Raw genomic sequence first — 144,179 nt, 5'->3', positions numbered from 1 at the left:
AATGATGAGCAAGATGCTCTCAGAAAAATGTGGAAAGACTTGCATGGGCTGATGCAAAGTGAAATGTACTGTGTACAAAGTAACAGCAATATTGTAAGATGATCAGTTGAGAATGACTTAGCTATCCTCAGCAAGACAACGATCTATGACAACTCTGAAGGACTTAGGATGAAAAATGCTATCCATCCCCAGAGAAAAACTGATGGTGTCTGAATACAGATTGAAGTGTACTTTATTTTTTCTTGAGGTTTCTTAATCTATGTTTTCTTTCACAACATGACAATTACGGATATGTTTTGCATGACTAAACATGTATAACCTATATGGAATTGCTTACTTTCTCAATGGCAGGGGGGAGTAGGAAGGAAGAGTGAGAATGTGGAACTCAAAGTTTTTAAAATGAATGTTAAAAATTGGGTTTTTTTACATGTAACTGGGGGAAAATAAAATACTAAATTAAAAAATAAATGAAAAAAGGTAGCTGACACAAGGGCATGGTAGGGAAAGTCTAGAGTGCAGCCTGAGAGGAATGAAGATGTGGCTGGCCTGGGTACCGTGGGTACCCTCCTTAAATGGAGGTTCTTGGAGAAGCTATCCAATTAGAGGAAGAGCCCACTATGGTGGAGAACATTTCCAATGTGTGAATTCCAGGGCCGGAGAGAGCTTCTAGGAAGAAGGAGCTTCTGAGGAGGGCTAAAGACAGTCCAGAGTGCACAGCCTAGAGCAGAATGTGAAAGGGCAGCACCCTCTTCCCAGTCCTTCAGACTTGAAACCTTGCACTCTCACTCACTCCCCATATCCAATCTATTGTCAAGTCCTATTGCTCCTTAAAGGTTGGCTTATCATTATATAGCTCTAAGATTTGCAAAGCACTTTATAAATACCATCTAATTTTATCCTCATAGGTAGTTGCTATTGCTATCTCTATTTTATATATGTAGAAACTGAAACAAGCAGAGGCTAAGTGCCTTGAGCATAGCTAGTAAGCATCTGAGGCTGTACTTGAACTCAGGTCTTCCTGACTTCATGTCCAGTGCTCTATCCTGTTCTCTCTTCTGACACTACCACCATACTGGTGAAGGCCTTGTCGCATGCCTGGACTATTGAAATAGCCTTTGGGCTGGTCTCCCTGCCTCAAGTCTCTCCTCACTTCAGTCCATGAAACCCAACATATTTTCATACTAGTCATCTTGCACAGATGAATTAGAATGAATGGGAGGAACCATGAGAAAGAAGAAACAAAACAAAATAAAACAAAACAAAAAAGAGAGCAAATAGCATGCTTTAATCTGCATTCAGACTCCATGTTTCTTTCTCTGAATGTGGATGGCATGTTCCATCATGAGTCTTTTGGAGTTGTCTTAGATCCTTGCATTGCTGAGAAGAGCTAAGTCTATCAAAGTCATTCATTGCACGATGTGGCTGTTAACTGTGTACAATGTTCTCCTGGTTCTGCTCAATTCACTCAGCGTCAGTTCATATAAATCTTCCCAGGTTCCTGCTCATCATTTCTTATAGCACAATAGTATTCTGTTACATTCATATACCACAACTTGTTTGGCCATTCCCCAATTGATTGGCATCCCTTCAATTTCTAGTTCTTGGCCACCACAAAAAGAGCTGCTATAAATATTTTTGTACAAATGAGTCCTTTTCCCATTTGTGTGATCTCTTTGGGATACAGACCTAGGAGTGGTATTGCTGTGTCAAAGGTTATGCACATTTTTATAGCCCTTTGGGCATAGTTCCAAATTGCTCTCTAGAATGGTTAGATCAGTTCACAACTCCACCAGCAATGAATTAGTGTTCCAATTTTCCCACATCTTCTTCAGCACTTATCGTTTTCCTATTTTGTCATGTTAGCCAATCTGATAGGTATGATGTGGTACCTAAGAGTTGGTTTGATTTGCATTTTTCTAATCAATAGCTATTTAGAACATATTTTTCATATGACTATAGATATCTTTAATTTCTTCCTCTGAAAACTGCCTGTTCATTTCCTTTGACCATTTATCAGTTGAGGAATGACCTGTATTATAAATTTGACTCAGTTCTCTATATATTTTAGAAATGAGGCCTTTATCAGAGATACTAGTTGTAAAAATTCTTTCCCGATTTTCTGCTTCCCCACTAATCTTGGTTGCATTGGCTTTGTGCAAAAACTTTTCAACTTAATGTAATCAAAATTATCCATTTTGCATTTCACAATGTTCCCTCTCTCTTGTTTGGTCATAAATTCCTCCATTCTCCATAAATCTGACAGGTTAACTATTCCTTGCTCTCCTAATTTGCTTATAGTATTATTAGCCTTTATATCTAAATTGTGTACTCATTTGGACTTTGTTTTGGTATATGGTGTCAGATGTTGGTCCATGTCCAATTTCTGCCATACTGTTTTCCAGTTTTCCCAGTAGTTTTTGTCAAATAATGAGTTCTTATCCCAGAAGCTGGAGTCTTTGGGTTTATCAAACAGTAGATTATTATGGTCATTCTTTGACCACTGTCTTGTGTACCTAACCTATTTCATTGATCAATCCTTCAATTTCTTAGCTAGTACCAAGTAGTTTTGATGCTTGCTGCTTTATAATACAATTTAAGATCTGGTATGGCTAGGCCACCTTCCCTAGCATTTCTTTTCATTAATTCCCTTGATATTCTGGACCTTTTGTTCTTCCAGATGAATTTTGTTACTATTTTTTCTAGCTCTATAAAATAATTTTTGGTAGCTTGATTGGTATGGCACTGAATAAGTAAATTAATGTAGGTAGCATTGTCATTTTTATTATATTAGCTTGGCCTACCCGTGAGCAACTGAGGTTTTTCCAATTATTTAGATCTGACTTTATTTGTGTGAAAAGTGTTTTATAATTGTGTTCATATAGTTCCTGGGTTTGTTTTGGTAGGTAGATTCCCAAATATTTTATAATATTTACAGTAACTTTAAATGGAATTTCTCTTTCTATCTCCAAACTAGTCTTCTTAAAGTCTAGGTCTGATCTTAGTTACCACTCCACTCCCTGCCCGCCCCGCCCCCCCCCCAGCTCAATAAAGTTCAGTGGCTCCCTATTACTTCTGAGATATGTCAAGAGCTCCTACAGAACACCCAAATTCAATCTATTCACCAATTTCAGCCTTCCTAATAGCAAGGATTACAACATGTGCCACTACACCCAGCTTACCACTACTTATGGTATAATAATATACTCACAATTCCATAAACCATGAGTAGTTACTGATATGGAGTTTGACTGAAGGAGAGCACTAGCTACTCCTCTCTGACTCCTCTTCTTTACGTGGGTAAAGCCATTCTCTCTCAGCTTCTTCCTACTGCCAATCCCATGACTTTTTCCTTAGTAAATCCCCTCTACTCTGCCTCTCAGGGAGGGAAAATAGGCCCTTTTAACCTACTTCTGAAGAGAAAAATGGGGTGGAAAGTTGTTTGAGATCACTGCTTCTAAGGAAAGTGACTCAGTTCCCTATTTACCCAGCCTTCTCCTCCCAGAATACTGCTGATTCATTTGTGTCTAGGACTGTCCAAATTCATCTAATCTTTTCCCTGATCTGGGGAAGCTCTAAAAACAGGTTATCATTGAAAATTTTTGGTTTGTCCTAAGCTCCTAGCTGACAAAAATTTTTAGCAAATTACAAAACAAAATCTCTTTTTTTAATATTTCCTCTCCTTCTTTCCTCTTCTTTTCCTCCTTTTCTTTCCCCACCCCTTGGAATCAGAAAGTCCTGGGTTAAAATCCAGCCTGAGGTATTTACTAGTTGTGAACCCTCAGTAAATCATACTCTATGTCTCAGTTTCTCCATCTGTAAAATGAGGGGGTTGGACTTGATTATCAATAAGATCCCTTCTAGCTCTGAATCTATGATTCTGTGAAATAAAATACATACAGATCAGTAATTTACCAGATTAACCAGTTTTATCTTACACACTTTTAGAGACTAGGTGGACAGAAATGCAACATAAACTTTAAAGAAGTAGAAATAAGCTTTGGAAGATATAAAGGCTCTCCTAGAGGTAGAGGGAAGAGAGGAAAAAAGGAGTATCACTTTTGTCACCCTCACCAAATCAGGGCAGAAGCAACAGCAGTAACTGTAGCCCTGTCCCTCTCTCTTCTCTTCCTTATGTGCCACAGAGGGATCGTCCATCCTTCACAGATTGAAGCCACTTAACGTGGAGGCTACTTCAGCATGCTTGAAGCCTTTTGGTCAAGGAAGCAGTTGCAGAGGCCAGTGGTAGCTCCCTTGCCTTCACATACCATCTGATCTCTCTCTTTCAATCTCTGAGCCCTTGACCGTTCCTTTGTGTCTGTACACTTCTCACCTTTTATGAGATTTCAACTTTTCCCTTCCTTCAGTTCAAAGGGAGAGGGGAACTGTCTTTTTCTGGAGCAATCACTGCCCCTAGTGGTCTTTGCAGCAGAATACACCAATAATTTCTTTTTCATCCTGTGGATGTCCACCTCAGCTCCATTTTCACTACCTGGATAAAGGGAGCCAGACCACAATTTGTTAATCTATTCCCCTATCAGTGAGTATGCAGATTGTTCCCAGGACTTTTTTGGTTATGATTAAGTTTGTTTTAAAAATTATTTGTGTATGCCAAAGTCCTTTTACTCAGTTCAGAAACGTAAACTCCCACTGGGGAAGACACAAACAGAGCAATTCATTGGCTAGAGATAACCATGGATTTGGGTTAGCTTTACTATGGAGATGGACCTTTGCTTTTCCTTTGATGTCTAATCAAGCCTTTGATTTAATGAGACATTTTCTATACATCTATAGTGGAATCATCATTAATAACCCACATAGAGCTATTATTAATAATTAAACAAGAATCCTTTGATCTCTGAATATCAGAGAGATAAAAGAAGGCTGTACTAAAGCATAGTGCTCTGACCACATTTTGCTATTTTAAAAACAACTCTCCTTATTTTAAGAAAAGGTTAAAAGCTAAAAGGAAATAAAAAACAGGGAAAGTATTGCTAAATGAGCCCTGTGATAGCTCAAAAGTAGTTGCTTACACAAATATAGATATGTTGATATGCCTAGGTACAGGTAAATTCAGAATTGAGCTATAGTAGCAGAAAAGGAGAATCCACAAAGACATTCCAACAGACTACAAAAACAAAGAGTGAAGTCAAAACCCCGTCTACTACTTTTAAGCCTAGATGAGATCATTTGCAAGTTTCCTGATAATCTCCCACATCCTTGGAACCAAAAGAATCATCTCTTCTCAAAAGCTCTCACCAACTCCGTCCCTCACACAGGCATGGAAGTACCTAGTGAAGAGAGTCTTTCCACTGGTGAAGAGAGTCTTATGCAAATGGACCAAACCTGAATTTTAGGAACATAAAGGAATATGTAAATATATTTACACACATATTTCTCTACTGAGTAGGGAACTTTACAAAATTTGACCATATGATGGGGCATAAAAAACCCATAAACAAATGCAGAAAAGCAAAAATATTAAACACATCCTTTAATGACCAAAGAACAATAAAATTTATAATCAATAATGGGCCTTTGAGAAAAGCGTTCAAATTCAAATAGAGATTTAATAATTTAATCCTAGAGAATGTGTGGGTGAGAGAACAAATCATAGGAACAACAAGAAATTTCAGCACAGAAAATGACAATGATGACACAATGTGTCAAAACTTTTGGGAGTCAGCTAGAACATTTATCCAGGTAAAATTTATATCTATAAACACTTTGATCAACAAAAGAAGAATTTAAAAACAGATCAATGAACTGGACATGCAACTAAAAAATCTAGAAAAGCAACAGGTAAAAGAATTCCAATGAAACACAAAAAAATGCAAATACTAAAAATCAAAGAAGAGATAACCAAAACTGACAGCAAAGGAACTCATTGAATTATTAAATAAAATTAGGAGTCACTTTTAAAAAAGGCAAATGGAATAGGTAAACTATTAGTTAATCTGATAAAAAGAGAAAAACCAAATAGCCAACATTGGAAATATACAAGGAAAGTTTAAAATAAAGAGGAAATAAAAAATTATAAGAAATTACTCTGTCTAATCATGTCAGCAAAACTGATATTTACAAAAAAATAAAATATTCAGGCTAGCAGAATAAGAAATAGAAAATGTTTGTAAATCTCCAAAAGGAAATTGAATGATCGATAAAGGAACTCTCAAAGAAAAAAAAAATCCCAAGACCAGATGGATTTACAAGTAGGTTCTATTAAATATTCAAAGAGCAATTAATTATAATATTACATAATTTGTGTGAAAAAATAGGCAAAGAAATGAGACTAGAAATTTTTTTCTATGAGACAAATATCCTCCTAATAACTAACCAGGAAGAAATAAAATAGAGACAGAAAACTATAGACTAACATTGTTAATGAATACTTATATAAAAATGTTTAATAGGATATTAGCAAAGAAGTTACAGTATATTAAAAAGATAATATATTGCTACCAAATTGAATTTAAATCATCAATGAAGGTTTGAGTCAATATTGGGAAAATTATAAACATAATAGGCTAGATTAATAGAAAAACATCAATGATTATATCAATAGATACAGAAAAAGCTTTTTAATAAAAACGGCACTACTTTATGTTAAAAAAACATTAAAAATTATAGGAACAAAGGTACCTCTCCTCAATATGATAAAGAAACATCATTTATCTAAAACCCCAAACCAGCATTTCTACTGGAAAAATGATAGAGGCCTTTCAAAAAGGATCAAGGGTCAAGCAAAGATGTCCATTTGTCACCTTTGCTAATTAATATAGTTTTAGAATCAATTTTGTTATTGCTTAGTTGTTTTTCAGTCCTGTCCAACTCTTTGTAACCCCTTGTTTGGGGAGTGTCTTAGCAAAGATACTGGACTGATTTGCCATTTCCTTCTCCAGCTCATTTTACAGATGAGGAACAGAGGCAAACAAGGTTAAGTGACTTATCAAGGGTCACACAACCAGTAAGCATCTGAGGCAGGATTTGAAATCAATTCTTCCTGACTCAGGGCAGCTAGGGTATGAAGTAGATAGAGTACTGGGCCTGGAGTCAGGAAGACTTATCATCCTGAGTTCAGATCTGACCTCCAACACTTACTAGTTGCATGATCTTGGGCAAATCACTTAACCCTGCTTGCTTCACTTTCCTCATCTATAAGATGAGCTGGAGAAGGAAATGGCAAAACACTCTAGTATCTTTGCCAGAAAGACCTCAGATGGGGTCATGAAGAGTCAGGGACAACTGAACAACAATAACCAAAAAATTCCTGAGTCCAGACCTTATTTTCTATCCACTGTGCCAACTAGCTGCCCTAGTAATAACTAAAAAAGTGAATTTGAGGAAATAAGCATTGGTAGAGGAAACAAAATGATCACTTTTTATAGATGATAGATCTTTCTTGAACTCTAGTTAACTGAATTTCACTTAATTAATAGTTTTAGTAATTTTGCAGGACTTAAGATTAACTCACAAACAACCATCAGCCTTTCTATACTTTACAAACAAAACCCAGCAGGAAGACAAAGAAAAAAATAATTCCTTTCAAAATATCTATATATAAAATATCTGGGAGTCCATATAGGAAGACACTAACAGGAATTATAGGAATGAAAGTACATAACAACCTTTACAGAAATACAGACTTTAAAAATTGGAGAGATATTAATTGCTTATGATTTGGTTCTGGAAATATAATAAAAATGACAATATTACTTAAATTCTCTTTAGATTTAGTGTTATACTAATCATACTACGAAAAGACTGTTTTATGGAAGGAAAAAAATTATAATGAAATTTAACTAAAGGAACGAAAGGTCAAGAATCTCAAGGGAAATAATGTTAAAAAGTAGAAAGGAAAGAGACCTAGAATTACCAGATCTTAAATTATACTATAAAGCAGCAATCTTTAAAACTATTTGATACTGGGTTAAAAGTCAAACCACTAATAGTAACAGATTATGTACCAAGACACAGAAGCAATTCAGTATAGTAGCAGTGTTGGAATAAACTAGAGGTCTCCATCTACCAGGGTAAGAATTTATTATTCAACAAAAACTTCTGGGTAAATTGAAAAGCAATCTGGCAGCAATTAGGTTTGATCTTCATACTATATACTACAATTAACTCCAAATGGATATATGACCTAGAAAGAGTAGCTCATAACATAAGCAAATTAAAGAAACAGGAAAGAATTTAAAAAAAAAACCAACTACAGATGGGGAGAGAGTTTTTGACCAAACAAGGAATAGAGAAGGTCACAGGAGATAAAGCACATAATTTTGATTGCATAGAATTTAAAAGTTTTTTTTTTTACAAGCAAAAGCAATGCAGTTAGAATTACAGAAGAAAAAAATCTTTGCAGCAAATTTCTCTCATAAAGTCCTGATATCCAAGATGTATTGGGAATTGAGACAAATATGTAAGAACAAGAGCCATTTTCCAATAGATAAGTGGTTAAATGCTATGAACAACTAGTTTTAAAAAGAAGAAAAGACAAGTTCTCAACAACCAAATTTAAAAATTCTCCAAATCATAAATAATAAACAAAATGCCAATTAAACAAATCTGAGGTTCTCCCTCATACAAAGCAGATGATCAAAGATGAAAAAAAAATGACAGAATGTTGGAGGCAGTACGGGAGGATAGGCATAATATTCTGCTTCTGGAGCCACAAATTGATCTCAGTGTTAAGGGTAACTCTCTAAGAGTTATCATTCTTTCATGGAATTTAGTTTTAAAAATTAAAGAACTTTTTTGTTATTATATACCTAAGAAATAACAATTAACACAAGAATTTCCTTATACAAAAACAAAAACACGGGTCTGTTTCCCAAGGTGATCGGGGAAAAAGGAAAAGAACCTATATGTTCTAAAATATTTACACCAGTTCTCTTTGTAGTGGCAAAGAACTGGAAATTGAGGGGATCAATTGGGGAAGGGCTGAACAAGTTGCGGTATATGATTCTGATGGAATACTACTGTGCTGTAAGAAATGAAGAGCAGGTTGATTTTAGGAAAACATGGAAAGACTTGCATGAAATAATAAAGACTGAAATGAGCAGAACCAAGAGAATGTTATATACACTAACAGTAATGTTGATCAAAGAATAACTGTGAACAAGTAAGCTATTCTAAGTATTATAAATATTCAAGTCAACTACAAAGGTCCTATAAAGGAAGATGCTATCCACATCCAGAGAAAGAACAGATAACTAGAAGTATGCATAATCTGATTTTACACACATACACACACACACATGTGTGTGTGCATGTGTGCGGAATGGTGGTTTCTGTAGTATGGGGTGGAGAGGGAGGAAGTGGGGGAAAGTTCAGAACTTAAAATATAACAAAAATAAATTTAATTAAAATTTTAAAATAAGAGAAGTTGATTGTATAGAATTTTCAAATCCATTCTATATATTATAGCATGTAATAAAGGAAATATGTTAGTTTCAAAGCTGTCTTGTTTGTTTGTGTCCCTGTTTGAATATGTCTTCTGTGGTTTTTTTTGTAATGTTTCACCACTATTATTTGCTCCTTTCTATTGACTCTTAAAAAACTATCCCGTTAAACTTTAAAAAAAATCCAACCCCCCCCAAGCAAAACTTAAAACCCTCCATTGTGTCAAATAAGCCTTATAATACATGCAAAAAAGCCCACTTGCCAGCCAAAAGTGTCTATCTTATTCTTCATTTCATATCCATCACCTCTGTCAGAAATCAAATAGCATATTTCATTGCTGGCCCTCTGTAATCAGTGGTTGATCATTAAATTGATCAGATTTCTATAGCCTTTCAAATTTGTCTTCTTTACAATGTTGCAGTCACTAAATAAATTGTTCTCCTAGCTCTGCTCATTTCACTCTGCATCAGTTCACACAAATATTCCCAAGTTTTTCTGAATTCTTTCTTATGAAACAGTCATATTCATATGCCATAATTTGTTCATCCATTACCCAGTTGAGAGGCACTACCTCTTTCATTTCCTATTATTTTCTACCACAAAAAGTAACACTATACATATATTTGGACAATTGAGTTTATCTTTTGTCTTTGATCTCCTTAGACCATAAACCTACTAGTGGTATCACTGGGTCAAAAGACATACGTGGTAGAGAGACTATTGGGGCATAATTCCAAAGCACTTTCCAGAGTGGCTGGACCATTTCATAGCTCTACCAACAGAGTATTAATGCATCGGTCCTCCCATACTACTTCGCATATTGTCATTTTCCTTTTTTTCTTCTTCATAGCTGGTGGGTATGATGTAGAAACCCATTGCATTTCTGATATTATTAGTGATTTAGAGCAATGTTTCATATGGTTATTGATAGTTTGGGGTTCTTCCTTTGAGAACCTCCTATTAATTTTCTTTGATCATTATTTATTGGGGTATGATTCTTATTCTTAAATATTGGAATCAGTTTCCTCTATATCTTGGATATAAGACTTCTATAAAGTAATTTGGAACTATGTTTTAAAAAAGTCACTAAATTTTGCTTACCCTTTGACCAAAATATAACACTAGTAGGCATATATAGCAAGGTAATATGGGGAAAGACCCACATAAAAATATTTATAGCATCATTTTTTGTTACAGCAAAAAACACTGTGAACAAAATGAGTGGCCATTACTAATGGATGGCAGAACAATTAGGGAATGGTATATGAATGAATGGAATGGAATATTATTGTACTGTTAAAAAATGACAGAAGGGACAGATTCAAAGAAACTTGAAAGGATTTATTTTAATTAATGCAGAATGAAGTCAATAGAAAAAGGAGAAAATTTATACAATGACTACGCCATTGTAAATGAAAACAGTTGCATAGTCATAGGGACTGGACTACAATTTCATTGGTATAAGGACCCCTTGGGTGAGGATAAACTCCCTCTACCAATACAAAGCAGCACTTTCCTTACAATTTATAGTCTTGGAGAGTTATCAATAATGGTGAGAGCTTAAGTGTGACCTGAGGTCACATAGCCAATACGTTTAAAGCCAATACTGTGCTGGTGCTGGTGCACCTTGTGATTGTCAATGGTCTTTTTCTGTTGGCTGAGTAGCCAATCTACATCTTTAAAACTGCCTGACTGAGCACTATAGTAGTTTTTCATGCATTCTCATATGAAGGGGAAGGAGTCCTTCACTCAGACCATGAGGCAAAAAGGTGATAGCCTCGAGACCACCTCCTTCCCCTCCTCCCCCACACCACTGGACCATGTAGTTCCAAGAGATGGGCCTGGCATTTTGGCCTTTTCCTTCATTCCTTTCCATTTTACATGTAGGAAGTGGAAGCTCTCTGACCTGGGAACTCAATTCACAGGCATCCAGGAGCCTAAGAATGCAGGTCAATGTCATAGCCAGCCCAGGATCAAACCTCAAAGAAAGGAGTGTTGAGGGATGCTGGGTTGCCATGGCTTTGGATTTTAACTTGGTGGGACCAATGCTATACAGGATTTGAGCTAAACTACAAACTTAAGCCCCCTCCCCTCCCCTGAGATTTATGTGGTATGGGGGGATTATAACTCTGAAGTGTTGAGGGAAAATGTTTGCACATTCATTCTTTCTATATCTTTGAAGTAGATTACCTTTCTAAAAGCTAATTTGATGATAAGTGGTTAAACAGAATTGGAGTGCTAGTCACTAGGCCCTTAAAATGGGAGAAAATCCCTCACAATTGGTGGGGATTCTAACTGATGGAGTACAGGAGTACCCTGAGGGGTGGGCAAAATGTAACAGGCTTGACCCTGAAAGAGTGGTGTTAGAGAAACCACGTTTATATAAGTAGATGTTTCAAATTCATAACAATAAAAAAAAGAAAAATATACAGTGCAACCCTATGTGTTTGCCTATCCCATTGCTTGTGAATAGGGCATATCCATGCAGAGTTACATTTTAGTCCTAGGTTTTATTTTACCACTTTTTAGTGATTGATATCTATGAGATCAAATATAGCATTGCTAAAAAAAATTGAAAGAGTAAGCACAGTCAATGAAGAAGCAACATTATCTCTGCAGATAATGTGTTGTCTCACTCAGAGAACCTCAGTGATACTATGAAAAAATTAATCAAAGCAATGGTCAGTCAAGCAGCAGGACAGAAAATGAAGCCCACAAAATCATTAGCCTTCCTATAGGTCACTAACAAAACATAAGGGGAAGATAATTCCATTCAAAATGCATAAGATACTTGGGAGTTATGCTGTTACATTCAGGATTTATATAAATGCAACTGCAATTTGGTTGGGTAGTTGTGCCTTGTGTCTTGTGACTGTTTTATATACCTATATCTATACATATTGTCTCCCTGATAGAAGTAATCTCCTTTGAGGATAGCACGCCTTTACTCTTGTCTTTGTATGTCCAGTCTATTATAGTGCCTGGCACATAGTAGGTACTTAGTAAATGCTGATTTATTAATATATTCAAATCACTCAAAAAATTTTTCAAACAAGCATTTATTTTCTCTCCCTCCTACCTCCCTACAGTCTCAGGAAAAAAAAAGAAAAACAAAACCTTTGTAACAAAGATGCACTAATTCTCAAGCAAAACAAATTCCCATATTGGTCATGTCCAAAAATATGTGTTCACTTTTTATAATTTAATTCATTACCTCTCTGTCAGGAGGTGGGCAACATTCTTTCTCATTGGTTCTCTGGGTTCGTCTTTGATCATTGAGTATATCGTAGTTCTTAGGTATTTCAAAATTATGCATTTTATATTGTTGTTATCATATGAAGTGTTCTGGTTCTACTCTTTTCACTCTAAATCAGTTCATCCAAGTGTTCATATGTTTCCCTGAATCAGTCTTTTGTTATCTCTTGCAGTGTAACAGTATTTCCTATAGCTTTCAAGCACTATGCTTGATTCAACCATTCGCCAAATAATGGGTATCTTTGTTAGTTTCTTTTTTTTTTAACTATTCCAAATATTTTAATAAGAGTTCTCTGGAAGGCATTTAAAACACCAGTTTGTGCGGATAAACTCCACTGGAGAGAGAGAATACAGAATGCAGGCAGCCACGGAGCTGAGGAATTTTCTTGATTTGGGGCAGGATCTGAGGGTCCACTGTTTTCTGATCAGCCTTGCGCTGCTCTGTAATCTCGTATTTCTCTTTTTTCTGTGTCAAAAATCTCTCCTTCTTGGTGTCTAGGTTTACGGAGCCTCTTCTTGAAGTAAGCATCAGTAAGATGATTTGAAATTTTTACACCTGAAAGGTTAACCCTGGTAGAGGTGGCAATGACAAATTTCTGATGGGTCCTTCTCAGAGGAACACGCTTGATGGTCAGAGGTCCAGTCACCAGTAGCAAGCCACTAGCCGGCTGCTTCAGGAAAACCACTCGCTTGCCCCTGTGGCGGCCAGTGAGCATGATCAGAACAGTGCCTGGCTTGATGCTAGCTTGAAGTCTCCTCACATGCTGGCTGAAGGGCTTTTTGCCGTGACTTAGCAGCTTTCTAGGCACATCCTCAGTAGGGTAATACCGAGGCATTTTGCGAATCTTTACCACACGGGTTCCTCCATTCTTATCACCACCAACTGGCTTTGAGATAGTAGCAGGCACCTTCTCTTTTTCCTTTCAATCCGGGTTTTTGGTGCAGCACATTTCCGCTTGTACATGGCTCCCCGGGAATACGTTGCAGACCTGGAGTATCTACCAATCCCTCGGGCCAGGACTGGGTTCCGACTGCAATGCTTTCGAGGCTTTTTCACCACCTTTTCAGCCACATCTTCCTTTTTGTTCTCTTTTTTTTTTTTCCTTTTTGACCTTCTTTTCCTTTGGTTCCTTTGGGGGTTTGTCGTCCGCCATCCTGAGAGAAGAGAAAGAGCTATCTTGTTAGTTTCAAATTCTTTATCATTGCAAAAAGAGCTAGTATAAATGTTTTTGTACATATTCGTCCTTTTCCTCTCTCTTTGATCCCTTTGGGATATAGGTCTAGCAATGTTATTTCTGGTTCAAAGGTTTTATTGGCTTTTATTTGCACAGTTTATTCGCTTTTGAAGGATAATTCCAAAATGCGGTTTAGAATGGCTGGACCAATAAAACATTTTCACAGAAATGAAGGAAGACAAATAATTGGAGAGCTATTCGTTGTTCACAGCTAGGCCATATGAATGTAATAAAATGACAATACTGCTTAAATTAATTTAAATAGTTGATATAATTCCAATCAAATTGACAAAACCCTACTTTATAGAACTAGACAAAATAATGACAAAACTTATTTGGAGAAATAAGAAATCAAAGAATTCAAGGGAATTGATGAGAAAAATGCAAAAATAAAAGAGGCCTAGTATGATCTGATATCAGATTATACCTTAAAGCAGCAGTCAACATGAATTGGTATAGGCTAAAAAAAAACCCAAATAAGTCCCAAAAGGTAGACCAGAGCAACAGAATAAATAAATGAGATCTGGAAGCAAATCAACACAGTAACCTAGTGGTCAATAAACTCAAGAATAGAAATTACTCAAGGAAGGACTCCCTATTTGACAAGAAGTACTAAGAAACCTAGAAAGCAATTTAGTAGAAAAGAGGTTCAGATCTGCAGGTTATGCTATATGCCAAAGCAAGCTCCAAATGGCTATATGACCTAAACAGATAAAATCATGGTATGACAACATTGGAGTAGAATGAAAAAAGGTATCTTTCACAACTATGGCTAGGGAGAGAATTTTTAACCAAATAATGGATTGTGGAAATCATAAAAGATTAACTAATTTTGATTATATAAAATTAAAAGTTTTTGCATTATTTAAATCAATACAGTTAAAGCAAGAATTAAAAATAGTCAAGGGGGGAATCTTTCATTAATCATTGCTTGCTGGATGAATTAATTAATTGATTGATTCTTCATTTGCCAAGTATTTCTTAAAGACCTGCTCCCAGCCCCAAATTAAGCTCTATTTGGAATATAGGGGTGGTGGTGGCAGTGGGGGGAATAGTCCTTTTCATCATTAAATTTCTAGTATATAGGACAGTATATAGGACATTCCAGTATATAGGACAACACAATTTGAAACTGTCATTATGTGCCAAATTAGTAGTATAGGCTAATGGGCATGGAAGAACAGAGGAAAGTATCACTGTGCTGTGGGGTGGTCTGAGAAAGCGATGAGTTGGGATTTGGGGTGGGCCTTGAAGGATTGGTAAGGTATGGATGGACAGAGGGCAGGCAAGATGGCAGTCTAAGTAGGAGGAATAGTGAGAACAAAGGCACTGAAAGCATGAATGACTGGTATGTTTGGGGTATTTGTGAATAGTTTAGTCTGGGAACATTGAAGAATATGGTATATTGGGGACTAATGATATTGTTGTCTGTCCTTCCTTTGCTAAGAGGACCAATGACATCAAGGGGTGATGTCTTGACTTGTGCATGAATTGTATTTAAGTGAGGCAGAGTTGAACAAAGTTGTCAGCCTCACTCTCTCTTCCAGAGTCATCAAACTCCAGTGGCAAGACAAAAGTCAGGGTGACAGGCAATGGCCCAGGAATTGGGAAGTCTGGAAGTTGGGGAAGCATTTTTTGGAAAAGATAATGCATTCAGTTTTGGACATGTTGAGTTTAAGATGTCTATAGGATGTCCAGGTTGAGACATCCAGGCGATATAGGAATGTGAAATTGGAGGTCAGCAGCAAGATAAGGACCAGATAGACTTGAGATTAATGCAAATAAATAATTATTGAATCTATGGGATCTGAAAAGATCACCAAGTAAAAAAATGTAGAGGAAAAAGAGTAAAGCATCCAAGACAGAGCCTTGTGACACACATAATTAATAGGCATAACCTGGATGAAGATTCAGCAAAGTGCCTGAGGAGTGGTCAGATAGGTAGGAAGAAGACCTAGAGAGAAGGGAGTATCAAGGGGAAGAGAGTATTCAATAGTGTCAAAGTCTTCAGGGAAGTCAAAAAGGATGAGGACTGAAAAAAGTTATTAGATTTGGTGATTAGGAGATCATTAGTTACTTTGGAGAGAGTAGTTCTGGTTAAATGATGAACTTAGAAACAGACTATGGAAAGTTAAGAAGAGAGTAAAAGAAAAGGAAGTTGAGGCACCTATTGTAGATAACCTTCTCAAGGAGGTGAGCCACAAAGGACAGGAGAAAATGGGGATAATATTCAGGGAGGGGATGAATGGATCAACTGAGAGTTTTTTGAGGATGGGGGAGAAACATAAGTATATTTGTAGATGGTCGGAAGCAGCCAGTAGAAAGGGAGATATTAAAATAAATAAGAGAGTGGGAATGATAGAAGGGGCAATCTGCTGGAGAAGGTGGGATGGAATGAGAAAAAAATAATAAATAAAAGGAAACTGAGAATGGAGTAGGGGGAAGAGGCAAAGGTACCCCAGACATAGCACCTACCTCCCACAATTGTTGTGAAGATAAAACAAGATAATTGTAAAGCACTTAGGACAGTGCCTGGCACATAGTAAGCTCTATATAAATTTTTACTACTACTGCTGCTACTACTACTACTACTACTGCTGCTGCTACTACTACTACTACAACTACTACTACTACTACTACTACTACTATTACTACTACTACCACCACCACCACCACCACTACTATAACAAAATAAGCTTTTTGAAGTCATGGACAAACTTTTATTTGCTTTCGTATCCATTCTCTTGAGCACCATGTCTTGCACATAGCAAACATTTAGTAAATATTTGTTGAATGTTGAATGAATAGCTTAGGCTTTTTGCAGATTGTGGAAGCCTTTGAGTGTGAAGCTTAGACTAGAATTTATGTTCTATGTGATGGAGGGGTGTGGTGGGGGGTATCAACTAAGACTTTTAAGCCAAGGAATGACAAGACAAAAGCTATGTTTTAGGACTGAGTGGTGGGCAACAGAGTATATAGTATACTAGTCAGATGGAAAGTTTCCATGATCTTCAGGATGCAGCAGCAAAGCAGATGTTTATGCCTCTTCTTTAATGTCATTTCCAGTGGTAAAAATCATAACAGTTTCTGATATGGAACCATATGAAAGTGTCAAGGAGTTTGGTAGTAAGAATTTTCCTTTGTCTGTCTTCAGTGGCTGTGGCCATAGCCTCTGCAGGAGCAATTGCCTGGCTGCATCTCCACAAATGTTGCTTCTCAGGGTGATGGCTAAGGACATTGGGTTGGAAGCACTACTATTTCCAAAGCTCTTAGGTTCAAGGTCCTGGGCCATCTCCAGCAGGGTCTGAGGGGAGATGTGGTCAAAATGGTGGCAGTGGTTTGACTAGCCTGGCACATGTTGATATGCCTTAGATGATCTCTAAGATCCTTCCAAATCCTGATTCTATTTTGCCTTAACTAAGGTGAAGTAGGTGCTATAGGAAAAATGTGAGATTCTATCCCAGCCCAAGTGATGATAATAACACTGCAATTTACTAATGATATAAACACAGCCTAGCGACATACATGAGAATCTGGGTTTGAATCACAACTCTATCATTGACTTTGTTGCTTGAACTTGGATGATTCATCAACTGTGGCATAGCCCAGGCTTGTATATCTTCCCCATGCTGTTCCTTCATGGAACAGCATAGAATCAACTCATTAAAGAATGATGACACAGTGCTTGGCATCTAATGCAATGAATGATTTAAACATAGTAGATGACCAGTAAATATTTATTGACTCAACGCAAGACACTTAAAATTCCACCATAATGAGTATCATTATAAAGAAACAAAGTAATCTTCAAGTTCCTGTGTATAGCCCATAGTGTGCATTTGTAACAAGAAAGTATCTATAGCAAATAAGCCTTTATTTAGCTAATCATGTATGGTCTTAGCTTAAGGACCAGTCGGGCTTTATAACAAAAATGCAGTATTTGAGTCTGTACTGTTTCCATTGTAGGAAGGGAAAAATAAAAAAGAGAATGGGGTTAACATAATACAGCACTTCACAGCTCTTCTGTCATCATGAAGCAATTAATCTTTAACTTCTCACCTAAAAAAACTCACCTATCTAAAAAATGTTGTATTTGATGCTCCTTTTTAGGGCATTGTCACTTCCCAATGATGCTCTTCCCTTCCAACAGAAACTCTTTTTTAGTAAGAAAAAAATAGTCAAGCAAAATAACCTACATATTGGTTACCTCTGACAAGCATGTCATTCTATACCTACAGTTCATTGCCTCACTGCCTCTGAAAGAGGAGAGAGTCACGTTGTATGCCATCAGCCTTTTGAAGTCAAGGTTGGACGTTGCATTAATCAAAGTTCTAATATCTTTCAGGGCTGTTTTTCTTTACATTATTGTGGTCATTTCTTCAATTGTTCTCTTAGCTCTGCTCACTTTGCTCTGCATCAGTTCAAACAAGTCTCAAGCTTCACTGAGTTGTTTATATCTTATACCACAATTTATTCAGCTATTCCCCAAATAAGGAGTACCTAAAGTTTCCATTTTTTGTTACCAAAAAATAATGTTGTTAGAAAAGTTTCTGTGACTTTTTTTAAGTATAGTTCCAAATTATCTTCCAAAATGGTTGATTACCTCACAGTCCTAAAAAGTGTATTAGTATATCTGTCTTCCCATAGACCCTCAAATATTTTACCATATTTGTCTTTTGACATTTTTGCCAATCTGACTGGTGTGAGGTGATGCCTTGGGGTTGTTTTAGTTTGCGCTTACTAATAATTTTGAGAATTTGTTCATATACTTGCTGATAGTTTGCCTTTCTTCTTTTTATAGTTGCCTCATAACATCCTTTTGGCCATTTATGTATTGCAGGGAATGGCTCTTGTTCTTATGTATGTTTATCAATTCCCCACAGAAATATTTGCTGTGAAGATTATCCCCCAATCAACAACCTCTCTTCTAATTCCTGCTGCAGTAACTTTAAAAATTTTATGTAATCAAAACTGTCTATTTCATTTATTAAAATAACTTCCATCTCTTGTTTGTCTAGAAATTCTGCCCCAGGTGTATTTTTGAAAGGTACTTCCTTTTATTCTTTTTATATGACCTTTTATATTTAAGTTGAGTATCCATTGGGAAGATATTGTGGTAAATGTTATAAAATTTTGGTCTAAAATGAATTCCCGCCAAGCTGCTTTTCAGATTTCCCTGTAGTTCTTGTCAAATAAGGAGGCCTTGCTTCAGCAGTTAGTATTACAGGATTTATGGAACACTTGGTTGCTATGTTCAGTTGCTTCTGGGTTTTCCTTAGTGTTTCACAACATCTATTAATCAACATCTATTTTTCTCACCAGTGCCAAACAGTTTTAACCATTATTTCTTTTTAACATATATTTTATGATTTGATAATATTAGGACTCTTGGATTTCCACATTTTTCACTGTTGCCCTTGAGATTCTTCCCTTTTTATTCTACCAGATGAATTTTATTATTATTTTGCCTAGTTATAGAAAATAAATTATTGGTGGTTTACTTGGGATAGCACTTCCTTTCATCTTACGCCTCTTTTTCACTCCTCACACTGAGATAGTTCTCTTTTCCAACTACATTAATTTCCTCACCACCCTTTCCAGTACTGGCTACACATTCTCTCATAGGCCTGACTCAATGTTCTTGGTGGGAGAGTTAGAAGACATTTTTGCTCCTCATCGACACTTCCAGACTCTCCCTTAACCACTTTCACTAAACAACCTCTTTTCCTTTGAGATTCATGATAGCCAAATTTATCACCCAATTCAAATCCAGGTTATTGTTATCTATTGCTCCCCTTCCCGGGACATTTTCCTTCTTTCTTCGATGGGTTCAATGCTTGGTTCATAGTCTTTCTCTATTGTCTCCCCATTTCATATGAGGCAACTTCAATATACATATTACTATCCTTTCAAATATCCTAATTTCCCAGTTCCCCAATCTGCTAACTTCTCATGACTTACTCTTCTACTCTATCTGGGCTACATGCAGAGATGATCGAACCCTTGATCTTGTCATCATCCACTAGGCTTCCACTTTCATGTGCACGAATTCCAAAATTCCTTTATCTAATCAAAATCTTTTACCACTCCATTTCCCCCTATGTGCTGTTAACCTTAACACTGTCCTTTGTCCTCATCATGGCCTCTCTCCCTCTTATTCTTCAATTCTTTCCCAGGCATTATCCCTGAATTGGCTACATTTCCTCCCTTCCCTATTTCAATCTCTTGGTAAACCAACTCAACTTCCCATTATCATTCCCCTTTGATTCCAATTGCTGATCATGCTTTGCCAAGCCCCCAAATTGGAATACATCCACTACCTGCATGCTTCACTTCTGTTCATGAGCCGCTAAATACAGCTGGAAGAAAACCTAAAACTATGCTGAGTGGACACACTACAAATGTATATTATCTAATCTCAATTGGGCTCCTCATTAAGTTAGACAATTGACTAATTATCTCACTACCCATAGTGGTTGTTCTAAACCTTCTCATCTCCTCTCAAACCTCCCATGGTACCCCATTCTTCCAACATCTCTGATAAGGACCTCATTTCATACCACCAAAAAAAAAATTGATGTCATTCAGTGAAAGCTCCCTTTTCTGTCCTCTTCCTCACCTTAACAATACTGAGAAAAAGTGGCTCTTATTCTTGTTACAGTAAACCCCTCTATATGCACCCTTCATCCCACTACTTCCTAATTTCTCCAGCAGATTGTCCCTTCTATTTTTCTGACTCTAACTTTCAGTCTCATTCTATCCATTGACTCCTTTCTTTTACGTACAAACAAGCCCTTATAACCTCCAACCTTAAAAAGCCTTCACTTGGTCCAACTATCTATGGTAGATACTGTCCTGTATCTCTCCCCCATTCCAGGACCAAACCTCCTGAGAAAGTCTCTCCTCTTCTTAAATCCTATGTAAACTGGTTTCCAGCCTCATCATTAAACTGAAACTGCCCTCTTCAAAATTGCCAGTGATCTCTTTAATTTTAAAATTGAGTTGCCTTTTCTCAGTTCCGATCCTCCTTGACCTCTCTGTAGCTTTCAGCAGCATCCATCACCTTCTGCATCCTCACTCCTCTGCTTTGTGCTGCTGCTCTCTCCTGGGTCTCCCTTCTATCTGACCACTCCTCAGTCTCCTTTGCTATTTCTTCATGTGGGACATGCCATCTGTGAGTGTGCTTTGTCCAAGACTCTCTTCTCTTTAGACTATCTCACTTAGTGATCCCATCAGTTCAGTTATTACCTCTATGCAGATGACTTCCAGATCTAGATGTCTAGTTCTAACCTCTGCTGTGCTATAGTTGTACATCTCTGAATACCTCTCGGACATCTTGAGCTGGATGGATGTCCTGCAGACATCTCAAGCTTGGCATATGTAAAACCAAACTCATCCCCCCAGCCCATATCTTCCCATTTCTGAACCTCCCTGTCACTTGTTGAGGGCACCACTATCCTCCCACTTACACAGGTCCACAATCTCAGTGCCGTTCTCAACTCACTCATTCATCCCACATATCCAATCTATTGCAAAATTTTGTAATTTCTACCTTTATAACATTTCTCATAAACATCCTCTTCCTTGCACCCATACAGCCATAACCCTAGTTCAGGCCTTCATCACCTTTCACCTTCTAATAGGTCTTCATGCCACAAGTTTCTCCTCATTCCAACCCATTCTCTACACATTGCCAAGATGATTTTTTCTGAAGTGTAGGTCTGATCATCTTGTTCCATCCCTCAATAAACTCTTAACGGCTCTGTGTCATCTCCAAGACCAAAGACAAAATATTGTTTGACATTCAAAGACTTTCAGAACTTACCCCCACCCCCACCTTTCTATCTTCTTACACCTTATTTTCTGCCATTTACTCTTTCATTCAAGGTCACTGGCCTTCCTTGCTTTCCTCCTTGCCGTTTCATGAACAAGATATTCCATCTCTCAGCTCCAGGAATTTTCTCTGGCTCCCATGCCAGGAAAATTCTTTCTCATCTTCACTTCCTGGCTTCCCTCCAGGAAGCCTTTTCCAATCCATTTTAATTCTAGTGACTTCCCTCTGTTAATTATTTCCTATTTGTTCTACATTTAGCTTGTTTATATATATATATTTATTTGCTTGTTTTCTCTCCCTATTAAGTTATAAACTTTTTGAGGACAGGGAACATTCCTTGCCTTTGTATCCCTAGTATGTAGCACAGTGCCTGGCACATACCAGACAATGTTTCTGACTGCATGAGATTGAGATCAGAAAAGGGAATTTCAGAGTTCATGAACATGGAGGTGGTGCATTTGTTTACTTCCTGTTCTCTAGGCATTTAGATGATGCAGTAGATAGACAGCTGAACCTGGAGTCAGGGAGTCCTGAGATCAAATTATTCAGCTTTAGACACTTATTAGCTGTGTTTCCTCAGGCAAATCACTTAACCTGTTTGCCTCAATTTCATCGACCGTAAAAAGGGCAGCACCTACCATGAAGGGTTGTTGTGAGGATCTGAAACATTTGTTAAGCGCTTGGCACAGTGCCTGGTACATAGTTGGTGTTATATAAGTACCTATTTATTTCCCTCCCCCACCCCTTCCCTTTTCTTCTGGTATACCAGTGGTATCAAATTCAAAGAGGCCATTAATCTGTACTTAAGGATTCCTTCCAGCCTTGCTGTTTTGTGTTTATTTTGTTAAACATTTCCCAATTCCATCTTAATCTGATACAGGATATACTGGGGGGTGTTGTGGGCAGCCAAACTTGTTGAATACCTCTGCTGGGCCACAACATTCTATTTCCCACACCTTGAATGCACTCCCTCCTAGAGGCAAAAGAAGGTACCTTTTTGGAGTGTGTTAGTACTTTCCCTCTCTGAAATTATTTTGTATTAACTTATCTGAACATGCTGCATCTCTCTGATAGAATTTAAGCCCCTGGAGGTCTTAATTGGTGGGTGGAAGGGTTTTCATTTTTTGTCTTTGTTTTCCCCACAAAGTACTTATGAAATTCTAGAACTGAATTATAAAAAGGTGTTGCATTGTTGTTGGTTTTTCTTTTTTGAGAGACTATAGCATAGTATGGTGTAGTCAGAGCTGGATTTGAATCCTACCTTTGGAATTTACTAGCTATTTGACTTTGGGCATAGCTTCTTCTAGCCTCAGGGTTTTTTTGGCCTTACAATGTAAATATGCCTTATAGGGTTTCTGTGAGGATCAATTAAACCAAAAAAGTGCTCTGTACATTGTAAATGTTTCATAATGTTAGAAGACCCCCTTTTCTATTCCTTTTCTCTTGCCCTCATCAAAATTAAATGTCTGGAAATGGTCTCTTTTTTTTTGATGTTTATGTTCAGAATTAAAAAAAACAATAAAATATCATTTCAAATTTTGTAGTAACTCTGACACTATTGAGTTTATGGCTCTTCATCTGTAAAATTGGAATCTTTCTTTCCCAGGGTGGTTGTGAAAATTAAATGAGATAATCACTCCCATACATCTTTGTAGAAGTATTAGTTATTATTGTATAAGTGTCATGAAAATTGGCAATCCAAAACATCAGCTGGTATCTTTATCTGTGTCTGAATGTTTCAGTGCTTCTGTAGCCTGTGGGCACTCTATAAATACATATATTCTGGTCTTTACTCCCATCAGAGTCTATTTTGTCTTTAGAGAAAGAAGGAACAAATGAAACTTCTACTTGCCTCATTTTAAGTATCTCATCCTGTCGATTTCTGAGACCCACGTAGTTTATAACCCCAAGTTTTGACACACATTTGTATGGATTCAGAAATTCTTCTTTCCAGACTTTTAAAAGATGACCACTGTCTAAGTGATATTGGAACATAGTTCCTTGAAAGAGCATTTATAAATATTTCCCAAAGAGCATCACTCTTTTCATTGAGTGGTAGAAATGTAATCAGTTTTAACCAGATTAGAAATAGAACAAACAGTTCAGCACTAGAAGAGTCACATGAGACTTCAAACTAAATCCAGATATCAATCCAGCTGGGCCTTTAGGCAGCTCAGTGTTTTCACAGGTTTCTGCATTTCCTGGTTTCTCAAGTCTCGACTCATAAGAAAGGTTCCTTCCTGCCGGACAGGAAGTACTGGAAATCTCCCAGGATCAATGTGAAAACAAAATAAAAAAACAAAAAACTTTTCCTATCTGCCATGATGGAATCACTGTGAGACATCATGTCAATAATTATGTATAGAAGGCTTCTTTTGTTTCCTAAAACTCTACACATCTTTACCATACAGTAGGTGTCTTTTAAAAATATTTGTCAAATTGAATAAGGCCTATTTATTACAGGCTAAATTGAACCAGTTAGGTTAATGCTTAGTGATTAGTAAGTTTCTAACCATCACCATATGTAGCAATTAGAGCATTCAGATAACTACATGTGCTTCACATAACACATCAAAGAATCAGTGTAGCAAAGTATCAGATATCTTCCTCAAGGCTGAGTTGCTCAGGTTTAGAATGGGATGCTGATAAAATAATGAGAAGTGGCAGAGATTTGACACTGAATTGATATGATTCCTCTGGTTGGGGTTCAAGTCATCAACATTTTCATTGCTTCAAGGATCATATCAAATAGAGTAAAATTAGTCAAAAATTTCCAAACTGCCTACTATGTATCTCACAATATGAGGTATAACCAAGAAATGGGCAATTCTGGCCACGGCAATGTCAACAAGTTCAAATGAATATATTACTGATTGTACATATTGAGCCCAAAGTGTACACAGGGGCCCAGAGTGATTTTAGGTAGGAAAAATCAAAAGAAGGCTTCCTGGAATCAGGGTTTCAAGCTAAGTCTCAAAGGTGGTGAACAAGGTACCCAAGAGACTTTGAGAATCATAGATTTTAGAAATGTATTGAGGAATCATGTAATCTGGTTCAACTTCCTGACCTTCAGTGATGTGATCAAACCACCATCACCTCAGGTGGCATTCAGGCATAACAGATAGAGTTGCTAGACTTGGAGAACCCGAGTTCAAACCCTGCTTCTGCTACTTGCTCGCAGCTTGATTCTGGGTAAGTCCCTTAACTGCTCCTGAACCATAGCTGTGTCTCACCTGTAAGATGGAGAGGATACCTATGGCACTTAACTCATTGGGATATGGTGAAGCTCAACAGAAGCAGTAGATATAAAGCATTCTATAAACTTTAAAATGCTCATTAATGTCAGCTAGAACAAACATTATTATTGGGCAGGAAGAATGGCACATTCAAAAGATAGGGAAGGGTAGGTTGTGCAGAAAATCCGAAATCAGCTTGGGTGAGTGGATGGCCTGAATAAGAGAGGAACAAGAAACAAGGCAAGTGAAGAGGACTCTGGAATGATGGAGGGCTTTGAATGAGAAGTTGTGTCTCAGTTGTGACTGCTAAAATCTTGAGCAAGGGAGAGTGACATGATGAAAACCATGCTTGAGGAATGTTGAATTAGCTGCTATTTTAAGATGGAATGGGAGGGGGAAGGGGAAATCCTGGAGGCGTGGAGTCCAACTAGGAAACTATGGCAGTAGTCTAGACATGAGGGAGGAAACTAGGAGGGTTGTCCTTCTGTGAGTGAAGACTGCTATTAGCCTACAGTTCTTTTTGTTCTCCATTCAAAAAGAAAATCTCATGCTTATATAGAGGATACAATTTTATTGGCAACAAAGACTTCTACATACAATATTGCACAAATTATAAATGGATCAACAAAATAATATTAACTACACAAGTTGTCACTAGTACTTACATAATATTATTTCTTAAAGTTTTGTGCGTGTTGTGCGTCAAATTCCTATGAAGAGGATGCAAGTGAGCAGGATATGAATATGACAATCATATTTAACAGAACTCAAAGCTACTTCAGTTCTGACAGTGTTAACTTTCAAACATGAAGCATAGACACTATCACAAAAAACAAAGCATTCAGTATGTCAAACCCTGCAGAATCAAGAACTAGGATATAAAACAAACACTGTCAGAGAAAACTGTGGGGATGAGTGTTAGTTCACGTTCATTTTAAAAAAGGCTATTCCTTTAATCTTCCAGCAACAGGTTAGGATTCAGAAAATATTAAATTTGAAACTTTAAAAAAGACAACCATAATCTACTGAAGGGAAGCAAACAGCTATAGTAGTTGTACTAATTTTTAAAAAGAGGATTTTCAGGTTCTTCCATTACTCACCCTCTTTGACTTTTTGAACTGTGGTTGTAGAGATATAAGGAAAGAACGCAATTAAAACAACTTTTTCTCCAAATTCTGTCATTTAAAGAACACAGTACTCCACTTAACTGAAGGACTAAGGAATTCAGTTAACATGTCAACCAGCTAAAAAGGTCATTTTGTTCTTTTCACAGTCAAGACAAACGCAGATCCTTCACTTCCCTCTACTGCCTAAGAGCATAGATACAGACAAATCCATATCGCTTATAAGGAGATAAAAGACATGGATCTTTAAGGAGGCATTGTGGCTCAGTGCAAAGCCTGCCTGTGAGTTAAGAAACTTCAATCTGGTCCTGGCTTTGCCATTAGCTATTTCTATGATCTCAAGGGTGTGACCCTAGGGAGGCTGTCCCACCTTATCAGGCCTTTAGGGGCTGGAGTAGATAGCCTATAAGATTCCATCCGGCTCTTAAATAATAAGTGAGCTGAGGACTCATGCTTTAGGAAGACAACTAGAGTGGAAGAAATAAGGAGTTAAAAAGTAGAGACCTATGTTACATATTTTTAGAAAGCGTTGTCACCTAGAAATTCTTTGCAGTGTTCCTAAAAACTCTTATCTACACTCAGTGACCACGACTGTTACAAGTTAAGGCCTTCTGATAAAGAAAGCTTTGATAAACATTTTAAAAGGCTCTGACAAATTTGGTCTCTGCCACCAGGAGTCAGATTTTCTACCTCTGAATTTTGAGAGCCAAAAATCAGGGATTGAAATGTAAAAATGAGAACATCCCACAATTATACCTGCTTGTCAGATAGCCACTATATGCACAACTATGTGAAATGCAAGACTGAATCTAATCAATAAGACAAGGACAATGAAAATCTGTTATAAGAGAAATAACAAATGGAGATATAAACTCAGAATAAGGATTGTTTTTTTCTTTACAGAATAGTAACAGTGTTCCTCAGAAATTTTCTAGAACTCAATCTGTCACCTAGAAGATGGTGCAAAGACCACTTTTTCTGGAATTCAACACAATAGTTTTATTTTCAAAATGCATTAACTTTATTTTCCTCATAAGGCAGCCATACATTGCAAGGCCCAGAACCTGAAAGAAACATGATTTCTTTAGAAAGCCACATGGTTGAACATGAGCATTCTTGGTACTTAATGCCAAAGTAGTCCTGAGTTTTCAAAAGTTAAAGCTTTCTCCACAGCCACAAGTTCCTTTGATGTTTGGGTTATTGAAAACAAATTCACTGGACAATTTGTCTTCTACATAGTCCATTTCTGTTCCTAAAAGTGTTAGCTGTGCTTTCTTTTCGATGAACACTCTAATTCCTTAAGGAAAACAAAACACATGTTACACAGTGCCCAAACATCCTTGTAGAGCTTGCCAAACCAAAGCACAAATGAACTTCAAACAGAAGCCACAAAGCTAAACAGGAAGCTTTGTATGTTTTAGTAATTCTGTCAACGCGGTCAATTTCCTATTTTTCTTCTTGTACCAATATTATGACTCATATATAAAAGCAATTACAGTAGGGTAGCTGGAGTGCTGCATATGAACAAATCAATGATGTTTCCATGTAAAACACTGATTTACCTTTCAGGGCATTCAACTGCCTTTAAAATCTAAGTAATAATTTTGTAAAGATTGAAGGTTTCAACAAAAGCACCAAAATTATGCCTAGGAAGCAAGTATCATAACCTTTTTAAAAACAGGCTTGGCTATTCTATTGTCTGATTTTGAGCTATGCACAGTGACTGTTAAGTAATATTGCTATTTTAATAATAGTGGTAATTATCATGGAAACTGTAACGTGCCAACTACACAGATAAAATACAAAATCTAGCCTAACTTATGACAACAATATTTGGTAGAAAATCTGGAAGAACAAAAAAAAGCCACCAAAGTATGGTTGCTTTTCTCTTCATAAAAGATTAAGTATTATTTAAGCACAAATCTTATTCTTTTTGTTTCAAGAATAAAATTCTTTTTAAGCAAATTAAATTTTAGAAGTAATTAAAAAAAAAAAACCTGGTTTCACTAAGGGTAGGCCCAGAACCTTCTGTTACTCAGTACAGCCTAAAAAAAGAAAAAAAACCCATGAAAAGGGTATGTGGCAAGAGATTAGCATCCCTCAGATATAAGAAATAATCAAATGAGCCAAATTTTAGCACCTAAGGTATGTAACAGTGTTAAATCCAGGGTACTTCATACCACATGTTCCACACTTGAGTTAGGAAGTTTTCCAGAAAGTGAAGAATTATTCATTTGTCTTTCAAAGGAACTTTTATAAATTGTTGGCCAGCTAGCTGGGAGATAAACATTACATGCAAAACATGACATTTCCCAGTAATAAAAGCCTAGAGGTGTGGCCAAGAAAGTAGACAACAATTTCCCCAAAGCACAGGCTGGCAACCAAAAAAAGAAATGAGGTTGTTTGAGGGCACAAGGAAAAGCATTAGCTTCCTATAAACTGTCTAAGAAAAGCAGACAAATGCAGATGAGTGAAATGATTTTTATTATTTAAAAAGCTCAGCAATGCTGGCTTACTAGATGAAACAACATGTTTCATGCAGTGAAGGGTAGGATTTGGGGGCATATCAAGTTGCCAAGTGTTTCTAAGAAAAGACTTACCATCCTGAACAACTTCTTCATCAGACTCTCCTTTTGTCTTGGTATATTCTAAAGTGTAAGAAAGTCCATTACAACCTCTGGTCCGGACCCCAACTTTCAGACCTACCTGAAAGAGAATTTAAAGTGCTTTTTCTTAAGACATAAATGTGTTAAGACACAGACAGTAACAAACTCAAAACTCAGCTACCAATCTTGATTCATCCATATGTAAACTAGCAAACGTGAACAAGCATTATTTCTCTGGTTAAAATGCTCCGTGTAAATACCAAGCAGGAATAAGCTTTTCATTACAAGGGTTAATAATCATATTCTGCTCCTGAAGGAAAGCACTTATGATAGAATACCTCTTTATATTACAAAAAAACTTTATAAGCCCCCAAATATTTTAAATGTTTCTTTCACAACTCATTAAAAGAAGCTTTTTTTTCCTCTTAATTTTGTTAGTGTAACACCTCTATAGAGGCTACAGAAATTGTTACTTGTATCTTCAAAATACAAGGAAGCTTGGAGAGCAACATTTTTACCCTACAAGGTTTAAGTCTCTACAGAGATACTGAAAAGACAGAGTTAACAATGAAGGTTTAAGTGAAACTGGAGAAAACAGATGAGGGGAAACCTTTTTCTTGGGAGAACTGCTTAACTCTTCTATGGTGAAGAAACATTATAAAGAGAATTCTGTGAGGAGTCATCTGTGAATAGAGAGAATAAGGTACAGAGAAAAAGGATGAAGATTCTTGAGAGGAAGCTTGTTATCTGAAGGTAACTAAATGGTAGAACCATGTTATATAAATGAGAAGCCAAGCTGTAGTGATGGTCAAAGGCAACTTCATGATCTTTATATATTGCAAACAATAATGCTATCATTAACTCATTTAATACATTGTATAGCCAGCAACTTTAATATTTCTTTAAACTGAATAGATTGAGGGTTTTGATATACAGATATTGAACAACTGTTTATGGGAAAAGAGGTTTCTCTAGCTTATTAAATAAGCAATATTCAGTAGACTAGGGTGTGGTGAGGTCTACAAGCTAACTGAATGGGAGAGATGTGCAATTTTTGCAATTAATGAGGAAATATACAAACATATGCCCTGGATTATGTTAGACACAGGACTGTGGGAATGGATGCTAATGAGCCAAGTGGCAGCTTGAGAGGTTGCCACCACATATAGGCTACACATACAGTGTGGTAGGCCCCAGATCCATGCTACATTAGTATCTGGTCTAAGCTCCCATTAAAAATAAACAACCAACCAACAAAAACAAAAATTCTGAGGCCAAGAGAGGTGATAAAATCACTCCAGCCACACACACCAAATGAGCGGCAAAATCGGGGTTAGACTCTCCTGATACCTGCTCCAATAGTCTTTGTACTAAAATAATCTCCTAACAAACTTACAGTCAGAAATCTTAAAAGATCCCTCCCTAAGGGGGCTACTTGTCTCTTTCTATTGCTCCTTCTTCACAGAATAGAGTTCTGTGTTTAAAATGAGAGCCAAGCACTAGGAAACATATGGCAATCCCAAAACCCTATGGTCTGCCTCCTCCTAGACTGATCTGCTCCAAAGGGCCACCTCCTTTTAAATTAAATAAAAAACGCTGACTTTAATAAAACTAAGTAAGAATAAATTTATAAAGATTTACAACTAAAAATGAATTTTTAAATATGATGCACATCCACAAATTTATTCATTGTTTTCTCTGTATCTTCTGTTTCTTCACTTCTATATTTGTGTCTACAGTTTTCTTTTTATAGTCCCAAGAATGATGCATACTGTTCTTCTGGTTTTGCTTTCTTCAGTTACCAATTTTTTAATATTTGCTTTTCCCCCCAAATCTGATATTCCTCCAAATTTTTCTATTTCTGCTAATGAAATCACAACCCTTCCCATAACTCAGAATTGAGACCTGTCTCTGAATGCTCCTCCCTTTCTCCTAAGAGCCAAGCAGTTGTTAAGTCTTATCACTACATTTCCTTCCACCTGTCCCCTTTACTTCATTACCAACTTAATTCAGGGTCCTATTATTTCTTACCTGAATTTACTTCAACAGGCTTATAAACTGTTTGCTCTGCAGCCTTCCCTCTCTCCAGTCAATCCTATATACCTATACCTTTGATCATTTTACACACACCCCACTCAAAAGTATTTATATCTTCTTTTCTTTTATACCTAATTTTCTTGGAAATCAAGATTTTGTCCCAACCTATTTCTCCAGCTTCTTGGTCTACTACTCATCTGCCTCCATACACCCCATTCCAGCCAGACTAGAACCCCAGCCGTTTCCTAAGCACAGCTTGCTCTCTTCTGCCTCCACGCTTAAAAATAACTTGCTGGGACAGTTCATGTTCACACAGGGATAAATAATAATCCATGTCTGGTAAGGTCCTGAAGGCAAAGTCTGCATCACACAAGAAGATACAACCTAACAGGAAACAATTATTAGGGATGGATGTGGGCATTTAAAATTAAATGTTGTATAGCAAATTGCCACAGAATATAATTTTATATGAAAATATCTGAGTGTGTATGTGTATGTGTGTGTGTGTGTGTGTGTGTGTGTGTGTGTGTGTGTTTTGAGACTAGGCCTTCCCTGTTTTGTCTAGGCACAAGTATAGGGGCCATTCATGGGCTAGATCCTAATACTGATTGGCATGGAATCTTAAACCTGTTCCTTTTTTTTACCTGGACTGCTTTTTCTATCTGTATGCAGCCTCGTAGCCATCCATGGCTGGGTGCTCACCATACTAGTGCCAGACTTAATCTAGACACCTGATTGGCTTTAACCCTTCTGGAGTTCAGGACTCCCAAACCCAAGAGATCTACATACTTCAGTCTCCCCCAGTAGCAGGGATTACAAGTGGATACCAGCCCGATGTTACTACATAGATTTGTTTGGAAAGCAAACAAACAAACTATCCTAAAGTTTTAGGTAAAAGAGCATATTACAAACTCCAACATTTCTAACTGATATGAGGGCAGTAGCTCGTTAGTGGCAGAGCCAGCATTAGAATCCAGATTCCCTGACCTGGGAGTCAGGCTTATGCTCTGCTATCCTACACTGCCTACCACTTATTCTATAGAGTGTGTGAAGGTTCAGAATTAAAAGAACTGGACCAAGGTCACTTAAAAGGCTGGGTACAAAAGATAGGTCTGATTGTTACCTTCTCTAGATCTGTATTACTCAATAGTAGTTACAAATAAATAAACCCGTTCATTATCTTTTGCTCTCTAATATTTTGAAAACTTAATTGATTTTAGGTGGAAAGATAAAATCCAAATTCAAATGTGTTTGGAAATCATCTCTAATTACCAGTTTCTTTCTCCCTTTAGTCAATCAACATGTATTTATTAAGTGCCTACTAAGCCTCAGGCACTATGTTAAGTTCTAGGGATGCCATAACAAAAACAGCTTCCACTCTTAAGGAATTTAGGTTCTAAAGTAGGAGACAACATGCAAAATATACAAAAAAAATATATTCAGAGTATAGGTAAAAAATTACGGATTTCAATTGTGAAGGGACCTTTGATTGTGAAGTCTAACCCTATCATTTTTATAGGTGAGGGAAAGGGGGGCCCAGAGAGGGTCCTCTGCCATAAAATCTAGAATTCTTTCCACTATGTATTGTTATACCTGGCCTAAGTGTAAAACAATTTCCCAACACAATCTGTATTTCACAGTCATGCATCATTTCCTACTTACATTTTCAGGTTTATCTTTAAGAAGCTGTTTTATCTTATTCACAGCTGCTGGTGTCTGAAAAACAAAATAAAATAAAATTTTGACTTAGCTGTCTACTCTATCTTCTCCACACATCTTAGTGTCTTTCTCAAAAAGACTCATAATAATAGTCCATATCAATATTCACAAAGTAGCTTACAATTTATAAAACAACTCTCCTCATTACAGACAGTGAAACACTTTGCCCAATGGCAGAGACAGTAAGTCCCAGAACAAGGAACAATGAGTAAAACCCAGGTCTTTCTACTCTACTGGGAACAACGTAAAAAACCTGGTTACATTCTACTTCTCATGTTTTGTGCTTTAATATTTTAAAGCAGACCTGCATAACAACTAGGGGCCAAAATTAAAATAGACTAAACTTTAGGCTGCAGATAGGTTTTTAGTAGCTCACTTTCCAAGTAAAGGTATAATTAATGATTAAATTATTTTGCAAATAAACCATATTAAAAAAAGGGAAATTTCAAGCAATTAATTACACTAATTAAGATTTTTATAATGAAATCACATGTTTAAAAAAATTACTTTGCTAAGTAGTATAAGTTTTAATACGTTTTGCAGGTTTTCTTACTGTCCACATTTAGTTAATGGGATGCATTACACTTCTTGTCAGCAATCACTTTAATGTACTTCAGAATCATGTTTGAAACTGATTTCTTTAGAAATCTGAAAACTAACCTTAGTAGCCACCTCATTTTCTGAGTTTACTTTCTTGAAAACTCATTGTTCTCTGCTGAGATTTTTCAACAATTTAGAAGCTTTAATTTGTTTTTTATTGGCATCCAATGTGCTTAAGTCAGGATGTTTTGATCTGAAATGGTGATGAAGATTGTATTCCTTTGGAACGGCTATTACTTCTTGGCAAACAAGACACAATATTTTGTCTCTTATGTAAGTAAACAAGTATCTATTTGTCCATTCTTGATTAAATGCTCTATGTTCCAATTCAATTTTCTGTTTCTTTTTATCACCCATTTTACAAGTTGCCCCAAAAACTTTAATGTTAGAACCAAAAATCTCCACAGCAACTGCTCCCATACAAAGAAATACTGAACTGAGTGTCTGACCTCGGAGAGAGCACCACACACTCATGTAACTTGGAGGGTGGCTGCACAGTGAGAGAGGGGAGTGAGTAGTGTTGCCGCTCATCGCAAAGCAGATATCAGCTGTGCTGGCACATGGCACATTCACTTGTCCCTGCTCAACACCAGCAGGACTGAAAACAGGGCAAAAAGAGATGACTTTTGCTACTCTCAGACTAGAGACAGATGACGATGGTTGGTTGCCATGGGTCATGTGACAAATAGGAGAGAGTACAGAGTGGCAACCCATCCCTCAAGTTACATGATGGGCACAACAGTGACTAGTGGAAGGCGGGTTAAATGGAGCACAGACAAAGCACTCATTACACCTTTACCTTCTTTTATATCCTCTACATTTTTTGTTGGCTGCCATATTGTGCAGGACTGTTTTAAAGTACTGTAACCAATACTCAAGTCTATTTTATTTTTTTGAAAGTCTACCGGCAACAATGTATTACCTACTAATTTAGTATTCACAACTGAAAACTGTCCAAGTCTGCCCCCCTTTCCTCCCCAAAGCCTAGGCACTGGGGAACCTGTGGCCTCAAGGCCACATGCGGCCCTCTAGGTCCTTAAGTGTGGCCCTTTGACTGAATCCAAACTTTACAGAACAAACTTCAGTCAAAGGGCTGCACTTGAGGACCTAAAGGGCCACATATGGCCTTGAGGCCAAAGGTTCCCCCCCCCCCCATTAGGGTCTTTCAAGCATCTTAACAAAAAATTATGAACTTAACCATCAACAGACATTTCAATAAACAAAGAATAAAAAGAACTGTTATGAAGTTGTTACACAGTTTATTTTTTTTTAATGTGTAAACTCAGTTTAACAAAGAATTAATAAAACTGCCCTGGTGTGTCCCCTTCTGAACTGAAGCATCTTTTTTGGAGGGGCTCTGGGATAAAAGATGTTGTCATATCTATCATCTGATAGTAATAGGTTTATAACCTCATGAGTGCTGAACCCAAGCTTCAGGATTACTTCAGGTTATTGCTAGACCATTAGTTTCCCTGCTGAGTCAAAAATCCTGGGTTCAAAAAGCACAAATGCTTGGGTCCATGAAGTACTAACAATGGAAGGGTGTACGGACTGAGACATATCACACTATGTTCATGGCTCTGTCATCCTCTTCCCCAATATTTTTAAGAGGTGGAATCTGATTAAAATAAATAATACCAAGTTGGATCAATAGAATACATTTCTAAATCTCAGGAACGGAAAATAATATTTAGAAATTTAGATTACGACAATACCTTTCCAAAGTACAAAAACTTTGGAAAGGCATTGTCCAAATCTAAATTCTGCAACTCTACTAAAAGAAGCAGTAAAGAGGTACATGTGTTATGGGGCCCTAATATCTTAAAGGAGTTATAAGGGAAACAAGAAAAAAGAAGAAACGGACAGAATGAACAATTTAAGGAAGAAGTTTAAGGGAAAAAGGGGAAGCTATCTGGGAAACTAGAGGGACCTATGAACAAAGCAGGAAAAGGTGTGGCAATAGAAGAGAAACTGTAGTGGCTATGAATAGGTAGGGTCGGTTGGGGGAGATTGTTAAGGGTGTATGAAGAGTATGGAATGAGAAAGAAACAAAGCTGTGTGGTGGTGAAGGCAGAGGTTGAGTAGTTATAGAAGGATATTAACATCTTGCCTTCTAGAAGCCAGAAAAGGGACTGTGTCCTTAGTGAACAAAGGAAAGGGGATGACCTTTTAGAGGAAGCAGAGGTAAGGGACTGAATGACCTCCCCAGTGATGACAAATAACAAGCCCAACTGTTGAGTGGAATGAGGAAGGTGGCTGTCTGGGTCAAATACAAGTAACTACATCAGCAGGATCTTAGGTTTTAGTATCAGCTAGTGGCATTTAATCAATATTTATTAAGGGTGTACTGTGTAAGCTGTTGGTAGTGGAAAAATGAAATAAAACAAAGAATTTTACAGTCTACTGGGGAATGTGATGCATGGATTGACAGCAAAGAATAACTGCAGTCAGCTTGCTCCACTGGTGTCCTCAATGTCCAGAGAGTAAGGGAGCCTCACCTTAGCATGCTGGGAAAGCACCTCTCTCCCCTCTTTAGAGAAGGACATGGACAAGAGCTCCACAGGATGAACAGGTATAAACAGTATAAATAGATCAGCATTCTGGAATACCCATATCACTGAGATCATAGATTCATTGCAGTATGTACATTCTCCATAAAGCCATCCCTTAGTACCAGATGCTCATTTATAATTCCTCGGGCATGTATTATTCAATATTTTTAAAACTACCTGAACAGCAACATAGTTGGCCTATTTATAAGATATGCAGGTGACACAAAGTTGAGAGTAATGATGATGGGATGACAGTCAGAATCTGAAAAATTTTCAACAGATTAGAACAATGGAATTAATCCAAGATAAAATTCAATAGGGAGGCAACATCCTATACTTGGGTTCAAAAAATCAATTTCTCCCCAAATGGGGAAGCATGGCAAGATGACAGATCTTGGGGAAAAAATATGCTGCTAGATATTTTGTCAGCTGTTTTAGCTTAACTATTTTTCTTTTTTACAAGGAAAGATTCAATGAGAGTATATTGGGAAATGACTTTTATTTTTGTTAAATGGCATCAATAAAGCATCTGTTCCTACCAGCTCTGGATCTATCATCCTATGATTTTTTAAAAACAAAAGTATGGACATAAGAACTAACAAGGTGGGATCATGAAACAATAAAAGATCAGTCTGGCTGGATTAAAGGGGTTTGTATTAAGGAGTTATAGGAAATCGGGATGGCTAAATTGTAGGGAACTGAGAGGAAGGGAATTATTTTAAAAATTAAAAGCCAGGTAGGAGAGCTAAACCAAGCAGCCAGGGGCCATAGGTACTTTTGTGCTGGGAAATGCTAAGATGAAATCAGTATTTTAGATAATTTAGGCTGTTATCAGAAAAGGGGGTAACTCAGAGATAATCTGAAGTGACAAATGACAAGACTTAGTGACAGATTACATACAGCAAGTAAGAGAGAGGTAAAACTACAACAAGATGATATCTTCCCCTCATCCCTTTCAGGTCCTCATGTTATCTACTCTTTGGAGTCCTCTATCCCACAACACACAGCCTTTTGCTAGAAAATTTGAAATAAGACTAAAGCATCAGAAACAATGAATAAGAAAACAGAGATGAAATCCAGGAAGTTTCTTTGAATGAGTTGAATGTTGTTGAATGAGTATTCAACATTCATTCCCTATCTTCTGTTTATCTCACATACCCCAGTATTTCATAATTAAGAATGAGCTTCAGTTGACTAGTCTAATTTATTAACCTTATTTAAAAATTTCTTAAAAATTCCCCAAAGATCTGCCTTCTTTCCTTCCTAAATCCCCTCCCCAAATTGAGCAATCAAGAAAAAAAAATCCCTGTTACAAATACATGAAGTAAAAAAAAATGAATACCCCAAACTGACAACTTAAAAAAAATGTCTCAATCTCTTTTGGGAGGTGGGTAGCCTGTTTCATCATGAGTCCTCTGGGATCATGGTTGGTCAGCGCGATGATCAGTTAACTTACGAATTTCACAATGAATAACCACAGTCACTAGAGGCAAAATAATTTACCTATGGTTGCATAATTAACTTTTTTTGGGGGGGGGTTGGGTTTGGCAGGGCAATTGGGGTTAAGTGATTTGCCCAAGGTCACACAGCTAGTACATGTGTCAAGTGTCTGAGGTCACATTTGAACTCAGGTCCTCCTGACTTGAGGGCTGGTGCTCTACTCACTGCGCCACCTAGCTACCCCCAACATAATTAATAGAACAATTAAAAATCTAGATTAAAAAAGGTTCTAGATCACTTGACTCCCAGTTCAATGACCTTCTACTTTGCCATGCTACTTTCTTAGTGTCTTCAACGAGACTAAATTATTAGCCTATCCCATGCACTAGGTGGCCAACAATTATCACAGGATCAGAGATTTTGAAGTTGGAAGGAAAGTTAAGAGGTTGCCTAGTCTAACCTCTTCATTTTACTGATGAGGAAACTGGACCCACAGAGGTTAAGTGACTTGCCCAAGGTCATAAAGCCAGTAAATGGAGGAACTGAAAAAGGCTACATGAAATGGGTCATCCTTCTTAGGTATCAAAATTTCTATCAATTACCAGATTCACGTCTCTGGGCTATCTAATCCTAACCTTTAGGGCAGTAAATGAGAAGCAGAAGAAAACTGATTCATTATGGAATCATTTTTAAGAAGCGGAAAGACTGCTAGAGCTGGGAAGTGGTCCAACTACTCTGGAAAGTAATACTGTATGATTTTTCCAAAGTCACTAAACTGTGCAAACTCTGATCCAGCAATACCATTACCAACCTTATACTCCAAAGAGATCAAAGAGAGAAGGGATTTATATGCACAAAAAAAGAGTATAATAACACTTTTTGTTGTAGTAAAGAACTAGAAATAAAGTTAGTGGCCCGTTAATTGGGGGATGGCTGAACAAATTAATGGTGTGTGAACATAATGGAATGTTACTGCTAAAAAAAATGACTTAAAAAAGGGTAGATTCAGAAAACCTGGGACGAGCTATATTATTTGACACAGAGTGAAGTGAGTATAACTAGAACAGTTTATACAATGATCACAATGTTGTAAAGCCAGGCCAACAAGTCAATATCTATTTATTAAACACCTACTATGCACCAGGCACTGTGGTAAGCACTGAGGATACAAAGGCAAAAACAGTTTCTGTCCTCAAGAAGCTAATAAAAGAGGGAGGCAATGTGAAAGCAATTGTGTACAAGAAAGGATATACAGGATAAATTGGAGATAATCTGTAGCATTTATATATATACACACATGTATATAAATAATATTATAATAATGACACTAGTATTAAGGGGGACCAGGAAAGGCTACTTGCTGAAGTTGGGGTTTTAGCTGAGACTTGAAGGAAGCCAGGAAGAGAGAGAACATTTTAGCCATGCTTGTATAGCCAGTGAAAATGTCTGGAATTGGGAGATGGAAGTGTCTTGTGGGAAGAACATTAAGGAGGCCAGTGACACTGGATCATAAAGTAGATGGAGGAGGCTGATGTGTAAAAGGACTGGAAAAAGGGAGTAGGCCAGGTGATGAAGGGCTTTCAAAACAAAACATGGTTTTATACTTTATCTAGAGGTAACAGGGAACCACTGGAGCTTATTCACTAGGGGAGTGACATGGTCAGACCTGTGCAGCACAGGAAAACGACAGTGAAAAACTTAACTCACTTGATCCTCACAACAACCTGGTGAAGTAAGTACTATTATCTCCAATTTACAGATGAGGAAAATGAAGCTGAGAGAGGTTAAGTAACTTGTCTAAAGTCATGCAGCTAGTAAGTATCCAAGGAAGGATTTGAACTCGGGTCTTCCTGAATACAAGTCCCTTTTCTCTATCCTCTATTCCATGTAGCTGCCCCTATGACTTTAAAGGTCTTATGATCTATGGAATGGTCAATCACATTTCCAGAAGACTGATAATGACTTGTGTTCTACCTCTTAGCAGAGAAGTAATGGAGTAGAAATGTAGAATGAGAAATGTATTTTGAGACATCTGTGGATTTTTCATGACTATACTTGTTTGTTAAAAGGCAAAGTTTTTATCTGAGCAGGAAGAGTGTGTTGTAAAGGACAACTAGGAATGGAGTACAGGATAGTAATAGTGATACCAAAAAAAGAAAATGTCAATGAATCATTTTAAAATATCAGCAGAAGAGGACATAAGGAAGTTAGAAAGGGACAGCCACAAGTGGAATATTGTTGCAACTACTATGTTAAATCTCAAATATAAGCAAAAAACTCAAGTTCTGTATAATGGAAATTCATGGCTTCATCAAATCTTTTTCTGTTAATGTTCAGAGAAATGTTCATGTTTGTTGATATTTGTCATGCTCTGTGCTGGCAATCAAAATGGGCTCTTAGCACTCAGTTCAACCAAGTGCCCTTGAAGAGTTTGGCCTTTGTTTCCTTGATTAGATTGGGAGTCCTTGGTGACATCCTTGCCTCAGGGGAGGGCCTAGTTTACATGGGTTTGAGTGGCATGTTTGGGACATCAGAGGCTTTAAGACCGCGTGGCTTTCAGTCACCTCTTTGTGACGATTTTAGGTCACGTGGGTGAGTCGCATGTGAAAAAGATATCAAACCAGGGGTTGGCGTTCTCTTTTTCGGAGCTCTGACCCACAAGCAGTGGTGGTGCATGACTCTGGGCCAGCCCTTGTTATGAGCTCCCAGGCTGAACTCAGATGTTGGTAACTATGAATTTTATTTGGTCTGTCTGTTGATGTTTGTAATTTGTATTTGCTCTGAAGTTCAGGGTGCTGGTTTTTCCCCCTGAACTAAGTGAATGGTATTTGTATGCTGAATTAAAGTAAGCCTGTTAACCCCTTAATGTTGCTTTCCTTAGTAAAGCAGATCAAAAGAACCTGGGCTTTTGCAGTGTTCTGTGAGCTGGTTGTTATTGATTTTACACTCCCCACATCAGCTGCTAGCTGGATTGTTGAAACATGCTCATAACAAAAGGAAAGTTGACAATAAAATAAAATTAAAAGCAGGCAGAGCCTCAGTAAAGAGGTGGCAGAATATAGATGTAGAATGAAGCATACATTTTTGGATGAGCCACTATGTTGATTTGTTTTGCTAGTATATACTTACTTATTACAAGGGAGAAGAGTTTTTAGGATGTTTTTAGGATGTATTAATAATGTGGGGAAAAAAATCAAAGAATCAATCATACATAAAAAAAAAAGAAAATCAGAACTGAATTCTGAATTCAAATTGAATACTATACTGGGAGTTGGGAGACATAATTTCTTATCTTGGGTCAGACAGGGGTAAGTGCCTTACCTTGTCTATGATGATCTCAAAGGTCCTTTCCAGTTCTAAATTTATGATACTATGATGAGAGGTAAGAGGGGAAAGAAATGAGTACTTATATAGCACCTAGTATGTGCCAGGCCCTGTGATAGGCTTGTGTGTTTTTTTTTTTTTTTTACAAATATGTCATTTGACCTTTAAAGTTACTTTCAATTCTAAAATTTTTACAAACTCAGTTTTTTATTTACCCTTCTTTAGAGTCAGCAGTGTTGGTGTCAAAAGAGCAGAGTCTACAGAATCTATGGGAAAAATGTCAAAAAAGAATGCTTAAAACTGGTAATTTACTTCCTAGTGAAATCACCATCTCCAAAAGCCACAAATACTGGATGTTTGAGATATCCGTGTTCAGGCATATTTGATGTTTAACTCGTTTTGGCTGTGTGTATTCCTTACTCATTTTCCACGTTATTTTTCAAGACACGGATAAAACATAGGTTTCTTCCCTGAAGGAGCTTACAACCCAATCCTTTGTTAAGTCTCTGTCGGAGTCATCCAGTAGCAGGCAGCTAGCTTTAGTTGAATTAATGCCTAATTGTCTTGAAGTTAGAAGTCTGTACAGAACCCTGGCTCTGCAACTTTCTATCTGTGGGGCTGCATGACCCCTTCACCTCCTGGACCTCTTTTTCTTTTCTGTAAGGATCAGACATCGGACTAGAAGATGATCTCTACAGTCCCTTACAATTCCATGGGATCTGCAAGATGTGGACCCTTCAGAAGCCGCAAGGGGAGACAGGGGGTAGGGAATGACCTATGTGATAACATCTGGTCCTTTCTTTGTGCCTTTCGAGTCTGCATCCCGGTTTTTCAGGCATGCTCAAAGTAATTTGTTTTAATTGACTAAACTTATTATTATTAATACAAAGACGTGTTCCGTGGGAGTGGGTGGCAATCAATGACAATGTTTTAAAAAAGCACCAATAAAATATTAAAACAACAACAGAAACGCTGCTCCCGCACTCCTCCCACCAGGGTTCCCTATCTCCCACGGCCCAACCCCGAGGCTTGCTGGGAAATGTAGTTCGTTCGCGGAGCCGCTTTAACCCTTCAGATCCAGAACCCGACACTTGTTTATCTAGCTCGTTCTGAGATCCAAGAAACCCTAATTGCTCCGGGTGAAAGTTTTTCCCCTCCCCAGCCCAAGGTACCCGACTGGCTCCGGAGCTGCTTCCCTCTACTCCCCTCATCACAGTGACCTCTCCTATCTCTCTGAGAAACGGAGGTGAAATCAATGTCAAAGGCCATTAGGAGCCCGGATGGGACCTGGCCGCCGCTCGCACATGTAACTCACCAGGGTCAGGGCTGCCCGGGTGGGCTGCAGCTTCCTCTTGCTCACCGCTCGGACTGTGGCTCGCACCAATGAAGCAGACATCTTTCCCTCCTTCGCCTCCTCCACCTCCTCCCCCCTCCCTTTCCCTTTCCAGGGAGGTCCGGCCACAGCTCAGCGGCTCTCCATGGACACGGTCCGCAGGCGCGCGCTGACGCCACAAGCTGCCGTACGCTGCACGACGTGTCCCCCGCCCCTCCTCTCCTCCCCGCTCCTATTGGACAAAAGGCAGTGACTGACAGGAAAGGAAGGGCCTGTAAGGGTGAGAGGGCGTGTCGAGAGACCGGGCCGCACTTGGTGTTTCCTGTGTGTGACGTAGGGCGTGGCCGCGCAACGAAGTTAGCGTACTCTTGCGTCACGACGCGGAAAGGGAAGACGTCGGACCAAAGCTCGGGGAATTTTTTTGGTGGGGGGGAGGGGGCGTGTGATGTTCTTGTTTCGTGAAACTACCGGGAACGTGATGTTTCTCACGGGCAGAGTCCGATCGTACTGCCCGCAAATAGGGCCCCGCCTGAGTTTAGCAATATTTATCAGAGGTACGCTGCCGAATATTTAACAACCTGCTTTCTGAGGGGAAAATGTATGCAGGACACACCTTTAAGTTTAATCTGCAATATTCCCTTCTTTCCATCGCTTTCTTAAGTCTAGACAGTCAACAAAACAGTCAAGCCCTGGCAGATTTCCAGTGGTGTCAATATAAATGCTGAAAATTTAGCAATCCAGTAGGTTCAGCCGGCTCCAGCATGCCTCTAATTATGGCACAAATCTGGAGCCTTATGCTTTAGCAAATACTTTTTTTCACGACAATCCTTTGTAGGTTGTGCAAGTATCATGCCCATTTTACAGGTCCAGAAGCTGAGAGGGAGTGGGGAGAGTGGTCACGTGGTAGTAAATGCTGGGGCCATGCAATGAATGGAAGGCTCTTTCTGTCATGCTGATGCCGCTGGGTAGTAGACCACACAATCGGAATCCTCCTAAAGAGCTGCCTGGACGAATTAAATTTATATAATCAAAACAGCTCACATTAATGTAGGGCTTGCTGGCCAAAAGAGTGCACCCAAACAATTAGGTTTTGCTGTTGAATTAAGGAATGGATAAAGTGTTTGTTGTTACTGCTCAGTGGTGTCTGACTCTTCGTGACCCCATTTGGTGTTTTCTTGGCAAAGATACTGGAGTGGTTTGCCATTTCCAAAAGAGGAAATAGAGTTAAGTGACTTGCCCAGGGTCATGCAGCTAGTAAGCATCTGAGGTCAGATTTGACCTGAGGAAGATGAGTCTTCCTAGCTCCAGGCTCGCTGCTCTATCCACCATGCCACCTAGCTGCCCCAAAGTGTTTATTAGGCACTTAATGTTTAAAGCATCATGCTAAGGACTAAAGCTACAAATGGAAAAGTGAGACTGTCCCTGCTCTCAAAGAGCTGACATTCTAATGAGGGAGAGGACATATATGGATGGTTTCAAGTGCAAGTCAAATGGAAATGTCCTAGACTGTTTAGGGTCTAGTAGCAAAGCAAATATTAATGCCTCCTCTTTAGTGTCATTTCCTCTGATAACACCATATCAGTTCTGATGTTGAACCATTTGAGAATGCTAAAGACTTTAATGATAAAAAATTTATTTTCTGGGTCTTCAATACATCTATTACCTGCAGGAGGACTTGCCAGGCTGCATGTCCTCGGGGTTGCTTCGCAGGGTGCCCGAGGGCACTTGGCTGGAAGTATTACTATTCCCAAGGTTTTTGGGTTCACAATCCTGGGCTCTCTCCATCAGGGTCCAAGAGGAAATGGTGGTCAAGGCAGTGGTGGTGGCCTGACATACCTGGCACATTCTGCCTCCCCTCTCTCTCCTAGGTCAACTTGTTGCTTCAGCAACAACTGGCTTGATATGAGAGGCAGTTGGTTGGTAGTTTTTGAGGATCCTTGGCACCTTCTTCACAGGAGTTTCCTCCTTAGATGATGGCTGGTTATACTAGGCTGAAAGCAGGACTGTTGTTCTGGGAGGTGCTGCCACACCCAGGGATCCTGTACTCATCTGCCTGTGGATGCCAGTTAGTCACCTGTTGCTGGTGGTGATAAGGAAGGTGAATCCCTTCTCCACAATGATTGCTCCCCTTATTGATTGCTGTGGGGGCTGGGTTGGGAGGAGGTCTGATAGTCTGAAGGGACATTGCTGTTCCTAAGGTTCTTGGGCTCAGGGTCCTCAGCTGTCTCCATCAGGGTCTAAAGGGAGATGGAGGTCAGAGGTAGTTTGATTTGCAAAGCACATGATACTGCCTTCTCTCTCTCTGCAGGGTGCCTTGCTACTTCAGCTATCTTAACAGCTATGTAAGCTAAAGACAGGGATGGGTGGAGAACGGTGTCCTGGCCTCTCTGGATTTCCTTTTGTCCTGGCTCAAATTCATTTGTGGCTTAGCCAGAGATGTTACTGGAATATGCAAGAGTGATAAAAGGGACCAACAGTAAGTATTTATCTGAAATAGAAGGCTTATTCTTTGGCCAAGACTTAGAAAAGGACATACCTAACCTTGGCCTGGGAGCTGTCTGCCTAGCTTTTATTAATTGTGTCTGCTTTCAGACCAAAGAGCTATCTGTCTTCTGTTACCACTATACCCCAAAAGAATAAAGGCCCAGAAAGGCAAAAGTCATTCCAGCTGAGATAGTGAGAAGCAGAGGTTAGGGAAAGTGGTGTAGAGATGCTGCTGTGCCCACTGAGTAGGCACAGATAAGATGACACTGTGCCCAGTAAGGGGCAAGCTCAACAAAAGACACCAACAATTCTGGCACAGGGAGGGTCCATGAAGGTCAATAGAGCGACCTTTTCAATGGAGATATGCTCAATGAGGAGACAGTGCAATAACCAGACTGAACCTAACATCATCCTGCAGTGAGTTGACACTCCACACATATCCTTTACCTGTGGACTTCTCTCAAATGTGATTCCTATGCAGGGATGTGTGGGAGCCTGCTCTTACCAGTTTATCAGATACTTAGTGTGAGCATTGACACCTCAGAAACCAAACACTACAAATCAGGACTTGATTTATTGTTTTATTGATTGTCTAGATTTAAGAAAGCCATGGAAAAAATGTTAATGATGCAGATTAAACTTAAATTTGTGCATGTATATTTTTCTTTCTGTATGCCATTGTGTATAGATAATCTTCCCTGTGGTGGAGTGCTCCTGGCTCAGCCCTATCCTGTGTCCACAGAGCTCTCTGTCTTCCTATGCATACATAGTCTGGCCAGATGACTCATGGTGACTTTTTCCTGGGATTTACGTCAGACTTCAGTGTGGTGTGTTTTCTAGATCTCTTTGGAGGAATTTTGTTGGGGGGAACTTGCTGTATCTTATCCATCATAGCTCTGCCTCTGATCCAAAAGTATTTTGACTGGTTAGAGCACTGAATTGAATCTAATATGATGAAATTCAGTAGGGATAAATGTAAAGCCTTGCACTTGCGTTTAAAAAACACAACTTTACAAGTATATTATGGGGAAGACATGATCAGATAGCAGTTGTTCTGAAAAAGCTCTAGGGGTCTTAGTGCATTGCAGGGTACGATTGTAATTGCATTGTAACATGGCAGCCAAAAAAGTGAAAGTGATCTTGGGCTGCCTCAAGAGACATAGACCTTTTAGGAATAAGGAGGAGATGGTCCCACTGTATTCCACCCCTGGCAAACTTCATCTTGAGTACTACATTCATTTCTGGACACTACAGTTTAAGGACAATAAATAGCTAGAGTGTGTCCAACCAGTTTGGTTCACTGCCTTTAATCCATGTTATATAAGGATTGGTTGAAGGAACGTGTTTAGAGCCTGGAGAAGAAAAGATTTGGTGGGGTGGTGCACTTTTAAGAAATATTTCAGTGCTCTGCTTCATATCTGGCTCCATGGGAAACTTGCTCTTCGTAACTTGCTCCCAGCTATTACACACTCAGGAACAAAATCATTTTCCCCTAGACTATTTGGGTAGATGAGCTTTCAGAGATATCTTTTCATGACTCCCTGTGAGTCACATTTGGACAACCCACTCAGACATACACATCACCTACATGAGTAACACATACCCGTTAAGGCTGCATTTAACATTCAGTGAGCTCTCTTTTGTGTATAAACTCTCAGTTCAGGTAAATAGGTACTATCTAGTGTCAGGAACAAAAAGCACGGAGCGGTCACTTCTCCCCAGAGTTTTCATCATTTCTGTCCCAGAAATCTAGTTCTTTCCTATTAGTAAGAATCACCAGAAGAGAATTTCCACTTACTGGTTACTCTACTTTCTGAAGGATGAAATTATCACTAAGGCAAACCAAGAAGTTGTTAACTGTTCTGCTTTTGGCAGAGAGAGGGCTCTGGCATATGTTTGAATGAATAACTGTAGTCTCAATTACTACCATAATCATACCTCAGTATCAGACTTTTGACCTGTTTCCCAAACTCCACTAGTTTCTCTTTCTGTCTAGGTACCCTGTATTTTACTCTAATGACAGAATCACCTCTTGATCTCCCCACTCCAGCCTCTTTTGCCTATGCTGTTTCTTTTGAGTCTAGAGCCACGGTCCAGTTATGGGTTTCATATCACCAAGTATCGGTGATTCCTCTTCTTGCCTAAACTTTGGGCATTTGTATACAGACATTGGGGGACATGAGTTTCATTACTAACTCTATCCTTAGATTTTGTCTCCTGTGAACTTCTGGGTGTCTCAGCTGCTTTTCTTCCTTCTTTGTGGCTACACTTCACAGTATCTAACTAGGGAGATTATGTAGGCTTTTCTCTTCATTCTTTTTTACTTTATATCAGTTTTGGTTTTTGTATGGCACTGGACAAACACATTCCTACCAGCCTTTGTTAGGTGTATTCCATCTTTGACCAGGAATATGTCATTTCTGTGTTGTAAGCCATGATCCAGAAATCCATATCTCATTCTCAGATACCACCTTCATAGCCAACTGTTCATTTCCCAAATTAGTTTTTCTTTTCTGTCTCCTTGCCTGCAGTAGACAACAACGAGGAAGAAAGAATCTGTCTCCCCAGTGGTTTTTAGTTTCCGACTCAAGATTTCACAATTACTGGCAATTCTTTTTAGATTTCTTGTGGAAATGGTATTTGTACTTATATGAATCACCAAAAGTGGGTAGTTGTCATCCATTTTTATAACTCTTGGTAGGTTTTCTGTTAAAAATCTTTAATATCTGCCCAGATAAGACAGCAGACATACCTTCTGCTGTGATCAGTCCAACAAATAGCTGCCTCATTATCCCAGAGGAGGGAGGGAATGTCTAACTACTTCTACTCTTCTTGTGACTCTTACTGGATGGTCTCTCACTTGAGAACTTTTTTGGTCATAGTATCATTCTTTGGAGGACGAGCAGCTTCTTTCTTCTTAGAGCGTCTAACCTTCTCCTCTTCAAGAAAAGCCTCAATTCAGCTTTCAAGCTCTAAATGTACAGCTGTCCTTTTCCTTCCCCTTTCCCTCTGTTATACCCTTCATTTCCCTGTTATCCTGATGATTCATCTTGGATCTTTATGGTCTGAGCAACTCAGTTGCTCTGTTGCTCAGTTCAGGTCTTCTGGTGGTAGCTATCTTCTCTGACAAGTTGTTGGGGACATGATGAGCAACTAGAACCCAACTCAGTAACTTCCAACATCTTGAACTCATGAGGTCACCTATGGGGGTGGAAACATTTCTCAGGATTGCTGGTTGGTGACCTGGGCCTAGGTAAAGATACTTAAAACAGAGGTAGCCAGGGACTTGAGGTCCAGTGTCAAACTCACCAAAGTAAGTACATGTTATGGTTGCTAAGAGCTCTTATCTGTCATATCTGCTGGGGATGGGAAGAGAAACCTTCCCTACACCCCTTGCTGAAAGTCAGAGATATGCCCCAAACTTGGCAGGGCCCCAGAAGAGAGGGAGGTGGAGCTATTCTAAGCTTGCTAAGGGTGGTTATTCCTGGTAATTTCCTTTATTACAGTCTCTAGCCATGAGGAGGTGATTACCAACCAGGAGTTACTGGTTTGGCCCGTAAGAGACCAAATTATAGGGCTCAGTAGAAGGGTCCAGTGGACTTGTTCAGTAACATGGGAAGTGCTTCAGTCAGGCAAATTGGAGATGGGGAGTATCCCGATTTGCCCCATTACACAAAGAAAAATAGAAAATTGCCCTCATTCCTGGGAAGCCCCCATATACCTCTGAATGATAGTGGCAGAATGGTGGGAAAGGGGGCAGAGGATACTAAGAAATACAGTATTTTTAGGCTGTCTAAAAACTTTAACTTGGTTTTCGGTACTCTAAATGTGAGATCCTTGTCCACTGAATAATGAGTGGACCCACTTTTGGAGAGCTCAATAATATCAATTTTTATATTCTCGTTATTATCAAAACCAAGAGAAAGGAGGAAGTTGTAGTTAAATGGAAGGATGGCCTCTGGGGAGGCAAATAATGAAATTTGTGAAGTTAGTTTTATTGTGAACTCAAAGGCAAGAAGTAACATCATTTCATGGGATGTTTTGTCATCTCATTTTTTAGTTCTCATGATAAGTATTTACAAAAAGACTACCATGAAATAATTGTAGCTTGTTTATCAACATCTGTTGCAGAAAATGAGGTAGAGAAATTCTTTGGAGTTGATAAGAATCTCCAAAGTAAATCAATGTACACTTTTAATGCTCGGTGATTTCAATGCAAAGGTGGGAATAGATCAGCAAGGTGAGAAATATATTGGAAATATTAAATGGTTTGCTATCATCTAAGAAATAGGATGTGGACTTCTTGATCTGTCATTTAATCCGGGCCATATCTGGCAATCTCTTATCCTCACACCATATATAGATGTGTCATGATCATTTCAGCTTTCATAATGTTTGCACCATTTGGAATGCCCTCCTGTGCTTTTCTCTTTCTCTTAATCTTACTGGATTTTCAAAACCCAGTTCAAATTCTGTCTTCTCCATGAAGCTACCTTGATCTCTTCTCCTCTCTTTTAAAATTGTTTCCTTTTTTTTTAAATGAACATTTTCACAAACAGAAAAAGAGGATTATATTATAAACAGAAGATGATTGTGAATATTATGTATGTCTTGTTTAAAAAATGTATATATCATATATATTTAGTATGAAGTATAAACATTACTCTGTGTCTCATCTGAACTTTTTTTTGCTCTTATTTTTTTTTAAAAATGTTTCATTGGTTTTTTAAAAAAATCACTATTGCTGTACACCCACTCCCCACAACTCTCCCTTCCAAATAAAAGTCCTCCCTTGTAATAATTAGGTATAATCAAACAAAACAAATTTACGCATTATCTGTGTCTGAAACTGTATGTCTTATTCTGGACCTCTGCCATCATACAGGAAGCATACTTCATCGTTAGTCTTTTGAAGTTGGGATTGGTCATAACAGTTGATCAAAGCTGTTTTCCTTTACATTTGTGGACACATGGAACTTTTTTCATCTTTTCTTGATTTCTTTAGGGTATCACAGCCCTCCCCTCTACACCCCGCTCTGCAACTGACATTGTCCATTTTTTGTCATCTTTGCTACTTGTGAGGTAGAACCTCAGGGTCACTTTAATTTGCCTTATTCTTTTTATTAGTGATTTGGAGTATTTTTCATATGTTGACAGTTTGCAAACTGTCCATTCCAATCCTTTGGCCATTTATCTATTGGGAATTGCTCTTATTCTTATGTGTCAATTTGCTATATATATTTGATATTAGAACTTGTATCGGAGACATTGCTGCAGACTTTCCCCCTCCAGTTAACTATTTCTCTTCAAAATGCTTGTGTAAAACTTCTTTCAATTTAATGTAATAAAATTGTCCAATAAACTTTTGTGATCATCTGTGTCTCTTTTTTGTTAAGTACTCACTCCTATTTCCTTCCCTTCTCTTTTAATTTGTTTATGATATAACCTTTTATATCCAGGTCATGTATCTACTTAGGGCTTGTGTTACATGTTGTGAGATGTTGATCTAAACCCAACTTCTGCCACATTTCTTCCCCATAAGCTTCACTGTACAGAGTTCAGCTTGGCGTCCCTGGGTTTACTGAACATTATGCTATTATGTTTGGCTGCTTCTGAGTATATCTAATCTGTTTAGTTAATCAACTTTTCTGTTTAGTAACCACCAGGAAAATTTTGATGATTACTGCTTTGTACCATAGAGATCTGGTGTTTTTAGTCCCCCTTCCTTTTTATCCATTATTTCCCTTGAGATGCTAGATCTTTTAATATTCCAGATAAATTATTTTGTGTAGTTCTATAGTTATTTATTGGTTGTGTGATTGGTATAGCACCGATTTTATAAATTAACTGTTATGAATGAGACCCAACCATGTGCAATTACTCTCTCCAATTATTCATTTGTATCATTACTATGTCTTGGCAAGTAGGTACGTACTGTAGTTATTTTGAATGGAATTTTTCTATTTTTTAGAGATATGCAGAAAGGTTGATGATTTTGTGGGTTTATTTTGTATCTTGTTGCATTACTAGTTATTAATTGCTTCAGTAAACTTTTTAGTTGACTTATTCTTCCCTCTTCCTCATCTCACATCACTCAGATGCCTTCAGCCATTATCTCCTACTTCACCCTTTTCACACGAAGAGTGGCCTTTTTTCTTGCTGGCACAAACCTTTCTACATGCACCATGGATCCCATTCCATCCTGTCCTCTCTAGCAGACTGACCCCTTTATCATCACAGCTCTCACCTTTTACACCTTTTACTGGTTGCTTCCTTTATTCCTACAAATACATACTTGTCTTTCCCAACCTCAAAAAACTCTCACTTGATCTGGTCCTCCTTGTTAGTTGTTCCATCTCTCTCTTCCCTTTCTTGGCTAAACTACCTGAGAAGGCCATCTGTAGTGCCTTCATTTCCCTTCCTCTTTTAACTCCACAGTGTCTTCTGAACCTATCCTTCAAATGAAACTGCTCTCTCCAAAATTACAAATTTGTCTCATAATTGCTTTATCTGATTCCCTTTTCTTAACCTTACCTTTTTTTTGACCACTTGGTAGATTTATTTTTGGCAGGGCAACTGGGGTTAAGTGACTTGCCCAAGGTCACACAGCTAGTACGTGTCAAGTGTCTGAGGCCGGATTTGAGCTCAGGTCCTCCTGACTCCAGGGCCGGTGCTCTACTCACTGAGCCGCCAAGCTGCCCTTATCACTTTGTAGATTTTGACACTGTTCTTCACCCTCTTCTCAATATTCTCTCTAGGTTTTCATGATACTGCTCTTTCTGGGTTCTCCTCTTTACTGCTGCTTCTGAGTCTTCTTTGTTGGATCTTCATCCAAATTACATTAACTCACCATTAGTGTCCTCCAATGTCCTGGGCACACTTCTCTCTCTATACTTTTTCTGCCTGGTGATCTCATTGGCTCCCATGGATTCAATTACCTTTTTATGCAGATTATTTACAGATTTATCTAGCACTAACCACAAGCCTCAAATCTCCAAGGGCCTGTTGTACATCATAAACTCAGTAAGTCCAAAACTGAACTTATTATCTTTCCCTGCTAGCTCTCTCACTCTAACTTCCATTTTATGATTAAGCGCTCCACCATTTTGTAGTCACTCAGTCTCGAAATCTAGGTGTCATCCTTAATTCTTCACTGTTTCTCACCTCTCATATCCAATCAGTTGCTAAGTCCTGTTGTTTCTACCTTTGTAATATTTCTTAAAAGATGCCCTCTTCTTTCTGAGCATGGTGCCTGGTACATAATAGGCACTTAACAAGTGCTTGTTCATTGATCAATTATATTTTAAAATATTTTTTCATTGTCCCCCCATGCCTACTTTTTCAAGTCACTAGGGTGTATGTGTCTTAGTGTCTACATACACACTGTCTGGATTGGAGCATTTTATTGAATTCTCAGTAGAATGTCTCTTCATTCTTGGTGGGCAACAGATGTTCATACATAACTTACAATTATCTTCATTGTAGTCTTATGTTCATCATGAGAGCTCATGAAATGATGTTTAAGTTCGTGAAGAAAACAAAACAACTCTGCCAACTCCTTTATTTGCCTCTCCAAAAAGTACTTAAGAACCATCCTTCCACTTAGTTACAACTTCTTGATTTCTAGTGAGGATGGTATTGCTCTTCTATTAGTATACTGACATGGTAACTGGAATAAATTTTCATAATCAGAAATGAATTCTGAAACTCAGAATTAAAACCTTGTCAATGATTAGAAAATCTAAAAACTTTGATTCTTAGCACTCTCTACTTTCATCACCACTTCACTGCCACCACCATTACAGAAATGGAAAGGAAGACCATTTTTCTTTGTTGCCATGGTCCAAGAATTCATTTCATACATATTGTATCACAGAAACTGGACCTGATACTGTGAACCAATGGTCACCAGTGTGTCATGATGCAATTAAGGTTTCTGTTAAGTTAGAGACTTAAAAATTAGGATCTGAAAAAGTACATTCATTTACATTCACAAATACAAAAGACAAAATTAAAGTGAACTTTAGAAAGTCTCACAGAAGATGCTGAGCCAGAAGGAAACTTAGGGGTCATCTAGCCCAAACTTCTTATTTTAAACATGGAATTCAAACTCACGTTCATCAACATTTCCTCAGAATTTCCTGGTCCTTCTTTCTGTATTTAGTATCATGTATCTTTTCCAAATATATTGGAGAAATAACTGGCCACACTGGGCTGAAGAACAATAAAGCTTAAGAATAGCTAGAAAGTTGTATATGGGTTATACATAGCTTTCTTTTAAAAAGGAACCAAAAATATTATGGCTCACTTTTAAATTTATTTTGAGATGCTGTCAAGAAATTTAGAAACATTAGAAAAAATGTTAGAAAACTAAAGATTGAAAATTTGCTTTTTATTTCAAAATCATAAATAATGGAAGCATAGTTCGGACCATTTACTAGACATTATTTTTCAGTGACTTTTCAAGTTAAAGATATCTCTGAAGGTCTTTAAACAGCCCAAGATGATATTGAGATCTTGATTGGCAGGTATGGCCTCTTCAATTTGTAGAGCATTAGAAATCCATAATGAAAGAACATATTTATCTGACATGTTTTACAGATAGTAGAAGTATATTCTTAGCAGCATCAAATAGGACAACTTGTTTCACATCTCCATTTTTACATAAGTGCAGCAAGTATGTCAACTCATATTTAAAGAGAAGGGGAAAACAACAAAAAACAAAACTCAATGGCACGCCTTGTCCTTAGAAATTTTACATAGAAGTTTACTAATGTCCACATTATCAGATTTTCTACAGATGTCTTTAAATTATTTTTGCAGATATGGTGGAGGCAGTCCACATTTGAAACATTTTTACATAAGGATTCAGTAAACAACAATAAATACCATTTTCCCTTTTCAAAACGAGAAGTACACATTTGCATGGGAGAGAGGAGGGCTAATTTCTACACCATATTTTTAGTATGTTTTGAAAGGATTAAAAACCATGGGAAGTATATTTATTACATATTAGGCCCTAGCTACACATTTTTTAACCTAGTTATCAAAGACAAAATGGATTTCAATTAAATTGCTCAAATTTAGTGAGAGCAGGTGCTTGTGGCAGGTGGACAATATTAAAATTTTTTTTTTTAAAATTAGCAATTTCATTAAATAAAAAACAAGAACAACCAACTGCCATTTCCCTTAAATGTTAAGTTGGAGCCTGATATGTGCTGCCATATCCTGTACGCCCAAGCTGCTTTAGCTAAAATAGCCTCATTTTCAGAGTGTATGTAAATGCCATTAATGGTGCTCTGTTCCCTCACGAGTCTTGTTGGGTCCTCTTCTGTGAGGCTTTTCCCTGAGTCATGTATTTATTGGAAAGGCTGCCTAGAATGGAGAAAAACACAAAAAGGCAAACAAACTTTGAATTATTCATTTTGTAATTAGCAAAATTATTTTCTACTTTTAATCATTTGCATCAGGGAGTTTGGCCTTCATTTCAAATCTTCACATGACTAGAATTTTAAATGTTTCAAATATGAAAGGTTAGCGATAATGAAACTCCTTCAAAATGAAGTTAGATTATCACACTAGCACAATTTTATTAAGTTCACAATTAGCTATTATGTTGGTGTGGGGGGACTTATAAGTGAGCACTAATGGTTAAGTACAAACAAGATTTGTACAGACTGGTATCTGGGGAGAGAGAAAAGAAACGGCAAATGTTCATCTTGCTTGAACTCAATATCCTGTACCAGTACTTTTCAGAAAAAGGCTAAAAGAACAGAGCTCTGATGACAACTCACTAGGAAGTGGGTAGGACCAAAAGGAAAGATCTTGTTTCTTTCTCTGAACCTATAATGAGGACTCCTACTCTCATCCTTATAACAGCACAGAAAAGGGAAGGGAAGCATAAAGCATGAAGAATCTCAGTTGTGATATAAAAATCAAGAATATAATATCCATCTACAAGAAGTCCTCAGTCTTTCTTACACTTACTCATAATAGTACTTAATTTCCCAGGGTAGGCAGAAGGGTTCGACAGTGCTTGCACAAAGCAAACACTTAACATAAGTGCTTTTTGATTGATGATAAGATTGTTAGAGATAGTTTATGCTGGTCAGAATAAGCATGGGAATATCAAACGAAGAGCTGTCCTTTTAATTTACCATTAACCAGTCTGAAAGTGGGAGAAGTCATTAGATGGAGTAGTTAGGTGAAAGCCATCTTCTCCAAGGGTACTGGCTCATCAACATTGGTTTCTGTCTAGAATTCTAAAAACTCTTACTGAAACTATGTCTCTTTGTTCACCATTGCTGTACAATTTCATCTTTTGTTTCCCAATTTCTCTGTATGTCTTTCTATATTTTCAGGTATGAACAGGTGTCTAGTAAGGTTGCCCTCTCTCTTCTATCTTTACTTGATTTCTCTCTTTTTTGGGGGGACTGGATCAGTATTTCCTTGACCTGCTCTTATGAATGCCCTAAAATGCAGCACCCAGTTTAGGTGTCATCTGTCCATGGTAAAGCAGAGTTGGAAGTGTCACATTCCTATCAACACCATGCCTCTCTTCATGCAGCCTATGACTGCATTAACTCTTTGGCCTCCCGTATCATACTGTTGATTCTTTCATGAGGACCAAATGCACTATCTTTTTGCACAGCAGAGAGGAATACGAAAAGGGTGCTTTATTCACATTCTGTTCCTCATGTGGATGAATAAACATATTCTTTCCTGGCTCCTTTACCCTTGCAAAAGCTTCTGAGGCCCAATAAGAATTCATGGGCTCAAATGTGATTATGAGTAAGATGCGCAGGATACTGTATTGCTACTTTAGGAAAACACACACAGATTACAAATGATTTACTAAACATTTAAAAATTAATCTGGCCATCTCATTTTAGTAAATTAGACTTTTAGGAGATGGTAGAATTACCATTAACCAGAAAATCATACTAGGAAATAAAAAGGACTTTGTAGAAATCAAAATATCTCTGGAGAAACTAAAGGTAGAACTGAATGGTGCTAAAAATAATGGGGTTTGGGGGGGAGAGGAGGAGGGAGAGAAAGGGAAAGAGAGAGAGGGGGAGAGGGAGAGAGAGAGAGGGAAAGAATCAATATGAAGACTACAACAGGGTCTGGAAAACTGATATCAGAGAAAATGAAGAGTGTAGAATCATAGATTTAGTGTTGAAAGGGACCTTAGAGGTGAGTGCAAGCACCTTATTTTATGGATAAGGAAACTGAAATCAGGTGACTTACTCAGGATCACACAACTAGTAAGTGTATGAGGTGGGATCAGAGCCCAGTTCATCCTGACTTTAAGTCCAGCATACTATCTGCTAGATCAGAGGTGTCAAACATGTGGCCCAACAATCCTCCTAAATGTGCACTAAACCAGATTAAAATGTCATTGGGAGATATTTAACAAAATAAAGATACAATAAAACACAGATAATATTACATTTCAAAACTTAATATGCATACTGCAGGGAGTCTTATGTATAGTAAGCTTCTATTTCTACATGAGGTTGACACTACTATACTAGACCAGAATACAGGAAGTACATGATGAATTTAGGAAACAGATCATAAGCCTGTCTTGGAAGCATGATGTAGCACTGATTGAGAAGTTAAATTAGCCAGATATCTGCTATAGCACTCTTTCTCTTTCCAACTAATATTTCTAATAGCAGAGAAAGCTAATGCTTAACCTGTCTCATGCACACGCACATGCATAGGCATGCACTCTCTCTCTCTCTCTCTCTCTCTCTCTCTGTGTGTCTCAGTACCTATTTCTCTGCCAGCCACCATGACCTGGCAGGGCTGCATGAGCAGACCCATGGGGCTTGCAACTCAACCTCGTGCTTCTCAGACCCCCAGAAAATGACAAGGTAGCAGTGCTTTGTGCTGTAAGAGTATTCAGCTACAGAACTGAATATGAAAGGGAACTGGGACAGGACACCAGTGTGTGTGTAGCATGTATGGTGCTCCACTAAATTTGAGAAAAAGTAGATTGACATTTATGTGGTTTTTGTTCTGTCCCCCTAGAAGGCAGACAGTGAGGTCAGTAAAATGGAATTACCTAATGTGGGAGAAGGCTGAGATAGCTTTGAGGTCTAGCCCTAAGGAAAACTGCAAAAAAAGCGGGGGGTGGGGGGTGGGGAGGGGAATGGAGTCAGAAAATGAGCAATAAGGAACTATGAAGAAAAAAAAGATGGAAATTAGCCAAGATCTGAGGAGGTAGAAACTCAATTAAAGATGTTCTTCATCCTCCCTGATGTTTTCTAGATCCTATCATATTCTCTATGTTGGTCAGCTCTCTCTCCCTGCCTCAGTCCCGTTATTTCCTCATTATTTTTAGCTATCACCATTATGTTCTACCTTTAGTTCCTCCAGATATATTTTGAATTCTGCAGGTTCTTCTATTTCCTGGAATGATTTTCTTGCTAATGGTAATTCTTGATTAAATTTTTATATGCACATCATTCATTGATTTGAGGATATCTCTTGCAATATCTTGCAAGATGAGATGCTTTTTCCATCTTAAATTTGAGCATAAGCAAATAAACCAACAGAAAAGATATGACAGAAGGTAATATGACCTCCAGATCAGCTAAATAAATGTCATCTATGAATAAATATTGCAAGACAAAGGAAAATGAATCAACACCTAATAATGAAGTAGAGGCCTCTGTGGATTCCGAAGAGAGCATGGAACCACAGCAGGATGTTTCTAAGTGGTTTAAAAGAAAAATAAGACCGAGAAAGCAGCACTATAAAAACTTGAAACCACAGTGGCAAACGTCACCAAAGAAACAAAAGGGAGACAGCTGACTGTGAATGCAAATGCACAGAAGTGAAGGACAATCTGGAATAAGAGAAACAAAAAAAAATTACATTAAAGGACTGTATAATCTGACTTTATATGTATTGTATTTCTTGCCTTCTTACTAAGTGGGGGAGGGAGCAGAGGGAAGGAGAGAATTTGGAATTGAAAAAAATTAAAAGAATATATGATCTCTATGCAAGCAAAGCATATTGAGCTCAAAGACAGGGCACATAAAACACTTTAAAGATTATAGGTCTCCCAGAAGAAAACACTACAAGTTCAAAAACCTGAACATGGCAATACAAGAAATAATAAAACAAATCTATCCAGAATTCCTGAACACAGAAAGCCAAGTACCAATCGAAAAACTCCACAGACTGTTCACAAAAGAACAACAACTACTTATGACACAAATTCTAAGACAAGGGTTAAATTTAACAATTCCACTGACAAAAAATTTTTTCAAGAGACCAAGAAAAAGACCTTTAAATATAAAGGAAATGAAATTTTATTAATATAAGACTATTGTGAACCCACTAGAAACCACAGAAGGGAATAGAATGCTATATTGGGATCTAAAGAGCAAAGCTGTTGAAGAAGCAACCTAAGGTGGCATACCCTGCAAATCTGAGACTTACCATTAATTTAAGAGGTGATCATTCCTACAAAGAAAACCAGACATAACCAAGCTATTTGCTTTTTAAATACCCTAGACAACAGAAATATAAGAAAGAAACAAATACAACTAAGGGGGGAAGAACAAAAGAATAACAGAGAGGTAATTATTACATTAAGCTTCTTCCTAAAAATACACAAGGAGAAAAAGGTGAAAGCCAAAGTCATATATCAGATGAAATGGTGGAGAAACAGACCTGAAACATCCTGGACTAAAATTTAGAACACTGGACCTACAGGTGAATCAAAGATATTTGTGAGACTAAACTGAAGAATGGAAGAGTATGTAAAGAGGGAAAGGGGGAAAAGGAAAGAAGAATATGTTATGTATCCTAATCAAGTCAAAAGAAAAGGGAAAATATGTATTCTATAATCTCTCAGGAATAAAACCAGCAAGAGAATAGGTGAAGAGATGAAGAGAAAGACTGAAACAGGGAAAAGAGGGCAGTATTGTTTTAGTGGTAGGAGAAGGCCAACTAAAGAACATTCCTATGGGGGAGGAAAGATATTCTACAAATGGAGGTGGAGACTTTGCAACAAGTATAACTGCAGGGATTTGGTGTTCAGGTGCCTTATTCATCCTGGGGGCAACTGATACCCACCAGGGTCAGAAGGCATGAACTCAGAGAGGACACTTCATAGTAAATGGGAAAAGCACAATGATCACAGGGAGGTCAGAGGGCAGTAGTGAATTGCACACCATGGACATGTGAAAATTTTGACCATGGTAGCAAGTTCTAAATTCTCTATCACCTGTCTTAATTGTGCTAAAAGTGAGACACAGCAGAAGAAGAGAGTGTATGGGGAGCAAGCTCTACAAAGCAATAACAAAGAAACTATGTGGAAGAAGGAACCCAAAATAGATACATTAGAAACGTTAATTTCATGAAGAATAGAGATTAAAGAAGGGTTAAGTAAGTATAAGGGCCATGAATTAAAGAATTAAAGTCTAGAATAGACAGAAAGGGAAGATAATAATGAAGAGAAAAGCAGAAAGCAATTATTTTTTTTATAAAAAGGTGCTGAAAATGAAATTTAAAAACTAAATATGAAAACATGCGAAAGGAAAGGAGAAGGGCAGGGGGAGGATTTTACGTAACTACTTAAGTGAAAGGGAGAAAACAGAGAGAATTTGATAATAAGATATAAGGAAGAAAAAGAAGCTAATAAGCAAAACTCCAAAACTACAAAGAAAACTACAAATGGCTGAAGGAAGCATGTGCATTTGCATGTGTTGAGCAGAAGAGAGTAGTTAGAAACAGGGTTGCCTTAAAGCAGATTAAGCTAAAATCACTTTAGTAATAAAATACTATCTTTACAGAAGGGGGAAACAAGCCTAATTTGAAAGGGGAAAACCCCCTCACATTAGAGACAAATGGAGGAAAACATAAGCTTGAGTCTCAGAATTTTAAATGTGAAAAGATGAACAGTCCAATATAATGAAAAAGACTGACAGAATGGATTAAATAAAAGCCCTCACAATCTGTCGCTTAAAAGAAACACAACTAAAAAACGAAGATATAAACAGAATGGAAAAGAGGGACTGGAAAAAAATTTACTTTGTATCACATGCATCCAAAAAACCAGGAGTGGCAGCCATGCTATAGACAAAGCAAAAACAAATATTCAAAATATAAAGAGATAAACAAGAAAACTATATTATACTGAAAGGAAAAAAGACAGCAAACCAGTATCAGCATTAAATTTATATGCTTCAAATAACTTATAATTTAAATTGATAAAGGAAAAATTGAATCACAAGAAGTTACAGACAATGGCAAGACATTTTAATATCCCTCTCTCAGTTTTGGACAAATGTAACAGAATCACAAGCAAAAGGAAAAATAAAGAACTAAAAAAAAATGCTGGAGAAACTAGAGCTGAAAGACTTATGGTGTCTTCTAAACAGGACAGATTAAATGATAGATATATTTCTCAGCAGCACATGGAATTTTTTCAAAAAACTGATCATGTATTATGGCACAGAGATATTTCAAATAAACGCAAAAAGGCAGAAATATTAAATATTATCTTTTACAAATCATAACTCAATAAGAGGGAAAAGAGGGCAGTATTGTTTTAGTGATTTTAGTGGTTTGGGGAACACAAACAAAAGATCCAGGTATCAACAGAGACTTAACAATGAAATCTTAATTGAGTCAGTCAAAGAACAAATCATAAAAACAATTAATAGCTATGTGAAAGAAAGTGATAACAAAGAAACAACATACCAAAATTTCTGGAATGCAGCTAAAGCAGTCCTCAGGAGAAAAATCATATCCCTACAAAAATACATTAACAGAATAGAAAAGTAAAGGATTAATGAACTGACTATGCACTCTAAAAAAGAGAAAGCCAACAAATAAAATAAGCCCAAAAGAAGACATTAAAATTAGAGGAGAAATAGATAAAATGGAAACTGAAATAGCTATAGCAACGATAAATAAAACTGAAAGCTGGTTCTTTGTAAAGGCTAATAAAATTGAAAAACTTTAGCTAATCTGATTAAAAAGAGGGCAGAAAATTGAAACAACAAAATAATAAATGAGCAAAGAGAAATCCCAACAGAACTAGAATAAAAAGAATTATTAGAACCTACTATGTACAGCAATATGCTACCAAAACTGAGAACACAAAAGAAGAAAAAGAATTACTTTCAAAATTATAAAATATCTGAAAAGAAGATAAAAGAGTCTTAAATCTCAGAAAAAGAAATAGAACTAGCTGTAAAGGAACTATCAAAAGAAAACACACCCAGTTCTGATAGATTCAAAGGAGAATTCTATTGGACTTTTAAAGAAGAAGTACCAATACTACCTCAAGAACCAAGAAAGAAACCCTATCCAATTCCTTTTACATGATGAAACAGAATCCTAATTGTACACCCGGGAAGGATAAAGCACAGGAGAACTATAGACCGAAATCATTAATAAACATCAATTTAAAAATTTTAAGTAAAATTCTGTCAGCAAAAAAATTAATTATACTAAAAAGAAAAAAAAATCCCAAAACCAAATGATTACCTCAATAGAAACATGAAAATCCTTTGAAAATGCACAACACACATTTATGCTAAAAACCCTACAAAGTATAGGTATAATGGCACCTTGTTTTAATATCATAAAAAGTATCTATCTCAGACCAAAAACAAGCATCATACACTACTGAGATCAAAGCAATATACTTTACAGAACTCAATAAAATAGTAATAAAAGTCATTTGGAAAAATTAAAGATATCAAGGAGAATGATGAAAAGAGGCAGAAATGAAGGGAGAACAGCAAGTCCAGACCTCCAGCTATATTATAAAGTAATAGTCTTCAAAACTATCTGGTATTGGTTAAAAAAAATAAAAACAAGTATAACAATGGAACACACTAAACAATGCAGAATCAGAAACAATGGAACTCCGTTACCTAGTATTTGATAAACTGGAAAACATAAAATTATTTAGGAAACAACTCCCTATTTGATAAAAGCTGCTGGGAAAATTAGAATGCAGTCTGGTAGAAATTAGGTTTAAAGCAACATTCTAAAAAATATTACACAATACATTACATAGCACATGGAGACATGACCTTTTAATATTAAAAAGATCACATTACGGAAGAAATCAGAAGAGAAGCACTTTATATACCTTTCACAACTATTGGTAGGAGATGTATTCCTAAGTAAACGAGGAATAGAGGCAATCACAAAAGATAAAAATAGATTACTTTGGTTACATGAAAGTGAAAAGCTTCTGCACAAACAAAATTAATGCACCTAGGAAAAGGGAAGTGGCTCAATGGGAGAAAAAACTTTTATCAAATTTCTATGATAAGGGGTTTTTCATACTCTCTATACACAAACACGCATATGTGTGTGTGTGTGTATATATACATATACATATATATATACACACACACACACATATAAAAACAATCTGTGCATATATATGTATATGACCAAAAGCCATTCACCAACAGATAAGTGGTCAAAGGATATGAACAAACTTCTCAAAAGATGAATTGCAAACTATTAGTACTCACATGAAAGAATGATTCAAATCACTAATATAAGAAATGAAAATCAAAACAACCCTGAGACTTTACCTTACACCCTGCACACTGGCAAAATGATCAAAAGATAGTAATAGTCAATGCTGGAAGGGTTGTAGGAAGATAGGAACACTAATGCATTGGTGGTAGAACTGTGAATCAGTACATGAAGATATACTTTAGGAGGATGAAGTACAACTTAGTTACTATTTCTGTTAATTTTCTGACTGTAGTATAATTTTTACATGTGATTATGGGACAAGAATGTAGGATCATATATTTATGCTATGGTTATACATGAAACTATAAGACTGTGTGAAGCTATAGACCCATTATGTGCATGTATTAGAGGTCAACCATGGATACATATGAGTGAGGTTTATTGTATCTGTGTTGTAAATGAGAGTGTGAGGAATGGGTAAGAACATCAGGTATGTTTGCTGTAGAAGGGATTGTTCTGGTATGGCTTGGACTAAATGACATCTAAGGTCCTTTCCAATGCTGAGATTCTGTGAAATTGTTAATAACCACGTAAAAACTTGTTTACCTTCTTTTACAACCAGAAAAATAAAAAAAAAAATGAAAGCAACTTTTAAGATATACCAAGCCAAACTGGAAAAAAAATGTCAAAATTAAATAGTGATGGAGTGTCAGGAATACAGGTACTTTTATTACATTGTTGTTGGCAGACTGGTGTAAGTGCTTTGCTAAGAACCTGCTAATACACAGTAAATGATAAAACATCACAAGCTATACAAAAATATGCAAAACTTCTTTATTTCACTATGAAGTGAAGAACTCTTAACAATGACTGCAGAATGGCTACATAAATTATAGAATATTAATGTACATGAATATCATTGTGCCATAAAAATGACAAATGTAAAAGGATATGGAAAGACTTCTATGAAATAATATCAAAAGAACAAGAATGCCATACATAGAGACTATAACCACATTTTCAAAAACCCCAAGTTTGTAACTAGGAAGTGATACAAAGCTAGATTTGGAAAGTGGCAGACCACAAATCTTTATGACTTTCATAGACAGAGTGTGGGTGTCCTGGAAAGCGTTATTAGAGTGGGTCTTGGATCCTGAGGCAGACACTTCACTACGCCATGAAAATAGGGTGACTTATGTGAGCTCTTAGAGCCTCAATTTCTTCTTTAGTAAAATGTGCAAAATAAGACCTGCACTGCCTTATACTATACAGAGCTGTTGTGAAGAAAACATTCTCTAAACTTTAAGGAGTTATGGAAACGATAGTTATATCATATTGTTCTAATTAAGATGCAAAAAGTTTAAATTTTACAATTCTATGTGTATTATTCAGTGGTTAATAAACTGAAACTTTTTTGATATTTATAGTAGTATTCAATTGTTGAGTACATAATTAAAATTCTTTTCCCTTTCAATTTTTTGTGATTAAAACCTAAAAACACAAGGAATTCCAAAATATAAAAGATGACAACTACTTTTAGGCCTACAAAGCCATGTAGGCACAATGAAGTATAAAATACAATGACGTACAGGGGGGATGCAATACTAATCAGGGAAAGCTTCTTATCTCTACAAGCATCAAAAAGATTTTATATTTTGATTTTAAGCTCTCCCTTTTAAAACATTCTGGATTTCTTGTGCAAATTACCATGCTTCTACTTCTTATCCAACCCAATTTGCTTCCATTTGGCAGCTAGACCTAGTTAACAATGGATGCCTGTGCCTCAAAATGACCTTAGTTCCCAGATAATTGTTACAGTCTATATGTTACAGAATTAGGAGAGTTTTCCTCTTGATATATGGTTGAAAAAAATTGTTTCATGTACCAATACTTGCTATTAGTTTGGCCCATGACAAACATTTAAAAAACTTTGACAATGGGAATTTTAATTAGACAACTTTGCTTGAGGGCTTCTATACTGGTACGTATGTAAAATAACTTATGAAGTAACTTTTTTGCATTTCCAAATTGATCAGCAGCCACACAAAGGTCAAAATGAGATTTAGTTTAACAGAATATCAAGTAGGAAAGGACCTCAGAATCCATCTAGTTAAACCCAAACCTGAACAGGAATAATTCCTCTACTACACATCCCCATCAAATGGTTATCTAGCCTGAAGAAGGAAGCCAAGTACCTCCCAAGATGTTCATTCCACTTCTGCACAGCTCTAATAAAGATATTTTTTACTTTGAGCCTAGATTTACCTCTTGTTCTACTTTCTAGGGTCAAGTAAAAAAATCCATTGCTTCTTCTAATGCCAGCCCTTCATATGGAAGATATTTATTATGTGAACCCTAAGTATTCTCTGCAATCTAACATTCCCAGTTTCTTCAACTGATCTTCACAGGGAAAAACCCTGAGGTCCTTCACCATCTCGGTTGCTTTCTTTCAGCCACTTGCCAACTTCCTAAAACATGGTGCACAGAACCGAACACAATGCTACAATGTGGCCAGATGTGATCTAACTAGGGCAGGGTACAGCAGTATTATTATTTCTTGATTCTTGGATACCATGTGACTCTTAGTAATGCAGCCTAAGAATGCATTAGGTTTTTTGACAAATATTGCACACTACTGATTCAATTTGAGCATGCAGTCCACTAAAATGCCCATATGTTTTCAGATAAACTGACATGTACAAAGCTTAGTACCTTTTCAAGTATTCATTATTCACTTGTAACATAAATACCAAAGTCTTACTGCTTCAAGAAAGTTTACAAATTTTAAGAATTTCTTTAAAGGTATGCATTTAGATTTAAGAAGATCAAAAGTTAGGCTGTAAATTTTAAATCAGGTATTATAAAGGCAGAGACCACATGCTCTGTTTGCTTGCAAAATTTTCCTTTTCATATTTCATATTATGAAGGTAGTGGGGAAGGAGATGATATAAGCACCTGATTTCTGGCCTGCTGCTAGTCTTTGTAAATTTTCTTAATCTTTGAGGGTCTCATCCACTCTTACTTTTATAAAAAAAGGACAAAATTAATTGCAGTCAATCCTGTGAGAATTCCTTCATTTCTTTTCAACACTCAGGCTTAGCATTTAAATTCAATATTAATATTTGAACAAAGGTTTAAATACCTTTGATTCCAGTCAACGAGCTCACATGGCAGCAGTTCCAGCGCCTGGCTGGTTTCCCCCCACTGCGTGGAGGGCCTAACATCCTTGAAGCTCATTCTAAGAGGTTTGGTAGAAAGATAATAAGGAACTGAGTGTTTACTATTTCTCTTTCTTTATAAGAGAAATCTAAAAAGCAAGCAACTGCTTGTTCCTTTAGGTTAAAATATTTATCCTGGCAAATGCATGTAATATTTGTGATGTCAAAGACAGCTATTCTTTCAGAAGCAGGAGAAAAAAGTGGAGCAACAGTAGAATAGGAAAAAATGGAGGAGCAGAAACCTCAATCAAGGAAAAAAAAATTATGGTGTATATCAGCATATGTTAAAATGAAATGAATTATTGTAAAAATCCACATACCTGAGTGGGGACTCAAAAATATTTTTCCTTTTTGTTTCTTTTTTTCTTCATGTAAATGAATTGCCTGAAAAACAAAGAAGGTATATTGATCATACACATGTTGAAAGAACCAACATTTAAACTACATAAAAAAGTGGTTGAAATAGATGATTTAAATGTCAACATTCTGTAATTTTCACTCACAGAAGTATTAACTTTAAAATTTCCCTGCCCTTTCCACCTGCCATTGTACAATACCAGAGAAAATAAAGAAATATAAGCTATGATTGAAACTTGGATGGCAAAACACAGATATGTGAAATAAAAGAACACATTAAAGCAGTGATTTTTAAAATGTGTTCTGTAGACTCCAAGGGGTCCTTGAGACCCTTTTAGAGGCTCTGCAAGGTCAAAGTTATTTTCAAAATTCTACTAAGATGTTATTTTAAGCAAAACAATATATAGGAACATGTTATGTTATATAGCATTTAGATTAAATGCAGAACATATATGACAATCCAGTGGTCTTCTATTAAGCCTGCCATTGAAGAAATTTGTAACAATATGTAAAGCAATGCTACCCTTCTCACAAATTATTTTTGTGTTGGAAAATTCAGTTATTTTTCATAAAAAATGTTATTTTAATATGTTTAATAAATTTATTATTATTTTAAAATGAATTGAAAAATATTTGAAAGATTTATCAGTTTAAATTTCAACATGGTAAATGTTAATAGGTATAGGCCACATAATCAAATACTCTTTGGGGTCTTCAATATTTTTTTAAGCATGTAACAGGATCTTGAGACCAAAAAGTTTGAGAATTGCCACATTAAAGCATCATGTCATCTTCTACTAAAGCTACTCTCTTATTCTTCATCATGGCATGGAAAGGAATCTTGGTTATTGAAGGCCATGACAATAGAGAACAAGCCCTGCTATGCCCTACACTATGCTGAAAAATGTTTAGTATGTAGCCTCTCACCAGAGGAACAGGCTGGCTACTGCTGGGACCAGCTTTCCTGGCTACAGTAATTCTTAGATCATCTCCTGAATGTTAAAGGGGTTGTGATCTGCTTTAGGGCAAAAAACATCCATGGGAATGTAACTGTGTGTCCTTGTTTCTTTGAAATATAAAGCTCCTGATAAGTAACTACAAAATGAAATGAAGTATTGAGGGGATACAGTGACTAAGTAGAATTTTGACCTATGCTTACCTGACTGAGTTTGCTGGTTTGTTTCAAGGGACCAGGGGAAGAAGACCCAAACTGACCATCCGATTTAGACACACCTTTAAAATAAAGAGCATTTTATGATTCTACTTTAAATAAAAAGCAGCATCTCTGTGTTAAAAATTGTGCATAAAATTTTCTGTCAAAGCAAAATTATCTTTTGCCTTGGGTGCATAAGTGATATTCATAAAGAGAATATCACTTTGTGAAAAGCTAATTGATTACTTTAAAATTAAAACATTTTATTGGTGCAGTTTTTGTTACTTCATCACATTAGTTTCTGAATAAATCCTTTCTCCTCCTCCACTCAGTAAGCCATACCTGGTAACCAAGTCTTAAGAGGAAAAAATAAGTGGGTCAGCAAAACCAATCATCAGCCAACCGTATCTGTCGCTATAGGCAACGTTGCCCATAATCTCTCACCTTTGCAGGGAAGGAAGGGAGATATGTTTTTCCAACTCTTCTCCGACTTGGTCATTATAATTAGTTTTCAGTTCTGTTGTTTGGTCCATGTAAACCTAATTTCTAATGAATACCCATGGAATTCTAATGAACTCCTCATCTTTTCTTTTTTCTCCCCTGCATTGCCTAATTGGTTATTTAGTATTAGAAATGAAGATTATTTGGTTCAATTTAAAATTAAGCAATTCATATGGACTATGTATGTTTTCCACTGGCATTAATGAAACAAATCAGAAGACTTCTATAACACTGGATAGAGGATTTATGAAAATACATGCAAAATAAGAATGTGCTGAAAGGTTGTGATCTGAACTGGTGTAGGTAGTATATATCTTGTTCCTGAAAGTGAATATTCTAATCTGAGCTTCTAGATAGTTTGCATACTCTTAGCCAACAATAAGGATGGGAAAGATGAGAAGAGACAAGCATCAAATGGATGAAAGACACTCTTTTCCACTTCTAATATAGTAAAAATAGGAATATGAATTGTAATTGATTGTTTCCACGTATACTTAATTCCAAGAAAATTCAGCAAGCAAAACTGTTAACATACTGTACCAATAAGGTGAGCAATTATTTGTTTTGCATAACATAAAGTACCAGACTCTGGAATGTTTCCCAACTGTGGCATCTACTGATGTATTCTTCATTAAAAAAAAAAAAGACTGTTTAAAATGTATATTATCATTGTAAAAGCTGTTTGTCTTAAAAGTTTTTTGTAATTACTATAAAACCTCCTCCCCACACTTGTTTCTTAAATCTTTAATCTTCTCCCTTATTTACTGGCTCCTTTCCTGTTGCCTACAAATATGCTCCAGGCTCCACCATTACTTAGAAATAAAAATAAAATAAAAAATAAAAACAACAAAAAAACACCTCCTACTCTTTACCTGACTCTAATATTCCCCTTCTCAAGCTATTTTCCTATAGCTCTCCTCTCTGACAGCCAAATTCCTAGTAAAAGCTGTATAGCCTAGTTTCCTCCTCTTCCTCTTTTCTCACTCATTTAACAACTCTGTAGTATCATTTCCAAACTTGTCATTGGCCATAATTTACTTATTTGGCCTCATGGCTCAAGTTAAAGCAAATACCTGGGTTTCAGAATTCTTAGAAAATTTGTATTCAGGACAATGATATAATCATGAGCTTTACTATTACGATGTGATGTAGCATGCAGGCAAAACAAAGAATACACACACAATATAAACAGAGGACTGTACTCTCCTGCAAGAAATTCACCCAGTCTGAGGGCGAGGGAGACATGCTGGGAAGGGAACGCACTCAAAGCTGGGGTTCAGTGGTGAGTTTCTATACCCTAAGTAAGAATGGGCATGGTTGCAGACAGGTGATTGGTGCCAAATGTAGGAGGGTTCATTCCTAATCTGACCAAAGTGTAGTTGGAAAAGTTCTGGGGCGGGGGGGGGGGGGGGGAGCGGAGTGGGTTCTTTATCAATATCAGGCTTAGCTTAGGGAGGAGTGACATGACAGAGGGAGGGAAAAAAATTCAGAACTCAACATTTAAAAAATAGGAATGTTAAAATTTGTTTTTGCATGTAATGGGAAAAAATAAAATACTATTAAGAAAATTAAAAAAAAATTCAGGCTTAGGTGAAGTGCCAGTAAAACTGGGAGGTTCTTAACTATCTGTTAACTCACAGCAGGAGAATGACTCAAGGCCGCTGCAGCAGGTCAAGAGTGAGCCCAAATCAGAAAGCTGCAAGCTTTACCTGCCTGACACAGAATTAACAACACCAAAATATTGATGCTGTTTTGTCTAATTGCTTCTATAGGCATTATGACCACTTAGCATAAGTTACTCCATATCGGGAGTCCTATTTTCATTAATATAACATCAAACTAGTACTGTAACATCTAACAGTAACATCAAATGACATTTTTACAATTATCACAGTATGATAATAATTCTTTTCCAAAACATTTTATACTGTATCTCTCTTCTTACATATAAAATAAGAGAGAAGCAGGAAATTCAGGAAAAAAATCTTCAGGAAACTGAGTCAAATTTATGATAATAAAAACCATCTCCCAATTGACTAACGGTCAAATGAATGAGCTGTTTTCAGAAGAAGAAATCCAAGCTATCAATGTCCACATGAAAAAACGCTCTATATAATTAGAGAAATGCAAATTAAAACAACTCTGAGGTCCACAGCTGTTTTGTTACACCAAAAAGGAGGGCAATGGTGATTAGTTCTACTTCATAGTTATGTGGCTCATGTAGCCTACAAGTAAAAGAGCACTTATTAAGCACCTACGATATGCCAGGCACTGTTGCTAAATGACTACAGAAAATTTAAGTAAAAATTTTCATATGAGTAAAAATAATTTATTTTCACTTGTATGAAAATCACATCAAGAAACAGAATACGTGTACTTCGCCTTTTCCACAAAGGGCATTTTTCTAATGGCTCTAAGAAGTATACAGGAAGGTACAAAGGAGAAGAAGGAAAGAAATACTGCATTATTTTTCTTTCCTTAGAATCCACTTTGATTGTGATTCTTTTCTTACTGGTCTTACAAAACAGACTAGAATTTGTCCCTTGAACAGAATGGTTATGATAGAGCTATGGATATCATAATTAATTTAATTTTTATTTGTTACTTCAGTATTTTTTATTTTATTTTATAGTGGTTATTTTTATAGTAATTGCTTTATATTAATGCTTAGGAAAATTTTCAGTACCAACAATTTTTTTCTGTAGTCCCTAAAAAAGTAGAATTATGACAGCCACAGGGTACCTTCTACTTCAATCCAGAGTTGTTATTCAGAAATAAAAAGAATACTTTCATGGGAGATGGCTTAGTTTCCTCCTTCTAATTTGAACAAATTCCTTGGCACTTTTGATAAAACTGAAAAGAAAGATACTAAATATAGAAACTTGACTTTTAATGGAGATGATCAACTCACTTCAAATATGTCAGTTGGGAATGAATTTGGGCTACTTAATTATCACCAACGATAGCTGCTGCCTGCCTCCCTGCCCCTGACCGTGTAGATTCCATGCAGCTATTTAAACTGCTGAGGATGTGTTCTGAGTAAACCAGGTAAGGCTGCTCTAATACCAATGTTGGTCAACAAAATTGCATTTTTAGGCATGAGAGAATGACTGGGCAACTTGTTATTTATGGCATCAAACTGGCCTTCATAACACTTCCCCTACAAAAAACTAAGAGAAATCCAACAGTCATAATAAGAGAAAATTAATTTGACTTTTTAAACCATGATTATTTTAATTTCTTCATTCAATCAACAAATATTTATTGCCTACTATATACCTTGTGCTGGGGTGGAAAGACAAAAATGAAAGACCTCATGTAGAAAGTGGCATGGCAGTTGAGTTCTGAAGGAAACTAAGAAGAGGATGGAGTACATTCCAGGGATGGATGACAGTCTGTGCTAGGTAGTAGAGCAGTGAGTCCAGTTTGGTTAGACCACAGAATGCAAGAAGGGGTGTAACGAACAGTGAGTCTGAAAAGGTAGGTTGGGACCAAGTTAGAAAACATTTTAAATGACAGAGAAATTTGTATTTTGTGTTATTAGTACTAGTGAGTCACTGGAGGAGCCACTTGGTCAGACACATGCTTTAAGAATGTTACTTTGGCCACTGTATGGTAGATGTACTGGAGAGGAAAAGAGACTTAAGCAAAGGAGATAAATGAAGAAGCGACAGCCATAGTCAAAGTGGTGGTCATGGGAATGGAGAGATTGGCAAATGATTACCTATAATGGGTGAAGAAAGATGAAGAGTTGAGGATGACTCCAAGGTTACAACCTGAGTGACTGAAAGAACAGTGGTGCTGCCCTCAATAGAAAAGATAATGAGTTTTGTGTTAGACATGTTGAGTTTGAGAGGTTTCTGGGACATCCAGTTCAAATTAGGCAACAGGCACCTGGAGATGCAGGATTAGAGCTCAGGAAATGGAACTAGGGCTGCATATATAGATCTGAGGGGTCATCTGCATAAAGATGATTAAATTCATAAGAGCTGACACAACTCAAAAGAGAATTGGCTATACCCACAATTAGGGAACAGCACACAAATGATGATCCAGCAAAGGAGAATGAGATGAAATGATGAGACAGGTAGGAGAACCAGAAGAGCAGTCATAAAACCCAGAGGATAGAGTATCCAGGAAGAGGGGGGGGGGTTAATAGGGAGCACTCCTAACATTCTGGTTGATATCCCTGTCTCAAGTCTCTCCCCAATCAAATCAATCCTCTACTCAGCTGTTACTTATAGGATGTGATTTTCCTAAAGCACAGGTTGGCCATGTTATGTCTCTAGTCGATAAATTTCAGTAGCTCCCTATTACCTCCAGGATCAAACAGAAAATCCTTTATCTTTAGATCCTTACTAACTCTCCAGTCTTCTTACACTTTACTCCCCTCATGTACTCTATGATTTAATGACACTGGCCTGCTTGCTGTTCCTCCCACATTCAATCACATGACTGTCATTTCTACTGGCTGTCCCTCATGTCTACAATTATCTTCTTCTTCATCTCGTCCTTTTGGCTTCCCAGAAGTCTCAGCTAAAATTACACCTTCTGTAAGAAGCCTTTCCCATTCCTCTTTTATTTTGTTCAGTTGTTTGAATGATGTCCCATTAGAATGCGAGCTCACTAAGGGCAGGGGTTTTTGGTTTTTATTGTACTGTATTGTTATTGTATTGTATGTTATGCACATGGTGCTTGATGCTTAATAGGCATTTAATAAATGCTTGTTGAAGGATGTTGAGAAAAAGCCATTAGACTCAGCAATCAAGAAATCACTGATAACTTTAGAGAGAATGGTTTTAGTTGAAAGGTGAGATCAGAAGCCATTCTACATTGAAAAATAAGTAAAGAGAGGGAAAGAAGATAGCTCTGTCTAGAAGTTTAACTTTGAATGGGAGAGCCATAGTTGCCTCAGGAGATGTAAGAATCAAATAAGTGTTTTTTAAGGATGGGGAGGCCTGGGCATGTTTGTAGGTAACAAAGAATAAATGAATTAGAGAGATATATGATGACTATGGAGGCCTTCTGCTAGAGGAGACTGGATGGATAAGGGGTTAGCCTTGGTAATGAGAAGGATCAATTTTTATTTCTGGAACAAACTTGTTTGTTCAACTAAGCAAATAAATAAAACTACTGAAGAATTCTTAAAATGGACATTTCTGAAATGTATCCTACAAATACTAAGTTGTTGTCATTACCATACCTGTGGCTCCTTTATACTGTGGACAATCTTTTTTAATATGTCCTTCTCTTCCACAAATAAAACAACGTTTTTCTCTTAAGTCTTTGTCATCTTGTCGCTTCCATTTTTCTAATGATTGCCTGGAAACTTTGTCTCTTCCCATTTCCAGGGCTACACCTCTTCCTTGTTTGATTTTCTGAGGTGTGCACTGTAACTTTCCCTCTTTCACCAACATCTCTCTTTCCATGTTCTTATTTTGAATTTCTTTGTCTTCTTTGTTTCTTTTTTCATTGTTTTCAGGATATCTTTGGTTTTTACTATCTTCATGATCATGCCGGCGCCTCACTCTGTATAAAAGTATTACAACAACATAAATTATAGTATGAAAAACACTGGCACTCACCTAAAAAAAACAAGTTCTTTAGCGAAAAGGATGGATTCAGAGAAACGAGGTAGTGTGAAAAGAACGAGAACATCTTCACATGTAACAATTTATATAATAACTACAAACCTGAAAAGAAAAACAACCTTGAAGAGGTTGTAAGAACCCTGATCAATGTAATGATCAACCACGATCCCAGAGGACTGATGAGGAAGCCTGCTACCTACAGATAGTTTATGTGAATTAAGCATGGTGATGTGTACCACACACTGTGCTAAGGGCTTTAGAAATATTATCTTATTTGATCTTAACAACTCTGTGAGGTAGATACTACTACTATCTCCATTTTAGAGTTGAGGAAACTGAGGCAGCCAGAGGTTAAATGACCTCCTCAGGGTCACATAGTTAATGTCTGAGGCCACATCTGGACTCAGGATCTCCTGACTCCGGTCCATTCCTCCCTCTACTGTATCACCTAGCTGCCCACATATAACATATAACATGCCACTTACACCCAAATCAAGTTCTAAGTCTGGCATTCAATCTACTATACTACTCTGCCTTTCAAACAGACTATAGGGAACAGAAGATAACTTTCTCTTGATATCTCAGGCATGACTTCTGATTTACAGCAATTGAGAGACAGGTTATTTTTCCATTAAGGTATGTAGGGTTCTTCACCTTTACACCAAAACCCTTTCTAGCTTTTGAATTTGTATATTTGATTTTTGTTTTCTTATACATCTTTTGTAAGAAGGCATTAACATGTCTTTTAATTTTCTTATTTATATCTACTGTAGTCTGAGAAACCAGCTAACTATGATTTTTATTTTTTATTTTGTTTTTGGCAGGGCAATTGGGGTTAAGTGACTTGCCCAAGGTCATACAGCTAGTACATGTGTCAAGTATCTGAGGCCAGATTTGAACTCAGGTCCTCATGACTCCAGGGCCAGTGCTCTACTCACTGCGCTGCCTAGCTGCCCCCAACTATGATTTTTATAACTATAACTACAAGATATGATGAGAATCTGAAAGGTTACTCTTTAGGTAAAATATACGAGCCCTACTTAGTGCATATACTTTGTGATATCTCTTCTAGCTGCTCATGAGGATTTTCCCCCGACTTGTTTTCTGGTTCTTGGTTATGTTTTAGATAGCTAATACTGCTTACTAAATGACTTGTGGATAAGTGAGTTACTACTAACATTATTTGCGTATGTCAATGATTAGAAAAAGCAAAGAATAAGCTATTTTCCTTGATCTGAATACAGAAATAGCAGTTGCCAATTATCTTAGTGCTATAAACTAATGTATGGCAAAAGTCTTCCACTTAACTCTGAGGCCACTGTGTTACTTGGGTCCAATGTCGCTCAGAAACCAAAGAATCATGATCTAAAGCTGAAAGGAAGTGCTCTAATCTAATCTCCTCATTTTACAGATGAGAAAACTGAAGCTTATGGAGGATAAATGACTTTAGCAAAGACATGCAGATAACAAGCACCAGAGATGGGCTTTGAACCTTGGTGCTCTGGTTCCAGAGGCATTCAGTGCTTTTTGCATTGTATAACAGCAGCCAGTATAGTCAATTTTACATAAAAGGCAAGAAACCAAAAACCAAATAGCAAAGCATTTAATTAAAAGCACAAGCTGATGGCTTCTTCTGGTATTCCTGCAAACTCTTTAGCCCTCTCAAAATAAAAGAGTTTTTTAAAAAGCACAGAGAGATATTAAATTTACGTAGAAAAAAAAACTGTTTGTAAAATTACAACTTAACTCAATTATAATTTAACTTCCCAAAAGAAAACTTCCTGTCTCTTTTGGCTCAAAGTTGCCACAAACTGTTACAAAGATCAGTTCTGCGTCTGGCTGCAAATACTCCTTGATTCATTAAGCCCAAGGTAGTGCCAATGGAATTCAAAACTCACGGAACCCATTGATATTGTGTAAGTAACCTCTTCTGTGGGAGACACCCTTTCTTAAATCATTAAAATTCTTTGCCAGACCTGAACAATCTGAATTGTAAAGTACCTTTAGCCACAGATGGGAAGAGGCTATTATGTTAGCAGAAAATCAAAACTATTATTTGCCCTTTGTAATCAGAACTATTTGAGTAAAGGTTGAATAAATGAACTATTTGTCTTAGAATAGAACAATCAAAATTCCAGGTGCTTGTTCCAAACATGTCAACCAGAAATGTAGGGTTTGCATGAAGCAAAAAGACTGGCTTTAGTTAATATAAAAAGTATGAATTATTTAACTTTTGATAATCCAGGTTAACAACGGAAAAGCCTTGACATATTTTAACATGGATAACTGAGCAAATGAGCTAAAAAATGTCCATGAAAACCTATACTAAGGCATTATTTATACAGCCCACACAAAGAAAAGCTTCTTGTGCTCCTCAATAATTTTTAAGAGTGTAAAATGTCCTGAGGCCAAAAAGTTTGAGAACTGCAGCTATATTTAACCTTTAAAATAGATATTCCTATAATTGATCAAATAATTCCACACCCCCTATGCAGCAGAGTATGACAAAGGCAGCAGAGCGTCTTGGAAAAAGCTCTGTACCTGGAAGTCAGGAGACACAAGTTCAAATACCACCTCCAACATTTACTAGTTGGGTGACCATGGTCAAGTTACTGAACCACTGGCCCCGCTGTAAAACTGAAACAAGCACACTGGCAATAGTTACCTCATAGTGGATAGTGGCAGAGTAGAATTAAAAAGGAAGATGTGCTTAAAAAGATTTTTTGTTTTTGCAAATCTAAAAGTGGTACATAAGTGTCAGTTATTATTATTAATTTACACCTTGCAGGTTATGAATAAGAAATATACAAAACAAACTGTTGTTATTGCTATGTAAAGAACGTGACATAGAAAAAGTTAAGTAATGAAGATCTGAATAGGGCCAAATTTGAGGGTTTTTTTTCTTCTTTTCTTTCTATCTCCTGATAATACTTAATAGAACTATGACCTACGATGGGGAAAGCTGCTGGTAAGGGGGTATAGGTGGCCTGGACTTCTAAATCACCTGAATAATGAGAAATGACTGAATATTTTCAGCTGATCTGTTGTTTTAACTAAGAATATAACTTTTAAGTATATCTTACTTTCCGTAAATGTGAACATAATTCATATTATTATGAATTACTGATGAATATCTGGCCACTGGGCCCAGATGGCTCTGGAGGAGAAAGTGAGGCTGGTGACCCAGCACAGCCCTCCCTCACTCAAATCAAAGTAAATTGCAAGTCATGTCATCATCTCCCTGATGTCATGGTCCTCTTCGAGAACGAGGGACAAACACAACAGCTCTTCCTAGTTCTCTTTATTTTTGGGAAAAAATATCTATCAAAAACTGTTTTTTCCCAATTAACAAGCATTTATTTCTGTCCTCCTCCCCCCATCTCTACATTCCGTAAAAATACTAATAATCAAAACAAATTCCTACAGTGACCATTTCTAAAAATATATTTCACATTTCTTTAATTATTAGTGACTTGGAGCATTTTTTCATATGGCTATTGATGGGCAGCTAGGTGGTGCGGTGGATAGATTGCCGAGCCTGGAGTCAGGAAGATCTGAGTTCAAATGTGACCTTAGACACTTATTAGCTGTGTGACCTTGAGCAAGTCACTTAAATGTGTTTACCTCAGTTTACTCATCTGTAAAATAAGCTGGAGAAGGAAATGGCAAACTATTCCAGTATCTTTGCCAAGAAAACCTCAAATGGGGTTACATGAAGAGCTGAAAATGACTGAACAATAACAACTGATGGCCTGAATTTCTCATCTTGGACATCTTAAGCTCATTTATAAAAATGAATAAAAGGAAAACAAAATAGAAATAACAAAAACTCTCTTTTTAAAGCAATAACTTACTTTCTCCGCATAGGACAGTCTTTCATAAAGTGTCCAATTTTACCACAAATTCTGCAACATCTGTCATTTGGTGCCAATTCTCCTTCTGTTAATACTTCTGGATCAAAAAAATATTCCTAGAAGAATATAACTTAGTGAGATTCTGAATTAGGATCAATTTGGAAACTCAAGGGTCTTGAGTATTATTCAGCAACATTAATTTCTATTTTCAGTAGCAATAAGCATTCATTAAGTATCTACATTTTGTTTTTGGTGCTGTGCTAAGCGGTAGGGATGAAAATACAAAAACAATCTTTACTCTCAATGACCTTATAGTATATTGAGGAAGACACATGTATACAAATGTGAGAAATATAAAGACAACAAATATAAAGTATTTAAATATAAGATAGTTTGGAGTGGGGAGGAAGAGAAGGGAATAAGCATTTATATAGCACCTACTATGTGCCAGGCAGTATGTGAATTTCTTTACAGATGTGCTATCTCATTTGATCCTTACAACAATCCTGGGAGGTTGTGCTACTATTATTCCCACTTTACAGTTGAGGGAATTGAGGTAAACAAAGAAGTGAGTTGTCTGGAGTCACATAGCTCTCTCTCTCTCTATGTGTATATATATGTATGTGTGTGTGTGTGTGTGTGTGTGTGTACACGTATACATACAGATATATACATACAAAGCGTGTGTGTGTGTGTGTGTGTGTGTGTGTGTGTGTATGTGTGTTTGGATCTGAACTGATTACCTATTGAAAGAAACCCCAGAAAAGTCCTTGGAACAGCAAAATCGAAATCCAGAGCTTCCATGTCAAAGAAAAATATTGCAAGCATCTAAAAAATAGTAAGTGGTATGGGACAGATTCATGGTTTCATGTCTAATCCTCTCCGTGTTCCACACTGTATATGAAGATGTAGTGTTAAGATTGTAATAAAAAAAATAAATTTAAGAATGCATAAGGAGAACAATGTTTTTATTTCCTTTAACCACAAAAGTTATTATTTAGTGGAAGACAGCATTCATGCTTAGCACCCATCTAAAGGTCATAGCTCTAAATCTCCATTACCTGGCTGCTCAGAGTTCAGATGAAAGACTAACAGATCATTTGCCATTGCAAAAATCCTAATAGTGTTAAGAGGCTTAATTCTATCATGACTATGTGGGAAACGAAACTTTACTGGTTTGTTTACATGCATAAATAAACTTCTCCTCATCTTCAGGCACCATTTTCCCTGTCACTATATGTAAAAAATTGACATATTGGATCTGGCTAAGCTGAAGCTGAAAGGAAGAGCTGGAGGTATAGCACTGTGCCCAATCACTACACAATTTGGAAAAGGTGATACACAGTTAATGATCAACAGACTCAGATGCTGGTGACCACTTACTCACACCCTAAAATTCTGACTCCTGAGAACAAGCAATGATTACAGTTTACCCTCCCATTAATCATAAACAAATGGCACAAAAATAAAATTTCTTTGGGATTAAATTTCTACTCTAAGCTTTAATGTGAATATAGGAATTAGGCTTTCAGAGTATTAAACTACCACAACCCAGACGAATTTAAAGAACACGCTTTTAAAAAACTTCTATTAATAGTTATTTTTATTACTTCCAAAACTGACACTTACCATTTTTGAAGGATATTCTTTAGGGAATCCTTTTACTGGGATACCAAACACTCTTCTACCATTGATAAAAGCTTTCATTATGAAATTTGTCACTAAGAAGAAGAAATAAAAAATAGGTTAGACATATTAAAAGAAGAACAGAATTTAACATAGTTCCAAACAAAGTAACTTACTTTTTCTCGACAGTCCAGCACCAAGATTATGATTCAAATCAAAAGGATCTAAGTGAAGAAAATTTTGGATAAAAGTTACTTCAAACAGTATAATTATCCATCACATAATTCAAAGGGACATACTGTAAAGATTAGAACTGTTTTACTACTTTATTAAACAAAACTGCTTTCATTATCAGAGTTTATAATCTAAAAGAAAAAACAGCTAAACAAATACAGAGGGGAAGAAGCCGTAGACAAAATACATCTACTCAATTCACAAGAAAAGTATAAGGTATTTCTCTCCCTCTTCCTCATTTCAGAATATGCAAAGGATCAATTTGCTTTCACCTTAATAACAAAGAAAATTATTCTCCCTCAGAAAAATACACTCCCATAAAAATGTCTCTCTGCTGCATAAATGATTTTAGTTTTGAAGGTCTTATTTTCCATTTCAGATCTGTTATTGGAATATAATTGAGAGGAATACAAGAATTCAAAATCTATGGTTCCATGTTATGAAAAACTAGATTATTAAAAATATTTATAACTTTTGTGGGCTCTATTTTAGATTAAAGTGTAATAGAAATGTGAACTATTATTAATTCAATTTTGGTACCTAATTTTCAGAGTACTGTACTATTACTATCAAAGGTAACAATGATGCAAGGATGTTGTAAAAAACATGGATTCATGTGTCTTCAATTCTTTTCCCTTTATCTTAGGCATACTACATCACACAAATCAAGGTTTCTGAGCAGAAAAATCTGTTCATGTTACAAAATCCACGAAAAAAACTATGTATTACAAAATCCATGTACTACACATAAATTTCAGACTGAAGAACTCTCTTATAAATTCTATTTACTCTAATTTTAGACAAAATACTACCAAACTTGTTTAACCTTTGTTTGACGATTCATGGTTATTATTGTAAATGACAATTATTATCAAGGATGGTAAGTGAATAATATGTTAAACTTTTTATTTTTAACATGTCTATCATCTCGCTTAACGATTTTTTAACTTCAGAAAAACCTGTTAGTTGTCTGCTCTAAGAAATGTTCACTCATTTCAGTAAAAACAGGAAGCAACACACATTTTCCTGTTCCTTTCCACTGCTAGCATAAAACTGACATATTATATAACCTTCCTTAATGTTACAGACTCCAACTATGATCATGCCCTGGTTGCCTTAGCAAACCACACTGTAAAATCAGTCACTATTTATTTCTGTTTATACTTCATGCTTAGAGAAATAAATAACTTTCTGATACAGCCTTAAGCACTATACATAACATATCATCAATAAAACTGAGGTACTCAAAATAAGTCCCAACATAAAAATGTTGAAAGTGAAAAAACAGTACTAAGCCCTGTGTCACCTACTGTGCACACGACAGAGGAAGACTCTGGCAATTTGGCTAATGTTTTGGTCAGATGAAAACGATTTTTATGCAACTAACTTTATAATTCAGTTCATTCTCTTGCATTTTTCTACATGTTCCCCATCTTTCCTCACAGCTTTGCCTAATAACACCTGTACAGGTCATTACCGTACACTTAAACGAGTTAAGAGTAGCCTATAAAGCTAAGGACTTAAATGTTCCATTTTTAACAATGTCTTGTATTGACCTGTTTCCTAGAATCAATAGAATGTTAGAAGAGGAACAGGCCTTAAAGAGCATCTAATCAAATTTTTTAATTTTAGAAATGTGATACCAGATGCAGGATGGTAACAATAAACCTCCAAATTCTTTCAATTTGAGGTGTGCAATTTTTGAAGGTGAATCTGACACATGCAGTCCTTAAGTTTTCAGAGAATATATTAAAATAGATACCTATTAAGGTAAAATATGTTAACCACCATCATTGGACTGACTTTTAACAATAATGTCCACAATTTGCATTCCATAAATAATTTCTGCAGTCAATTCCACATAGAGCTTTGATGTGTACCTTCAATAACAATGTATTTTGAGGTCCACTGCTTCTTGAAAGTTGTAAGCAGACTTTTTCTCCTGATACAAATAACATGTTCTTTAAAATCAAATTCTTCTGTATAGAATCGAAGAAGGGCCAACCACAGCTCCCCAACAGACTCTGTATTTTTTCCATGTTCTGGCCAAAAGGCTGCCTAGAAGTCACCAAGGGAAATACATTACACTATTTCAAGGTATTAAATACAAATAGCTCATAACCTTATTCACATCTATTTAGTCCAAATCAGAAGATGGAATGACTTTTCTTACAGAATTTAATTAATTGTAGCTTTTCTTTCATGTTTTAGAAGATAGTCTTCAATAATTTATTAATTTTTATACTGTCCCTTTGAGGTATTAAAGAATATTCACTTCTAAAGACTATATCCCAGAACATATACAGCTTACCAGTGAAAGAACTAGAAACCCATTTCAAGAAATTTCATTTTAGTCTATAAAATACGTCTCTCTTCTTCAAAGTAGGTGTTCTTTAAACTCCAATAAAAAATTATGAGACAACACGTTCACGAAATCTTTAATATCCATATAGAATGGCTTGGCTATAAACAGCTAGCATTAAAACATCTCTCTCTCCTGTCTATCTTTAGCGTTCACTGAGCTAAAGTGAAAGAATTTTTTTTTTCATCCCAACTTAAACAATACATTCTGGTAACTTTAAACTGTACAGTTAAGCTATGATACCCAGTTTTAGGGCATTTACCCAAAATGATTAGTTCATATTTTAAAATATTTACATTGATTTTATTATACCTACAAAATACAAGAAAAAAAATTACCCTAAAAATACCTACCAATTCACCTATTCGATCAAAAAAGTAGGTGTTCCAACCATCAACAATTATTTCAGGTCTTTTCTCCTCTTCGTATATCTAAAATTGATTTTTGAAATATTCGGTTTAATTGAAACATCTATTAAGTACCCAAGGCATAATGCTAGGAGCTTGTAATGTAATTTGGGGAAGGGGAGACTATCACATGCACAAAAATATAATACAAATTAAAATATGATACATTCATAGGAGAAGTCAAATAGAGTATTGTGAAAGACCTGAAGAATGTGAAATCACTTTTGGTTGGGGATGGGGAGAGGGAGATGTTTGGTTAGGGAAGGTTCTATGGAAGAGATACAGCCTGAACTGGGCCTTAAAGGAAGAGAAAGACTGTGCGTGTGTGCTCCATTACTAGCATGGAAGAACAGTGCACACAAGTGCAGCGACAGAGGAGGCAGGATGTGATCACAGAACAGCTAGCACTTCAGTGACACTGAAACATCAGAATATGTGGCAGGGATCTTATAGAGGATCCCTCTACCCTCCTCTATTACAGAGGAGGGAGGTAAAGCAAAGAAGTCAACCACCACCCAACATACTGAGGTTTTCCCAGTACCAGACATGCATGATCTCATTTGACTCTCACAACTATCACGAGAGGTAGGCACTATCATCCTTATTTTGCAGAGGAGGAAACTAAGATTCTGAGAATTTCAGTGACTTGCTCATGGTCATATATCTGCTAAGAGCATGAGGCAGGATTTGAAACTAGGTTTCTCTTGACTCCAATCCATGCCCTTTCCACTCCTTTCCCAGTGGTGGAATGAAGGCAGACTGTGCAGGGCCTTATGTCCTTTATCTTTTAGGCAATGGGGAGGCACTGAAAGTCTTAAACAAGGTGAAGAGGCAGCGTCAGATATGTACATTTAGAAGATGACTTGGGTGGTGGTGTTAAAGATAGACTTTATTACTGTTGTTGTTTGTTCTTCATTCTCGAAGAGGAAAAGCCTCCATGAATTAAGTTCAAAATCTGAACAATATCTTTCAGGAAAATTATATTAAAAGGCTAACTGCAGAACCATGGAATTTAAGAGTGGAAAGGGGATACTGCGATTATACTATCCAACAGTCCTCCCCTTGCCCACCTCTTGAAGAACAGGAATAACTGGTGGATCCCTTTGTTGTAGGAAGTAGAGCACCATAAGAGTATATGCATATGATGACAAGCTTCCTCTTGATGCATCGCCAATATCACACATCTACAGGGAATGGAAGAAGGAAAAATGGAATCAACAGCCTTCTTTTTATTGCACTGAATTATATTTTATTTGCAAGAGAAGTCTGAGTATAATAGCTTTTATTTGGGGAACAAAATGAAAATAAATCATTCCCAAAGCACTAGAATATAGAAAAGTAGGTAAAAACACATATCTAACAAAAAAATATATACCTCAATTATATGAAAATTTAAAAAAATCATAGTAGTTTGGATAGATGATGGACTTTAGATATTCACCAAATCTTACTTCTGCATAGCAATTTACAGTTTACAAAGTACTTTCACATATATTATTATTTCATTTGAGTTTTGCAAAGCTATGTGAGGTAAACAGAGCATTATATTATCTTTATTTTTACAAATGAAGGAATAGGCAAGTGACTTGCCCAAGGGTTTATAGAGTAAGTACTCAAGACCGGGTGGTCATAATCTAGTTCAGTTTTTCCCATGCAACCACTCTATAATAAATTGTAGCTATTTAAAGGAAAGAGCTAACACCAGTTCTATTTTCTACTGAAACTTTCAAACAATTTATAATGGCCACAAAAGTCATTTAAAAGAATAAAATAATTTTATTTCCTAATGAATCAAAATGGGCATTCTTTTATATTACTCACCTTTGTAAATACCTTCATAGTATAGCACAAATATTTCACTCTTGGATCAATGGAGGAATAAGCAGCTAAAAGCTTGGTATTATGAAGGGCCTGTTATAAAGATCAGAAATTATGCTGTAGGGTAAACATACAATTGAAGAAAAAGACCTTCCAATATAGGAGGTAATGAACAGTGAACTAATTTACCCAATTCATTTCAGAATTAAAAAGAGATATAATATAAAACTGTGCGCTGCTGGTGAAAAATCACAGTAGTTCGGATAGATGACGGACTTTGTTCAATATACAAGATGAAATGTAAAAGAAAAACGGTCAAGAATCAGGGAAATGCCATAGCATATAGGCCTTGGCATCCCTCTTTTACAAGAGTTTGCCAATTTATTTTTATTTTAAACATATAATCTAAGATATGGGCTAGAAGAATCAAAATACCTTTTTATTTAAATAGCAGAAATGCTTCAAGAAATGGCAATATTTAAATTAATGCTAATATGAACAACAACAAATTCTAAAGGCGTGGGGAAGTGAATTCTTCTTGTCTACAAACTAAGGAAAATATTTGGAGAGAACCTTACCAATGTGTTATACAAACTGATATCCACTTCCAGACCACTTCTCACATGGAAGAACTTGACAATTGGTACTTTTGCTGTAGTAATGGGCAAGACATTTCTGAGCCCTAGGATGGGAAAATTTAATTTAACATTATCATTTAATATGTTATCATTTAACATTATTTAATATAATAGCAACATTATTTAAACAGTCCATAGATAGAAATTCATCTTAATAACTTAGAATTGTTCTGTAATTAAACCTGACCCCATCCTACATCACTTCATTTACCTTGGTTAAACACAGAAAATATGGAGCACAACAATTAGGAAAAGTCTTGTGTTTAATTTTGTTTACTGCCTCAATACAAAACTTTCTATCATATCAGACAAATCTACTTTAAACAAAGATTGAAGTTTTATTTGCTTTAAAAAAAGGATTAAAGACAGGAAAGAAAAGAAAAAGAAAGCCATTTGAAAACGAACTCAACTAATTATTTGGTGATACCTGGTTTCCCACACCTAGAAAAGCAAACACAATGGAGAAAGTAAATTTCCCTGTTTGGGAACATTTATCTCTCTTTGAAGAATGTCAGTGAAAATGCCAAATGTGATAAACTGAGCAAATTAGGGAACTGATTGAGAGCATCAATTCAATTCACTTGCTCCCATACTTCTCCCTTTCTCTTCTAGTATGTTTAATCCTTTCCATTCCATTGACTCCATTTCCTTTTTAAATTTTCCACCTTCAAATATACATAATTCTCCCCTATTTTGCTGAAAAAAAAATTCCGTTATCATCCTTTGATCCTGCTGCCCCTTCTTGCTATTATAGATTCTATTTCTCACCTTCCTTTTATTGCCACACTTCATGTAGTGGTCTGCGCTGACTCCCTCAATTTCTTGACTCTTCTTTTCTTCCTTAGTCTTTCTACCATTTGTCCATCCTGCCACTCTACAGAATTAACTCTCACATGTTATTAATGACCTCTTCAAGTGTTATTGCTTTATCTCTGTCCTTACTATTTGTGACCAAAGATAGTGACATCCTTTCCTCCCTTTACTTTCATGACACTGTACTAGTCTGGTTCTTATACACCTCTCCAGTACCTCTTTAGTCTTTATCCCTAACTGCTCTTCTTCCTCCTATCACAGGGAATGTAACTCTAGGCTCACTAAACATTTTTCTGTTTTGGTACTCTCTTCAAGGCTCCAACTCTCATCCCTATTTAAATGAATTCTTCACCTTCAGGCTAACACTATGTCTCCAATTGCCTAGTAGAAATTTCCACCCACATGTTCTATTTTTACTTTCCCTTTTACAGCTTCCATATTTGGTCAAAGTACCACCTGTCACACCTTTTCTTTATCTCTTACAACTATGGCCAATTTGTAGCCTTTTAAGATCTACAGTACTAGTCACTGTACCCACTAACTCTTGTAAGGATCACTGCTCAGTCTTCTAACTGGCCTCTCTGTCAAGCATTTGATTCATCCTGAATTCTGCAAGATGAATCTTCTTTAAATACTACTCTGCTGTGCAGAAACTCTTCAATAACTACTACTCACATTTATACAGGGTTTTATATAACTACCCAAGACTTTAAGGATTAAGTTCAAATTACTTAATCTGATCAGAGAATCTGCAGTAACAGTCAGAAGGGATTCACAGAGGTGATACAGACCAACTCTTACTTGAAATATATTTTTCTCTTCAAAAAAGATCTTCAGTGATTGAGACTAACTATCCTACCAGGTAGCTCATTTCACTTTTAAACAGCTCTGTTACTAAATTCTTCTTTATAATGGGCCAAAATCTACTTAGCTGGAACTTCTATAGACTTGTCCTGACATTCCCTCCTGGAGCCACACTGAATAAGTATAGCCTCTCTTCCAAATAACAACTCTTCAAGTATCTTCAAACAGTTAACTATGTCTCTTCAATCTTCTAGTTACAGTGTCTCTTCCAGTTTCTTTGAGCTAAAAACAACTACTTCATTTAACTATTCTTCAAATGACATTATTTTAATTCTCTTCATCAGTCTGCTCAAGGTTCTCAGGACATGCTCCAGTTTGCCAATGTTCCTCTTAAAAATGTAGTTTTAGAGATCTTTCCCCCCACTATTCTTCCAAATGAATCTTCTACTACAGCCAGGTCAGCCTTTTATAGCACTCTTCCCTTCCCAATCTTAAACCCTTGGTGAACCGGTTTAATTCTACATTATCTCCTATTCTTGAACCCTTTGCTCTCTTGTCCTGTTATTGATTATGCCTTTCTAAAGACTAACCCTATGTGACTCCACTATCTTGCCTCCTTCACTCTTATTCCTATGTTGCTGAAAGGAGTTAGGAGAAGTTGCTGACTGGATCCACTACAAATTTACATTATCTAATCTCAACTGGGTTTTCCCTGTAGCAAGGTATTTCTTTACTCTTAACTGATTTTCTTTACCACTCTCCACAGTGGCTGTTCCAACTTTCTTCATCTCTCTACAAGCCTCCTATAGCACTCCTGTCTGCTTACCTTATCAACCATAAACACACATTTTACCAAAAAAAAAACAAAGCCCCAAAACCCAAAAACCTGAAGCCATTCACTGAGAGATCTTTCTTTTTGCCTTTTCCTCATCTCACACCCTTCTAATATTGTTCTCTCTTATTTTTTTTTCACCTTGTTTCTGAAGAGGCAGACCTACTTACTGCTAAGGCCAACTCCTCTACATGCATCTTTGATCACTTCCCCTCTCATTCACTCAGCAGACCGTCTCCTCCCTCAACCCCACTCTCTCTCACTAATCTTCAATCTCTCTTCTATTGGCTTCTTCTCTGCCACCTAAAAACATGTCTACCTCCTATCCAAACTTAAAAAACCCTTACTTGATCCTGCTAGCCATCATCTTATAATCTCTTCTATCCGCTAAACTCCTTGAAAAAAGCCTATGCTATATGTCTCTACTTCCTTTCCTCTCACTTTCTTCTAAAGCTGCAATCTGATCTCCAGCCTAATTATTCACTTCAAACTGTTTACTCCAAAATCACCAGATACCACTTAATTGCAAAATCTAACAGTCTTTTCTTAATTCTCATTCTTCCTGACTTTTGCAGTATCTGACACTGTAGATCACCTTCTCCCTCTTGGATATTCTTTTCAATCTGGGTTTTTGTGGCACTGTTCTCCTTTCTACTCTTTTATTCAGCCTCCTTTGTGGGTTCTTTATCCAAGTTATGCTCACTAACTGTGAGTGTCCCCCAGGGGTCTAGGCTGGATCCTCTCCTCTTTTCCCTCTATGTAATATTACTTGGTGGTCTCTTAGCTTTCCTGGGTTCTACTATCTTCTATGTGCAGATGATTCTCAGATTTATATATCCCATTTCTAGCCTCTCTTCTGAGCTTCAGTCCCAACTGCTTGTTGGACATTTTGGACTCAATGTCCTGTAGATATTTCAAACTCAATATTTCCAAAACAGAACTTAATACCTTTCAAACAAAACCATACTCTTCTATTCTTTCCTATTATACTACTATCCAGGGCACAGCCATTCTCCCAGTGGCACAGGCTTGCCACCCTAATGTCATCCTCAACTCCTTCCTCTATATAACTAATTAGTTGTCAAATACTGTCATTTTAACTTTGAACGTCTCTGGTCTAAGTCTCCTTCTCTCTACTGACAATTACCACTCCAGTTCAGGCCCTCATCAACTCCTGCAAAAGCCTTGGTCTCCCTGCCTCACCAAGGCTCTCCCCACTGCAATCCATCATTCACTCAGCTGCCAAAGTGATTTTCCTAAAGCATAAATCTGACCATGTCATTCACCCCTATTCAATATACTTCAGTAGCACCCTATTACCTCCAGGATCAAATAACCTTTGCTTGATATTCAGAACTTTCTACAACTTAGTTCCTGCCAACTTTCCAGTCTTCTAACACTTTACTCCTCTTCTACGGACTCTTTGACCCAATTATATGGCCCTACTTGCCGTTCCTCAAACATGACACTCCATTTCCTGCCTCCATGTCCCTGCAATGGCTGTCCTGATGCCCAGAATGCTCTCTCTTCCTCTTAGGATCCCAGGTTTCCTTCAAAACTCACTTCAAATGCTATTTTTTATAGGAGACCTTTCCTGGTCCACCCAGATGCTAGACGTTTTCCCTCTAAGGTTATGTTCCACCTACTCTATATATGTCATAGGTACCTATTTATTTACATGTTGCCTCCCCTATTACAATGTAAGCTCCTTGAAGGCTACAGACTATTTTTGCCTCTCTTCATATTCCCAAGGCTTGGCACATAATATTTATTAAGTGTGTGTTGAATAACTACTAAGTTTATCATTCTTGTTCCACTCACCCTGGAATACTCTCCTTTAACCTCTTTTCCATTTCAAACTCTGTCACTTTCATGACTATTCTGAGACCCTGTGGTTTCATTCCATAATGGAGTTCCTTTCCTCTCTGAACTCTTATTGGTATAACTGCACACCGACTGATGCTCATTTTTTTCATGTGCTTTACCTCCTCAATGAGACTGTTAAGATAACCAAGGACCATAAGAAGGACCATACTGCTATTTCTTTTGTAGCCCTGCCCCCTCCAGTGGTTATTATAGGGATTTATGCATAGTAGGTATTCAGTAAATATTGCTGAATTGAATAAAAATAGTTAAATAGTTTCAAATCTGTTTAGTTCCTTTGAGCCTATGCCTTCTTGAATTCTCCAAAACCTTGCTTGAATAACTTCATCTTGGATCTCTCCCTTTCTCCTGGCTCCTTTACCTTTGTCTATAAGGATGAGTTTCTTTTCTTAAAGAAAACAAAAACTCATCCATCTTCACTTGATGTCAGCCCCCTTCACATTAACAACCTATCTCCATTTCTGTTCCCCTTTTTCCCCTGCACCTCTTACTACTTAATTTCCAGAAAGGACAGTTTATATTTGCTATCTCTTTTTCTTCACCACCAAATCACTCCTCAAACTCCTGCAATCTAGCTTCTGTTTCACCAATCTACAACTATTTTTTCTAAGGTTATCAGTGACCTCTTAATTGCCATATCCAGTAACATTCTCAACCTTCATTCTTGATTTTTTGTTGCATTTGATACTGCTGACCACTCCCTCCTTATTGACGTACAATGCTCTGTCCCAGTTCCTTTCCTGTCTGCTCTTTTTCAGTATCATTTGCTAAATCATTTTCTTCTTCCTAATGTATGAATTTGACCATATCATATTTCTTTTTTTTTTTTTAATTTTTTTTGGAGGGGGAAAGGCAGGGCAATTGGGGTTAAGTGACTTGCCCAAGGTCACATAGCTAGTGTGTCAAGTGTCTGGGGTTAGATTTGAACTTAGGTCCTCCTGACTCCAGGGCTGGTGCTCTACTCCCTGTGCCACCCAGCTGCCCCCATATCATATTTCTGATCGAAAACTTTCAGTGGCTCTTCATTGCCTCTATTTTTTAACATGATAGGAAGAGCCAGATCCTCTACAATCTATCCTTAATTTACCTTTCTCCCCATGGTTCACTCTACTCCACATAAAAATCTAGCTAAAATAGACTATCAGCTATTCATTGCCCTCACTTCTCTTCTGTCCCTTTTTGCAATGGTACAAGCTGGCCCTCAAGCCTGGAAAGTCTTCCCTTTATCCATCTACCTTCTGAAATTCGCTTCCTTCAAGGCCTACCTCCTCTAATAGTATATCCTCCATAAAGTCTACTTTGACCATGGTAGCTAAAAAAGCTTTTCCTTCTTCATATTTCTAGTAATACCATTTGGATGACTCCTTTGCTCTCAGCACATTCTACCTTGTATTATATTTAGCTGTGTATATGTTATAGCCTCACTTTTAGAACATAAGTTCCTTAAGGAAAATAACCCTTCCATCTCAGATACTGAATAGTTGGGCAAGTCTCTGGGCCTTAGTTGTGTTGTCATAAAATGATGGGGCTTTGAGGTTTCTCCTAGCTCTAAATTTGTGATCCTATGATTAGGACTCTTTGTATATATTCCTAGAACCTTTGCACAGAGCAAGTGTATTATAATTATTTGTATTAAGAATGAATCTGTCATAAACTTGATCAATAGCAGGAAAAAACATTTTTTTGCCAGAATAATGTAGCCACCATCATATTCCTGATTCACCCAATACTTTGTATACATCCTTAACTTTTAACATTAAATATGTGCATAAGAAATTCTTGGGTAAAGGAATATTGATTGTAGGCCATGGCTCACATTAAATTGTTCAACACAAAATCTGATGAAATTTGTTGATTTATTTGCAAAATAAGTTGATACTCCCAGCCAGTTGCCTAGTCTAAATTTACAAATGCCATTCTTCAAGAGCTATATCAATTTGGAAGAAGAAATTTTTTATAGTTTGTTCTTCTGGGATGGGGAAATTTTTATAATTTCATCAAATGTCACCTTACTAGAAATTATAATCCTACAGAATTCATACACACTATCTGGAAGTAAAAATATTCCCCCATTTGAAATAAATTCTGGGTTCCCCAATGATCAGACCTAATTATGTCTGTGTACATATATGAAAAACCAACTGACACTCACGCTAACTTTCAATTCCACTAGAAACATGGGGAGGAAAAGATTTAAGATTTGTCCAGTTACCCCAATGACAGGTAAAGTCTTTATTCAAACTCCTAGAAATAAAGAATACAAAGGAAAAGAAGACTTTAACTCTTATAGCAGGTGTATGCACTATGAATTTAAGCATTACAACCATGCCTGTCTTTAACTAAAAGTATAAAAAACAGTTCAATGTACTTTTATGAAGGGAAAAAAAGTTTACCAGTGTTGTTTATAACAATAGAGGTAATTTTAAACTGCTGCTAAATATTTAGGGACAAGTAGATGACACTTTAAACTTACTTGAGATGAATAAATTCTATACTATGTTTAGCCCCAGGAAGGTAAAAGCATAAGATGTTCCAAACTAACATGCCATGCCTCTCTGGTACCTGTCTTGTAATGAACTGAAACCCAAGTCAGTGAAGGATGCACACAAATATCACAGGATCCTATTCTCTCTTAAAAACAGGTAAGAAGCATTTTACATGGAATATTTTTGCAAAAAAGCATCAAGATTGCAAATTCACACTAATAAAAATATTTTTATTTAATCACAATGCTATGTAGCTGAAATTTTAGGTAATTCAGAGGCTTATTAAAGAGAAGGCAAACTCCAATTAGCTTATAGAGTACCTGAATGTTTTTTGAGGACTCTTGATAGTTCTTCGATCATTCTTATGCAATCTAATCCCTGGAACAAAAATAGCAAATCATTATATCAATATTAAAGAGCTTTTCTTTAAGTGCTAGCACAAGTAAAATTTTCCATTGCCTTTAGAAATTCTCAAATTCATTTCAGTTCAGAAGCAGTGTGGTTTTGTGGAGATATGAATTTGGAGTCAGAAGACCAGGGTTTGAATGACAGAACCATGATAAACTATAAGCACCTTGAGGGCAGATACTGTTTAATTTTTCCTTTGTATCCCTAGTACATAATAAGTGCTTAATACATGTTTATTGATTCAGTAAGATAAACAGAAATGAAGATTAAAAAGTCAGTCTGAATATCTTGTAATCCTATAACATTGTTGTTGTTCCTCCTTCTTTCTTGAAGAAGACCGATGACATCATGAGGATGATGTCTTGACTAGTGCATGAACTGGATTTAAGTGAGGCAGGGCTGCACAAAGTCAGCAGCCTCACTCTCTCCTCTAGAGTCATCAAAGTCCAGTGGCAAACCGAAAGTCAAGATGACTGGTGACGGTCTGGGAGCTTATATTTTGTAAGAATTTTGGGGTTTAGGGGATAGATTTTTTAATTTTACTTTAATCATCCATCCATCCATCCACCCGTCCCTCTATCATTTTCAGAAAGCTAGGACAATTTACTTTTTTGCCCTGTGCAGTTTCTATTTTATGATTTCTTGAAATATAGCTCTGAAAAAATAGGCTTTTAAAAAGCCCATTGTGTCTCAAATGAAGTTAACTTGTTGTTCAGTCAATTCCGACTCTTTGTGACCCCATTTGAGGTTTTCTTGGCAAAGATACTTTGCCATTTCCTTCTCTAGGTCATTTTACAGATGAGGAACTGAGGCAAACAGGGTTAAGTTTAAGCCCAGGGTCACACACCTACTAAATGTCTGAGGCCAGATTTTAACTCAGGAAGATCAGCCTCCCTGACCCCAAGCCTAGCACTCTATCTAATGCACCACTATGGCTATACCTTTAAATCCAAATCACTCTGCCTTTCACTGAATGGCCAATAATAACTTGGTGCCTTTAGCAATTCTGAGGATGTGAACAATTCAAGGTGATTAAGCACTACCCAATTTTCAATTATCTGGGAAAACAGCACACTAAAGTACAATATTCTGAAGCTTAAAAAAATTTGCTGACTCATATTGCTAATGACAAATGTAAATTACATATGACCACAAGGGACTTGTTTTTGAGAGAAAAAAACACTGGACCAGTACTTAGGAGAAAACTGAATTTGAACCCTTGTTCTGATCACGTTAGCTGTGTGAACTTGGCAAACTTTGCCTCTGAGACTTGGTTTCCTCATCTATAAACTGGGGATGACAATCTTTTTCCTGCCTACCTCAGAGGGTTATCATGAGGGAAGTATTCTGTAAGTCAAAAGATACCATATAATTGTGATTCCTTTATCATTATCTTCATCATCATCATCATCACTCTACCTCAGCAGTTTCAAGTCCATCAATTGTCATACAGATGTCCAGGTCACTCTGTTTGAACCCAAATCCATTTTTGGAAGAACCAAATAAGCTCAATTTGGTGCCTGTTAGAAATATATTATAAAACGTAAATTATTTTTTGTGGACATTTTATTTTCAAACAGACATTCTCAATAATGAGCAACTGAGTTAAATACTTCTGCTAACAGAATATTAAATATAAAAAAAGGGCAAATTTAGATGTAAGGCTTTCAAAAGTATAAAATATACAAATTAAGGTCCCAACTCACTAACAATCTCGCCGAAGACAAATATCGGTGTCTCTGCCCTTCTGGTTTATTTTAGAATTCCATCTCTTGTTTGCCTCATACCTTGTTTACCTTATTAAAGATAAACTATATAAAGCAAGAAAAATAGCCATCTGTGTCACTGTCAAAGTCTTAGGACAGATAAATTTCAAGATAAAAGCTGCAACATCTCCCTACATCTACAGTTAAGTTTGCTACTTCTTTGAAAAAATTATTTTTGAAATGTGATCTTAAATTTTAATTAAAACTTCAAATGGAAACAAAATATATGCATGGCATTTGTTAATAAAAACAAGATTTTAATATTCAACGTATTGGTGCACCACAATTTTCTATATCAGCTACAATACTAATCACATCATTTTTCTCTAAGTCAGTTAGTTTGGAACAAAACTACTGGTCTTCTAGAAATGTTAAGCTATGAAAAAAATGTGATATAAATAACCTTACCCGGAAACTCTTGTTTTATGAAACTTTCCAGGTTTTGCCGAATATGTTCACGAGCTTGATCTTCTAAAGCAGTTGCAGAAAAATCCTCTGTTTAAAATAAACAAGATGAAGAAGTTTAAAGTAAACAAGATAAAATAAAAAGGAATAATTGTCAAAGAGCTTTCAAAATTTTGTCCAGAACTAGAAGAACCAAATTTCACTAAAAAACAATTCTAGCCATCCCCAAATTTCTAAACATCTCCTATGTGAAGAACACTACTGTGGAAGCAATGTGATCACAGAAAAAAAAAAACAAAAAAAACCCCAAAAAAACAAAAAAACCATAGTCTGATCTCAAGGAAGTCCCAATAAATTACTAAGAATTACTGAAATTATCAAGAGAAACTACATTTTGGTATTGTTAAAAATAAGGGTGGCTTTGATAGATCAGCCTGAAACTTTCAAGACATTATTTTGTTAAGATGGTCTGTTTTGGGGGGCAGCTAGGTGGCGCAGTGAGTAGAGCACTGGCCCTGGAGTCAGGAGGACCTGAGTTCAAATTTGGCCTCAAGATACTTGACACACTTACTAGCAAGTCACTTAACCCCAATTGCCCTGTCTTCCCCACTCCAGAAATAAGATGGTCTGTTTTGAATAGCTTTCAAAGACTTAAGAACTCTGAACAACCTTCTATTATTTCAGAGGACTGATGATGAAGAAGGCTACCTACTTTCTTTCAGAGAGGTAATGGGACTCAGAGTACAACAGAGTGAGACATATTTTTTGGACATATCCAATGTGGGCATTTGTTTGGCTTGACAATTCATATTTGGTTTTTTTTGCTTTTTTGTTTGTTTGTTGTTTCAGGGATGTGGGTGGGGGTGGAGGTAGGGTGTGTAGTGGAATGAGAGGGAGATAAAAAGAGATTTCTGTTAATTAAAAAATACTGGTAAAACAAAAAAACTGCTTTGACTAGATACCTACTTTTATTTATAATGCTTAAAGTGAAAATATTATCAAATATTTTTCTGTATTTTACTTCTCTCAGTTGAAACTTGGAACCCTAAAGATTAAATGAATCTTTATAATGAACACAATACCAGAATAGTTGGAAATTAAAATAAGTAAAGACTGATAAATGGATATTGTTATTTCTCATATCTTAAGCCATCTCCTAGTTCGGCAATTTTTGAAGCTACTTTAATGTTCCTAGAAATTAGTAAGAAATGTTGACAACTCAAGATGGTGGCTGGAAAGCAGGGACTAGTGTGAGCTCCCCACCAAGTCCCTCCAAAAACTTATAAAAAATGGCTCTGAACCAATTCTAGAACTGCAGAACCCACAAAAGAGCAGAGGGAAGCAGGGCTCCAGCCCAGGACAGCCTGGATGGTTGCAGGGTGAGGTCTTTCACCCATGGAGCTGGGAGCGGGGCAGAGCCCCGCATGGGCCGTGCGGACCAACCAGATCAGGAGCCGGGCGGAGCGTGCCCTAGCGCCCTGAATCAGTGAGCTGCAGCAGTTACCTGACTTCTCAACCCACAAACACCAAAGACAACAGAGAAGGTTAGTGGGAAAAGCTGCTGGGAACTGGGTGATAGAGTTCGTGGTTCAGCCACCACCCCGGGGGCAGCGGAGGTGGGGCAGCTACAGAACTACAGCTGCAGTTGCTTCTAGGCCCAGGCCCACCTGGTGGGAGGAATTAAGTGGTGGATCAGAGCAGGAGTGCAGAGCCTGCTGAAGATCTAAGTCCAGTCTGGGTTGGGGGTTCTTGGGGAAGGAGGAGTGTGGCAGAGCTGGCTATAATAGCTCTGAAATCAACAGCGCATCTCCCCAAGCTTGGAACATAGTACTCTTCACTCTACAAGCACTCATACCCCGCTGAAAAAGTCAAGGGTCAAGTAAGTTGGCTGGGAACATGGCCAGGCAGTGAAAACGCACCCAGATGCAGTCTCAGACCTTGGAATCTTTCTTTGGTGACAAAGAAGACTAAAACATACAGCCAGAAGAAGTCAACAAAATCAAAGAGCCTACAACAAAAGCCTCCAAGAAAAACATGAACTGGTCTCAGGCCATGGAAGAGCTCAAAAAGGTGTTGGAAAAGCAAGTTAGAGAAGTAGAGGAAAAATTGGGAAGAGAAATGAGAAGGATGCGAGAAAACCATGAAAAACAAGTCAAGGACTTGCTAAAGGAGACCAAAAAAATACTGAAAAATATACTGAAGAAAACAACACCTTAAAAAATAGACTAACTCAAATGGCAAAAGAGCTCCAAAAAGCCAATGAGAAGAATGCCTTGAAAGGCAGAATTAGACAAATGGAAAATACTACCTTAAAAATTAGACTGGAGCAAGTGGAAGCTAGTGACTTTATGAGAAATCAAGATATTATAAAACAGAACCAAAAGAATGAAAAAATGGAAGACAATGTGAAATATCTCATTGGAAAAACCACTGACCTGGAAAATAGATCCAGGAGAGATCATTTAAAAATTATTGGACTACCTGAAAGCCATGATCAAAAAAAAGAGCCTAGATACCATCTTTCAAGAAATTATCAAGGAGACCTGCCCTGATATTCTAGAGCCAGAGGGTAAAATAGAAATTGAAAGAATCCACAGATCGCCTCCTCAAATAGATCCCAAAAAGAAATCTCCTAGGAATGTTGTTGCCAAATTCCAGAGCTCCCAGGTCAAGGAGAAAATACTGCAAGCAGCCAGAAAGAAACAATCTGAGTATTGTGGAAACACAATCAGAATAACCCAAGATCTAGCAGCTTCTACATTAAGAGAGTGAAGGGCTTAGAATGCAATATTCCAGAGGTCAATGGAGTTAGGATTAAAACCAAGAAATACCTACCCAGCAAAACTGAGTATCATGCTCCAAGGCAAAATATGGATTTTCAATAAAATAGAGGACTTTCAAGCTTTCTCAGTGAAAAGACCAGAGCTGAATAGAAAATTTGACTTTCAAACACAAGAATCAAGAGAAGCATGAAAAGGTAATCAAGAAAAAGAAATTGCAAGGGACTTACGAAAGTTGAACTGTTTTGTTTACATTCCTACATGGAAAGATGATGTGTATGATTCATGAGACCTCAATATCATAGTAGCTGAAGGGAATATGCATATATGTGTATATATATATGTATATATATGTGTGTGTATGTATGTGTGTATGTGTATGTATATATATATATATATATAGATATAGATATATAGATATATATATAAATGGGGGGAGAGAGAGAGAGAGAGAGAGAGAAAGAGAGGGCACAGGGTGAGTTGAAGATGAAGGGATGATATCTAAAAGAAATAAGATCAAATTAAGGGATGAGAGAGGAATACATTGAGAGAGGGAGAAAGGGAGAGGTATAATGGGGTAAATTATCTCCCATAAAAAGTGGCAAGAAAAAGCAGTTCTGTAGGAAGAGAAGAGAAGGCAGGTGAGGGGGAATGAGTGAATCTTGCTCTCATTAGATTTGACCTGAGGAGGGAATACCATACACACTAAATTGGGTATCTTACCCCACAGGAAAGGAGGAAGATAAAAAAGGGGGGATGATAGAAGCGAGGGCAGATGGGGGAGGAGGTAATCAAAAACAAACACTTTTGAAAAGGGACAGGGTCAAGGGAGAAAATTCAGTAAAGGGGGATAGGTTAGGAAGGAGCAAAATATAGTTAGTCTTTCACAACATGAGTATTGTGGAAGGGTTATACATAATGATACGCATTGTATCATTATGTATAACCTATGTTGAATTGCTTGACTTCTTAGGGAGGGTGGGTGGGAAGGGAAGAGGGGAGAGAATTTGGAACTCAAAGTTTTAAAAACAGATGTTCAAAAACAACAACAAAAAAAAGTTTTTGCAAGCAACTAGAAAATAAGATACACAGGTAATGGGGCATAGAAATTTATCTTGCGCTACACGGAAGGAAGGGAAAAGGGGATGGGAGGGGAGTGGGGTGACAGAAGGGAGGGCTGACTAGGGAACAGGGCAACCAGAACATAAGCCATCTTGGAGTGGGGGGGGGGTAGAAATGGGCAGAAAATTTGTAATTCAAACTCTTGTGAAAATCAATGCTGAAAACTAAATATATTAAATAAATTAAATTGAAAAAAAAAAGAAATGTTGACAACTTACTGTAACACTGGATACAAACTTGATCTAAGATATTTGAAAATCTGGGTGTTAATGGTGGCAAAGGATCCAGTTCAATTTTTTTGAAGTCTTCAGGGCAATCCTTCTTTAGATGGCCCTCTCGCTTGCACAAACTACATACTACAGTAGGAGGCTACATGAAAGGGAAAAGCAAAAAGACTTAAATGCAGTTTCTAATATGGGATTTCCTAACCTTTTCTAGCAAAATATTCCACTTTTTACTTTCTCAAAGTGATATTATCATCAGGGGTAGGGTACTGTATGATACAGTTAGAATATTTAGCAACTTTTAATAGTTTTGGGAAGAAAACTGGGGGCGTGCCAAAACCTAGGAAGAAGCCTGGTTAATCAAGTTGGGCTTAAAGATCAAACGAATAATTAATCATTACTAATTGTTTTAGTAAGCCTGTTCTATGAAATGAAAACTAAATTTACATACACGAAATTTTAAAAAGCATCTACATTGCTTACATCAAAGAAATAATTTATCACTACCAATCAGTTCAGCAAGCCTGTTCTACTAAATGAAAACTAAATTTATGTACACAAAACTTCAAAAAACATCCAAGCTGTTTTTTTGGAAGATAAATTTTTTTTACCTTGCCCTTGGTGAAGACAGGTTTACTAAATTCATAGAAGAGGTCCAAATGATCTACAGTTGAATCTTCCTCACATACATTTTCTTCCTTAAGAGGATGCTCTTCATTTAATTCCATTAGCAAGGGTTCATCTAAATTTTTTCTAACTTCTTTCAAATCTTCATATTTAATAGGAACAACTAATCCATCCTCTTCAGAGAGGGCATCCTCATCTCCATATCCAGTGTATGTGTCCAACTCATCTTGTACAGTAACACTACCCCTTTCATTGATGGTATGCCTGGTTTCTTCTTCATCCTCTTCCTCATCATCTGAATTAGCGATTTCTGAGGTCTGGCCCTGTACTGAATGTGCAACCTTGTTTGAGTCTTCTAATTCATCTGTACCTTCTGTGCTTTCCTCATCCACGTCAGCCTTGTCATCTACAGTAACAAAGTCATCCCTTTCAGTTATTGTAATGTTTTGGAAACTCTCTAAATCTGAAATGCTGTCAGTCTCCATATCAAGATCGTTGGTATGGGCAAGTAGTTCTCCATTTTCGCTGTCATCATCTAATTCTTGATCCATAGTTGTCAAATTTTTCTCCCAGTCTCGTCTTATGTCAGGTTCTTCCTCCTCCTCCTCATCTTCGTCATTTCCACTTTCTGTTTCCTCATAGTGTGGTTTGAAATCCTCAGAATCATCGAAAATTACTTCTTCAATGATACAATCTAAGTCTCCTTGGTTGATTCCAACTTGAACATCTCCTAACTCCTCTGTTGGGCTTTCAAAACCATCAAACAGCTTTATACTATTTCTCTGATGTGTTCTGAAGTTTTCTACAGTATCAGTAGCATCAATACAGTCACCCATAACCATGATTTTGTTATTTATTACTTGTATCTCAGGGTCATGCTTTACATCATCTTTTACGGGTCTGGATGTTTGAGATACATCTACATTTATATTCACAGGTTTTTTGGGGGTGGTCTTTGTTGTTTTTTTGTGTGGGATAGCAAAATATTTATATGTTGCTCTTAAACAATGCAGAATATATTCATAAACCAGTTGACTGTTCAAGGTTCTTGCCACATTCCTCTTAACGGAGTATGGATCTGTAACAACAAAAAAATGCAACATCTTTATATTTTACCTTGAAAACAATCAACATATTTTAGATTAAAAGCAACAATAAACCAGGCAAAATGAATCCTATTTCTTAAGTGTGGCTATTTTCATTTGGGAGTCAAGATAAGAGGCAAAAAATGTCATCTCTCCTATGAAGAAATCTCTCATATGAAGAAATTCCAAATATCAAAATTCTCTCTTTTATAACCAGCCCACCTTGCACAACACCAGTATCTCTTCCTTATCTAGTTATATGATAGTGGCAGTGGAAAAGAAATTATCAATCTGGCTCTTAAGCCTTTAGGGACTACTTCCTACACTGGAAGGCTCTGCTGAGTGCCTGCCTCCCCCACTCAGCCAGTCACTTTGTAAAGCTTACCTCCACTCTTCCGCCCTGTGAAGCCCCATCACTGAACTGGCTGGACTGAATTCCAGGGGTGAGAGGGAGGCACGAGGAGGAGACACCACTTCTCACAATCTGCTCTCCTCCCCTAAAACTCCAGCAGGGTAGGCAATTGGCCAGAAGAGCTGAGCCAGAGAAACTGCAGGGGAGGGTTTAAAAATGTGAGATCCCCATGACTGCACACAGAATTTTATGCAAAATGCAAAAAACCCTCTTATGCAACATAAAGCTTGAAAAAAAAAATCAAGCAAAAATAAGGGAATTCCATACTGAAGGTTCCTTCAGCTACAAATATGAGAAAGTTCTTAAAAATGTTTCTAAAGGGGCAAAATATAGATTCCTATACGAGCTTCAACTATGGAACAGCCTAACTTCTAAAAGTTGAAAATGGCTTAAGAGGCCAGCCTACTTTCCAATGCCTACTGAATATATCAGCGTGTTTCACTGCAATATAGATTTGGTTTAAAGAGCCCTATGCAAAAGAATATATGCGTATTTTAAATACTACTGGAGCCTTTGTAACAATACATCATGTCTGCAAATGGCTGGAGTCCATAAAACTAATCAATTAATATAAAATGGGGTAAATTGAACCTAGAAGTAAAGATTTATAGTCAGGTTTTTTTTTTAACTTCAAGGAATCATTTAAATTTAATGAATGTGTAATTAGGATAATGTCTGTACTACAGTTTTTAAAAACTGAGATCTAAGCATGAGACTGTACTGAGCTACATGATATGAGGAGCTCTAGTACAAGAAGGATCCTGACTGTTTACTTTACTGCTGGGTTCTGGTACACCTTGTATGAAGGTGATGAAAGAAGACTGAAATAAAATACATGCTGTTAAATCTGTACTTGTTTTTAGTTTTTTTAAGGTGAAAAATTTGGATACCTTCCACAGCAATGCGCTTTTTGGGCCAATCCTTTGCTTCACGAGATATAGCATCTTTGGCACGTATACTGATGACCAAATCACCCAAATTAAATTCTAAAGCATAGAAACGAAGCAATTCCACCCAAAGCTGCCCAACTGGCACAGAACATTGGTTTTCTGTGTCAAATACCAATGGAACCTATTAATAGCAAAGAGAAGAAATTTTTATATTACATATGTCCAAACAATCAGATAAAACAAAATTATACAGACTCTGTTTTAACAAAATGAAACCTAAGGGAAGGTCTGAATGTGAAAATCCTTTCACAGGAAGCTTGAACTGACTACAAAAAAAATAAGCTATGTATCAGTAATTGGTTTTTATTATGCTTTAGATAGACTCAGGATCTTATCAAGAGAGCATGGAGTAGTGGGAAGGAAAATGGAACTGGAGTTAGGAGAGATCTGGCTTGATAATCCTGCCTGTGATAGCTACTCATCTTGTGACCCTGGGCAAACGCTTTCAAAGTCTCAATTTCCTAACTATAAAATGAGAATAATACTAATGACAGTACTCTTGCCTCACAGGATCGTTACAAGCCAGGATTCAATGAGAAATGTGAAGTATGGGTAAAGTTCTCTGTAAACACTAAATAGCTAGTATGTCAACTATTGTGTGGGCAGTCTCTCAACAACACCTCCTCCTGTGTCACTCCTGCTGTGTTTGCTAAAAAGCAGTCATTGACACATGACGCATATTTGCTACTTCCAATTTATGAAATGTAGTGAAGACAGCAAGGATTGTATAAGAGGTGTAACATTCTCAGTCCTTCCCCCACCTAAGCTATAACTACCCCTCAAATGGATACTGAAAAAAAATGGAAAGGAAATAGGATCCTAGGCTACACAGATTTATAAGGATGTTATATTTATGACTTGTATGTTTAGTTTTGATGCCAGTTAATTTCTGATGTCAAAGGTTTGGATTTTAAAACATACACATGTCAGGATGTATTCACTTAAAAAAAATACAAGGATTTTCTGTCATAGAATTTTAAAGTTACATGGTATATTTGAAACTATTCCAGCTTTAGAGAAGAAGAAACCACGGTAAAAAGATATAAAATGTCCAGAGCACAAGAAGCACATCTATGAACTTTCAATCTATGACCCTCATTATGCCAGGCAATCTCAAGAATACAAAATTCTGTCTGTATATTAAGAAACAAAGTCATAATTCAGCTGTCCAATTTGTATAAAACCCCCCAATTCAACGATTTATTTAGGTTTTTATTACTAGTGTCTTTTTGCTTTTTTCAAATACTGAAGGATTGTCCCACTGGGAAGAACTAGGAGCAATGGATGGAAGTTACAGGTAGGCAAATTTTCATTCAATATAAAGAAAATTTCCTAAGAATCAGAACTACTTAAAAGTGAGTTGTGAGTTTCCTATCAATGGCGATCGTCAAGCAGAGACTGAAAGACTGCTTTCAGGATGCTGTAGGAGGGGATGGATCCTTCTAGGGTACTTTAGATAACTTCACGGATCCTTTGCAATTAGAAACTCTGTACTCTTCATATAACAGTTCTGGGTGTTTTGGGTCAAGGTTTGTAATTTCATTAGCATAGGAATGGCTAATGCAGAAACTCTAACTATATACATCAGTAATTTATCTGTGACTTAGAGAGTTGCCTTTAGTATTGACAAGTTATGTGACTTGCCCACGGTCAGTCACAGAGGCACTATGTATTATCAGATGTGGAACTTGAATCCAAGTTTTTTATGATTCCAATTTCACAGTTGTTTATAATTCACAGTTTACTTTCTCTTTGTTTCTGTCTGACTCTCCAAACTTTATTTTGCCATACACTCTAACTTTAAACATGTCAAGAGGAACTATACTTTGATATGCAAAAAACATTACGGAAGATTGGCGTTTCAAAATTGGGAGACTATTTTAGCAGGTGACAAAAGCAGCAGGTAGAAAACTACGTAAGCCACAGATAACATACAATTAGGGATCTGAATAACAAGTAACATTTTGCTTATTATTTTTCATCTCCTTTTGCACAAACCTTTAATTAAATTTAAACACTAAGGCTGAAAGGACTGATATAGGAAGCTCTAAGGAAAGCTTTTAAAACTGATATGGGAGATTTTCTCTACAAGTGAAGACTGGTAGTACCTGCTCTGCAACTTAGTCTTAGAGTATTTTCTGGGTCACTAAGATGTTTAAGTGACTTGTCCAGGGTAATATATCAATAGTTTATGTCAGAGGCAATTTTTGAACAGAAGTGTTCCTAATTCTGAAATGGGAACTCTATTCATTAAGCCATGCGTCTTCTCAGAAGGCATCTTCAAAGGATGTCTATACATTTAATTGCTATTATTTATAGATTTTATTTCTTCAACCCAGAAGTCAAGAGTTGTGCCTATAGGTAATCTCATTTCACCTCAGGAAAACTAAAGAGATTTAAAATATTTGTAACCAAGCTGAGCCTGGAACCTGGATTTTTCCTGTGCTCTAGTTACTGGAAGAGCATCTTAGTCTTGGTTCTAAATCCAAATGATTGTTGGTATGTTAGCCATCACATTATAGGGGAAACGTAAGAAAATTTATCTTGAATTGCCTTGTGACATTTCTCTAATTACCGTCTTAAATGCACTAGTTTATTATTTGAATTTTTCCTCTGCTTCTCATCATCTATCAAAAATGTCAAGCAATGAGATAAATGAAAAGATGAGCAATAAAGGAATGTGGTAGAAATCTGAAAAATCATCTCTTGGTTAATTAAAAACTGACAGAGTTTTTCATTTTAATAATGAAATAATGAAAGTAGACAAAAATGAGTTCAGACCTTTCCTCTTTTAAAAGATGTTTCCTTAGATGATTCATCATCTCTCACAGAAGTAATCTGTTCCCAGACCACCAAATTATTTTCAACTTCTTTAAGGTTAAAATTCACTAGTTTGTTCAATGAGAATCCTTCAATCTAGGAAAATAGGACAAACACAATCTTATTAAGTTAAAAACAGTATTTACTGTTCTATCAATGCTTATCAATCCTATGTGAATAATTGTTAGAGTATACTCAATAAGAAAATCCCATTACAGAATATATTAAAGAGTACCCTGAGGAATTTTGGTGAGCTACCGATAATATTTTGTTTTGCACATGTGGAAAGACGGTGGGTCTCAGCATACTGCTTTCCTATTTGGGAGTATGTTTTTTAAACAGGCACCAACTAGAAACATTAGTTGTATACAGGAGCCTCATAAAGACTCATTTCCCACAAACCTTTTATTAAAGTTAAAAACTAAAGCTAAAAAGCCTAATAAAGGGAGAATCATAAAGATGTACAACTCTTTTTTTTCTTCATTATGCCAAACTATGCCTAACATATGCTATATGACACTTTTTAAAAAAAGTGAATCTGAAGTACAGAATTCCTTGTAAAAGTAACAGAGAGTGGCATTTAGAAATGTCAAGATACAGTTATCCTTTCTACACTGCGACTTTCCCCACTATGGTTTTGCTATATCATGGGTCAGCAGAATGGGAATTTTTGCGAGTTCTGTGGAAGCCGCAGACGACACAGAGCCTGTGACCAAATACTTAAACCAAATTTTATAATAAGGTACTGTAAACACCTCATAAAAGAAAAAGAAAAAATTTTGGCCCTTTTCTCTGGTATGAAGGGAGGGCGAAATTTTACGCAGGCTTTCCAGATGTAAAGGTGCTGTACCCCTAACCCTCGCAATGTAGAAGGGATAAGTATGCTAAACATTACAAATTTTATTCTTTTGTGTATTAGTTAATCAATGGGATAGAAAGTGAAAGAACCAATTAGGAATCTGTGTGGGTTAAGAAGTTTTTTGCCCCACCCCCCCCCTTAGTGCAAATAGCTAATAGCATGTTTAAGATGAACTATTCATAATTCACTACTTAAATCAATCAAAATCTTGCTGAGAACATCACTACTTGGGAAATGGGAGTTGTGACTAGGAAAGGAAAGCTGAAGAAGAGTAGGCAACTTTGGATAGCCAGCAGAAAACAGGAGGGCACTGGAAATTTAGGGAGTAGGAAAAAAGGAAAGTGAAAGGACTCTTCTAAGAAATGCTTTTCTACTTTGCAATTTACATAAAACTGATGGGAACTTCTGTGTCACTAGTAAGCCAGGCATTAGTAATCTACCCTGCATTTTTAAAGCTCAGAGTAGACTGCCAGTACCAAAGATACTGTAGTCGTAAAAGCAGGAAAGACCTGAGAAAACTTGCAGTTGAATACTCAGATGACACAAGTCCAGTAACATATAGTTGATGAATTAACATGGCAACTGGGATAAGAACACAGGAATGTCTCTTTATGAAATCTAGTGTTTTTTACACTTATCCAAATTAAGTTCAAATGAGCAGGATTAGTTCTGGAAGACTGCAAACCTCAGGCCCTTCCCCAGTGAAAGCTAATCCAGTTCTGCTGATACCCAACATCTCTAGTTCAGTTCATCTTTTTCCACAACTCCCCAGTAGCAAGAGGGAATGAGGAAAAAAGGAAGAAAAAGCTGGAATATATGTGCACACATCCTCCTTTCCCTTCATGTGCAGAACAATAACAGGTTTTACTATTCCTAAGAGAATTTTGTGTATCTATAAAATGTGAAGGCACATGATGAAGACAGATATATCAAAATATCATTTTGTACAGAAGTATACAGAAAGTATTTTCAGAATGGACAGAAGAAAGAGCACTGGATGTGGAATCAGAAGACTTGAGTTTTAAACAGCTCTGCCAAGATAATTTTATCAGTGCAATCTCAGAAAAGTCACTGTACTATTCTGGCTCTCAGTTTCCTCATTAATGAATTAATGAAAATGCTTATCACATATAAAGTACTGTGCCAAGCTTGGAAGACACAAAGAAAAAATTAGGTAATTATACTAGAGTTTTTCTAAGGTCCCTTCCAGCTCTAAAATAATATGATCGTAAGATGGGATAAAAATTAATAACCTGGAAGTTAAGAACAGAGTATTCAGGAGGATAACCAAAATACTATTTTCTGTAATTATTTATCTTGCCACATTATTGCTGTTTTAGAATATTTCAAAGGGCAGGATTTAAGAATGTACAAGTAAATTTAAGTGGTAAATTTATATGTATATTTTCTCTAGAGTGTGCGTATATGTATATTTAGGGTTCAGTGTACTTTATTCTCCTGTCAATAAACACACATGCACATGTGTGTGCATGTTCACATGGGAGCAACCCTCACTCTCTCCATGATTTTACTGGTGTAGAGCACTCTTTCTGATAAGGAGAAACTCCTTCTCCCAATTCATAAAGGCAACTGTTCTACAATCTACAGCCTTAAAGAGCTTCTGGGATCAAGGCCAAATGACTGACCAGGCTCATGTTGCCAGAATGTATCTAATGCAGGACTTAAAACAGGTCTGGACTCACAGGCCCTCTGTCTACCTGTTGCGCTTTTGTTTCAGCTTCCCATGTCTCATAACATTAATACTTTTAAATGCTTACATTTCCCTCTAGGGAAAAAAAGTCAGGTACCTCAGAGACATACTACACAGAAAGTAACTTGCCAATAATCAAATGCTCAGGGTCTTAACAATTCTTCCTGCCTCTCTTCTCTACCTAACTCCTCTAATCCATCTTTATGCACTGATCTAGTCATGTCACTTCTCTGCTCAAAAATATTTGGTGGCTCCCTATTGCCAGCTATGTCAAGTTCAAACTGCTTTTCAGGGCATTTAAGGCCGTTCACAATCTTGCATCTCTCAAACTTTTAAACCACAACTCATATCACTCTCTAACATGTACGTATTCTTCAGAAAAATAAAATTATTCTATTTCCTATTTCCTCCATTAGGAGCTTGTCCATTTCTGTGTTTTTGCTTATGTCATTTCCTGTGCTTCGAGTATTTGTCAATTCCCATCCATCAACTCCCATGGCTTTCCTTTTTCCCTTCTCCCTCAACACTGAATCTCTAATGCACTTGGTTATTCTGTAAGGCTATGTTGTATAAATTTTGAATGTTTCCTGGTGCCTAATCATATTTAATTGAATGGAATTATCCTGGCTAGAAGGGAAATATGAATTCAATGGTAAGATTGAGAAAACTATGCTCCAAAGCAAATGCTTTTTTTTGCAAAAGATACAATTTCATAATTTTTAAATAAAGTGAAACTTACCCATGATCCTAGATATACAGGGAGAACTGGTTCTTTTCTTTGTTGAAGAAAGAAAATGGCCATTAGGGCAAATACATAGGGTGGTAAGCCCCCTTCTTCAGGATGATCTGTACAGCAAAGCTACAATAAGAGGAAAAGTATATGAGTCTATTTCCATTAAACTTTTCATTCTCCAAGACTGGTTATATATAAAAAATAACCAAAATCAATCTGAACCACCTGTTAAGAAAAATAATGTGAGTAAAGTGTAAGTGACTTAGCACACTGGTGGCTCCTAAAGAAACAGGCCGTGTGCACCTCATAAATGCTCAGTAAACTTGTTGTTTGGTCTGTTTTAAAGTCCAGGTGGTTACAACAGTAAAAGTCACTGGTTTAGATCCTTATTGTGGGCAGCAAAGTTGGCTTTGCCTTGTTATTAGTAATAATAGCTAGGATTTATATCATTTTAAGGTTTCAATCTCTTCACAGTTATCATACCATTTTATCCTCACGATAACCCTGAGAGGGAAATGCATTTTCCAGATAAAGAAACTGAGTCAGAGAGATATTATTTGACTTGCCCAAGCTCACACAGCTAGTAAGTGTCTGAGGCCAGACTGAACTTATCCCACTGCATCACCAACTACCCTCAGTTATACATCTAACTTGGCTTTTACAAAAGAAACCAATTGTTGTTTGTCCATCATTCTTGAAGAAGACCAATGACATTATGAGGGTGATGTCTTGACTTGTACATTAACTGGATTTAAGTGAGGCAGGGCTGCACAAAGTCATCATCCTCACTCTCTCCTCCAGAGTCATCAAAGTCCAGCGGCAAGCCGAAAGTCAAGATGACTGGTGATGTAAGATATTTTGGGGCTTAGGAGCATTTTGTATTTTATTTCAACCATCCATCCGTCCATCTGTACGTCCATCCATCCACCCATCCATCCATCATTTTCAAAAAGTTACGACAATTTGCTTTTTGCCCTGTGCAATTTCCATATATGATTTCTTGAAATACAGCTCTGCAAAAACAGGCTTTTAAAAAGCCCATCATGTTTCAAACGGAGCCAACTTGTTCAGTCATTTCTGACTCATTGTTCTTCCCATTTGGGGCTTTCTTGGCAAAGATACTGGAGTGGTCTGCCATTTCCTTCTCTAGCTGATTTTACAGGTGAGGAACTGAGGCACACAAGATTAAGTGACTTACAAGACTTAAGTGACTTAGTAGGTCACACATCTACTAAGTGTCTGATGCCAGATTTGAACTCAGGAAGATGAGTCTTCCTGACTCCAGGCCTACACTATATCTATTGCACCACCTAGCTGACTATGCCTTTAAGCTCAAATCACTTTGGCTTTCAATGAATGGTCAATAATAACTTGATGCCTTTAACAATTCTGAGGATATGAACAATTCAAGGTGATTAAGCATCACCCAATTTTCAATTACCTGGGAAAATACCACACTAAAGTACGGTATTCTGTAGTTTAAAAAAAATTTACTGACTCATGTTACCAATAACAAATATAGATTATATCTGACCATCCAGGGACATGCAGTAGAGTAAAACCCAATGGGCCAGTACTTAGGAGGGAACTGAATTTGAACCCAGGTTCTGATCATATTAGCTGTGTGACCTTGTGCAAATTTTGCCTCTGAGACTTGGTTTCCTCATCTATAAATTGGGGATGACAACCTTTTTCTTACCTACCTCTCAGGGTTATCATGAGTATTCTATAGGTCAAAAGATACTATATAATTGTGATTCTTTTATCATCATTCTCATCAATCTATTTCAGCAGCTTCAAGTCCATTCATTGTTTTACAGATGTCCGGGTCATTCTGTCTGAACCCAAATCCATTTTTGGAAGAACCAAATACGGTCAATTTGGTGCCTGAAAACTCTTAGAACACTAGTGGATTTAAGTAAATCTATTACCTCTACTATGAAAACAATTCAAATTCATGAGCCATTTGCTGCTAATCTGATGGCTGGGTACAAAGGGCAGCATATTAATTATTCTGCCAAGGAAAAACAACTTTAACGTGCCAGCTATTCAGCTATTGAAAGTTTATATGATTATGTGATCATCTGTACTTTTAAATGTTAAAAGAGAAATTGTACTACCACACAATTTGAGTTTAAAATTTTGCAGCCCTCTTCTATTACTATTTTGATTACACTAACTTTAAAATCTCAGACATTCAGAATGCAACCTGTCCCTGCCCTGCTTGGACCCCAAATCAAGAAAGTATAATTAAAATGTAATATTTTCTTTGACTTTTTTTTTAAAAACGGAGCCCATTTAATTTAATGTTTAAAGTATATTGAAAGATTTTAAGGAAATAAAAATATCAAAATTTCTAGTCCTTTGGATTTCAGCATTTCTTCCATTTGTCCAGAAAGTACTAATGCCTTATACAGATTCTGATGCATATCCAAAATAAAAAAAGAAGCTAAAAACTTAAAGCATACTGCATGTGGAAATTTATCCTCATGTAAGAATATATGACTGTATTTAGAGAACCCACACTTACCTTTGCCCAGTATCTGAATGCAATTACCAAAGGGACCAGTTTAGGTTCTAGTTTTCCAAGAGCAGCTAAATGATTTGTGGTCAAACAAGCATTTTCATTTCCCGCACTCACTTTACAAATGAGTCCACTAAAACAATGAAAAAACAAAACAAAACAAAACTTCAAGATAGAGAACTCTTTCTTCTTCCCCCATATTAAGATTTAAGATAATTATCAAAGTTTGAAAACTTCATTTGGTGTTTAAAAAAAATTTACTGAGCTGAAACTACTTCATAGTTCAACCTATGAAAAGTGTTTCTAAGAAACAGGAACAAGAATGAAAAAGCTAACTTCTATTAAAAAGAGGCACAGCAGAACTGGGTATTACAAAGTATAGGAGGAATGTGTCCAGGGAAAAGGAGACATTCACATCTACCAAGGAGTCAGTGTTGCTTTTTATGTGACTACAGATGGATGGAGAGACAGATGGACATATTCAATATTCATTACTATGCAATACATCCAAAATGGAGTGATGGAAAATTTAGTGGCAGATCATTTTAGTCATGTAATTGAAATGGATGAGGAATGTTTTCTCCCCAATACTGTTTTCTTTGATGGAATTGGCTTTAAAAAAAAAAGTGATTTCTACCTGAATTGCCCAAAATACAGCAAATGTCAACAGTAAATTTGTGAAATACTAATGTATGCATCAACTTATTCTGGCAATTGAATCACTTAGACAATTACATACATTTGCCTGTTGATCTATGTGACCTTAATGCCTATAAACAGTAGATACAAACTGAGACCTTTGTTTTTCTCGGCACACCACCACTGGCACCCTAGCATGGAAATCTGCATCAATATCAATGAAAGATTCTGAGGAAAGAAAAAATATTATGCATGTTAATAAAAGCTTTTGTAAAAATAGAACTTGATAACGTGCAAGTATTAGGAGAGGCTTTTTTGATTCGGTCTTTTTAAAAGAGAACTATCAAATAAAGAAGTACTCCAAACCTATATGTAAAAATGAGAGATACAAGTATTAGGGTCCCAGGATTCACAAGGAATTGTACAGTTTTCTTTTTGAGATTGGGTCTCCCCATTTCACCCAAATTTAAGTGCAGCAGCAACTGAGAGGGTCCAATCCAGCTGCTGACTGGCATGGAAGCTCTGATCTGCTCCATTTCTGACCTAGAAAGGTTCTTGTTTTCATAGGCAGCCAGGTAAGCCCCTGCTCCTAGGGCCCCCATGCTGGCTCTAGTCTTAATGCTAACACCCAATCAACTTTAGCCGTACTTCAGCTTAGAATTCCTGAGCTAAGGGACCCAACAAGCCTCAGACTCCCCAGTGGCTCTATTTATTGGAGAGATTTTCTTTTTAACTGATTTTTTTAAAATGCCATGGGAAAAGCTGATGGTTGGTTAGGAAAGCATGTAGTACATATTAAATCACACTACTTATGTTTAAAGGGATAGCAGACTAAGAGATACTAAGGTAACATTTAAGAATGTAGAAATACTATAAACATTACTAAAACTTGTTCTACCACTTCTATAAAAATCAACTTTCTTAACCATTCTTAAAAGGAAGCTGTTGGACACCTATGCTAATAGCCTCCCTCCCCAAAAACCTTGTGTTGATTTTGTATATATTTATATATGAGAGGAAGCAAGCCTGGAGTAGTAGAGAAAGACCTGGTCTAGGAGCCAGGAGACCTGGCATCAGGTCCTGCCTCTCCTATATCCAGTCACACATAGGTTGTGTGACCCTGAACAGTTGGCTCAGTTTTGCACCCCTCGAAGCTCTAAGCTGCCTAGATAGAGGGTGTTTCTTCATCGAGGAGTTCCCTCTGTAAATAAGTCCCAGTTATCATCCCCATCCTGGTACTTCTATGAGATACTTGTATTTGTAGTCTTTCCTGCATGTTCCTTAAAAGCAGGGACTATTTCATTTTTTTGTCGTTGTATCCCAGGGCCTGATACAATGGCTGACACAGAATGGGCACTTAATACTTGCTGATTGTTGGATCTTGGGCAAAATCAAAATGAGAAATGGAAAGACCAACTCCAATGGTAGTGATATTTTCCCAACATTTTTCATGACTCCTCCAAGGATAGTAAAACTAGCAGAGCTGGGATTTGAATCCAGCTCTTCTGACTCCTAAATCAGTGCTCTTGACACTCTACCAAGATAACTCAAATATGTCCCCTTCATCAAAATAAACTTTCACATTTATCACAACAAATATTACCTTTTGTACTCTGATCATAATAAACAGAAAGTTGTTTTGCAACCTTCCACCAACAACTGGCAGACTGATAGATGATGCCTGGATTCACACTTTTGCCTATTTAAACTTTGGCTATCATCTTCTTTTCTTTAGAGACTTTTAGTGATGACAGTAGGAGAAACTGCTTGTGTCTACCTTTACTTCCCAGGCTCAATGTTGAAAGCTTTATTCAAAATACCTTTTTGATATGCTATGGATAGCCAGAAAATTAATTATTAGACAATGGCTCCCTTTACCTGGAACACTGAAGAACATAAAGTAAAGTATTCCACTGAGAATACAAGAAATATAAACAGTTACTGATGGACATTTCATTAACCAACTGATAAACTTTAGCTTGATCATAGACCACGTCTACAAAACTCACATCAGGCTTGAAGCCAAGATGTGGTTGTGTAATCTATGTGCATGTATATCAAGGCTAGAGAACAGGTAAAAGGTAAAAGGGAACAGGTTAATAATTTACACATTTTACAAATATGCAGTCTGTCAGTTATTTATTTCAACTGAAGCTCCCTTAATTTATTTTAGTCATTACTACAAAAGTTAGGGGGTTTGAAGATGCTTGGTACCACAGAAAGAACACTGGCGTGGGAGTCAAGAAACCTGGGCTGAGTTCAGACAATCCTAAGCATGTTGGTTAATCGGTGTGGGTCTCAATCTTCTCTTGTAGAAAATAAATGAGGAGGAGAGTAGAGTACTTGGACTAGATTGTCTACAAGGTCTCTAAAATTCCATTATCTTTCATCCTATTCTAATTTCACAAGCATGTATGATTTATAAAAGTCATACATATTAGGTTCCAACCCAATACATTAGGCCCAATATATTAGGATCCAACCTAATCCAGTTTTTTTAATGTAGGAATAAGTACCATACATATGATCATACTTAACCTAACAAACTATTCACAACAGAAATACTAGCAGGATCTATAGCCTGGCATAGTGGAAAGAACCCTACATTTGGAGTTAGTGGACTTACGTTTAAATCCTAGCTATTTAACGCTTATGTGACTTGGAAGAATAACTGTTTTGGGGTCTCAATTTTCTCATGTGTAAAATGAAAGGGTAAGATCCAGAGGTAGAGTTCCTTCCAGCTCTAAATCCTATAATTTCTTATGAATCAGAAATTCCTATAAATTCAATGGCTTTATCTTTCACACATATGTTCAAACAATATATAACATCTAATGTTCCTTCTTTTCAAAATATCATGATTAAATGGACAATTTCAGCACAAAAGAATGATTTTTAAGAGTAGTACAAGTGAAAAATATGATACATCTTACCACTGTTCTTTAAATTTTCTTGGATAAGTAAGAGCACATCTGGTTGAGTCATCTATGGAATAATCCAAATACATCAAAAAATGAGACAGCTCAATTCACAAGCATTTTAATCTTACTTGTGATGATATACAGTTCAAAACAGGAAATGTACATATTTATATGGAAATGAAAAGTCTAATAATTACGAAGGCATGGGTGCATTAGGTACTTATTCTTTAGGGTACAACACTTTCCCTTTTAAACTATGACGAAGCTAGCCAGAAGAACAAGTATTACATAGTTACACTTTGGAAAGCTGGCATCTAGGCAACTGGAATATTAAATAACTAATAGTACCTCACCTGTGGAAGACTTTGGGGAAGAGCTGACACAAAGACACAAGGATCAACTAAGAAGTATTACGATTGGGTGGATAACTGATCAGAATACTCGAAGGTTAAAGGCTTCCAATTTTCAATTTATGATTGGTTGGTGAGTTGCCCAAGTAGCTATAAAAACCACTCCCCATGGGTATGCAGAAAACTAGGGAAGCTGAAGTGAACAGACCATTAGCAGGACAGGGGAAGAGGGGGGAAAATTAGTGAAATACAGCAGGCAAGGGGAGGACTACAATACTAACATTAATCAGCATCTCCATCTCTGTTCTCTAGAACAACAAGTTCCTCAAACAAAGATAATGTGATTAAAAGGGGGGTTTTTCAGTTTTTAGTCAGAGGCACAACAATGCAAAGAAAAACTCAGCAAAATTCCTGACTGTATTTATACATTCTAATTACAAAAAAGATTACCTGCTATAGAATAAACGTTTAACACATTCTGTGAGGTTGGAACATTTTTTCCATTTATAAGCAATAAAAAGAAGAGGCTATAAAGACCAAAGAAGTGTAAGAGGGTTAGATTAGATGATGGAGGAGGGAAGCCCCTTCTAAGCTCTTCATCATGACTGCTGTGTAGAGAAATCTGCATGGGTCAGAAATCCTGGGTACTAGACCCAGCTGTTATGCTACCTCCAGGCCTGAATGAATAAATTAACCTCTTTGGGTCTTAGTTTCCTCATCAATATCACCAGAATCTTTACAGACCATATAAGTACATGGTAAATATGAGCCCTTAAAAGTTACTAGATATGTGACCCACAACTACTATTACCAAATGGCACAAAATTAAAAAGAGCAATTGGAGTGGTATTGCAGTTTTCTAAGTATGGTCCATGAATCCCTAGAGATCTCTTAGGTTAAAACTATTTTTGCAATAATAGTAAGACGTTAGTTGTCTATTAAAATACTTCTCTTTTTTCCAACTACGTATCTGTGTGAAGGTGGATTTTCTTCATATACTTCAACCAAAGCAACATGTAGCAACAGACTGAATACAGAAGCAGAGATTAAAATGGAGCTATCTTCTATTAAGCCAGATATTAAATTGATTTGCAAAAATAGGTAAAATTCTATCACCCTTCTCACTAAATATTTTTGTTTTGGGAAATAAGTTGTTTTTCATATAAATATTACTTATGTTAACATGTAATGGGTTTATTACTGTTAGTTTTAAATGAATAAATACTTTTAAATTTAACAGTCTTAATTTGTAACATGGTATAAAAAAGCAAAAGATTATAGCTTCACATAAACAAGGTTTTTGGGGTCATCAATAATTTTTCAGTGTAAAGGGATTGTGAGGCCAAAAAGTTTAATAACCTTTGGACTAGAAAACAAAAGAACATTGGACTGTTTGATATAAAGAAATTCCTTGTGAGCAAAACTTACTGATTTTTGTAGCCATAATAATAACCTAGTATAATGCTTTATACTTAACAAATGTGTTTCATTGAGGATGGATATTGTGGGAGAAAACTAAAAATCAAACAAACCCATTGCCGGGAAATTTTAAGTTTTTTTCAAGTGAACAAAAGCGAGCAATCTGTCAGATTCAAAGAATAGCAGCTCAGCAGCTATCTATAGAGACTATTAAGAATGTAAGTTTAAAAATAAAACTTCATTAAATCAAAGGTTATTTATAAATTGGAGTAAACTGTTACCACAAAAGACAAGCTGAAATGACTGAGAAGTGAGTTGGCACAATTTCAATTAAAGCTGATGTTTATCCGAAATCACTCCAAAGAAAAGAGTTCAAATAAAGTTAACAGACTATGTTCTTATAGAACTCATATTCATAAAGGTTTCATCACAGTTTGCTATGGTTTTAGAAAAAAAAATTCATACTTACAGTGGCTGGAAACTGAACATCAATGTTTAAGTCCGAATTTTTGAAACCAAATCTGCTATAAGATGACCCATACAATCTTAAAGAACAATCTAAAAATAAAAATACTCTCATCAGCATAATTTAATTTATAAAAACTTACCAAAAAAGGAGACAAGTTTTTTTTTTCCTCCCCAGAAGAGGGAATCAAATTAAATAGATTTACATATTAAAACAAATATACATTAAATTTCAGGACAAATAAGGAGAAAGTATCCAAGTTCAGTGTAGTTTAATTTCATCACTAAAGTATAACAGTTTCAATAAGCCAAGAAATTGCCTTTTTACTTATATTTCATGCAGAAAATGAGTTTCATAGATTTGCACAAATTTTCAGAAAGTATTACAGTTAAATGTGACTAAAGATTCAAATACAATATTTTGAAAAACCAACATTATTTTGAAATGCACAGAAGATAAAATCTAATTTTGGTTTAACATCTGAAACCTTACCTAAAAAGTTTGGGAAACAAATACAAATACTTTTCATTCTAACTCCACATTTATTTGTATCTTTTATTCTTTTCTTTCTTTTTTTTTTAATTAAAGATCCTGTCAATAATTAACCATATAGAAACACTGTGGTGAAGTGGAAAGAGCAGCAGACTTGGAGTCAGAGGACCTGGGTCTGAATCCTGGCTCTCTTACTAACTAGCTATGTGACTCTGGGCAAGTCACAGTTTCTCTGGGTTTCTGTTTCCTCATCTGCAAGGGGGGTGGGGGGGGGAGGCGGCTAATCTAGATGACCTCTAAGGTTACTTCCAAGGCTAAATTCTATAATACTACTATCTCAGAGGGTTGTTGTGAGGAAGGTGTTTGTAAACTTTCAAGTCTTGTAAAAATATGAACTATTACCATTTTGGAAAGAAATCATGGAAATGATCCTTTTGTACTTGAACCATTCTCACAATAAATACCTCATAAAGTATACAAACATGTCACAAAAATATTTACACAAGATAATCACTTTAGAGACAACAACTCTTTAAGAATACTTACAATGGCATAGATTGAATTTAAAAGACTATACAAGACGGGACACATCCCCCTTTCCAGTAGATCGAGCCTCAAGGAAATGCAGTTTCTGGCAAAATATTTTAAGTTTATATTCTTTATTTGTACTGTGCAACGTAATTTTTATTACTATTTTTGTCAGAAAATTATTGTTTTTCCTCATGTAATTTTTTGGTTTCATGTGACTTATTTCTTGGGACTATAACATTTTTTCATTATAAGCCTATCCCATTTAATAACTGGAAAATGATTTGCTTTACAGCCAACTTTTCAGAAAGGCGTTTATTATATAAAGTAAGGCACATGGTATATCAAGAAGGAAAAAAAAAGTTTCCCTTATTTCTATGAAAGTACACACAAGCCTTACAGTACTGTTAAAGGCACAAAAGAATAGTACTCTTTCAGACATGATATATGATTATTTTGATAATGCTGTGATGGCTATACCCATAAATCATTTGCCTAAACTATCACAGGAAAAACAAAACACACCGAAAAAAATGAAAAATTTAAAACAGGAGGCGTTATGTGATACTGCTGACAACCTGAGAAATCAATGTTTTAAAGTGAATAAACTCACAAAAAATCTTTCCTAATTTCCAACTGTTTCTTAAAAAAATTAGTTCATGAGGTTTAAAGATCATTTAATTTAACCGATTTTACACATGAAGACCCAATTTACAAACTGAGGCCCAGAGAAGAAGAGTTACTTATCTAGGTCATATAGTTAATAGTAGTAGAACCAGGATTTGAACCCTGAGCTTGAGACTCCAAATCTAGTGATCTTTCCATTTCACCATACTGCCTCTGTGGCTTAGCTAAACTCATGTGGAAAATGCCACAGTGATCAAAGATTTACCTTTATTTTATACTTAGATAAATCTTTGATCTCACTGATTAGGGGTGCTCTTTCCAGGAGGGCAGGACACAACACTTCCACGCCTTCTACTCATGTGCCTACTGTTCATGTCCTCCTCTAAGGCAATACTCCACAGTGAGCTCACACAACTTGCTGAGGCCTTTATTTGAGGCTTTATTTGAGACTGACATTGTGTGGGACACCAATGAAGTGTGAAGGCTGTCTGTTATGCCTCTCTTGCCATTAACTAGTGTTCTTTTTCTGATTATACACCTATTTAATATAATCTTCAACACTGCTTCTTATATACAATGTCATTGGTCATCTGTTGCTGCCTACTCATGCCCAATATATACTTCTCCACTGTCTTTTGGTTACAATTTTAATGCCTTGGAGGAATGTGGTATTCCATGATTTGCAGTCATATAACACTAATGGAGGAATACCAGTGTGAAAAAAATGGGTTTTTATTTCAGAGAGGTTTGGGGATTATTAATATAAAGTTTCCCAAATGCAATCCAGCTAGCTCTCTTCCTTCTTTTTAATTCTGGGCTCAGTTTACTATCCATCTGCAGTCCATGTTCCATATAACAAGTGATGAATTAGCTCTACATACTGACCATATTTTTGATAAATCCTAGTTTCTTCCTGTGTGGTTCAATCTTTTGAATGATTTTGGATTTTATTTAGGAGGCTGCAATATTTGGGGCATGATGCAATCAACACAGTATCATCCACAAACAGAAACATCTGGAGGTTCTCACTATTTGAAAGGAAAATTATAGACAGATCTCTTCAATCTGGATTTTACACCGGACATCCTCCATGACAATAGCAAGCATCTTTAGTTAGCAAGCATCTGTTTTATGCCTCGTTTGATATTAACTGTAAAAGTTTTCTGTTGTTAAACTCAATAAATACTTTTAGAATAAAAGTACTCAATTTTATGACTTTAACATATACATAGGAGACATCTTGTTGGAGAACCTTTACAGGAACATTGTGCTCCATTTTTTTTAATAGTCAACAAACACAAAGACATGATATACCATAGAATATCATTTGCAAAATCTTGCTCATTTCTCTCTCATACCTTCATCAAAGATGCTCTCAATTTTTTGAGACTTACTTTCATATTTTGTAGAGATGGGGAAAACAGGCATATGGATCTGGAGTTACTATTTTCTCTATTGACTTTCTTGAGTAGTAATAATGGCCATGATTGTTTCCCCCTTTTAAATATTATTTTATTGATATTCTTGCATTTTTGTTACATGATTGTTATTTCCCCCAAATACCTCCCACCTCCAAATAAATTCTCCCTGTGTGGTACAAATTAATGTACTGGCTGTGTCTGAAAATGTATCCCTTATTCTTCACTTACAGTTCACCATGTGTCTCTGCCAAAAAACAGGAGGAATACACCTTTAGTCTTCTGAAGACACAAGTAATCACTGAGAGTTCTGAAGTGTTTCAAGGTGTTTTCTGATTTGTTTTCTATTATTACACTCATCATGTAAATTATTCTCCTGGTTCTCCTTTTATTTCACTCTGCTTCATTTTATGCAAGTCTTCTTAATTTTCTCTGAATTCTTCATATTTGTCATTTCTTCTGACACTGTAATATTCAACTATATTCACATACTACAATTTGTTTGGCCATTCCCCAATCAATGAACACCTGCTTTTTTTTTAGTCTTTGCTACTCCAGAAAGTTTTTGTATGTGTGGGATATATATAACTTTCATCTCCAGAGAATATACCTAGTAGCTGTTACACTGTATCAAAAGGTACATAAAGTTGAGTGACAGTATAATTCTAAAATATTTTCCAGAAAAAGTCCTAGCTCTACCAGTAGTGCACAAATGTGCCCACAAGCCCTATTTACCATTTTATTCATCACTTTTATTATTTAGTATCTTCTCTTTTTCAAAGTACATTCAAATTTTTGTCACTTCTCATACAGACTTCCTTTGAATATACTTGGTCTGGTTCAACTGTTCTTCTCATCTTTATTTTCTTCAGTGCCATTTTAACTTTCTAATATAATACACTGCTAACTATGATTTTAAGAGTCCCAAAATGGTGATTTTACTTGTCATTAAAGGAGAAAACAACTTGTCACAGAAATCTTGACAGATCTTATTCATTCCCTAGAATCCTCTCATCTGATGTCCTTGTTCTAATTTCATCCTTAAATGCTGTTAGTTAAATGGGTTTCTTGCCAAATGTTATCTTGTTTCCCCCATTACTGTACCTCCCTGTTTTATGCAATAATATTGCTCATAACCTCCTGTCATTCTCTTTTATAGTATTTTTAAAATGTTTTTATATTCTAAAGTGGTTGTACCATATCTTTCTGTTTGGAAAGGAGACTGTTTGTTGGCTAAAGGTTCCTATGTTCTTTTGGTCTTCTCACTGTGGCCAACCAGTTTACAACAATTGAACTTTCTTAAGAAATGGTCAGAGCATGGGTCAATGTCTGTTTCTTTATCCATTTCCTATGTTTTGTATCAATAACATTTAAACTTTAACTTTAGGTCATGTTGGAGCTGTTTTAATTATGTGTCATACTGTCTTAATTTTATTTATTTTTATGATGAGGTATTGTTTCTGATCTTTGCTCTAATAAAGTAATGGTCTGAATGGAAAGATTATTATTTGGGAACAGGTTCCAATATGAATAGTTTTTCCTCATTAATATATAACAGATTTTATTTTTTATCATGTTTTTTGGTGCTTAAATGCTCAGAGCCTCCTAACTTTCTTCCCAAAGAGAGTACTAGTGATATGTAGCAGTGAGACTTCTGTGTAGTCTGCAAATCATTGGTCTTCTCTCATTTTTTAAATTCTGAGCTGTATTTTCTTTTTTTTTGAGCTGTATTTTCTAATATGTTTTTCACTGTTCTCCATACCATTTCTGCACTGAAGTAAATGATAGTTTATGTTAACTTAATTTGGAGGGTCTTCAAAGAATTTTTTCCTTTGCAACATATAATACATAAAATAGAATTATCTTCAGGGTGGTCTTTTTGTTTATGCTCATCATGAGCCCAACAAAACAAGATGACCAACTGCCCCATGCTTTTGATGAAAAAGATAAAGGATAGGATAAAACCAACTTTGTCAACTCTTGTATTTGTATTTGCAAGAAGAACCTGGGAGCCATCCTTCCATTTAGCTATAACTTCATTTTATCTTGTTACAGTTTGCTGTGGGGATTATCAATAGTGATAAGATCCAGTTCCTCTAGTAATATATACATCCATTCATGCCTGGTCGATGATCTCACATTTTAGAGTACCAACAGTTAAGATAATTTTTACAGATGGTCTAAAAACTGTGATTCCAACACTGTGCTATTATCATAGGCGAAGAGGTCTACATAGAACTAAGGATCATTTTGTCTTTTAGTTTCATGGATTGCCAGGGCCAGAGAATTCATCACCTAGTGGCCAATCTATTGGTGATGAGTCTCTCAATACGGAGATGAGTCTCTTGATATTTAGCTAGGCTGGTCTAAAAAAAGCAGTTTGTCCCCAGGAACATATCAACATCTTTCTAGCATGGTCAAAACTTCCAGAGCTTGTACCTCAATGGCATAGAGCCATTGAGAACCCAGGGTCACTTCTATGTAACAGAGGTATTAGAATAGTACTTTTGTCCAATGACAAAAATTTTGGCTTTCACTCAACTCAAAGTTATTTTTAATAGGTGAGAACCAGAAAGGAATATTTTCCAACTCTATATTATACTTATATATAATATAGATATAAAATATGACAACTTTGTGTTGATACCCAAACATGGAAAACTGTAGCATGCATGATTAAGAAAAAAGTCATAAAGAAGAACCCTTAACTGCTGCTTGCACAAAGTAATTTTACCTTGGATGTGGACAATATATAGAAAGAACTTCAGGACAGACTATGTCCATTTCCCTTAATGGTTAAAAAATCACCACCAGTGAGTAATGCAAGAGAGCTATTTTTACTATATAAATCAAAAGGCAAGTCTAGAGAATACCTGGTAACTTCTGATGGAACAGTTTTTCCATGGTTTGTTTTATTTCAAGTCTTTGTTCTAAGTCTTCATTATTTAAGCCAAACTCCTCTACCACTTTGTCAATGGCAACACCAATAGCTTTTATCTGGGAGGGTGTTGGTGGAGGCAAGGAAGTAAGCAGCTGTTCTTCATGTTTTTCCTTAAGATAAATTGTTAGATTAAGCACTTAGAAAGAACAATTAAACACATACTAATTCATTCTAATACTTCATTGAGGCAAAGCCCAAGGGAGGTTTTTAGAGTTCCCTCTTATGTTCCCCTTTCCCCAGCTGTTTGTTTCAGTCATACTCAATACATGCTTTAACATGTGCTTTACCTGCATAAACAATAGTTGGAAGAAATAAAGAGAAAAATCATGGGAAAACATTACAAGTGGTAATTATAAAACGATATCCTTTAATACTGATATAGCCTATGTATACATGTTTGTAACTGTATGCTTAGTACCTGACTGACTTCATACGTATCAAAAAATCATGGTGTAGGCTACTGGGCTGCACCTTCATACTTACTCTGATGGATCCAATATGTTAATAGTATGGGGATCATCTCTCAATTGATGAGGACAGCAAGGTATAAATGTCCCCCACATCCTGCGATTCTTAAAACATATCTATGCATAAATCTTGCACAGGATCTACCCAATATGCTGGATGGAGGTCTTTCTCTGGTTTGTCTAATATCCTGTGGATACCATCACAACATGATTGCTGGCCATTTGTTCATCCTAGCGCTAGCTACAAGACTGGTCAGTCAACCTGTTTTATTTTTTAGTACTTTATGTTTTTATACTAGCTTTTGCATACAAATCATTCATCAGTAGAAGTATGTTGCTGCCTACTTAGCCCCATTGTATGTCTTTCCATTGTATTTTGAGTCACCTGTAATTATGATTCTTCTGAGATTATGGAAAGCCATAATCCGCAGCCATATGGTATTAGGGAAAGATTACTTATGGTGAAAAGACAGACTTGTCAGAGGGAAGCTTAGGAACATTGAAAGTACTGTATTGCTGGTTAGTTTTACAGATCATCTTTTTCTTTCCTCTTTCAAAAATTCTTTATTGTAAAGGATGGCTCTCTGGAAGGGAGTGGGGAGACAGGATTAAAAAAAACCCGTAAGCGATATGAAAATCTTCTATTCAATTCTAGGCTTAGCTCATTGTTCATCTGAAGTATGTGCCCAAGACATATGGAATGACAGACTAGCTCAAGAGATTATCCATCCAACTGGACATCACACTCTGGACAATAAGCATTATTCATCTCGTTTGGGGGTCTTTTTGGTGAAGATTAATAGGTTTATCTCATTTGAGAAATCATGGATCCACATTGAGGAGTTCTTGGTAGTGTTCTGGAGCTTGCAGAATTTATTTGCAATCAGCAGTAATCCCAAAATAGGAGCATTTAGATTCATATCACTCTACTGCTAGCTTCAGTGGGAAAATGAGCAGGAGGCAGACTTGAGCTAAAAAATGAAAAGAAATTCTGAAGACAATGGAGAATTTTTGGCATTGCGATTTTGAACTGGTTGAGGGAAATCTTGGGAAGAACTTTGTCAAAAGAGGAAGAACTGACCTGAAGGACTAGAAGGACCTAAAGAGAGGAAGATCCAAGGGGTAGAAAGAGGCTTGAGAAAGAATCACCAGAAAGTTGGTAAAAAGGTAAACTGGTAAAACAGGCAACTGGTAAGGGTGATAAATTGGTAAGATAAAGAAAAAGAAGTTAGGTGTGAATGTCAAGGGTCAATCAAGGTGGTATGGTTCTAACAAGGTGCTAAGAAAAGTAACAAATGTAGAACTAAAGGTCCTCACAAACAGAACTTCTGTTTGCCACAGAAGTTCTCTAGGACAGCTGATAGCTAGGATGACAAAGGGTGGCATATCTTATAGTTATGATATGGCTAAATGACTGCTATGTATACTCAAAATGTAAGCCCTAGCTTACTGTCCTAGAAAAGTAAAGGATACCTTTTCATGCACTCCAGGCTATTAAGAAAATTAAAATTCTCTTAAAACACCAAAACCAAAACTGAAGAACAGTTTTAATGTGAAAACAAAGAAAAAGGGATAGGAAGATACAGAGGAAAACCCTGACATAAGTCAGGAAAACTGAAGAGTAGAAAAAAATGTGATCTAAAAAGCAATAGGAAGAAAGGCCACAGAACCTTAGGACTATGCTGAACTGGATAATGAGAAAACAGCTACTTATAGTTCTAGGAATGATGATGTGTAACCATAGATACTGCCAGGTGAGAGGTTATCCAGTAAAGGTCCAAGGAAAAAGAGATGGGAAGGAGGAGGATGGCAACCATCTGCTGAGAGGTAGTGAGGCAATTATTTGTTAACCTAAAAATGAGATATCAGCTGTTTTCCTAAGGCATGTATCTAGAAAAGAAGAAAAGACCTTTTGAAGACTTGTAAAACTAGATGACTATTAACAACTTATGTCGAATTACATGGGAACAAATGATTCTGCCAAAAGGAATCTAGAAAGCATTGCTAAAAATTATTCAGCCTTGAGCAAGAAATGAAAATCCTTATGGGCAGAGATGGTGTTTTCATCACCACTAGTGACTGCAGGTAAGAACTTCTGGAACAGATTAAAATACAGAAATGACATCCTCCTGGAGAAAGTAAAACTATCTTATAAAGGGCTAATAAAAATTTACGTTCCCAGAGTTTTACAAATCTATTTGAAAAGGCCTTAAACAGAAAAAAAAGAGGAAGAAATCTGCTTATGTACATCCACCAAGCTAGAAACTATAGATTACAGTTACAACATTATAAGGATAGCCAGCAGCAGAAGCATTCAGAAGTTCAAGAGACAAAATCCAAGAAAGGAGAGAGGAATAAAACCCATACCTCCAATGGTCTATGTATAGATATACAGCCTGCATGTGTGTATGTATGTGTGTGTAAGGTAAGGTAAACTAGAGATCGAAGTGCACGAAAGAAAGTGCAAGTTAGACTCCATAGGCATCACTGAGAATTGGTAGGACAAGACTTGTGACTTTGTCCTGGTGGGCATATCTTATTCAAAAGGGACAGGATGAAAAAATGAGGGGACATATCAAAATTGTATATTACAGAGATAAGATGCTGAACTGGAGCATGGAAGTATGGTAAAGAACATCTGGATGAAAGTCAATTAGTCAGTTAGAATGTATTCTAACTGGACAGGAGAAAATAAATAAGTGAATTTGAGAAAAGAGATCATAAGCCTAGCATGGCAGCATAATACAATGCACAACTCCAACTATGTGTTTATCTAATGGAGTTTTCTCTCTGCCAAAAGAAGAACAGCTAATCATTTTTCAAATAATTTTAATGAGAATTTCATCCTTTGAATGGACGATCCAATCCTATAACTGATTCTCACAAACAAGTAGGAACTGGCTGCTAGGGGTAGAAATGATGAAAAATTTATAAAGTGACTACTCCATATTAGAAACTGTGATAGAGAAGGGAAGAAAAGTTGAGCATGATCTGATATGTACCCTAGATTTCTGGAGAGATTTCAAAGAAAAAGATCAATGTGGATGCCAAGGTAGAAACCACTCAGTAATTTTTAAAAGTATAGAAGATGGAAGCAAGAGCAGTAACAGAAGATGAATAAAAAATATGAAACACTCCTATGAGAATAGTATCCGGAGTGCTAAAATTCAGAATAAGCTGACTGAAGACCTTTGGATTTTTAGCTATATTGAGGGAAAGAAAATGATAATGGAACCCAGAAAAAGCAGAGCTGCTCAACTATTTTGCTTCTGTTTTCTCTACCATGGAGAATGGTCTTTATACTTGGAGAGGGTAGAAAAAATGGTGGAGGAGTCAATCCCCAGATAAATAGTGAGATAGTAAAAAAAACGAAAACAAAAACCAAACAACACTCAGGTACCTTTAATGAATTCAAATCACCAAGCCCAGATGTTACTGATATGGTAGATGTGATGATTAAGCTATTATCTGTAATCTATACAAGATCATGGAGAATAGGAACGGCATTGCATGATTGGAAAAGGGCAAATGTTGTGATTTTTGAAAACAGGAAAAGAATTTGTAAACTATAGGTCAGCAAGCTTGATTTCAAATGCTGGCAAAAAGTATTACTAAAGGCACAGTTGGTGATCGTCCAAAAAAGGAGGCAGTAATTACAAAGAGCCAGCATTGCTTTGTCAAGGACAGGTCCTATAACCTTATTTATATTTTTGACAGCATTACTAGACTGATAGAATACAATTTAACTTAAGTCAATCAACCAACAAGCATTTATCAAGCACCTACTATATGCAAATGTCTCTCATACTATTCTAGGGGAAAAAATGTGAGCTAGATGATAGTAAAATTAGGTGAATTCAGAGTTGTCTGAATGGCAAGAACGTAGTCATTAATAATCTAATGTCAATATGAAAAGCTTTCTGTGAAGTGTCTGAGGGATTTGTAAGGAGATAGCTAACATGATGGATTAGTCAAGCTTGATGAATCTCTTGACAGGCTAGAATGCTGTGCCAAATCTAATAAAACGAAGTTCAATAGGGAAAACGCAAACATACTGATGTTAATATAGACATTTAGGTATACACACACACACACACACACACACACACACACATATACATGTATATATGTGTGTGTGTATGTATGTGTATATATATATGTGTGTGTGTATATACATATGTGTGTGTGTGTGTGTGTACATACACACACATATATATTTATAAGTACAAGCCAGGTGTATACAGACAGTTCTTGCTTTACATGAATTTGAATTATGCATGTTTAACTTTATATAAATCCACATTCCAAAAAAAACACCCATACTAACTTTACTGTATAGTACTGTGCTCTCTCTCTACTCTTGCCCCTCAGCTTGGCACTCCACAGCCTCCCATCCCACCATCAAAAAAAGTCTCAAAAAAAAAAAACACCTTAAAAAACCACCTCCACGTGAAAGCAGAACAGACTACAGGAGACTGCTACAATTGGATGGGGGCCTGGCTTCAGATCTTCAGGGTGGAGAAAGGAGACCTCTGCCCTATTGCCTGTGTGTCCATCCTGCAAGTCTGTGCCTGGCTCCCCTGCAAGTTCCTCTTCTTGCTATCCCTTCTCTGTCTGTTGGCCCCCATGTGTCCTTGAACCATGTGCTGCCCCCCCCCCCTCCACTGGCCCATGACTCCCATTCTGTCTCTGTTCTCCCCATATCCACTGGCAAATTCGCATTACCTAAAAACTGCTTTATGTAGAGGTCTGTGGAACAGTTCACTTACATAGAGCGAGAACTGTCTGTATCTAGAAAAGAGTTCATCTGAAAAAGATTTGTGTATCTTAGCTAGTAGAATATTAGACTGCATCAAGAGAGACAAAAGGTGCAGGGCCGGGAAGGCAACAGGCAATAGACCACTGCACTTTGACCTGGTAAGATCATAACTAGAGTAACTGAGAAACTAGGAAGCATTCAGAGAATAGTAACCAATTATTTAATCCAACCCTTTTATTTTATACAAGAAAAAATTGAGGACTAGACAGGGAAATGACTTAAATCAAGGACGTGGCAGGATTCATATCAAGATCAGTGACTCTAAATCCATGCCATCCTGACCATACCAGTTGTAGGGCTTTAAGATCCATGCCATAAGAAGACTGGCTGAAGGACATGAAGATGTTTAGAGGACTCAGGAATAACATGGCAGCCACCTTTAAATATCAGAAAGGCTATCATGTGAAAGAAGCATTACACATGCTCTATTTGGTTCCAAAGGTCAAATAAGGAGCAGTGATCGTAAGCTGTAAAGACACAAATTTAGGCATGATGTAATGGAAACAATTCAAGCCATCTAAAAGTGAATGAGCTTCACCAGAGATCTTCTTCAGGTTTAGGCTGGATTAAGAGAGCCTGTAAAGATCCTTTCTAACTGATAGATTTGATGATCTGTGATACATCTCCTATAAAGAATTCCCATTTGGACTTTGCACAAGGAAGACTTTGGAACATTGCTGAATACTTTTGGTGAGCATATGCTCATGGAATTGACCATCAGAGGTTCTTTAGCAATATCACCTCTGTGGCATACGTCAAAGAACTCTGTGTGACACTTATGCCTGGGAGACAGTCAGCTTGTTGGAAGACAGTCATAAACTATACTGAGTCTACTATATATACTGATTCAAACACTTGCCTGTAATCAACAAAGAGCAAAATCTTGTTTCCTCTGTCTTTATAGTGTGTGATTGTGAAGATGTGGTTTTCTGTAGAACATATTCTGTGAAATTTTGCCCACTCTCTCTATATTTTCATCAACAATAGTCTCCGTATATGTATAGCCTATTCTTATCAAGATTTTAGGAAGATGAGGACAGGCACATGGGTTGGTATTTATTGATGTTTTCTTGCCTTTTATTGGTAATAATGTCATCTTTGGAATCCTCTTTTTGGGAGATCTTGGAAATGGATCTAAGAGACTTTAAAACTGTTTTGCCATCGGTACGCATTTCCTCTGAATGTATCTGATCTGTTCAGACGCCCTTCTTGACTTCTTTGTTTTGGGTGCCATTTCTACTTCCTTATCAGCTATTAAAAGGACAAATGTGTTGGTTCTTCTCTCACTATTAACAGACTAATATAAAATGCTGGCAGATTTTTCTATTACATTGATATTCTCGGGATAATCTCACTTAGTTGGGTCTCACATTAAATTTTCTGCAGAATTGTTTCTTCCAATACTGTTCATTATTTTGTGAAGCAAAACTGCTTATAATCTTCCCATATTTATCTTCACAACATTTAACAAATGAGCTTGTATTCTAAACTGATGATGTGTCTGGCTATCATATTCCTCCACTGGGCAAAGATTTTAAGTGTTTTCTGGCTGAGACAATGTTTAAATTTTTTTGTGGATCGGAATACTGGTTAAACTTTCCTAAGAAACGGTGATAATCAGAATTAGTATGTTTATTATTATCCATTTCCCATAGCTTGTTCAAATACATTAGGAGCTACTGTAATCTTTTTTCTTAATTTGCTAACTTTTATTTTTGCTGTAATAACAATAATTGAATTTATATAGCACTTTGAAATTCACAAAACACTTTTCTCACAACAACCCTGTGAGCTGGGGTGAAAGGATTATCCCCATTTTATACATGGGAAACTAAAGCTCTGAGAGATTGAGTTACTTGCCCATGAACACAGCTAGCAAGTATCTGAGGCAGGATTTGAATGCAGGTTTCCTCATTCAAGTCCAACATACTACCTCCGTGAAGTCAGTGACATGAAAGCCATTGCTGAAAGGAGTCCTACTTTGGTAACTAGACATTTCTTTTTTATTAAGACACAGTAAATTTCATTTTTAAAAAACTGATACTGTTTAGTGCTTATCTTGCCCGATGCCTTCTGATGCTTTCTGAAACAAGTATTGATGATACATATGTGAGGCTTCTGAGTAATTTATATGCCTCTGGTCTCTTTCAATTTCTTAATCCTGAACCATATTTTCCAACACATTTTTTGGCTGTTTTCCCTGTGCCCACCTTCATACTGAAGTCACTGAGTATCAAGGTATATGTTCACTTGGTTTTGAGGAACTTGTCAAGTTCTTCGCACCTTCTCCTCTGCAAGAAATGTTAGCACATATGCTACAATTATTGTCATGGCAGTCCCCTTTGTCTATCTTTATAAGATTTGGCCAAGATGTGATGATCAGGTATTTCATGAAATGACATTTTTGTTGCCTTTTAAATAAAACCAGTCCTGTCAACTCCTTTACTCATTTCCACAAAGAGAACCTGGCTCTAAGCCATTCCTCTGTTTAATTTCAACTTCTGTATCTTCTGGTTTCAATACAGATGTGGCTCAGTTTCTCCAATAAGATAACAATTACCTGGGTCACAGGATAAAGACCTTAGACTTATGAGTAGCAACAAGTAGACAGTCTGTAGATGGCCTATACAGATACTTTCTTTCATGCTACTTTGCCACCACTGAATACGAGCAGAAGGGAGTTGCACAGGCCTGAGGGCCAAATTTTTATCTATTTCATGTCAGGAATGGAATAGTGGATAGAGAACTGGCCTTGAAGCCAGTAAGACCTGGGTTCAAGTCCTGTCTTTGACACATACTGGCTGTGTGACTCTGGGCAAGTCCCTTACCCTTTTAGTGCTCTAAGCAACTCTCTAAGACTAAAATTTGCCTAGAAGCTGCCTCATTTGGGAGAGTTCCCTATATCAATGAAATCACAGGTTCAGTCTATCACTAGCTTTTGTGTTATTACCATAGCTGAAGACTTTGTCACTGAGTGGCCAGTATTCTGGTGATGCACGTCTTCATACTTAGCTAGGCTGCTCATTAGGCAGTAGGCACAGTCTCCTACCATGGCCCTAGCAAAGGTTTCAAAATGGGGGTACTAATGTAGAGAGCAATATGAATATCAAAATGACAACTGATAACAAAATACAAATTTCTATGCATATTAATCAAATTATGTTACATATTAACTTACCTTTATGTTTTTCTTGTGCCTCTTCTCTTTGATGTGCTTGTGAGCAGATGCAATGGATTCAACTAAGACATCACAGAGTTTGCATATGTATTTTGCTGTGGGGTAGTTTCGTGAGCGCTAAAATTTAGAAAGACATAAATATTTCCACTCATGAGTTAGCCCAAGTTAGTGGAAGTGCAGCAGAGTAAATTAACTTTATTCACCATTACACATCACTAACTTTAAGTCACTGAACGTAATCTCAGAAATTTTGTAAAAATGGTTACATTTACATGGAATATATAATTCCACATAATTTAATTCTACTGAATGTGGTCTAACATGTAGTGTTTGATCCTTAATAATAGAAAAGTAACATTTAAATAGCTCCAACATTAAAAATACTGCCTGTTGTTAATGAAAGTATGTGAGAAAACATTACCTTTCTTAGCCTGTCAATGCAATCTCTCTTTAATCGTTCCTCAGCCTGTCGTAAACCCAGCAGTTCTTTCACCGACAGCACTGACTCATCTATAACAGGGCCATCCATGTCTTCCTCTTGATTGTGCTCTTCTTTTCTAGTTCTCCTTGATTTTCTGGGTTTCTTTGGCTTCTTGTTTTCTTAAGTTAAAATGAATTTCATTAGCAGTATTCCACTTAAAAAAATGTTAGGTGTGACTAATTATCCACTTTAGCTGAAAAGACTAGAGTGTTAAACTGACCAGTAGGAAAGATTGTGGCTTTCCTGCAGTTCACTTGAACATTTAAGTACCTCATCTGGATAGTTCAAGCCTTCAGAAGGTATATAAAGGTTTCTTTCCTGAAATTTTAATTTAAATGTTTTGTTTTTACATCACAATGATTTCTAAATTTTTCTATCCCCTACTGAGTAAGCCAATCCTTATAACGAAGAATAAGAGAAAAAACCAGTTCAGGCAAACCAATTAACACAATTCAATCTGACAGTACACTCAAATTCACAGTCTTCCACCTCTGCAAAGACAAGGAGATGTATTTTCTGAACTCTTCTGCAGGGCCAAGTTTCTTGGAAATTATAATCACACAGCATCCAGCTTTTTGTTTTTGTTCATCTCATCATGAATTTTTATGGCATGCTTGGAAAATGGAATACTTTAAGTAAGAAAACCTACTTTAGTCATTTTTTTATTCTTTCCATGTGGTTTAATGGAAAAGAAACTTAAGGGTAAAGAGTGTGACTTCTGAAAGCATGCCTGTACATACTATTCTGATAAAAGTCAACTTCTACTCAATTATAAGATGTTCTTGAGGAAAAGAACTACATCACATAAAACATTTATACCCTTAGCATCTAGCCATGTCCTTCATGTAAGAGGTACTTTGAAAATCTGTTAAACTGAATTCAGACAAGCTTTTATTTTTAACTCGAGTAAAAAACAAAACAACAACCAAAGAACCCATATCAGAGGCTTATGAATAAAACACACACTAGAAAGGAAATCCAGTATTTGGCTACTGAATCTTTCAGCAAAAGGCAATTTATAAAACACCCAAAGTTTTGAGACCAAAAAAAAAGTCAGACTATATGAATTCTTACTAACACCTAACAGTATATTAAACTATTTCCTATTTTCTTCAAACTTTTACTTTTTCCCATCCATCATTACCTATTTAGTTTACATATTTTAAGTAATGTGAGGAAGGGGAAGAGTTAATAGTAACAAAATAAAATTTTGTTTCAAAAATAAATTTATTTCTTCATAAACTCTGCTGGATTTTCATTTCCCTCAGGCCAAACAAATGATCTGCTCCTCTTACTAAAAGTAAACATCTGTTTATGGGACCAAAACAAGGATTACGCAGTTAAACTTTGAAAAATTATTTGGCTGTATGCAGCTCTAGATAGGTGCCTGCATAGTTCTAAAAACGAAGCTATTTGACTCTCAAGTCTGAGTTCTGATTCTAATGGTTCAAAGAATAGTTCAAAAATTATTGAAAACCAACAGAAAAATACACACTACTTCTAAGTCAAGTAAGCAGCATAACTCAGCACATACAGGCCTACCATATGTGTAAGACCAGCAATGAGTCAGTCATTTAAAAGAAAAATTCTGTGGCAGTTGGAGGCCTTGGATCTTTATTCCAAACCAAAACAAGCCAACAAAAAAACTGTTGACAAGAGCTGTAAATACTAAGTAACACTACGCTTATACCACCATACGATACATAAATTATATTTTCTGAGAAGCTTCTAAAAATACTATCCCTGGCTGTTGGGAGAAAAAAGTCAAAAAGTAATAGTTGGTAAAAGTGTAATTGAAAAGTAGTACAAAGGGAAGTCACCAACAAAAAACTTTAAAGGATAGTTTTATAAAGAAATGAAAGTTTTAGGGAGAGCATTAAGGAAAAAAAAATTGATTGAGGAAGTGAAGCATCTTATTTATGAGGTTCAAAAGTACATTCATTATCCTGGAATCAGGAAGACCTGGATTCAAATCCAGCCTCAGTTACTTACTAGCTACATAAGCCAGGGCAAGTCATATAAGCTGCCTACCTCAATTTCTTATAACAGCATGATTATTGTGAGGATCCTAAGATATAACAATGCTAAAGCCCTTAGCACAGGATTGGCACATACTAAGTGCTTAATAAGTGCTTGTTTCCTTCCTTCCTCTTCTTTTCTAAGTAGCAATTATCATAAGAAGCCTTCTTTAGTGAGATCAGCAAAAACATATCACTGCAAGGTTCTAGATAAAAAGTTACACCTTCAAGTGGTTTCCCAATTTCATAAAATCAATCTAAATTATCTCAACAACAGGAAGAAAAGAAGTAAACTAAGTTGAAGCTATGATGCTATGGGGCATTATGAGTAACTTTTCAAAAGTAATCTCTTTATATTTTGGTGAATAATTCTAAGTGGATATACTATCTTAATGGTATTAATCTAATACAATCCAACAATTATGATTAACTGTATATTGAACTGAATTATACTTCTTTTATTTTCCTTAAAAGTCAGGAAACAATTTGTTCAGGAAATTAAGACAATACTGAAATTTTCTTCTAAATATTCCAAAAGAACTCATATTAGCATAGCAAAACGTTCTGGAATTATGTCAAAATTTATTGTTCTGAAATTGGCTATCCAAGACCAAATTTGCAACAAAAGCTTCTAAGAACACATCAAGAATGATTTTAATTCAGGTGTGGCTCCACTGTCATTTGCCCCATCTTTTGACAATGATACTTTCTTCATCACAGAGGGATTTTTTAAACTTGAGACTAGCCAATAATATTTACATTAATGAAATTTCTGTGATTATCTATAACATCCAATACAGGGGAATTGTTTGGGGTGGAGAGGAGTTAACAATGTAATAGTGAGGTCTATCTTTGGGCTTCATTCTTGGAGGACTTTTACTGGGCAGAAAGAAGTGGCAGGAGAAGTCTGAGAACCATTTAATTTTTACACGGAACCAAGTTTCTTTATACCAATTTTCTTCTTCAGACTCACTTCGACTAGCAGCATATTAAAAATATTATCTTCTGTAGCTTACTCAACACATTCAAACAATTATCTTTATGTCTGGACAGCAGTAGCTTCTTTCTACAGAGACTGACATTAACACCACATTTGTCTACATACAGTGGAGGAGATTTGATTACTGTTGATATTTGGCCAGAATTCAGATACCACAGGGAAAGATACTGAAGCACGATCATAAAAAGTAATCAGAAAATCTTTGACTGTATCAAAACAACTCAAAAAGAACAGGCCCAGAATCAATGTGTAGCATGTATAAATCTCAAATTTTCATAGTTGGGAGGTCTCATCAAGCTTCCTGTCAACATTTTATTCTTAAAATTAAGCAGACTTGCCCAGTGCTAGACTGTGTACGAGCCAAGGGCACAAGACAAGAAAAGCAACTGATAACAGACCTATACGTTACAGAAGAAATTATTATTAATGTGTGCTTTCTGCACATGAAGTTTGCTCAATGGAATCACAGTATCTCATTCAAAAATGTACTTTCTTTACGCAAAAATCTGTTTTTCTACCATAAACAACAAGATTTACATCTCTCTCTCTCTCTCGTACATCATTTCATCTCTAAGACATGAATCAATTTGGCACAGAGACAGGCCCTGTGATTTCCCTGGTGTACAAAGTTCCCACTGCCTCTGCCAAGGCAGGGCAGCACTTCTTTCAGGAGTTACCAAGCACTGAGAAGTTTGGTGGTTTGCCCAGAGGCACATAGCCAGGACACCAGAGATGGGACTTGAACACAGGTCTTCCTGGCTTGAGAGAATACATTTGAGTGGATTTATTTTAAGCAATATCACTGACAAGAGCTGCCATTCAATTCTTACACAAATCTGAATATCTGGCAGACTTTTTTGGGAGAAAAGATTGAAAAAAAGGAAAATTAGCAGGAAAAGTACAGCAAATGCCACATTTTCACAACACTTTAAAGAGGTAAGATGCTTTTTAAAAAACTGGTATTTAATACGATTACTATGCAATCAGAGCGTATCTATAAAACTGCTTTAGAGTCTACAGTATAGAATCATCTCATAGGGGTTTTTCTACCTTTAACAATATTTTGGCAATTCATAGACATGGTTTTCAAGTTATTGTGATAGTTAATCCTTTCTTTAGCTTCTGTGTTACTATATACAAATATATAGTATGTACCTACTCTCTTTCCCCCTCCCCCCATCTCCCAAAAGGATGTTTCTGGAGCAGCAGCACTAAGTAGTGGATACAGAGCCTTAAGTATCACCTCTGACATATGCTGGCTGTGTGATTCTGCACAATCCTAAGTAACTTTCTAAGTCTGAACAATTATTTTTCTGCATTGGTAGAAGCAGATTTTTCACAGGGTCCATTCCAAAGCTGATGAATTCAGAGGACCAGGACAAATCCTCTTCCAAAATAGTTAAAATGACAGAATTTTCTTTTAAGAAGAGAGATGAAGACCAAAGAGTTCTTCAGTCTGAATACTTTTCTCTAGCAATGTCTTTGTAAGGATTGTTTCAAATTTGTAATAACAGAGACTCTGCAAATACGAACTTGTGCTATTCTGTGCTATTCACCTGTAACTTTTAAAACCTGTTCTTTGTTATCAAATTTCTTTCTTAAGGCCCCAACTTTGAGTCTTCCCTTTTCTGAATAAAATATCATCTACACCCTTTGCCTGAAGGTGGAAGTAACAGAAACATTAAATCTTTTTTAACATGAAAAATCAAAGTCCTCCACTTTAAAAAACAACATAATTTCACCTTTTTCTTAATGTCTTTTGTTATGTTATGTGTATGATAAATTAACTAATGGACTTTAGTTTGCACCTTGGTTCTACCAATTATTAACTCTGACCTCAGGAATGCTATTTGAGTGGATCCTGGTTTCTTTATCTGTAAAATAAGTATTCACACAAACTCTTAAGTAGTTACTACGTATATTTTTTCTTTTGTTCCTGTTAAAAAACCAAAATAACTTAACACAATTTCCTATGGTGCAACAGACATTCTGATAATAAAATCATGGCTTTTTTCTTATGCATTTATCCAATATTCCTTTAACAATCCCTAATGATACAACAACTAATTTCTTCAAGTAATCAGTAGCCTTGTTGTATATGATTAAATTTTTTAATCCAATTCAGGATTTTTCATATAGTGTTGATTTATTGATAAAGACATAACTATAACTACTGTACATCTGATAAAAACTATGACTCATATGGTTATTTATAGAACTAGTTAAAACATTCAAAGAAATTACCTGCATTTCATTTTGGAAAAACTTATAATTAATTAATGATTTGTTTTGAATAACTGGTATCAACCACATGAGGATCCTTTAAAATAGGTTTCAGTGTTTCCAGAAACTAAGCATCAAAACTTTTATCTGTATTTCTGACTTTCTAAATGGATTGATTTACAGAAACAAAACAATCACCATGACATATTACATCCTAACAGGACCAGGATATGAATTATTCTGCTGCTGTCCAAATGTCATGATTATATTTCTTAAAATAATGCTTTAAAAAAGTGACTACTTTTTGGAAAGCAGAACTGAAATGGAAAAAAATGGAACTGCATTGATGAGCAATAAAAAGCTGTTTAGATAAGAAAATGCTAGATGAAAAAATATTCTTGCACTGGGGTTTTAACTGCAGAAGTTGGGGTATATTACCAGAGGTTCCTGTTTGCATTTCTGAAATTTCTATGTTTGTTAGGTCTTTCTGATGTTGCCATCTTACACTTCTGCATCCTCTTCCATCTTGCCACCTATGGCCATCTTCACTTTCCTGAAATGGTTCTTTTCTTGGTCGGTTTATAACGGGAATCCTAGAGCCAGTTTGGAAATCTAACCAGTTGTCTGTTTCATTCAATTCATCAGATAGCCATCTCTTAACGTTATCTTTGTGGCTGTCATTTGTTCTCGCTCCATGACCCATGTTTTTAGGTACATTTGGACTGCTTGAAATAGCATGTGGTCCTTTCCTGGGGCTGTTCCCATAGTTCCCTGGTGTTCCTTTTTTGGGGGGAAGGCCTTTTTCTGTTTTACTGCTATGTCCATTACCAGAGTCATCCATTATTAAATAGTCTGGTTGTGTAGAAGGCCTCCTGAAATCATCTTCTATAATTCCACGGTCTTTATTTCGCTTGAAATAACAAGGTTTTGCCGCATCTCCCATCGTCTGTGCTCTTCAGTTTTCTTTGCAGGCACCTGAAAAATGTTTTTTAGTAGTTTATTTTAACAAATAACATTATACTGCTTTTAAAAACTGAACAGATTTACTACCCAAGCACCAGAAAGCACTTCCAATCACTGAAATATACATAAAGCTTTTTAAGTTTGCAAAGAATTAAGTACGGGGAGGGTGTGAACACATGCCATCCAGAAACTGAGTCTAGCTCTCTACCTTACATTACTCAGCCTCTCTCACTAAACTAACATTGGAGGTGATGTGGAAGAGATCAAACTGGAAGGGTACATCCCAAACAGTGTGGACAACCCTTAAGAAGGTAACAAAACTGATTACAAGTCATTGTTCCATTTCTTCTACTGTGTTAAGAAGAGTGTGGGGAGGGAGGACAAAGTTTTGAAACACCTTTGCTGTTTATACATTACCATAGAGTTAAAGTAATTTAAGCTAAATTTCAAGCAGTCTTAGAGAACACTTTGTTTTTATGTGATTATGATATCACCTTGAAATGAAACTGTCTTTGACAGCAGGCAAGGTATACTGTTGTGTTAAGTATAATATTCTCTGGTCAAAATAGTATATTTACAACATAATTGATTTAAATACTGGTTAAAATATGTGGGTTACTGTGATATAAATTTTATAATGAAGCAACTTATTTTACCAGAAGTCTTATTTCCTCACAATCTTGGAAAAACATTATTATCCACATATTTAGTTAGAAAAATTGATTTCTAAGGCACCAAAATCTCATAATTCTAAATGTTTTACCAAGTTTAACAAACAGTATTATAAAAATGGTAAATAACACCCAAGCCTTACTTTCATTTATAGCTAGCTATTGAAATGTCACATTTCAGATTTTATTAAAACAAAGAGAATTTCTTGGTAAAACTTGCTGACTTAAGAAGTTACTTAATTAGAACCCTTTACTTTGTAAAATTATGAAAATCATCAACAAGCATGAACATTACCACATATTAAAAAGGGCCAGAAAAAGAGAATTGTATCTAAAACACTGAATCTATTACAGTTTTTAAAATACATATTAACATGGTGGTATACTGCACTGATTATTTGTGAGTTCTTCTGAACAACTTCTTACACATATTTTAAAATGTTTCACTGATGCTCTTTCTTTTCTTTTGTTTTCCAAATCATCACTAAATAAAAACCCTCCCTTGTAGTGAATAAATGTAGTCAAGAAAAACTAATTTGTGTTATACTGGTTATGTCTGAAAAAAAAAAAGTATCATTCTACATCTAACCAACAACTCCTCACCAAGAAGTGATCTCGTCTACAGCAGGGTCTTAATCTGGGGTCCAAGAATTCATTTTTCAAAAATATTTGGATAATAGTACTTCAACATAGTTTCCTTTGTAATCCTATTGCATATTACGCACTTAAAAACACTTCTTGGGTTAATAAGGTTTTACTAAAATGCCACCCAAAAAAGGTTAAGATCTATAGACTTCTCTAGTCAAGACTGGCCATCTTTGTTTACAATATTGTGGTCATTACATATAGCTCTAGCTCTACTCTGGTCACTCTGCTTGAGTTCACAGAATTCTCCGAATTATCCTCTTTCACCAAGGGTACCCTACTTTGTTTCCAGTTCTTTTGCAACAACAAAAACTGCTACTGGACCAGTGCATACAGATCCTTTGGCAGTTTTGAATCTCTTTGAAAGGTAGCTTCCTTAAGAGTGGTAACGCTGGGTCAAGGTATGCACAGTTTGCTGACTTTTTGCCAAACCTCATTTTACCGAGGATGAAACCAAAGCTCAGGAAAGTTAAACTCGTCCGAGTTCCCACCTAAAGTAAAGTAGCAAAGTCTAAATTCGAACCCAGATCCCCTTGACTTGAAATGCTGCGCTCCTTGCACTACAAACACCAATGTCTCCCCTAGATCCTAGTCTGCCTCTATCCCCACATCGCTGAAAGAAGAGGAGACAGGAGAGGAAGAAACCTGCCCGTGCTGCCTTCACTCGCTACAAGTGGGTTGGTGGAATGACCCAGGACCCCCCCACCCCTAGCACGGGGAAAGAGCCTCCGCCCGTCCCGTCCCCCACTAACAAAGCGGAACAAAACAGGCTCCGCGGGGCCTCCCAACTTCTGCCGGGGCCGCCCTGGGGAAGCGCCCCGGCCCGGGAGACTGCCCCGTGGGGCGCGGGGGGAGGGCGAGGACAGGGGCCAACTGTACACCCGGCCCGTCCCCGGGGACCCGACCCGGCCCTGTCCTGCCCCGCCGGCGCCCTCGAGCTCCGCGGCCACAGCGCAGACAGACCCCGAGAGGCGAGGCCAAGGACCGAGGGCAGGAAGGGGAGCGGGTGGGGGAAGGAGGAAGACCAGACAGACCTCTCACCCCCCATCACCATCCCCCTCAGGTACACACTCACCGCCTCCGTAGCGAACCCCCACCTCTTCCGGCCTCGGTCCCTGCTCGGTCTTGTTTTCTTTCGGCCCCACTTCCGGCGCTCAGCCCCGCTTCATTGTGCGCGATTGGGAGCCGTGGGTGTCACAGCCCGAGAAGTCCGCCGCCCTCGCGGGAAACAGGAGCCGCGCCAACAGAAGGCCCGGGGACTTTTCCTAAATTCCAGTCGGGCTCCCTCGGAGTTTCCGCCTGCTTTCTCCGCGTTCCCTACCTTCCCTACCTCCCTGCTGGGGTCGGCCTGGGCCACCACCGTGGCGGGAATTTCCTTCCGGCCTCGGGCTAAGTGGGAAAGTATTTGAGACCCCCCCACCCCTACCCAGTGCAGGGTCTGACCCTGAGATCGGGTCTAGATCTTCTATTACTTCATCCTGGGGTGGGGAGCTGAGCGCCAGAAGCCTTGAAGGCCGTCGTCATAATCTGTCTATTCTCTTCTTGCATTAATCGCTGGCTCTCAGAGTCTGTCCAGTCTAATGGCATGCTGATAGTGGGGGTCCCAAGAATGCTAGACCTTCCCCTTCCACTCCCGCTGCTGCAGAAGACCTTGTGCTTTCGAAGGGTGGAGTTGGTTAGGTAACTCCTCTACTAGAAAAACCTCAACTCTACAGCAGCACCCCTAAAATTGCAGTCCGTCTACCAATTGAGTATTACGTTCTATTTTCTTTAAACATATTAGATGCAGGAAGGTCTTGTATCTTTTCTTGTTCTTGTTCACAGTGCCTTGCATCCATCTATCTTCCTTCCTCCCTTTCTTTCTTCCTTCCCTCCCTCCCTTCCTTCCTTCCTTCCTTCCTTCTTTCCTCTTTCTTCTTCCTTCCTCCCTTCTTTCTCCTCTTTCTCTCTCTGTCTCTGTTTCTCTGTTATTTTATGCATGTAGAGGACTCCCTGTTATGGCAAATCCCTCTGCCAAAGCAGATCTGCAACTGTAGAGGCGGCAGGGATTCTTTCTTTCTTTCTTTCTTTTTTTTTTTTGTATCCCCAGCACTTAGTACACTGCCTGGTACATACTAGTCACTTACTAAAGGTTTATTGATTGACTGTATAATTGTACAGTCTGTCACTGGGTAGTCTGTAACGTATGGTTCTAGAACAGGCCTGTACCATATGCAGGCCGTGGGCTGCTTGCAGCTGGCCAAGGGATTTTAGGTGGCCCTGGAAAAATGTAGAGGATATAAAAGAAAGTGTTTTATCCATATCCCAATTAACCTACCTTTCACTAATCATTTTTGTGCCCATCGTGTAACTTGGCAGGTGGGTGGCCACTTTACTCACTCTCCTATTTGTCATGTGATCTGTGGCAACCAACCATCATCAGTCCATCTCTAGTCCAAGAAGAGCAGGAGTCATAGCTTTTCTCTGTGTATTTTCGTTGTTACTGGTGTAAACAGGGAGGAAGTGAATGCAGCCACATGCCAGTGCAGCTGAGGCTTGCTTCCCAATGAGCTGCAACAAACATAAAGGCTTCTTTCCCTCCCTCACTGCCAGGCTGCCCTCCAAGTTACAAGTGTCTGGGGCTCTCTCCAAGGTCAGACACTCAGTTCAATATTTCTTTGTATGGCAGCAGTTGCTGTGGAGACTTTTTGGTTCTAACATTAAAGTTTTTGGAGTGATTTTGTAAAATGGGTGATAAAAATGGAAGATCAAATCAGAACATTGAGTATTTAATCCAGAATGGACAAATAGGTATTTGTTTACTTGCATGAGAGACAAAATATTGTGCCTTGTTTGAATAACCATTCATTTGGAATTCCTTTTGCCATTTCAGATCAAAACATCCTGACTTAAACAAATTGGACGCCAATGAAAAACAAATTAAAGCATCCAAATTGTTGAAAAATTTCAGTGGGGAACAATGGATTTTCAAGAAAGTAAACTCAGAAAACAAGTCAGCTACTAAGGCTAGTTCTCAGATTTCCAAAGAAATCAATTTCAAACATGATCCTAGATAGCATAAACTGATTGCTGACAAGAACTGTAGTGTGTCCCATTTACTAAATGTAAACAGTAAGAAAACCTGGAAAATGTGTTAAAACTTGTGCTGCTTAGCGAAGTAATTTTTTAAAACATTTATGTGATTTCATGATAAATAAAAATCTTAAGTAATAAGTGTAATTAATTGTTATTGATTGAAATTTCCCCTTCTAAATGTGGTTTATTTGCAAAATAGTTTAACAATTAATTATACCTTTACTTGGAAAGTGAGCCGCTAAAAACCTATCTGCAGCCTGAAGCCTATTTTAATTTTGGCCTCTACCTATGGTCAAGTTGTGTAGGTCTGTCCTAGAACCTAGAGAGTTGCCCAGGGCAATGAAAGTCTCAATTCATTTCATTCAACTCAATTCAATTCAATTCAGCCACGTTTTCTTAAACTTCTACTAGTGCAAAGCTCTGGAGGGATAAAAAAAAAATGAAGCAGTCTTTGTTCTCTAGGAGCTTACTCTCTAGGGAATAGATGTAGCAAGAACAATTGATAGCCATTCAAGTAAAACAAAAATATGTACAAGGACCAGAGTACTGGATAGGGTCGTCTGGAATGAGTTCACGGACTCAAGCATTCTTTAAGTCAAGGTGGCAAAGATTTATTGTTATCCTTTTCAGTAGGTAAGAATTCTTTCCTTTTTTTTTTAAAGTCCTATTTTATTATTTTTTTTGAGGGGGGAAGGCAGGGCAATTGAGGTTAAGTGACTTGCCCAAGCTCACACAGCTTATGTGTCAAGTGTCTGAGGCTGGATTTGAACTCAGGGACTCCTGACTCCAGAGCCAGTGCTCTACTCATTGCACCAGCTAGCTGCCCTTGGGTAAGAGTTCTTAAGGAACCTGCAACCTAACAGGAATGATACTAAAGCTCATATAGGAAAAGTAGAGGATTATTTGGCAGATATGTTAATTAGGGGCTAACTTACAACCTTTGTCACTGGAGTCATTCACTGCAGGGGAAAGGATTTCTCAGGGGTGTATTTTGGTCTGCTATGTCTGTAGCAAGATAGCTTTGAGAGTTGATGTCTATAGCTTGACCTCTGGATTGAATAGGATAACTTTGGGAATCAATACATGATAATTCTGTAATTACAAGATAGTCCTGTTTTGGCAAGAGAATTTCTTCAGAGGTCAGCTTGTTCTTGTGATGGGGAAAGATAGTTTGTTTTACTGGGGCCCACTCATGAGTAATTGTGGGGAAAGGTAGTTTGTCTTACTGGGGCCTACTCATGAGTTATTGCTAGGCATAGTGTCTTTGGGCTGGGGAGAAAACTGTCAGGGATAGTGTTTTGAAGCTAGGGAGAAATGTGATCTTGGAACTGGGGTCCAAGCACAAGCACCCAAGCACCCCAGCAGGCCAATTCACTTGAGAGAGCACAGGATCTGGAGTGAGGTTCAGGGATCAAGTGGTCCATAAGTAGGAGGTGGTAGAATCCTGAATGAAGCTACAGATTCTAAGAGTTGAATGTGAGAAGTGCCCACATTGCAGGTAGTGAGGGATAGTATTTTTAAAAGTTGAGAGGTGGGAGATAGAGTTTTGTGTGTGAAGAACAGTGAGAGGGCAAGTTTGGCTGGAGAGTTTAGCATGAATGGATTGAAAAGTCAACAAGCATTTATTAATTACTGCGTGCCAGGCACTGCGCTAAAGGTAGTTTAGGTACAAACTGGCCTATTCAGTTTTTCCCGTAAATGATATTTCAAATGCATTCTCCTTGCTTGGTGCAAAAATGATCCAAATACTCTCTTCCTGGCTACCTTTAAGGCTCAGCTCAAGTGCCACAGGCTTCTAAAAGACTTTCCTAATTTCCCTGGTTGTTCGTGTTGCAGCTGTCAGTTACTTTGTATGTCTCTTGCATGTATCCTATTTTTTACTTATCTTTGTATATGTTGCTTCCTCCTAGGATAATGTAAATTTCTTGAGGACTGTTTTACTTTTGTGTCTCCAGCACCTAGTCAACTGAGGTACCTTGTTGTGGGTGAGTGGGGGATGGGAGTGGGAGTGGTTCAAAGAGTAATAAATGATGTTACACTGTTGCCCTACAGAATTTCCTCAGAGTTTAAATTCACAAGACCTTAAAAGTAATCAAGCTTATAATCAGTTTAACTGACACTGACAGTGCCCTTTAATAAAGATTCATCAGGGTGTGGTAGGTTATACTTTGGTTTTTTTACATTTCATCATTGAAGTTATTATTGCAGCCCAGTCACCACACCCAGTTTAGTAATGTTATTATAAAAAGACTGGTTTAGATTAAATCCAGTTAGAAAGCTCAGGGTTCGGGGAAATGATCACCTTTAGGATTAAAAATTTAATCTTTTGCATTTTCTAAAAAAATATACTTAATATTTCTTAAAGCCTAGTTTCTAATGGGCCAAAGAACTACTTTTGAAATTCTAGTTCTAGGTAAGAGAGGTCCCATTTAAAAAAGCAATAGTGTTAAAGAAAAGGTTGGTGATGTCACTATTGTTATATTTCTTTTCCTCCAGATCATACTTGATAGAAATAAAAAAAAAAAGGAAAAAATTTTACTTGAGTCTTGGCATCCGGTGGAAATTTCAAAAAATTCTTCTGAACTTAAACAAAGCCATCATTTCCATATATAAAGTAAAGCTGAAAATTGTGTATGAAACTGCAAATCTATTATGTAGTTTGTTTTAAATATATGATAAATTTAGAATGTAATTTTCAAAGTTATCATGTTTGTGTGTTTCCTTTTGTTCTCTTCTGTATATTTAAAAAAAATACTTCAATGACTTTCCTTTTTCTCTTCCATCCTTCCTTCCTTCCCATTCCCCATATAAATCACATCTTCCTTCCCTATTCCTATTCTCCCTCTTGTTCTTACATCCTTCCCCCAATTAAAAAAAAAGCAAAACAAACTTGGTAGAAATTTTAATGTCATTTATATGTGGGGACTTTTGTTGAAAAGACAATTCTTCATTTGGGCTGTTACCCTGATTAAGAGGCAAAACTCAGGACAAAGAGAATTAAAAGGAGTTTATTTATTAGTATGCGAAGGTAGCAACTTTGACAGGTTAATCACTAGAGATCAGTGATGGCTTCAAGGTGGGGCCATCTTTTATTAATAACTTTCATGATGAAATAAAGACAATTCAGACAGGTCCTTATCAGTAACTGGGGCAGCTAGGTGGCACAGTGGGCCTGAAGTCAAGAAGATCTGAGTTCAAATTTGATTTCAGACACTTGCTAGTTGTGTGCCTCTAGGCAAATCTCTTAACCCTATTTACTTCAGCTTCCACATCTGTAAAATGGGCTGGAGAAGGAAATGGTAAAGCACTCTAGTATCATTGCTAAGAAAACTCCAAATGGGATCACAGAGTCAGACATGCCTGAATAACAACAACAAAATATATCCTGTATATAGCTTGCTGATGGTAAGCTCCTCTTTTGCCTCTTTGTATTCTCGGTGCTTAGCACCGTGCTTGGCACATAGTAGGTACTTAATGAATTTTGATTGAGTTTTCCAGTTGTGAGGTGAAACCTCAGGGTTGTTTTTAATTTGCCTTTCTCTTAATAATCATTTGGAATACTCTTTCATATGGTTTTTAATATTTCACAATTCATTTGAGAACTGTTTGCTTATATCCTTTGACTGGGACTTTGATGCTTTACTGTGGAATAGCTTTTGTGCTAATTTTTAGAAGTAGTATGATCTTTAATATTACAGTCTACATATTCATTTAGAATGTATTATGGAATATTGTATAAAGTGTTGGTCTAAGCCTAATTTCTCCAGACTACTTTCCAGATTTCCCAACAATTTTTTTTGTTATTTATTTATTTATTTTTATTTTTAGTTTACAACACTCTTTTCTACATGATTTTGAGTTCCAGATTTTCTTCCCTCCCTCCCCAAGATGGCATGGAATCCCATATAACTTCCACCTATAACTTCGCATTGAACTTATTTACACACTAGTCAAGTTGTGGAGAAGAATTATGACCAATGGAATGAATCATGAGAAAGAAGAAACAAAACAAAACAAAACAAAAACCAACTCAAAAACAAAAACAAAAGAGAGAAAAAAAAGGGGGCGGGGAAAGGACGAGCATGAAGTGTGCCTCAATCTGCGTTCATACTTCATAGTTCTTTCTCTGGATGTAGATAGCATTCTCCATCATGAGTGCTTTGGAGTTGTCTTTGTAC

At 36.8% G+C, this 144,179-nt stretch overlaps 2 protein-coding genes across 3 annotated transcripts; both read right to left on the bottom strand.

Moving 5' to 3' along the window:
- Positions 1-25,513: 25,513 nt before the first annotated feature.
- ISCA1 (iron-sulfur cluster assembly 1) lies at positions 25,514-41,895 on the bottom strand. Its single transcript, XM_036741013.1, has 4 exons — positions 41,680-41,895; positions 32,392-32,445; positions 28,687-28,792; positions 25,514-27,383 (listed from the first exon to the last, which is right to left on the bottom strand). Exons 1-4 carry the CDS (start codon positions 41,758-41,760, stop codon positions 27,235-27,237), a joined length of 390 nt encoding a protein of 129 aa, XP_036596908.1. The 5' UTR covers positions 41,761-41,895; the 3' UTR covers positions 25,514-27,234.
- A 10,657-nt stretch (positions 41,896-52,552) lies between these two features.
- TUT7 (terminal uridylyl transferase 7) lies at positions 52,553-138,076 on the bottom strand. 2 transcript variants are annotated; one of them, XM_036738857.1, is made up of 29 exons: positions 138,002-138,076; positions 135,086-135,622; positions 129,347-129,525; positions 128,926-129,042; positions 120,394-120,571; positions 114,459-114,547; positions 112,233-112,284; positions 109,458-109,527; positions 108,667-108,793; positions 106,143-106,262; positions 102,795-102,929; positions 99,954-100,134; positions 97,551-98,644; positions 96,934-97,084; positions 92,817-92,903; positions 92,062-92,162; positions 90,555-90,612; positions 83,356-83,459; positions 82,781-82,870; positions 82,030-82,143; positions 80,906-80,983; positions 80,071-80,248; positions 78,133-78,180; positions 77,960-78,051; positions 76,331-76,446; positions 72,089-72,414; positions 66,391-66,464; positions 65,195-65,258; positions 52,553-53,556 (listed from the first exon to the last, which is right to left on the bottom strand). In XM_036738857.1, the coding sequence occupies exons 2-29, from the start codon at positions 135,588-135,590 to the stop codon at positions 53,489-53,491; spliced, it is 4,596 nt and encodes a 1,531-aa protein (XP_036594752.1). In that variant the 5' UTR covers positions 135,591-135,622; positions 138,002-138,076; the 3' UTR covers positions 52,553-53,488. The 2 variants fall into 2 exon arrangements, with proteins under 2 accessions (XP_036594752.1, XP_036594759.1); XM_036738864.1 differs by lacking the exon at positions 138,002-138,076 and adding an exon at positions 137,208-137,510.
- Between the last annotated feature and the right edge of the window lie 6,103 nt (positions 138,077-144,179).

The sequence above is a fragment of the Trichosurus vulpecula genome, chromosome 1, assembly GCF_011100635.1.
Source record: "Trichosurus vulpecula isolate mTriVul1 chromosome 1, mTriVul1.pri, whole genome shotgun sequence".
NCBI lineage: Eukaryota > Metazoa > Chordata > Mammalia > Diprotodontia > Phalangeridae > Trichosurus > Trichosurus vulpecula.
This window is presented reverse-complemented; position numbering and strand designations above follow the sequence as displayed.

Coding starts and splice junctions, on each gene's coding strand:
- TUT7 (XM_036738857.1), bottom strand. CDS start 135,590: ATGGGAGATGCGGCAAAACCTTGTTATTTCAAGCGAAATAAAGACCGT. Junction 90,613..92,061: donor ATGGACTTGAAACTGCTGAG/GTAGAGTGATGA, acceptor TTTTTGTTCCAG/GGATTAGATTGCATAAGAAT. Junction 66,465..72,088: donor ACAGTATAAAGGAGCCACAG/GTATGGTAATGA, acceptor TTTATTTTAAAG/GTGTGTCTAAATCGGATGGT.
- ISCA1 (XM_036741013.1), bottom strand. CDS start 41,760: ATGTCTGCTTCATTGGTGCGAGCCACAGTCCGAGCGGTGAGCAAGAGG. Junction 32,446..41,679: donor CCCGGGCAGCCCTGACCCTG/GTGAGTTACATG, acceptor TTTGTTTTTCAG/ACACCAGCAGCTGTGAATAA. Junction 27,384..28,686: donor TGAAGAAGTTGTTCAGGATG/GTAAGTCTTTTC, acceptor GTTTTCCTTAAG/GAATTAGAGTGTTCATCGAA.